General features: G+C 43.6%; 4 protein-coding genes and 1 pseudogene across 12 annotated transcripts; 4 read left to right on the top strand and 1 right to left on the bottom strand.

Moving 5' to 3' along the window:
• Positions 1 to 21874: 21874 nt before the first annotated feature.
• LOC107530055 (melanoma-associated antigen 8-like) lies at positions 21875 to 22966 on the top strand. Of its 2 annotated transcripts, none has more exons than XM_016203660.2 (2): positions 21875 to 21970; positions 22079 to 22966. In XM_016203660.2, the coding sequence occupies exons 1-2, from the start codon at positions 21875 to 21877 to the stop codon at positions 22964 to 22966; spliced, it is 984 nt and encodes a 327-aa protein (XP_016059146.2). The 2 variants fall into 2 exon arrangements, with proteins under 2 accessions (XP_016059146.2, XP_087685460.1); XM_087829334.1 differs by having other exon boundaries at positions 21875 to 21955; positions 22064 to 22966.
• Positions 22967 to 28098: 5132 nt separating this feature from the next.
• LOC148090364 (heat shock transcription factor, X-linked member 3 pseudogene) lies at positions 28099 to 29398 on the top strand (annotated as a pseudogene).
• Positions 29399 to 32082: 2684 nt separating this feature from the next.
• Positions 32083 to 37656, bottom strand: EOLA1 (endothelium and lymphocyte associated ASCH domain 1). 7 transcript variants are annotated; one of them, XM_016203666.2, is made up of 5 exons: positions 37392 to 37655; positions 36257 to 36307; positions 35323 to 35480; positions 33548 to 33830; positions 32083 to 32686 (listed from the first exon to the last, which is right to left on the bottom strand). In XM_016203666.2, the coding sequence occupies exons 4-5, from the start codon at positions 33798 to 33800 to the stop codon at positions 32433 to 32435; spliced, it is 507 nt and encodes a 168-aa protein (XP_016059152.1). In that variant the 5' UTR covers positions 33801 to 33830; positions 35323 to 35480; positions 36257 to 36307; positions 37392 to 37655; the 3' UTR covers positions 32083 to 32432. The 7 variants fall into 7 exon arrangements, with proteins under 7 accessions (XP_016059152.1, XP_016059150.1, XP_016059157.1 ...); XM_016203664.2 differs by having other exon boundaries at positions 37383 to 37655; XM_016203671.2 differs by lacking the exon at positions 35323 to 35480 and having other exon boundaries at positions 37392 to 37656.
• Positions 37657 to 52084: 14428 nt separating this feature from the next.
• Positions 52085 to 75673, top strand: IDS (iduronate 2-sulfatase). 2 transcript variants are annotated; one of them, XM_016203677.2, is made up of 9 exons: positions 52085 to 52298; positions 52779 to 52915; positions 53601 to 53778; positions 56488 to 56576; positions 58945 to 59145; positions 60322 to 60492; positions 66290 to 66416; positions 68489 to 68662; positions 70665 to 75673. In XM_016203677.2, exons 1-9 carry the CDS (start codon positions 52202 to 52204, stop codon positions 71135 to 71137), a joined length of 1647 nt encoding a protein of 548 aa, XP_016059163.1. In that variant the 5' UTR covers positions 52085 to 52201; the 3' UTR covers positions 71138 to 75673. The 2 variants fall into 2 exon arrangements, with proteins under 2 accessions (XP_016059163.1, XP_016059164.1); XM_016203678.2 differs by lacking the exon at positions 68489 to 68662 and having other exon boundaries at positions 52155 to 52298.
• Positions 75674 to 110948: 35275 nt separating this feature from the next.
• LOC148090365 (spermatid nuclear transition protein 3) lies at positions 110949 to 111409 on the top strand. Its single transcript, XM_087829480.1, has 2 exons — positions 110949 to 111092; positions 111266 to 111409. The coding sequence occupies exons 1-2, from the start codon at positions 110949 to 110951 to the stop codon at positions 111407 to 111409; spliced, it is 288 nt and encodes a 95-aa protein (XP_087685606.1).
• The last annotated feature ends 32468 nt before the right edge of the window (positions 111410 to 143877 follow it).

The following is a 143877-nucleotide window of genomic DNA, read 5'->3' on the forward strand; positions in this document are numbered from 1 at the left end:
TACAGGTAAGGGTCAAGATAACTAAGAACAGGGGGAAAAATAGATGGCTGTTCTTTAACGTTTACGTTTCTGTTGGAGTTGCTTTGTGAGGGTCTGAACAGGACATGATGCTGGATAAATGAGAGCCTAAAATATTCTGACTTGGAAAATGAGGGACACCTGGCAGTTTCTAACCTTCCTAGACAAGGCCCACAGGGCTCACCCCCAGGGCCAGAGGTGCTGTCTCTGGCTGGCTGCCCAGCTAACCTGCAGGGAGTATGCCCACCCTCCCTGCGACTGGGCATCTGGGGCTGCTGGGAGGTCTGCCCTCAGGGCACCAGGAAAGCTCCACATCCCCTGTCTCCCTGGGTGAAAGGGACCCTGCCCTGCTGTGGTTCTCAGGCCACAGGACTACTGCCCCGGACACCCCAGAGAATAGCAGCCTCTGACTCTCGGCTGGGAATTTATGTCTCTCCATAGATGGGAGCCAGTCCACAGTGTCTCCAGATACCCCATTGGGGTGACATGCCCCTGGGGGTGAAATGTGATGAGTCACTCAAGCTTTGGTTTTATCTGTGTGTGTTTTTTTATCTTTATTGTTGAAAGTATTAGAGGTGTCCCTTTTTCCCATTTACCCCTCGCGCCCGCTCCCTTCCCCTCTCCAGCCTTCCCCTCACTATTGTCTGTCCCACACATGCATGAATACTATTGTTTGTCCCTTACACGCATGAACACTATCATCTGTCCCTTAAGCACATGAACACTATCGTCCATCCCTCACCCGCATGAACACTATCGTCTGTCCGTTAGGCACATGAACACTATCCTCCGTCCCTTACAGGCATGAACACTATCGTCCGTCCCTCACGCGCATGGACACTATCGTCCGTCCCTCACCCGCATGAACACTATTGTCTGTCCCTCACCCGCATAAACACCTGCAAGTTCATTGGTGACTCTCTTCCCTCCTCCTTCTTCCCTCTGAAGAAGCATCACAGACACGTCGGTCTGTGATGCTTTATTTCTGAAGCCTTTTTAGACCTGCCTTAGTTAAATATAACTATTACTCAGGACGCCACTTCGAGATTTAAAGTTCTCCCAGAGACTCTCCTATTATATGTATTTTTCACCTGCTGTTTGACTCTTTGAGCCCCACGTACTGTTCTGTCCACGACTTGTCTGGGGAGGATGTACTTACAGTCCCCCCGGTGCAGCGCAGCCTTCACCACACACGACCTGGGTACAGTTCATCCTGAAAGGAGGGTGACAAGGAAGGGCGCCCACAGGCCCAGGAGAAAGTCCGCGTCCTGAGGACAGTCTGGCGGCAGGAAGGCCGGGTCCGCCCTCAGGACCTGCGGGAGCTTGGGTCTCCCAGCTCCTGCGGCGCCGGCGCCTCACCCACGACGGGGGGCGGGGGGGAGGCGGGGTGGGGGGGGACTAGCGGGGAAAAAAAACCCAGCCTCCGGGAAGGCTTCTTGACAGGCACTTGCAGGACCCACAGCAGCCAATCACTGCGCGGTGGGGCGGGTCCTTCCACAGACGCGAGCCCAAGATCCTGACCATGACTGACAGATGGGCTCCATGCTATGCCCCGCCCTTTCAGCTTCTTCTGACCACCCATTGGCCCGCAGGGCCCTGTGATAGCAGCACTGATTGGTGGCTTTGCCTGACGCCTCTATAAGGCGGGAACCTAGCCCCGGGCGGCCCTACTTCTCCTGAGGGAAGGTAGCGCGAGGGGCTCAGAGAGGGTGCTCGGCCAGAGTGGGCAGCGCAGCAGGAAAACCGGGACACTGACAGGAAAATGGGGGCCTTGCTATACGAAACCCTTAGCCCGAGGCCTTCGAATTCCAGCCCAAGACCCTAGATGCATCTCCTCCTGAGATGCTCCAAGTCCTCTCAGCATTGAAGGACCCCAAGTCTCCTCACCCAGATAAACACTAAACCCCCCAATGCTTACATCCCCAGACACCCTGAAAACCCCCATTCCCCTCAGCCGGGGGCACTCTAAATACAGCATGCCCAGAAAGACCAAATCTCCCACAACTCAAACCCTAAATACCCCCATCCTGGGAACTCAATGTCAGGAAGCCTGAAACCCCCTAATGAGAGACCCCAAATCTCCTCACCCTCAGAGGTCCCAAATCCTGTCACCCCGAACATCCTAAATGTCCTTGACCAGAAAACCTCACATCTTGTCCAAGTCTCCTCAGGCTGAGAAGTCTCTGCCCCTTGGAGACTGCGCCTCATTATGCGCAGGTTTTTCCAGAATGTCCAGGTGGAATTCCCTCCATTGTCGCCGGCACAGCCCCTCCTAGCTGTCAGCGCGCCTCCAGCCTCGACCCTCAGGACCTCCAGACCCCAACCTTCCCCTCAGGTCCCCTCAGGATCCACGGTCGCGCCCCCTAGGGCCCCTCAGAGGCCCCAGCTATGGCCTTGGCGCCCATGCCACAGCGAGGAGAGAGCTGCAGGAACGAGTCTGCTTCCACCGGCGGGTCTGCATGGCCGCGTCCCCGTCCCAGCCGTGCCCTGGTCGCAGCTGGGTCCCGCGTCTTCCCCTCTGGACGCCCTGCCCGACGGGGAGACGGGCTGTCACCCTCTCAGCACCTTCTCGTTCCACAGGCACCTTGGCCTCAGGCTCAGGGACTCGGGGTCGCAGCACCATGAACCCCGACAGGTGCTTGCAGAAGAGCCCTGAGGAAGAAGGGGGAGAGCGGGGTGGAAACCCAAAGTGGGAGCTGGGGGTCCGCGGGGAGCCGGGGAGCAGGGCTGGGTGTCCCTCTCTGCGCATGGGCAGCGCGGAGGCCGGGAGAGCCCCCCAGGGGTCAGGTCACAGCGGGGGCAGGAGCGCCAGAGTGAGCTCAGGAGCCAGGACGCGACGGGGCAGGGTGGGGGGACAGAGCGCTTGGTCCCGGCCCCGCAGAGGCCACAGAGGCCTGGCTGCTCCCCGCGCGAGGCGGCGCGAAGGCCCCGCTGCGAGTTCTCCCGCAGGAGTGAGTTGCCGACGGAATCTGTTATCGTCTCCAGGCCAGAGCCGCTCTCAGAGACATTTCCGTCTACTTCCCCCGGGAAGAGCGGGCACAGGTGGGAGACGGGAGAACGCGGTGCAGGAACCTGAAGAGGAGCCACGAGGGGCTCCCAGCCTAGGGGGCGGCGGTGCTGGGCCGGGGGACCCGGGACACGGAGCACGGGGCTGTCTCTCCTCAGGCGCTCTGCCTGCAGCGCCCTCCTGGGTGGGCACCAGTCCCAGGAATGCTGCTCCCTTGTGTCAGTGCAGGGCTCGCGCTGGCCGTGCAGAGCTCTCAGCATCTTGTTCTGGACTCTCCCATCCCATCTCTCCCCCTCCCCTCCCCCCTCCCCTCCTGCCCCCTCCCCTCCTCCCTCCCCTCCCCTCCCCTTCCCCTCCCCTTCCCCTCCCCCATCCCCTCCCCTCCCCTCCCACCCCCTCCCCTCCCGCCTCCCCTCCCCTCCCACCCCCTCCCACCCCACCCCATCCATCCCATCCCATCCCATCCCATCCCATCCCATCCCATCCCATCCCATCCCATCCCATCCCATCCCATCCGGTGACACTGGCTTGGTGGTGTTTGTTCCTCCTTCAACCTCTTCACTTTCAGGACCAAGGTTTTGTTTCCTTCCCAGTCTCAGAGCCCCTCGACCAGCTGTCATGTGTCACCGCAGGCAGGCCACCAAACCCCAGGCGGAGGACCCTGAGGACTGTGGTGAGGAGAGGACCCCGAGGCAGCAAGGTGAGGGGCCTGGAGAACTCAGAGGTGCCCTCCAGGAATGGACCTGGGTTTAGGTCAGGCTGCATCTCAGGAGTTACCAAGGGAACTGTGTTTGCTTATTCAGCAAACAAGCAAGATGCAAAACTGTTATACAGTAAGGGGCTATTCATATAAACTCTTTAAATGTGTGAAAGAATTATATGTTTTTATTATTGACACTATTACAGAGGCCCCCGTTCCCATATATATTTATATATATTGAAAGCACATCCACGCCTTTCTGCCCCCCCCCTTCTTCCCCCACAGCCTACGTCTCCTAAACCCTAAAGGACCCCAGGAGGTTTGCAACTAGAGAGCAATGAGCACCAGCAGCTTGTTCCTGGATAACCCCCTGAACCTGTCTTCAAGGCCCTTTGTGAATTTACAATGAGCCAAAGCAGCCCCACCTAGGCTGATTTCTTTCCTATAACAATGAGCCAAAGCAGCCCAGACTAGGCTCTCCTGCTGCTTCTTCTGTCCTAAGCCCTTCCTTGTTTCACTGTGCCCATCTTTAATAAACATACTCTCAAAATAAAAATAAATAGATAGCCCTGGCTGGGTGGGCCAGTCAGTGGGAGCATCCTCCCCTACACCAAAAATATTGCAGGTTTGATTCTGGGTCAGGGCACATACCTAGGTTTTGGGTTTGATCCCCAATAGGGGTGCATGCTGATCAATGTTTCTCTCTCATATCAATGTTTCTCTCTCCCCCTCCTTCCTCCCTCTCTAAAATAAATAAAAACGTATCCTTGGTTGAAGATTAAAAACAATAATAATAACCCTGACCAGTTGTGCAGTGATTAGAGCATCAGCCCATGGACTGAAGGGTCTCAGGTTCAATTCCAACCAAGGGCAGGTACCTTAGTTGCAGGCTCGATCCCTGGCCCCAGTTGGGGTGCATGCAGGAGGCAACCAATCAATGTGTCCCTCTCACACAGATCTCTCTCTCTCTCTCTCTCTCTCTCTCTCTCTCTCTCTCTCTCTCTCCTTTCCACTCACTCTGAAAAGCAATGGAAAAAATATCCCCAGGTGAGGATTAAAAAAACAGCAACAATAATAAAATAGATGCAGCGTGGAGGTGCAAGAGGGTATAGGGGGAATAAATGGTGATGGAAAAAATAAAAGAAAGAAAGAAGAATAAATATATATTTATAGATAATTAATAAGCATTAAGTATATAAAATACAAAAGTGAGTAAGAACTAACTAATTCAGAATAGCTGTCATCACAGAGGAGGAAGGTCTGGCAGGAAGTGAAGATGTACAGCCTACATGAAAGAAAGGGCCATGTGTACCAAGAGGTCAGCAAGCCCCAGGACTACCTCGTAAGTGACCCTCACCAAGAAGCATGTTATATCTTGATACAATAATTTCCCTTGGTCATTGGATCCCCAAATCATTCCCTTCCTCTAGTGACCTGGAGTACAGGATTGAGGCTCAATTATGTGAGTGCCTGGGTTCTCTCTGAAGCTCTTTATGTCCAGGAACATTCACTACACCTTTCCTGATCCCTGTTGCTCTTGCCTCCAGATTGTGAGAAGTGTCAGAACTTCTTCATTGACAGCTGTGCTGTGCATGAACACCCTATATTTGTAAAAGACAATGCAGTGGACAAGGGGCACCCCAAACACTCAGCCCTCACTCTGGCCCCTAGGTTGAAAATCAGACTGTCAGGCATCCCTGAGGTTGGGCTTGGAGTGTGGAATGAGGAATCGGATCTGCCGGTGGGTCTGCACTTTGGCCCTTATGAGGGCCAGATCACAGAAGATGAAGATGCAGCCAACAGCGGATACTCCTGGCTGGTGAGAAGTGTTTACCTCTTTCCCTGCCCTCTGGCTTCACACATCCTTCCTGTGGCTTGTTGGGAGCCCACCTTCTACATGCTAGATCATGGGTGGGCATAATATGGTTAGCTCTGTGTACTGAGTGGAGTTTGTATGAACAGGGAGCTCCTGTTTAAGGATCAGACGGTGAGTGGGAGCAAGGTGGTACAGACACAAAGGAGTGGCTCCTCCCTGTGAACTCCTGCTCTGAGTGGACAAATGGACTCAGACATGTAGATGATGAGTCAGAAAAATATCATGTGGTCGCCATCGACAGTTGAATCCCCATGCAGGCTGAAGTAACCCTAACCTTAGCCCTAGCCCTAGCCCTCGCCCTCGCCCTCACCCATTTCAAAGAATGGATGAATGAATTTGTTAGTCTTTTGCCAAGATTTCCCAATCCTTAAAGTTTTAAGAGTGACTGTCCTTATTTTACAATTAGTCTTTATAGGACTTAAAAATCAAAACAAAACCCTCCTTTTCAGCTTTAGATGTTCACAGAGGATATAATATAAAACAAAAAGAGTAACCAGTGAACTAACAAAAACAACCCAACTCATAAGTGCAGGTCCCAGAATGGTGGTTACTGAGAGACAGGGGTGGGGGAAGGAGAATTGGGTAAAGGGCTCAAAATATAGGGTAACAGCTCAGGCAGCATGACTCAGTGGTTGAGCGTCAACCTTGAACCAGGAGGTCCGAGGTTCGATGCCTGATCAGGGCACATGCCTGGGTTTCGGGCTCAATCCCCAGTAGGGGGTGTGCAGGAGGCAGCCCATCAGTGACTTTCTCTTATCATTGATGTTTCTCTCTCCCCCTTCCCCCACTTCCTCTCTCTGAAATCAATAAAAAGATATTAAAATGTTTATATATATATATATATATACAGTCAGAGAAGGTTAAGCACAACTGAGTATACAGATACCAAATTATGATGAACAGTACCTGCCAATTACATGATGTTAGTAACCAATGTTACCTCCATAACTTTAATATTTTCAAAAGCTCCAATAAAGAAATCGCACGTGACCTGCATAGAAAGAAACGTCAGAGTGACGTGTGACTTATCAAGGACCCTGGCTGCCGCAGTGATACGAGGCCTTCAGGTTTCTAGTGGGAAAAGTATTTTAAACTCTGAATTCTGTCCCTGTCAAATCATTAGTCAAATGTGAGGGCAGATTAAAGACAACCTGAGAACAACTTATCAGGAAATTTATTTTTTATTCACCATTTACTGTAAAGTTAACTGAAGACAGTCTTGGACATAAGAGAGGTGTCAGAACAGAGAGGGTGAAAGCTGTAACTTGCGACACCCTGGAGCCGACCCAGGGAAGCTACTGCAGGGGCTGTCGGGAGGACGACCTCGCCCCTGGCTCGGGAACACATCCCTGGGATGGGGACAGGGAGGAGGGCTGCAAGCAGCAAGTCTTCATTGGGGATACTTCAAACATTAGAAAGACTAAAGGATGTGAAGAAAAGCAGGCGATGGAAGAAGAAAAGGAAGACAATTAGAAAACCCAAGAAAACATGTCTGTAACCACAGAACACTCAGAAAAGTGGGGTATGGGCTGCAATCATAGCCCAGGCACCTTCCTGAAGAGGTGGCAGGTCTCAAGATGCTATTGTACTGGAGGACAATATAGATACACCTATCCTGGTGCACATTCTTTAAAGGGACTGATGACGGCAATGACCCCTAGGAAATAAACCAAGATAATGGTATTTCTACTGTGGGGTGAGAGTCAGGAGAGACGAGTCTCAGAATCTCCACCCTCTGCTGCAGGGGCAGGAGCTGGCAGGTCCTCAGAGGCACTGCAGTGGGGAGTGCAGGGCTAGCAGTGGCTTCCTTTCATTTTCTGCTTTTTCCTCACTGTCCTATTTTGTTTCATGTGTATATTTTATTTTGACAAATAAAAGACATGAGAATGATAACCTGGGCAGATTGAAGGTGGTGGTAAACTGAGTGGAGTCTACCCTGCTGCTCTCCCAGGACCAAACTGGAATGACAACTAAACTATAGAAACACCATCCTGAAAAACCAACTGCAAGTGAAGATGAGCTGGAGGGCACCCTCATCACCAGGGAGGAAAAGGGGAGATTGCATAGCGATGGGTAGGAAGTGCAGAGGCACAAGAGGGCTGGCTGGGCTCCCACAGGCAGCAGCTGAAGGTCTGGAGGGAGATCTCAGCTGTGGGGGGTTCCCACTGAGGACTCTGGGGCCTCAACCCCTGGTGGGGCTCCCCAGCCCAGAGCACCAGACCTGAGACAGGTGCCCACATAACATCTGGCTATGAAAAGCAGCCTCATTTCTATCTGCCAGAGAGATGCCTGAAAATGCAGGTGCCCCCTTAAAGAGGCAACACACAAAGTTTCATGTGCAGCCACTCACCTTGGGCTCCAGCAGAGGGAGGGCAGAGTGGACCGTAGCTGTGTGAGGAGAATCTAGGCGGAAGGCACCCCTCTGGATTCCTGTGCCGAGCCATTCCCCCAGACTGCAGACGCACACACTTACCTTCCAAGCAGCTTTTGCCTGAGGAAGAAGCAATTGCCCCAACCTGCAAAAAAACCTCTTGCCCTATGCCGCTGGAGTTTCTACAGCATGAGGCTCATTAAGAGAATCAGGTTTATCAGCCTGCAGGCAGAGGCAGACCTCAGAGTGCTTTGAGTCTTTGCCTGATCTGCTTCTGGACCCGAGCCTTGCAAAAGCAGACTTTGGTGTGCATCTCGGTCCTGTCCGAACACACCCAGCCCCAACAGAGGGGACTTCAAGCTGTGGGTTATTGATAGCTCCAAACAGGGTACTCAAGGCCACTCACAAATAACATCTGGCATTGGCCTGCACTACAGACCCTCCAAAAGGACAGCTTGTCCTAGCAGTTCTACCTAATATATAGACAAAAATCCAAATAGGCAGCTGTTACGACCAGCTTCAGCTGCTAACTGACCCCGACACAGAACCCTAACACAAAATGTAGCACAAACTTTCACCCTAACACTAACACTAACCCTGGCCTAAACACTAGCCCTAATCTTAACCTTACCCATAGCCCTAACCCTAGCCATAAACTTAAGCGACAACCTAACCCGATCCCTAACCCTAACCTAAACCTAATTCTAGCCCTAACCCTAACCCTAGCCCTAGCCCTAATCCTAAACCTAACCATACCCCTAACCATAACACTAACCCTAGACATAACACTAACCCTAACCCTAGCCCCAACCCTAACACTAAACCTAGCTCTGATCCTAAGCAAAACATAATCCTAACCCTACACCTAACACTACCCCTAACTCTAACCCTAGCCCTGCCCCTAACCCTAAATGTAACACTAATCTTATCCCTAACACTAACCCTAGACCTAGACCTAACCTTACCCTAGCCCTAACCCTAACTGTAACCCTAGCCCTAACCTTAACCCTAATCATAACACTATCCTTACCCCTACCACTAACACTAGCCCTAATCCTAACCCTAAACCTAGCCCTAAGCCTAAGTGAAACCCTAACAATAGCCCCAACCCTATCCTAGCCATATCCCTAACCCTGAGCTAAACCCTAACCCTAGCCATAACCCTAACACTAGCCCTAGCTCTAACCCTAGTCATAACCCTAAAACTAATCCTAACCCTAGCCCTAACCATAACACTAGCCCTAACCCTAATCCTAGCCCTAACCCCAACCCTAAACTTAGCCTTAAACCTAACCCTAATCCTAGTCCTAATTTTATTCCTAACACTAAAACTAACCATAACCCTAAACGTAACCCTAACCCTAACAATAGCTCTAGGCGTAAACCTAACCCTAGCCCAAACCTTAACACTAAACCTACCACTATTCCTAACCCTAACCATTAACCTAGCCTTAAACCTAACCATGGCCTTAACCCTAGCCCTTAACCTAGCCCTCTCACTAACCTTGACAATATCTAAATCTATCCTAACCCTAGCACTAACCTTAACCATAGCCTTAGCACTAAGTCTAACTGTAACACTAGCCTTAAAACGAAACCTAGTCCTAACCCTAGACCTAGCCTTAAACCTAGTCCTAAGATTAACATTAGCTCTAACCCTAACCCAAACCATAAACCTAAAACTAACCCTGGCCTTAGCCCTAGCCCTGACCCTGACCCTGACCCTGACCCTAAACCCTAACCCTGACCCTGACCCTAACCCTAACTCTAACCCTGATCCTAAACCCAACCCTAACCCTAACCCCTAACCCTAACCCTAATGCCTGACCCTGACCCTAACCCTGACCCTAACTCTAACTCTCACCCAACCCCATTTCTAGCCCAAACCCCAAACACCAAAGGGAACCCCTACTGGAACTCTAACCCTGATACCAGAAAATTCTAATTTATTCAAAATGAAAAAATATCATTACAGTATATCATGCACAATAAAGTGACCCTATGATGTTCCACAGTAGACAGGAGATGCATAAGGCTGTTGTCAGTGATCAGAGCAATCTCTTCCAAAGCTAAAACAAAGAAAAAGAAATAAATATGTAAAGAATATTTCTTTGACATTAAAACCTCAGTGCACCAAAAGAAACTATCCAATGAGCACAAAGAGTGCCCATGAAATCCAAGAAAATAGTTACACGTTTTATCTCCAATAACACTCCATTATCCATAACAGGGAACTTATAAATCTCATTAACTAAAAGACAACTTATTTTCAAAATGAATTGGAATAATACCTTCTCCTGAAAAGATACACTAGGTCAACAAGCACAAAAGACGTTCAACGAAAAAAATCACCACTTGATATCACCTTTGGAAACACTACAATGGGTATCATGACGAAAAAAATAACAAATGTTGACAATGATATAGAAAAATTGGCACTCTTAAACATTGCTTGTTCAAATTTAAAATAGTTCAGCCCATGTAAAATTGTTGGGAGCTTCCTCAGTAACTTGCTCAGTAACTCCACTTCGAAATACGTAACCGAGAAACTGAAAATACCACTGTTCTCAATAACCAAAAAGTAGAAAGTATTCAAGTATCCATCAACATGTACATGAGTAAACAAAATTTGGTCACTCTATCATTGGACGTGGACTGGGCCCTAGGCAATTACACTCCAGCATGGTTTGGAATGTGAGGGTACTTGACTTCATGTAGGATAAACTTCACAACAGGAGGATTGGAGATCATTTTAATTAATGCCAGTGACAGGTGTTCATATAAGAAATATTTAAACCTGTAAAGAATTCACGTGAGTTAATTTGAGTCAATCTGTCGACAATTGCTGGTATAGGATATTTAATGATATTTCCCTTTTGGTCATAAATTCAGTCCTTTGAGATTTTGCTCCCCAGTATATGTTCCCAGTTTGGCTGAAATAAACTCACAAAAATTCTTCATAGGTTTGAATATTTTCTTACATTAACAGTCTCAATAGAATAAATATCCTTCTAATAACAAGGTTGTTTATACCCAAAGTGAGCTGGGAGCATGAGGAGAAGCACCTGTGGGTAGTAGTCTCCCGTCCCTGCAGCATTTCCCATACAGGCTTCGTGCTCATCTGTCAGGGGTGGGCTGGGCTGGGCAGGGGTCTCCTTGTCCGTGACTAGTTGGACTAGATGCCTCTGACTCTGTTTGCAACTCCTCCAGATTTTAAGGAGGCCCACATCTTGTGCCCAGTTCTGGGAATACTGGCTACCTCTCGCAGTAGTGCCTGGTTAGGAAGCTGCCGTTTGCCATAGTAACTTCCTCTTGTGATAGTGCCCAGCCAAGAAGTCATTTCTGGCACTTTTAGTTTGTTTGCATAGATTTATATTTCTAAATGGAATAGTTTTCCTTCAGTAGCTAAGTATTTCCACCCCCTGTGATAGCGACAGTAGTTGTTCAACGTACAGCTTCATAGTAGATGTTCCATCTACTGTATGTCAGCTGTTATTTTCAAGATGTACAGTAGACGGCAGCAGAGAAAAAACTTTTCCTGGTGACCTTCATTGAGGTGTTATTCTCAGTGCGCACACAAAATGACAGCAAAGAGCATTTTCCTGCTTTGAGGACTCAGCCCAATCTGTACTAAAATGAGAATTCAGACCCGGTGATAAACTAACTTGGATATAATTTCTCTTTTAATCCCCTCATATGCCTCATCTTACCTATTGCTCTCATTTGCCAGATGAGGAAGGGACAATTGTTATCTCTATTTTAGAGGTATTTAAACTGAAGATTGACCCTAACATAGTTCAAAGTCCAGAACCAAGGCCTAAATGGGCCAAGATGGACCAGAAGAACAAGCACACACAGTATCCTGGACCAATACAGTAATACAGTTGTCTCTCCCCTCCATCCGTCCTTCCCAATTGGCCCTGAAGAGGGCTGGGTAAGGCTGTAAACCTGCAGTTTCCACAGAGGTTGCTGCAGTGGGCTGAGATTGTCTAATGTTCCATGGACAGTTATGAGCCTCCTGGAAAAGTTGTTCTTCTAGAGCTCCCATCCTTACTTCCTTCCACAAAAAGGGACCACAAATTTCCCCAGGGATATCTTGGGGGTCCAGGCCCAGTAAATTACTCTCCTCTAACTCCTTCTTCCTTCCTTTTCCCTGACCCCCCACCCCACCACGCAAGGCAAAAGCCTCAGAATGCCACTATCCCTAAATTGTAAGACTCTGGCCTGGCAGAGACATGCATTTCCCTTGACTCTAGGGCCTGCTGTTACTAACTCTGGAGGAACCAGGAAGAAATCCTGGCTGAGGGAGCAGCACCACCAGATATAGAATGGAAAAGGATGGCCAAGCATTTTAGATGGACCTGCCTCTGAGAGGTTGGTGGAGGGCATTTTATCAGGAGTGAGGAACAGCTAACAGATTTCTGGGCATAACCCTCCCCCAACTTATGTTGTCCAGGCAACTACTTTTTCTGAGCATCTTCCCCAGAAGCCACCTGGTCTAGTGTGGAATCACTGCCCACAAGCATGCCCATGCACATCCCACTATCTCTTGCTGAAGGTCAAACCCATTTCTCCACCTTCAGAGCTTAGTGAAAAGAGGAAATAGCCAGATTCCTCTAATACTTCAGTCATTCAGGCAACAAGTGTTTTCCGGGTCCTAATTTCATCAATAAACTTACTTGTCATTAAAAAAAAAAAACCCTAACCCCTAAAACCCTATCCCCCAATCTTATACACGTAAAGCCCTGAACCCCTAAATGTCAAACATACATAATCATAAAACTTTACTATATAAAACATTGTGAGATTAAATAAAATACAAGAGAAAATGTTGCAACAAGAAACTCTGGACAACAGATGAATGAGGCCGATGCACAATACACTATTAGTTTTACACCAAACTTTTTTTCTAAGTTGAGAATGCACTCTAAAATAATCATAAAATTTAGTTCAACTAATCACAGATCATCAAAAAACTGAAGTGGTTCCCTCCTATGAGTTTGTTTGTTTTAATCCTCAAAGGAGGATGTTTTTTCCATTGCATTTCAGAGACAGTGGGGGGGGGGAAGAGAGAGAGAGAGAAAGAGAGAGAGAGAGAGAGACTAGGGCCAGGGATCGAGCTTGCAACCACAACTGAGGCAGGTGCCCTTGGCTGGAATCCATCCTGGGACCCTTCAGTCTAGGGATCGACACACTAACCACTGAGACAAACCAGCTAGGGCCCCTCCTATGAGTTTTATTCTTTTGTTTTGTTTAAAATGTTACAGATGTCCCTTTTTCTCCCCAGTGACCCATTCCACCCTGTCCCATCCCCCTCCCCAGTCCCTCTCCCCACCATTGTCCGTGTCCTTGGGTTGTGCACGTATGCATATAAATTCTTTGGTTACTCTCTCCCCCTCCACCCACCCGCCCACCCACCCTCCTCCGTCCCTCTGACATTCGTCAGTCTCCTCTATGCTTCCATGTCACTGAATCTATTCTGTTCATCAGTTTATTAAGTTCTTTAGATTCCACATATAAGCCTTTGCCCATTTTTAAATTAGATTGTTTGTCTTCCTCATACAGAGTAGTATGAGTTCTTTGTACACTTTGGAAATTAGCCCCTTATCAGATGCATCCTTGGCAAACATGTTTTCCCAGACTGTGGGGTACCTTTGTATTTTGAGGCTGTTTTCTTTTGATGTGCAGAAGCTTTTTAGTTTGATGTAGTCCCTTATGTTTATTTTTTCTTTTGTTTCTCTTGCCCTAGGAGATGTATCAGTGAAAATTCCACTACATGGGATGTCTGTGACTTTATTGCCTATGTTTTCTTCCAGGAATTTTATGGTTTCATGACTTACATTTAAGTCTTTTATCCATTTTGAGTTTATTTTTGTGTACGGTAAAAGTTGTCTATTCCCTGCTTGTCATAGAATAAGCCATCTCCTCATGAATTTCTGTTTTCTTCGATTGCAGAATGGTATTAGAAACCTAGATGTGGGTACTTGGTGGGCTCATGACTCCTGGAGAGTTTTTGCTTCTAGCTGTCTCAGTTGAGAGTGAAAGTAAATATAAGTGTGTATATAAATGTATGTATATGCATATATCTATAAATATGTATGTCACCATAGGTATATATATAAGGCTGAACACAAGTTCATACTGATGTCTCCAGCTGTAACCCATTATTACCACAAGGGACCTCTGGTCTGTTCCCTTTCTTTATCTGTAACCACCTACCCTATCAGTGAGAATTCTGGCTCCCAACATCCACCATCCTTGTAAATAATTAGTCACATCTAGTATATGTGTATAGTGGTTTCAGATTGAAAATCCAACATCCCTGTGGGAAGCAGCTCTAGGTTTATGATTCATATATGCTTCTACTCGTTAAGGAATGACAGAGACAATTAAGGGACATGAAAAATGGAATGTATGAACCTAATTTGGCTCCATTACAAGCAAAGAAATATTTGGGACGATTGTAGTAATCTGACTATGAAAGGAGTATTAGATGATACATGAGATGTTTGGTTTGTCTGGTTGATAAAAATTGTTTTAAAGTTCTTATTTTTCAGAGTTTCCACCCTCAGGTATATAGGAGTGAGCTGACTTGGTATTTGGGATTTGGTTCAAGGAGCTTCAGCAAGAAAATAAATAAATAAAAAAGAAGGAAGGAAGGAAGGAAGGAAGGAAGGAAGGAAGGAAGGAAGGAAGGAAGGAAGGAAGGAAGGAAGGAAGGAAGGAAGGAAGGGAGGGAGGGAGGGAAGGAGGGAAGGAGGGAGGGAGGAAGGAAAAGAGGAAGGGACAAAGGAAGGAAGGGGGAAAAAAGAAAAGAAAGGGAAAGGGAAACAAAAAAAGAATGAATGAAGCAGATAAGGCACATTATCACTGCCCATGGATGATAGGAAAACAGGGGTTTTTGTAGCTTTCTCTAATGTTGTGTATGTTTGATGATTATTAAAATTAAACATGTAGAGCAAGCACCATATCAGGAAATAGAGTAATTACACATCTAAATGGGAAATGATAATGAGGTTATCAAGGTCCTAAGATAGAGCCAATCATCAGAGTTTAGGGACATTCTGGTGGCTCCTTCTGTCTCTTCCAATTGGTTTGGCCTTGTGGCCTGACTTCTTTTAATAAGAAAAATCCTTTTAAAAATCTAATCAGGGAAACATGGAAATGCTTTTTATCTGCAAGGCATTAAATACATGTGGTCTGAATTGTATTTGCACCAAAGAGGAACCAACTTTCATTGTGAGAGCACAAGGGATCAAGTCAGAAGGACTCTGGTGGACAAGCATATGTGATGTGCAGACTACCTGAGGGAGAAGTGCAAACAAGGCTGGAGGAGTTGAGGATGTGGCAGTGAGCAAGGCCTCCAGGGACCTGAGAATGGGCTGGAGCCATTGATGAACATAAAAAGGCTCTGCCTCCATGCCATGGACAGTGCTGTCCAGAGGCACAGGTCCAAAAACTGCCCCCCAAATCTTGTCGATATTGAAAGAGAAAGTGTGGGCCAGAAACACAGTGTGGGCAACAGCAAAGATGCAAACCAGGTGAGAGTGCACTCTGAACTGCCATGAATAACTCACATCTTTAACATGCTGACTCTAACATATGAACCACCCAATGAACACACTGAATTTTAGTTAAGGCTAGTGACAGATGCCAGCTTAAGAAGTCTCAGGGAGGCTTTGAGGAGATGATCCCCCTGTCATGCTGGGCATAGCGCGTGGTCCGTGGTGAGCTGTCAACCAAAATTAATGTTAATTTAAAGGACTCTGTGTTGGGATTGTTTCCTCCAGAAAATATCTCAACTTCAAAGCATCCTGGCACCACCACCTTAGGGAAATGTTCTTACCTCCTTTCCTAAACCATTGATTTTTAGCTCCAGAGTCAAGATCTGCAGGTGTTTGGGTTCTCAGGCCACAAATTCAGTAGCCAGAGGGTCATCACAACTAGATAGGAGATTTCTGGAATGTTTTCCCATTGACATCCAGGACACAAACCCCTTTGGGGTAGACATTGCCTTGTCCGAGCTCTGCTCTTCATCTCCTCCACTCAGTGTGAGGCTGTGGCATCCTGCACACATGGCCCATAATGCATAGGGGAGCCCTTGGTTGAAATGACCTTGCCACCAGGAAAGACACGGGGTCAACTCTCTCATAGAACCACCAGATGTCACCAGACAGGACTCTGTTGTGTTCTGCCCAATCAATGCAAGACCAGCACCATCCTCCTTCCCTCTGCAGTGGTGCTGTACCGCAAAGGGCTTTGCCCATTCCAGAACCACCCTGCCTTGCCTTTCCTTTATCCTGGAAAACGGCGTCTACATCTGTATTTCATCCCTACCCCATCAGATCAAGTCAGAAACCTGGCGGTGGGACCTCTCTTCCTCTTCTCTTACCCTCCAAAAGATCCAGTCCTTCCCCTCTACCTCTATTTCCAGTTCAAGTCCAGAGCTGTCCCACCAGTCCCTGTAACATTACCATGCACCTGGCTGCTGACAGCAGATTTCCTGTGGGCCTCACTGCCCCTCCTATGGGTTCCCCACTCCCTTCTGCACCCACTAGTCAGAGAAATTTTTAAAACGTGGAAGATGAATGTGTTACCTTGGATTCTCCAGGGCATATTTTTGATACAGAGAGGGAAAGTGGGGAGCAGGTTTGTATCCTGGGCACCTGCAGTGAGTACACTGTCATGGGAGCATCAACTAGGACTTGGGAGCAATTCATGTGGGGCTGTTGAGTGATCAAGGCCCTGGGAGCAGAGTAACAGAGTGAAGATGGGAGTCCCTGACTGTGCTAGAAAGACCTCCCAGAGGGAGAGCTTTCTCCTCTTTTCTTTACCTGCTTAGGCCTCCTGGAATCCAGCAATGCCTCACCCTTCCCTTATGCAAAAGGCAGGCCCTGATCAGGACAGGAGTGACAGGGATGGTGGGCAAGTCTTGCTTTTTAGAGAAAGTGAACCCAACCATGTAAACATAGATTTCTTATAAGGAATTGTCTCACATGGTTATGGAGGCTCAAGATGCTTTGGGTAAAACTCTTAAAGTTAGTCAGCCTGATTGTGCCTTTTCCCTGCTTGACATTAGCCACCTGCAGGCTGGAGGTGTCTCTTAATAATGTCACACACACCCAATAAATAAACACCTATGACAATGGTTAAAATCTGCTATAGTGACAACACCAAATGCTATCAAGGATGTGGAGCAGTAGGAAATTGCATTCATTGCTTGTGGGAATGTAAAATGGTACAGTCTGCGGTGGGGGTGTAGGGTAGCAAGGATGTTGGGAGAGGCTGTAGACTGTATGAAGCACAGGACAAGAAGATAAGAGAAAAGATTTTAAACTTATGCCCTACTTCTTGGCCCAAATCTGAGGCATTCAGACCACACATGCCAGTAACCTTGGAGCAATACCAGTGCAGTGGATAATCTGGGACAATTGAGGCATGTTAGTCAGAGTCTGTGTTAATAATCACCTGAAACCATCTTAGTGGGTTAGTGCTGGCTTTTCAAAAATTATTATTTTAATAATATATAAAGAATAGACTAGAATTAGAACAGCGAGTAACAGAATACATCATGTATGTTAAGAGTAGGTGCTCTCTCATACAATACGTTATATAGAATATTATATAGAAATACATATAGAAATACATATGACATAAGTATGCATGCGTATATACGTATTTAGGTAAAAGGTATGTACATATGTGGGTATGTAAGCACATATAATCTACATTTCTGTTATATATGTATGTAAATAATGTACACAAATTAGATAGAGTTGTAGAATGTATTACTGTGAATGAGGATCAAAAAGTGAAAACATCTGCATTGGACAAGGGAAATGTAGACTGACAACCACAAACGCACACCACCTCCCCAAATCTCTGCTGCTGCTCAGCCTCTTCAGTAGTAACTAACCTTTAGAACACAGTTCCCCAAGTGTCAGCTGAGCTGGCGAAGGAAGGCATGAGAAGGGGGGCTTCTTCTCTACCCCTCCCCCACGTCCTGGGTGCTGCAGCGCCCCCTCTAGCATCTGCCTTGGTACTGCAGTAATCTCTGCCATGGTTGTGACGACCCACCTGAGGATTGAGGGGTCCACGACCTTCAAAACAGAAGGCACTACAGAATCCAACTCCTGGTGTTGCTGTCAGCTCCATGGGACCCTGGGTGGGGCTCTCAGGCTGAGCAATGCCCCATGCCTCCACACGCCTAGGGAAATCTGGGAGAGTCAGGGCCTCGGTGTGAGGGACACAGACTGAGGTCCACAGAGGGCGGGGGGCTCTGGTGTTGGCTGATACAGGTGGGGAATAGAGTCAGGACTTCCAGTTCCTTGGATCTGACCTCTGCCCCTGCTATCAACCCTGGGTGACCCCAGAAACCCTCTCCGGAAGTGCAGTCCACTAACTTCCGCCTCCTCGGATATCTGAGAGAGGTGAGCGCCGCCTCTGGGAGGCCGGCTTCGGTTCAGTAGAGGGAAGGAGCCCAGTCCTGCAGAGAGTCAAGGTATGACCCTGAGGGTCTCTGAGGGCCGCGCAGAATCCAGGTTTACCCCTGCTGTCAGCACTAAGAGTCCTGGGGGCGGGGTTGTCAGGCTGAGTACTATTTCCTACAACCAACCTGCCTCTACCTCCTCAGAGAACTTGTGAGTCAAGGACAAGTTCTGAGGGGAACAATCTCAGGTCGGCAGCGGGCGGGACCCAGACTTTGCCTGGGATCAAGGTGAGGACCAGAGAGAGGGCTGAGGGACCCCCCATGGAATCTATTTAAGGCCCCTGCCGGAAGCCCTGGGAATCGCCAGGCTTGGTGGAGTGATGGGATGTCCACTTCACCCGGGGGTCTCGGGCTTTGAGGGCCTCCATCTGAGAGTCGAGCCTCCCGTTTAACAGAGGGAAGGTCCCAGGACATGCCAGGGCTCATGGTGAGGACCATGGGGGAAGACAAAGTGACTCTGGACCCTAGAGCAGTCAGTCCTGGGACGCCCAACGTGCGGGATGACCTCGAGCAGCCATTACGGACTTCCTCATGTCCCGGGTCTGAGACACTCTAGGGGCTCATTGCAGAGTCTCAGGTCGACAGACTGAGGGTTTAGGACCTTCCCGGAGTCAACGTGAGGAGACCCTGAGGTATTTTGAGGAACCCCGGAACAGTGCCCATCCAGCAGGCTTCATGAGGGTGGGGTGGGGGAATGATCACACAGGGTGTTTTCTGATCTCTGCATCTGGGTCTGAGAGACACTGAGGGTTTGGTATAAGTAACAGGGCTTCCTGCCCAGAGGGGAAGACCGCAGTTCCTGCTGCTATCAAGTTGCAGACACTGAGTGAGAAATAGGTGAACCTGGACACGAGAATACTCAGTCCTGTGAGGATGAGTGGGCAGGGTGACCACAGGGGGCATTTCCTGACTTTTGCATCCGAGTCTGACATTCTCTGGGGTTCCCTATAAGGAGCAAGGTCTCAGGTCAGCAGGGGGGAAGGCCCAGGACCTGCCAGAGTCAATCAAGGTGAGGACCCTGAGGGAGGACTGAGGGAGTGCAGGACCACTAAACAGAGGGGAGTCCACAGAAGCCTGCCCTGCTTAAAGTCTTGGGAGGCCCTATCATGGATGACCACACAGAGTGGACACCACAGTATCCTGTACCTGATGCCAGCCCTGGGAATTCAGGGAGAGGGATGACACCTGTAGTACAGGGGAGGACACAGTCATACCCAGAGTCAAGGTGAAGATGCAAAGGGAAGACTGAGGGATCCTGGACCCCACAACAGAGAGGACCCCACATAATCCTTGCTGTGAACCCTGGAAGGCCCCTGGTCAATAACCACATTCTTTGTTCCTGACTTAGGTATCTCAGGTTGTCAGAAGACAGAGCCCAGGTCCAGCCGGGAGTCAAGGTGAGGACTCTGAGGAAACACTAGGAGACTCCAACCCCTGAGGTCTGCGGGGGGGGGGGGGGTGTCAGGCTCCAAGTAGGCAGAGGAAGGGGGCCCAGGCTCTGCCAGAACATGAGGTAAGGATCCAAGTTAGGACTCAAGGGGCCCTCTAGCACACCTTGAAGTATCCCCAAGGTTCTGCCAGTGTCATAGTGTCCCCAATGTCCCCTGTTCCTGCCATCAGCACTGGGAAGCCTCATGGTAGGGCTGTCTATTTTGGTTGCTTTCAGACTTCTTCATGAGGAGTGGCAAAGGGAGGTGAGGGCATTGTCCTGAAGGTGCTGGATTCAGGGCAGTAAGGGGAGGTGTCCAAGGCTCTGCTGGTAATCAAAGTGTGGGTCTTAAGACAGGATGAGGGTACCTCCCACCCCAGCAAAAACTGGGACCAGCTGGCTTAGGCCCTGCTGACACACCTGGGTCGCTCAGGCATGATAGCCAATATGGTGTGTCTTGACATCCACCTTGGAGGTCTCAGGAAGATAGTGGACTTGGTCTGCAATATGCATTCTCAGTTCAGCAGAAGGAAAAGGTCCCAGGCACTCCAGGAGTCAACATCGATGCCTTGGGGAGGATGGAGGATACCACCCTCCAGACAAAGGGGGGGGGGGGGCTGAAATCCACTTCATGCTGCTGTCAGCCCTGGAAAACCCCTGGCATGGGTCTGCAGAGGTGGTTCCTCTTCACTTTTGTCTCAGGGCACTCAGGAAAGAGAGGGTCTTGGTCAGAAAGGATGGCTTCAGTTCATGAAAAGAGGAGCCGAGGTTTGCAAGGGTCTTAAGGGTCTGAATCCTTCCTTGTGGAGAACTGCAGCTATGTGCTCCCTGAGAAAAGAATACAGCCCTCAGCATCAGGGAGTCCCCTGTCACCATCTGGAATCCCGGGCAGGGGTACCTGGGTGTGACATGCTCTCCCTTTGCACGTGCTTGCATTTTGTGAGCACTTCTCATTGAGGACAGTTATTCAGGGTGAAATTGGGTCGGCTGGGTTTTGGTCCCAGTCTAGCCAGGGAGAAGGGTAAGTATCTTGAGGACAGACTAAGGAGATTCTGTACCTGGAACAGATGGGCCCAGGCCCTGCTATGAGTCGTGGGGGAACCTGGGCAGATGGGGTTCCTGTTCACTTTTATCTCAGAGCTTTCAGGAAGGTGAGGACCTTGGTCTGAGAGGACGACATTGGGCCATCGCCAGGATCCACGTTTGGTCAACAGAGAGGAGTCCCAGATCCTGCCAAGAATCAAGGTGAGGACCCTGAGGGAGGAATGAGGGTGTCCCAATCTTGAAAACAAAGAGGGGGCCCAAAAGAAATCTGCCTTCCTCTGAGTGTTAGCCTTGGAATCCCCGGGCAGGGCTGTCAGCCTAAGCCCCTCATTTCCAGATCAATGTTCTCAGTAAGGGGATGACCTTGGTCTGAAGATCTTGATTCAGGTCAGCCGGGGCAGGATTCCAGGGCTTGCCAGGAATCAAGGTGAGGACTGAGAGGTACCAGAGCACATGGGAACCCAGACCTACCCTGCCTCTTCTGTCAGCCATGGGGAAACTCAGAATGCTGCTCAGCTCACTTTCTTTTCCCATATCTAAGGGAGGTGAAGCCTAAGTCTAAGTAGAGTGAACTCAGTCAGCAGAGACAGTTATCTGAAACCCTGCAGGGGGTCATGGTGAAAAATGATCGGAACCTTAACCCAGGATAGATGGACCCAAAACTTTTTGGTCACCCCTTCTTGATCTCCTGGGATGCTCTGGGCAGGTGTGGCCAGATGTAGGGCCCCCTCACTTTCCTCTCTTCAGTGTCAGGGATGTGTGGTCTTGTTCTGAGAGTTCAGCCTCAGGCCAGCAAAAGGCTGTAAGTTGCCTTTGTCAGGGCCACCTAGGGTGCATTTCTCAGCTGAGGCCTCTCACACTCAACTCTCTCCCCCAGGCCTGTGGGTCCCCATTGCCCACCTTCTGCCAACACTCAGTCCCTGTCCCAGCACAAGTCATCATGCCTGGCCATCATATGAGTGACCTCTACAGACTTGAGGAAGACCATCAGGACCCAAGAGAGAACCAGGACCTGGTGGAGGTGGAGCTGTTCTGGGCTATGCAGGAGGAGGAGGAGGAGGAGGAGGAGGAGGAGGAGGAAGAGGAGGAGGAGGAGGAAGAGGAGGAGGAGGAGGAGGGGGAGGAGGAGGAGGAGGAGGAGGAGGAGGAGGAGGAGGAGGCACTGTCTCTCTCCTCCTCTGTATCTTCCTCCCCCACAGTCCTGTTTTTGGACAGCCTAGAGCAGGTGTCTGCTGCTGAGACACCAAGTCCTCCCCAGAGCCCTCAGGGTGCCTGCCTTTCCCCCTCTGCCATGGCAGCCATTCCCTGGAGCCAATCTGATGATGAGAGCTCCAGCAGCCAAGATGAGGGGCCAAGCACTTGGGGTGCCCCAGAAGATGATGCTGATTCCTTGCTTAAAAAAGCCCTGAATGTGAAGATGACAGAAATGGTGGAGCTCCTGCTCCTGAAGTATCATGCAAAGGAGCCAATCACAAAGGCAGAAATGCTGAGTAGCGTAATCGAAGAGTACCAGGACCACTTCCCTGAGATCTTCAGCGCAGCCTCTGAGTGCATGCAGCTCCTCTTTGGCATTGATGTGAAGGAAGTGGACCCCAGCAACCACACCTATGTTCTGGTTACCACTTTGGGGCTCACTTATGATGGGATGGTGAGTGATGGGCACAGATTTCCCAACACTGGCCTCCTGATCACACTTCTGTGGGTGATCGCTGCGGAGGGTGATTGTGCTCCTGAGGAGAAAGTCTGGGAAGCACTGAATGTCATAGGGGTGCATGATGGGAAGGAGCATTGGATCTATGGGGAGCCCAGGGAGCTCATCACCAAAGTTTGGGTGCAGGAACAGTACCTGGTGTACCGGCAGGTGCCCAACAGTGATCCTGCATGCTATGAGTTCCTGTGGGGTCCCAGGGCCCACGCTGAGACCACCACGTTGAAAGCCCTTGAGTTTTTGCTCAAGGTTAATGACAGGGATTCCAGTTCCCTCCCATCCCTGCCTGAAGGGCCTGAGTGCAAAGAGGACCACTTTGCCTGAGTCAGAGTTGCATCCAGGCACGTTTCAGGCCCATGTTCATCAGCTTCGTTTTCTGGCCATAAAGTGAGACCCATTTTTCACTCTGTGTTTGAGGAGAGAGCAGTTAGTGTTCTAGGTAGTGAGGCCCAGGGTGAGTTGGGGAAATAAGGGCTGTAGCATCTTTGGGCTCCTATGATGATTTAGAAATTTATCTTGTTTCATTTGGGAAATTTTTTTAGGAATATTTCCAATGTTGTTCCTTTTAATAGTAGTTTTCATAAGCTTCAGCACCTAAGTTTGTGAATGACATTGACCATACATGTATTTGTACTATCCAGTTCAAAAGTAAGAGTTTTGCTATTGTGTAAAACAAAATGGGACACTTTTCAGCTTAATTTATGTTTCTGAACTAGATAGATAACATGACAGAACAGTATTTCTTTGGAAATGTGAAAAAAACTCAGCCATACAATCTATGGGGTGAAGAAATGGAGAAATAAAAGCAAAAGGTTGTTAACTCTTGCTTCTTATCCCTGCTCATCTGTCTTTCTATGAAACAAACTATATAAGCATCCTTGGATTTACTTGGTTCATTCAAGAAAATGGAGGCATTTCATCCAAATAAAGACGACCACTGCTCAGTGGTTCATTTATCTCCCAGACATTCACTGAGCCTCTGTCCTCTGGAAGGCCCTGTGTTAGTAGTGGGGACACTAGGATAAGCAGGGCACGCCAACCTACAGGATGATCATGTAGGAGCCACAATTATATAAGGAAGGTGGTGAGGTGTCCCCTAAATCCTACAGAACAAGTAAAAGGAGGGGAGAGGGGGTGGGGCTCCAGGGGAGCACACTCAAATGTACATGGCCTGAGGCAGGGCAGTTTGGGGCTTTGGGAAGCTGATTCCCTCTGTTGGGGTTTATTGCAATGAAGCTGGGTGGTGTCAATGGCAGATGGTGTGCCTTAGGTGTGAGAGGAAAGTCTGAAATGGAAAATTGTCCTGAGAAGTTACTTTGGATCATGGATAAACCAGAGGGAAATCTCTACCTGGTTAGGAAAAGTGGGTTCCTGTACGCAGTCTCAGTGCCATTGGACAGTATGAGGACTAGTAGTGTTATACCCATTATCTGCACGGATTTCTGCAGAAATATGGTTACTGGGCCATGAGTAACTGGATGGCCACTTTTCTCCTGGTCCTGAGAGAGCCAGAGCCCACAGCATAATTAGGTTTGAGTGTTAATGATCTTGAGCATAATTTAACCAATCATTTTCAACGGCTAAATTTTGGGTGGGGGTGAAATGAATGAAAGCATTTGTTTGGATGAAAGTGAAGCTTGGACAGAGGGAGAGAGTTGTTCCTAGACTCTCTTTCTAGCAGTTTTGTGTTGTGTCCAGCTGGGAAGGCTCCCCTACAACTGAATTTGAGCATACATCCTTGAATTGGGAAAATTTACTGAGTTTTATTTGTAGAACATCTTTTTTGGCCAAATGGGTGCTCTATGCCCTACTGAGCTGCATATTCTCTAATAAGAACCAGATAACAAACAACTAATGACAGTGCCAGAGGAGAAAGTAGAAGGGTCTGGGATCAAAACCATATTAGAAACAACTGCAGTTTGCCCGAGTAGGCTTGCTCAGTGGTTAGAGCCTCAGCCCGGGGACTGAAGGGTCCCGGGTTTGATTCTGGCCAAAGGCATGTACCTCAGTTGCAGGCTAAATCCCTGGCCCCAGCCTGCATGAGTGCGGGAGGCAACCAATTGATGTGTCTTTCTCACATCGATATTTCTCTCTCTCTCTCCTCCCCCACTCTCTCTGAAAAAGCAATGGAAAAAATATCCTCAAGTGAGGATTAAAAAAAAGGAAAAAAAGAAATAACTCATTCATCACAGTTCCAATCTACACTAGTGCTTTACAAACACTCTACATTCCTGCAATCTTACAAGGCAGGGCTTCTCAAACCCACTGACTTCACAGAGGAAGAACCTGACATTCACTGGGCCAGCTAATTTTCCCAGGATCACATGGCTAGTAAGTGGCAGGGTGGAAACTGGACCCCTTACCTGAATTCATCTAGAGTCCATGATATTTCCACCTTTCCCAGCCCATGGCCCACCTTCTACCTTGCAATTCATTTCTCTTCTCATTACTATGAATGACATATCTCAGACAACAAATAGTAGGACCCTGAGGCCCAAGCAGTAAATGCAGGCCTAAGGAAGGCAGGTGCCAATGAGAATCAAGCACAATTTGGAGACTGAGGTTTTGTTGAGATCTGACTTTGCCAAATGCCAGCATTTCTGCCCAGTCCCAGCACTTTCCTGAACGACAGCACCTCCCAGGTGCCCACCTGTCCATCTCTAGAACATGGCCTGCTGACCTGCTCATCACTGCTGCCTCCTCTGAAGGCTGCACAAAATCTCCTACTCTTGCCCTGACACACAGTCTTCCTACTCCTTGCAGAGAAGTCCCCTGCTCTCCCATAGCTCACCCTAGATCTTGTCTGAGAGCAACAAACATTTATTTATGTATATATTTTTCTATGAAGATATAACTGTAAATAGCAATATACTTAATTTTTTTTTTTTTTTTATTGTTGACACTATTACATATGTCCCCATTTTCCTCTCCATTGCCCCTCTCCACCCAGCACCCGCCACCATTTCCTTCTGGCCAACACCACATTGTTTTCTGTGTCTATGTGTTATGTATATATGATCTTTGGCTACTCCCTTCACCTTCTTTTATGCAGTACCCCTCTCCTCCCTCCCCTCTGACAGCTGTCACACTGTTCCATGTCTTCATGCCTGTTTCTATTTTGTTTGTCAGTTTATTTTATTAATTAGATTTCACATATAAGTGGGATCATATGGTATTTGTCTTTCTCTGACGGGCTTATCTTTTTTTTAAATATATTTTTATTTATTTCAGAGAAAGAGAGAGGAAGAGAGAGATAGAAACATCAATGATGAGAATCATTGATCTGCTGCCTCCTGTATGCCTCCTACTGGGGATCAAGCTGGAAACCCAGTCTTGTGCCCTGATTGGGAATTGAAATGAGAACTCCAGGATCATAGGTTGATGCTCATCCACACACTGGCTTGGCCTGACTGGCTTAATTTCACAGAGCATAATACTCTCCAGGTCTCTCCACACTGTCCCAAAAGGTAAGATTCCCTGCTTTTCCAAATCAGTAATCAGCAGAGTCATGAGCTAGCAAAGGCCACAAGGACACATCATTTTCAGTCTTTAAAGAATTCGCTTAAGAAACAATACTTTGGTAGGCAACTGAAGGGAGCTGGCTGTTTAAACAGAGACACTAGGATCCTCCCTCTGAAAAGCCACCAATTCTTACCCTCCAGGGCACATCCTCCCAGAATAAACTGGCTTCTTGAATAAATGCTTTGTAAGCCTGTTTAGAAGCACAAAGACCATGAGCCTGAATCTGGACCTGGGGCTCCATTAAGGATGCAGTCCTTAGGCTGCGGGGCCCCTTCCCAAATGCCTTTGCACTTCCCCTTCAGAAATAAAGGATTGGTGCTCAGAGAAAACAAAGGACCCCACTTAGTGGCAGAGCTGGGGCAAGGACCTAGGACCGGTGCAGGTGGGACCTTTCCATGGTACCACTCTACCTCCCTATTCAGAGTTGTCCAAAGTTGTCCACAACAGCCAGAGAACATGGGTCACAGAAACCACTGTAGTATCCGCTCCTCTAAGGTGAAGATGAATCTGGCTTTTGTCCCATCTCACGTCCAGACACTCATTTACGTTCAAGTACATATTTATCATTATCTTCATATTGGCTTCCTTCAGTCATGGCTAATTAAACAAGTTGTAATTTTCCTTGGTAGTGAGTCTGTGTAAAGTAGGGTCTTTGAAAAGTATCTAACCCAAGAGCAAATGAAATGATTCAATATGCCTATTGTCAAGACTATCGCAGGAGAGGGACACACAAGTGAGGGTGCGGTGTGCTTCTGGCAAAGAGAACAGGGCTGGCATGAGAGTGAGTCAGTGGAATGCTTTGTTTCTACAGAGCTGAATATATGCCTAGCCCCCAACTCAGTGATGAAAAGGGGAAGTACCAAAGGAGATCCAATTTGGAAATGGGAGGCCAGAAATCTAGGAAAGCAAAAGCCCACCAACCTCACTGAAGAAAAGAAATGGGGTATAGAGGAGGCCTCCAGGGAGGCTGAACCCAAGGGTCTGGGGAAGGTGATTTGAGAAGGCAAATGCAGGTGTCCCAAAGTGAGACCATCCTGGGTAGTGAAAAGAGTTCCTATGGAGAAGAAATGGAAACTAAAGTCAATCCTCTTGTGACCTGAGAAGGGTGAGATTTAATAGAGGGCTCCCCAGCACAGCAGAGGGTGCGGATGTCCATTCACACACCAACACTGTAACACTATGTCTGGGTGCTTAGGGTAGCACTGAGGTTGAGGAATGAGAGGAGCACTCCCAACTATGCTGGAGCACAGCCCTACTTTAGGGACAACCTGACCCAGGGGTAAGAAAATAAGACTCTTTTTTGGCTTCATCTGAGCAGGACCCACCAACTAGGAGGAGCAGCTGGAAGAGACCAAAGTGGAAGCTTGGGGGGGGGGGCATTGAAGACGGGGGCTACCAACTGAGCCTGGGCCAACCACCATCTTCTAGGAGTTACAGTCCCCCAGGAGCCCACCTGACCCAGGTAGTCTTGGTGATAGCCAAGTTAGGACTAACCAGGACCTTGCCCTTGAGCAAATTGGCCATCAACAGGCCTCTCCCAGCTGTAGCGGTGGGAGTGGACATAGGACCATGACTTCTCAACCCATCCAGTGCCTAGCAACAAGAAACAATATACCTGGCAGCAGATGAGCACCCTTTCTTGTAACATGAACTTTATTTTTCTGTACTTTCTGAAAAGAGAGAAACTGGAGGGCCTACACATGTCCACTCCCCCACACCTGGCCAGGGCCCACACTCCAGAGCAGCTGAGAGCCAGCTTTGTGACATCACATGACCAACAATGAGGACTGTGACTGGTTGCCCCACAACCGAGACTCTAGAATTTTCAGGACAGTATATATAGGGCATCCCTGCTGTGACCAAAGGCATTTCTGACCCCAGTGATCAGTGATAGGATCCCTGGTAGCAAATGCTTTTTGATGTAGAGCAGCTCCATGGCTAGTCAGAGTACTAATGAGATGGGCAAAGCCAGCCCGGCCCCATCAGAGGATGGACATGTGGATCCCAGGGAGGCTTTGGAGACCTTGGTCTCCCAGGAGGACCAAGCCAGGAGCCAAGATCCAAGTCCCCAAGACGACCTGCAACCACCAAACCAAGGCGCCACCAACGTGGAAGGAAACATTCTTCTGAGACTGTCCTTCCCAAGAAAGCTTTGGGGAATAGTGGAGGATGACTGCTTCACGTCTGTGCACTGGAATGATGATGGAGACACCGTGATCATCGAGAAAGACCTTTTCCAGAGGGAGGTTCTTTGCCGAAGGGGCAACGAGAAAATCTTTGAATCAGACAGCCTGAAAAGCTTCATCCGCCTGCTGAACCTACATGGATTCAGCAAAATACGCCCAGGCGACTCTTCAGTTTGCTATCCAGGAAATAACGTGATGGTAAAGTAGAAAGTCCTCCTGTTTCTCGTGTTCTCTGTTACTCGACCATCTTCCCAGTAGACCAAGAACAATGATATACTGAAAGGGTTTCATTTCAGGGGATAACTCTTTTTCATATGAGACAGTACTTATGGAAAGATGAGAAAGTATAGATTTTCATATGAAACTATAACCCCCTTAGAGATAACCTGCAGGGATCACTAAAGAGTCTGAGAGCCCAGTTAATGTCAAATATATGTATTTTCTCCCCAAAGGACTAAAATAATTAATTTTGTTTCAGATCTACAGAAACTGTAACTTCCAGAGAGACAAGCCTTGGCTTGTCCAGAACATTAAGACCCAAGGAAACCAGATGACTTGCACTTCACCAGGGAGCAGTGCAACACCTCCAAAGAGAATCAAGAGGCTAACCCCAAGATACTCCCCGATAATGCACCAGAAAAGAGGAACCAAAGAAGCCGAGGAAAACGCCCAGAGGAAACCCCGGAATCCTTGGGGACCCAGTGGCACCCTGTCATTCAAGTTCTCGGGTCTGCGGCCCACCAGCAGTGCCATGGATATCCAGTGTCCAAGTGAGACAGGTGGCCTAAGTGGGGAGGGTACATCTGGGAATGACATGCTTGTGCCCACAGCTACTGCCAGAACCAATGGCACGGGGGGTCTGCTCCCCAGTCCCCCAAATTACCCACTATATGATTTGGTTATGTATTTGTACAACATCTGTTATTCCATCCTGATGGCTGTCCTTTCGGTCATGATCCTACCTGACTTCCTTGACGAGGAGGAGGAGGAAGGCTCACATTGCAATTGCTCACTCTGTGGGCAGTTCATGGACAGTGCAGGTCCCTAAGGTCTCAAGTGTCGGAAAACAATCACCACTTTGTAACCATGAATCCATTGTCTTTAAAAAACAGCAAAACTACATGGCAGTAAATAAACAAAGCAATGAGAATTATGAATCCGTGTTCTTTTGTTTCCATGCCACACACCTCATCAGATAAGGCCGAGACTAGAAATCCTGGCCTGAGGCAGGCTTTTGTCCCACTGTCCTCTTTCAGCTTCACACACTCTGTCAAGGACCTGGCTAGGGGGTCCTGAGGCAAGCCCAGGAAGATCTGGTCCCCTGAGCCTTGCCTGCTGGTCAGGAGACAGAACTGCAGGGCCCTGACCTTGGGGGAATGACCTGACATTAGTCATGCATCTTGAAACAGGAGGGTCTTTCCTCACAGCCCCCCCTATGTCCACAGGCTTCTGATCAGCAGCTGAGCATCTCTAGCCCAAGTTCCAGGGGCCTTCCAGAGAGGCCTACCTAAGACTCGGGCCACCCCATCTGCTAAGTGGTGTACAACCAAGGAAGTCTGGCTCAGAAGATGGGCCATTCCAGTCAATGCCTGGGAGAAAGTCCATCATCCTCACAGGTAACAACCATTATTAACTCTGTTAGAAGAGACCCAAATAAAGACTGCCCCCAAAGAAAAACAAAAGACTCTACTCATCACTTCTCCATCAGAGCTGTATTTCAGATCCTTTTTTTAAAAAAAATTATCTTTATTGTTGAAAGTATTACAGATGTCCCCTTTTTCCCTCATTGACTCCCTCTACCCCGCATCCACCCCACCCCCAGGCCTTCCCCATACCAATGTCTGTGTCCATAGGTTATGCATATATGCATATAAATTCTTTGAGTAATCTCTCCCCACTCACTCCCCCACCCCCACCTTCCCTCTGAGATCCCTCAGTCTGTTCCATGCTTTTATGTCTCTGGGTCTGTTTTGTTCATCAGTTTATTTTGTTCATTGTATTCCATATATGAGTGAGACCATGTGATACTTGTCTTTCTCTGACTGGCTTATCTCACTTAACATAAGGCTCTCTAGTTCTATCTATACTGTCCCAAAGGATAAGAGATCCTTATTTATGGCTACATAGTATTCCATGGTGTAAATGTGCCACAGCTTTTTTATCCACTCATCTACTGTTGGGCACTTGGGCTGTTTCCAGATCTTAGCTACTGTAAATTGCGCTGCTATGAACATAGGGGTGCCTAAGTTCTTTCTGATTGGTGTTTTGGGTTTATTAGTTTATATTCCTAGAAGGATCACAGGGTCAAATGTCTATCGCCATACCACCCAGAGCTTTTTTTTTTGTCATGAAGTAGCTATGTGACTTGTCTAACACATGGCTTCATGAGCCAAGGGACACTTTTACAACAGACAAGAGTCACTTACCAGGACAGACAGGTGCTTTCTTTCAAAGTCTGATGTCCCTTTCATGGTAAATGAGGCCATCCCTGACTGGTCACCCTCAGGTAATTGTTCAGTGCCCACTCATAGCCCTACCACAAGGTCCCCTCGATGCTAATGCACCGAGTTTGACCAGAACAAAGAGAGGGGAAAACATATAACGAAGCCCTGAACACTAACCAGTTCTCTTAAATCATATTTCTTTGTACAACCCAGGAAGAAGCAGGCCCAAAATGAGTGATAACACCAAGATATTTAGTGGCAGCTTGTCGCGTCCTCTCCCAACCATGTCGTCTGACAAAATCCGGACGTGGAGAGGAAGCTTCACGGAAGGTGTCTTCTGAGGAGAGGACGTGGCATGTGGGTGGGAGTAATTGGCTTAATGGGAATATCCCTTCTCCTCCTTGGAGGGGGATTTTGGGCCATAAATCAATAACTAACCTGGGGATGGTAAACAATGTTCTCACTTCTGAAGAAATCCTGATTTCCCCAAGTCCAGTCACTATCACATGTGCTGGATGCTTTAACAAATTGTCATTAGAAGAAGCTAGGAAAACTCCCCCTGGCGCCCCCAATAAGGAATTTATGGAGGAACTAGAGAAAGCTGAGCTCACGCAGCCGCCTATCCTCAAGTGCCCCCACCTATGAATGCAGGATTAGTCAAGGACAAGAAAAAGGCCATCGCCCCTCGCTTGCTGTACAGGGCCACCCTGGGTAGCACATAGAATAAATGGCAGATTGTGGCATCCCCCTGAAAAGGGCTAAGAGTATGGAAAGGCTACCAGACCCTCCTCTGCCTTATACAGGTGCTTCCAATGAGAACGGAATCAGAATAGTTAATGTAAATGGAAGGCATGTTCAGTATGAGAACTTGCCCTTCATGAAACGCTTGGCAAGGCAGCAGCCACGCTGGTGCTTGCTCCCAAAGAAACAAAAGAAAAGCATTCTTAAGCAGTTAATCAATAGCTATGGCAAAAGGCACTCTTTTCTTAGAAGAAAATGGCAAGAAGAATATAATAGCTTATGAATAGGTCCACAGTTAAAATATAACCATACGAAGTAGTAACCACAGGCAAATATTATATAAAATTTCTGTCTCACAAGCCAATATATTCCTGCTGCAAACAAAGCCACATCTATCACTCTATAGGTCACTGATTTTTCCTTTCTCCTCTATTCTAAAAAATAAGTCAAAATTGTTCCGTTCTGATGAAATCGAAACTTGTATTGTTTAACCTGTGAATAATATTTCTTGCTTGCTAACCGAAAAAATGTAATCGTAGCCAAAAAAGAAAGTATAAAAGATCATGTTGATTCTCAATAAAGTAGAACAGTGTCACACCACCTCTGAGTTGTGTAGTCTGCTGTCTCCCGGTGCCGACGCCTTGCCCACCTTCGGCAACCCTGACTCCCGCTGCGGCTGGACCGCGGCAGCAGCTTTCCCTTTTCCCTAAAGGTCAAAGTCCTTGAGACTGTCAATCAGCCCAGAATGGCATCTCAGGATGAAAGCCCCCTACATCTGAGCCCAGAAATCTGTTTACACGAACAGCAGATGGTGGGTAGTGCTCTGCACAGTGGTGCCAATTCAGATTGAACCTGATTTCTACGTCTGGGGCATTATGGCCAGTTGATGGTCATGATTCAGCTGGTTTGTCGGTAACCTTCCTGTGAGGAGTCCTCCTGCCCCAAGGGGATCACGTGCTCTGGGATGTCTACTTGGAAGATATCCTTTCCCCCTTTCCTGGGTATGGGCTCCAGTAACCACCTGGGGTTTGAAAGTGTAGTCAGGTACTTCTGCTTCAGATTGGTCAACACAGCCTGATTTTCCAGTTCCACGACCTCATCAGGAGCTAAGTTTTCTGGGCACTGAAAAGTTTCCCCAATGTCAACGAGCCCTGTGCACCAAGAGAGAAGCAGAGAGATGTTTTTCCTTCTATAAACCAAGGTCTGCCTGTGAGAGAAAACGGTTATTCAAAGTTACGACCACTAGAAACCAGGCTGATTTCACCAAATGGACATGGAGTGAGCTGGGACCCTCTGACTGAGCGCTTCCAATGTGTTAACTCTGTTCAAGGAATTCTGGGTGAGGCCAGGGGAGAGAGAGAAATGAAGAGGACAGGGCCTGGTCCTCTACAGCTCTACCCAGTAATAGGCAGGTCCCAGCTAGACCGCTGAGGGCAGCGTGTACAGGTCAGAAGGACCCCGGCTGCTGTGCCGAACCCACAGGCAATTAGGTCCCAAGTACTTCACTAGGTGAAAGGGGCTGATGTGGGACCTCAATCACTGAGGGATGAGGGAACTTGCTCAGGATGCCACGGGCAGTGGGCATGGGGCAGGTGTGTAAAGTCAGGCAGGCTGCCTGAGTCTGGAGGTCGCCCAACCCTCTCTGTGTGCTGTGCGGCCTCTCCTGGTCTGTCACACACACACACACACACACACACACACACACACACACACACACACACACACACACACACATGTATCACCACATGCAAACTGGGGCCTCTCCCTGCCTCTCAGATCACCAATGGGAACTGAGGCCTAGAGTGGACAGAGGAGTTCACCCAGGTTGTAGAAACTCTGTCCATGGAACCCCAGCCCAGGGCGCCTTGCTGCCCCTTTGAAGGTGTGCTGCTTACAAAAACTGCAGCCCCCACCCCAACAGGTTAAAAAGAAAACAAGCCCCAAATTCCTGAGCAAGGTCCTGGGGGTACCCTTGGAGGGGTCTGAGCAGTGCTTGGGGTGTTGCCACTTGCCAGCGATCACTCCACGGCCATACTTCTCCCCTTCCCGAAGCAAGGCCTGAATCTGCGTGGGGTTCCATCCCAGCCTCTCCAGCAGCATCTGCCTCCAGACAGCATCTTCCCAGTCCCTGTGAGCAATGTGGATTGCGAGGGTACAGTGCCGGTGGCTGCTCAGCACGGGACGCCAACGAGTCTCCAGAGTCTTGACCCCATTTAAGACAAAACCTGCATAAGGCTGCCGGAAGGAGAGGCAGCAGAACTTCATCTCCCCAGAGATCCGTGGGCTTCACGTGGCCTATGGAAATGCAGAAGTGTGAATGTCAATAAGCATCATGCGCCAGCCCTCCAAGTTCATGCCTGTGGGCTTACCTCTTCTCAGTGTCCCCTGGAGGCCCTGGAACCCCACTGACAGGGACGGTGGGAGAGCAGAGAATGTGGGGATCCTTCTTCCTTTTACCATACAGTCAGCTGCCAGGCACAATGGAAAGGGATGGCAATGTGGATGCCTTGTCCATCATTAGATGGAGTCTTTGGGGAGCTCAAGGAAGGGAGTGAGACAGCTACAAAAAGGCAGTCAGGACACACTGTGCTCAGTTCTACAAAGGAGGTCACTAAGGTCAGGGGAGCACACAGGAAGGAGGGAGGCCCTTTGGCTTCACAGCTGGTGGGTGGGTTGTAGTCCTCTCCCAGCACAGACCATCCTGGGCTTTGCTTCTTCTCCCCACCTCCACCCACCCCAACACTATCAGATGCTGCAGGTTCCTGAGCACCCTGGCACTTCTCCCAGGGATGCTGATTGCAAATGCTTGGGATCCAACCTCAGCTGAGCCCTGGGGACACTGTGTGAGCTCAGATAATTCTGCCAGGTGTCTCCTCCTGACCCTGACTCCGACCTCTTTGGGTGCCACCCTCCTCCAACTCCTGGCTGCACTACTGCTATCTGCTGTCAGCAGACACCCGGGCCCCCACCCAAGCCTAGAGAAATGAACAGGAGCAGGAACAACCGGCACCGGTACCCAAGCACTATCCCCATGCCAGGCCCTAGGATGGGCATGATCCATGGATCCTAGAATTCAATCCTAAATAACTGGGTAGGGGCAGCACCACTGTCACCCCATTCTACAGTTGAGAAGGTGGCACCAAGTGATGAATAGATGACCTATGATCATGGGGGCCCTGACTGCATCATCCCGTCCTTGTCACCTTTCCTGGTACCTAGGGACGGGTGTACTTCCTCTTCATTGGAGGACAGAGCTGTGCAGTGGCAGTAGCAAGAACCCAGGCCAAAGACTCAGCCAGATTACAGTACCTGGCGGAGCTCAGTCTCCACAGGGCTGAGTACCTGGCATCTCATAGGACTGTCACGACTGGTGGTTACACATCATCATAGGGCCTAAGCCTTGGCTCTGCCCTTCACATGAGCACCCCCATTCTGGCTGTCTCATCCTGTCTTTAAAGGACATAAACCTCACCTCAGCTATTATGTCCTTGTGTTTATGAAAACACACCCACTCTCAAAGTCAAGGGCCAGAGGATGAAAGCTGCCTTGTGTCCACTCCTTTCCCAGCCCACTATCCTGCCAGTCCCTGTGCCCAGCTCCTTCTCCCTTTCTCTGGCTGGGTCACCTAACCCTGTGCTCTGGATCCCACCCCTCTTGCTCACCCCAGAACCTTATTCATAAAGAAAAGGGCTTTACATAGGTAATCAAGTTAAAATGAAACCCTCATGCAATGACTGGTGCCCTCACCTAAAGGGGGAATTTACAGACAGACATGCATGCAGAATACCTTGTGAAGATGAAGATCAAGATCTATAAGCCAAGGGATGCCAAAGCTTGCCTGCAAACCATCAGAAGGTTGGGGACAGAGATGGGCAGATTCTCTCTCAGTCCTCAGTAGAGGCAAACTTGGCCGACACCTTGATCTCTGACCTCCAGCCTCCGCAACTGTGAGACAAGACATGTCTGTTGTTTAAGCCACTTGGGCTGTGGTGCTTTGATGTGACTATCTTGGCAAACAACTACAGAGGCATAGCTCTTTCCCGCAGATCTCCACAGAGTAGAAAATGATTTTGCCATTGACAGTACATCAAGCACATTCCTTCACGTCTGTACATTTCTTCTAGCTTATATTTTGCTGCCTGCATGGTATCCCATTGTCAGCTGCCCCATGATTGACTGGCTTTCCCCTATGGATGAAGAGTCACAGGCCGCTTTGCACTTTCCGCCACTATAAAGAACACTACCCCAAACACTCGACTGTAGACTTGTTAGGAAGAGGCCTGGGTCACTTGCATGCACATCTGAGATGCTGATACACACCAGCTAATGGCCTTCCACAGAAGTTGGAAGTTCCACAGAGCCCATGCATGCTCTGCCAACCATGGGCTAGGATTCCATTTCCTCACATGCTTCTTGGCTCTCAGCATTATCACTGTGCTTAACCTCTGCCCACCTGACAGGTGATGAAGGGTCACCCCAGTCATTGGGTTTGGATTATTTATGACAGAGGCTGGATGTCCCCCTGTGGTCTGGCCATTTGCATTTGTTCTACTGGGGCATATGCCTAGTTTCTGCCATTGAGTTTATTGGCCCTTTTCTCCTCAACACCACAAAATCACAAGGAGAACTGAACTGGATGGGTAGCATCCCTAAGGAGAACTGAGATAACTATAATGGCACAAAGGGGGCTGAGTACCCTTCCGCCTCATGGTGCAGTGTACCTGTTTTGTGGCCTGAGGAAGAAACTCTTCCACTTGTCTCTACTTCTTCACCTGCACAAGGACGAGGGATAATGAGACAAGGTGATTAGGGACAAGACAGCAATGTTGGCTAACATACCAGAACAGTCTTATACTCAGCAAGGACTGGAAACCACCAGCACAGAGGAGGTTCTAACTGGTGGGAAACACACTGTGGTCCCTCACTCGGGGTTTGGTCTGCTCATCACGGCAGTGGCTCTGTCATCCCCTGCCTGGTCAGGGACCACATGATGGCCTAGCCAGAAGCAGAGAAAACCATTTCAGGTAAGTGGGTCATGTTCTTACAGCCCAGCAGACCCCGTATCCAGGAGGAGAAAAAAATCTCACCTTCCCTCACATCATCAACTGGGAAAGATTTGGGGACCCTACAATCCCATTCCCCTCAATGTAATCCTGGGTAGGTCCCACTGCGAGGGGTGCCATGGGCAACCAGCTGAGTACCACACAGCCTAGGGTCTGGGTGAGGTGGGGTGGTGAGAGCCTAAGGGCCAAGCGGTAAGTAGAGAGGACAGACCTGCGCATGTGGACCAGTACACTCGTTTCTATGAGCAGAGGCCACAGAGGCCCATCGCAGGCACACACAAACAAGAATGGTGGGCAAGTGAAGGTAGCCAGAGGAGGAGACACAGAAGTGCGACCTGGGCTGTGGTGGAGTATGCTTTCAAACCCACAGCACAGTAAACCCCAACCCTGAAGTACTGTCCTTTGGAAGACCCAGCAGGCCAGCAGCTGCACTGAGCGTCCTGGCTCTCTTCTGGTGACTCGGGTCGTCCTGGCGCCACTGGCCATGCAAGTGGCTACGCTCTGTGTTGACCCAGCTGAGGCCACCACAAAGGCCAGTCCGCCACCTCCCGGCAGCCCTGCGAGACTGCCAGTGCCGAGAAGACCGCCTCCCACGCCCTAAGGAGGCCAGGACTCTGGGAAGAGGCGACACCACAGTGCACCAGGGCCGCAACCTGACTGCGCATTGGCTGCGCTGGGATCGCGAACAGGTGACTGGTGACCGGCACTGGCTGTAGTTACCGCCCAGCGGGGCAGATACAAAAACCCCCTTTTTGCTAGCTTACAAAGGAACATAAACACATACCATACGTACTTAAGTGGCACGCGGGACGCAGCAGCACGCCCTGACGCTGCAGCACGCCCTGACTCAGCAGCACGCATGCCTAGATTCTGCAAGCAAGTAGCTGGCATGTGGGTAAGCAGCCAGGCAGTAACTTAAACACGCACGTAAGTACATACGTAGACACACACGCAGGCCACGGTTGCTAGGAGACATTGTTGGACTCACGGGACACTGAGGCTCGCGGGATGACCAGGGCAGGTAGGGGCCTCCGGACCAGTGGCCAGAAACCGAGAGGAAGGACCAAAAGTACGCGGGGTTGGCAGCGGAAAGGGCAGGGCTAGGCAAACCTAGGGGGCGGGACTTTGGGAGAAGGCGGACTTGGGGGAGGAGTATCTAGGTGCTATAGGCGGAAAAAGCCAAGGGCAGTAGCTGGGGGTGGAACTATGAGAAAGCAGGGTAAGGAGCTGTGGGAGGGAGTGGAGGAGGCGGAGCTCAGGGAGCAATATCTGGGGAGGATTGATGGGAAAGAGCTGGGGGAGGAGGAGCTTCGGGGGTGAAGGAGGAGGTAGGGAAAGCTGGGTAGTGGGGAGAGCTGGGGGCGGATCGGTGGGAAATAGTTGGGGAGGGGGTTGCTGGGGGCGGAACTGTGGCAGGAGGCGGAACTCTTGGGGAGGATGACGTGTGGAAAGAACTGGAGGAGTGGCTGGAGGTAGAACTGTGAGAAAGGAGGGGGTGGATCTGAGGGTTGGAGCAGGACCGATTGCTGTGGAGGTGTAGGGCTTAGTTGCACATAGCTAGGGATGGAGCAAGGTGAAGCTGCCAGAAAGTTGGAGGAGCAGGGCATAGCTGAAGGGAAGCTGAGGAGGACAGCTGAGTGGGAGTGGAGCCACGGGGAGTGTGGGGCAGAGCTGGCAGGGTAGTACCTTTGGGCACTGGGAACCATGTGGCAGGTGGCTATGCCCACTCAGTGGCCAAGGTCAGGCAGTGCCCTTTTGATTACCGTGACATCTGCCCTCAGTCTGGACTGCACCCGTAGGCATGAGTCAAAGTGGCAGCCCAGGATCCTCAGTGACCTAAGGTGACCCACAGAATGGACCCCAGGGGACAGGGAGGCCCCAGATGACAGGACAGCTAGACTGAGTACTGCACCTAAGGACTGAATGCCCAGGCCAGCTCTGCTTTTTGCAAGTTCCTCCACCCCACCTACTCCACCCTGCCCTGTAGTAGTGCTACTATGGTCTTGAGATAAGGTCTTCATATTGCATTTTTTATTATAGGTGAGAAGAACCCCCCCCCCCATTTCCTGATGCCCCTCAGAGCTGACATGTCTCAAACAAGGCCAGCTTCCTGATCAGCTATTTCTTCTCTTCTAGCTCTGTTATGGGATCAACCCTCTCAGTGCTGCCACACTTGACCCCTTGTGTCCACTGACCCTCCCTCTTCCTCACTTTTACTTGACCAAGTCCTGTGTTCCTGCCTCTAAAATGCCTGATCGGAATAAGTGCTACTCTTTCTCATTCCCACTGCTACTCCTTGAATTCAGGCTTCATGGTCTGGGGTCAGTGCCATTACCTTAGTCTCCCCACTGGACTGGATAACCCTGCCTTTCTTCCTCCAGTGGGTCCTCCAAGGTGCCATCAAACTGCACATCTGTCCTCATCAACTCCCAACTGGAAACCTTCAGAGTTCTCTCTTGTTTAAACACCTGGGGGCTGTGGGAGGGCCTTCCAGTGGTCCCAGCTCTCCCACATCTCCCAACTCTCTGAGTCACTATGCTGCTGAGTCCCTGCACCCTGGGCACCTTCATGCCTTCTAACAGGACTCCACCTTTGGCTCCTGTGCCTCCCGAGGCCTGGAATGCATTCCTCCTCGTTTCCTGGCAAACTCCTGTCCTTCCAGGTGCAAATTTAACATCCCCTTCTTTGCCCCACACCCAGGCATTGGATAGTCTTGTGTCCCAGTTTTGGTAGCACCCTATACCTTCCCACCTACTTTCCTCCCAGGGTTGTAACTCTTGCTTCTGAGAGTCTGGGCTCCCTCAGGGGCTCCAAGTCCTTTGAAGGCAAGGCCTGTGTCTTACTGGTTTCTGTAAACCAGGTGCCGGGCCATAGTAGTTGCTTAGTAAATGTGAGTCAACAGAGGACTTCTTTCTCTTATAGTGAGCTGTACCTACTCTCTTCTGGCAGAAGCTGGAGGTAACAGAAATGCTGGCCATGAGGTGAGGGGCAGAGGGTACCTGCAGGGGGCTTTAATGATCACTAGTTCCAACTCCATCCATGCTGGCCTCCCATCCTTGGTTCCTCATCCCAAGAATGATTTCCAGCTGCTGCTGAGCACCCCAGAACCTCCCATAGGGGTTTCAAGACATGAAGGAGGGTCCCCTGAGTGACCGGCTTGTGGCGTTCCTTCCAAATCTTGTTGTTTGAAGAAACAGAACTTGCCTAATGAGCTAGAGGCTTACACTGTATGGCTGCTGGTGGGGGACAGTGATGGCGCTACAGAAGAACTCCCTTTTCTCACACTCATGTGTATGCTGAGAACTGGGTGTAAGATCTCTCCCTTGGAGAAGAACAGTAAAGGTGAGCAGTGTATTCTGATGAAGGAGAAGTCCAAGAGTAGTGGCCGAGAGGTCAGTTCCATGCTGGGTGGGTGGGACCAGGAAGAGTGTCCTGGCCATGCTGCAGGTGGGGGTGGGATGGTATTTGGTTGCTCCTGTCAAAGGGACACAGTTGCAACTCAATCCTGATTTTCAGTACAAATAAAAAGTTGGCACAGAACCCTAAAATGATTTGATTTCTGACCTCCAGGTGACATTCTCTTCACCAGCTGCTACCCATCCCCTCTCATGAACAAAGTCCTGGCACGGACAGGCCTTCACTCCCTCCCTCTATGGTCATCTTTGCAGGCAAGTCAATCTTTACCTCCCAGACCCTGTCCCCTCCTGCCTTCCACTGTTTGGCCTTCCATGGGTGCCCTGGAGACCTGGCAGCTGTCAGAGGACATTGGGGCCTTCTTGGGACTCCTCCTGCTCCCTCCCAGTGACCATACCTCTGCTACAGTGTTCCCTGCATTCCAGGGCAGGATAGAAGTTCCTCCTCAAGCTCCACTTCTTCCCCAGCCTGCAATTCCATCCCCATAATGCACCCCGTCTTCCTTTTAGGAAGCCCTTGCCATTTCTGCCATTGCTCTTCGAGGGGACTGTGCCCGAGAACACAGCCACCCCTTTAGTGTCCAGGGCACCTGCTGAAAGTCAGCCTCCCTTTCTTGTCCCCCTGGTGGCACCCTGCAGAACTCCCTGCCCCCCATGGCCCTCTGAGCACTTTCATTTCCAGTCTGCTGTCCCTCTTCACCCCACTGTGCATGATTCTTTGGCTCTGAGGCCCTGAGAGGGTTCCAGTGTGCTCCTACCACAAGTTTTGTGGCACCACCAGGCTCAGACCTGCTTGACCCAAATTCCTGGTCTTCCTCCTTTACTTTTCAGCATGTCCTGTTTCCTCCGAGAACTGCCTGTGGCCCATCCTTCTATTGAGCTGCTTGTCTTTTTTGCTTCAAGTTGTGGGCACACATTGTGAAATTAGGATGCTAATCTAATTTCAGATTCTTTTTCAGATTCTTCCTCCTGCCCCTTGGGGACTGATTTCCTTCTCCTTGCAGGCCTGCTTTGGATTCAGTATTTGCCTAGACTCTCCAAATTATAAGCAACCAGACAGGTCAGGGACTACGCCACTGCCCCTCCTGCTGGAGGCTGCCTGCCACCTGGAATGAGATGTCCCCTGAGAGGAGGTGCCCTTGGGTCTAGCACTCTGCCTGTGAAAAAGGGCTCCTTTTCTCTAATTCACTTGGTCATCGCTTGGCCTTAGTTCCATGCCCTGCACTGATGCAGAAGGCTGGGGGCAGCCTTGCCACTACAGGAAGACAGAGAGCCTTGTTTCTTCTTCCCCAGCTCACATTTGGACTCCCCAGCATTCTGCCTATTTCCAAAGTGCACACTCCCCTGGCCCTGCCTTCCTCTCTGTCCGTTGGGCAGCTCTGGTTGGCTGTGTCCCTCTCAGCACAGCCCAGATCGAGTGGCCCAACCTGAGAGCACTACTTAATTCTGGTTTGGTCTCCCTAAAACTCCAAGGCTGTGGAAAGAAGCTGCACTACAGGGATCCTGCAGATACTGACAGGTGACTTGGACTCCCTGGTTAGGTGTGGGACCTGCTCACAGAACGTGGCACAGCAGAGTTGGAACCTTGGGAGCTTCTGTGAACTTCTGCCCCCCCCCCCACTTACATTCATATTACAAACTGTTATATTAACTTTAATATAACAGTTATATTATATAGGGGTTGGGAAGACACTTATTTCCACGTTTCCATCATTCCTGGTCTCTTAGTCTATGTGTTCCTTACTATCCTTAGTCTCTGTTCAGAATGCCTATTGAGCTGACTCTTGAGTATCTGAATGCTCACTGTGGCCACTAAGGAAAGGACAGAAAGTACGTGAAGAATCAGGTCAAAGGATGTTCATGAGGTGTTACCTGGAGGCAAGAACATTTACTATTTGGGTATATTCTCCCATATCTTTCTCTATACATTTTATCTACCCAGTTTAGTTCATGTGGTATTACCATTTTGTGTGGTTTCTGAAAGATTCCTCAGAAGATATCTCACTAAGCTCAGCACCTCGTTCTGGAGTAAATTGGATGCAAGGCTCTCCCTGAACAAGACCACTGAAATACTCAGGACTGGCCCAGTGTATCTTTTACCCAGTGGCATCCTCTGCTCAGAAACTTTAGCACAGGGGGCCTACCTTAAGAATACATGGAGATAGAGTTTATTGAGTCTCCCAACTCAGTGTCAGATTGGGCACTGAGTTTTCCCAGCCTCCAACTGTCTAGGCTGTTCATTTTTCAGTGTTCAGTCACCCAGTACATAGCTGGAGGTCCTTTTGGGAAGGGCTGGGGGATCACTCCAGTGTCTTCTTGCCATGGTGCTGCAGGGTCCTCCCTGGAGTCCCAGGCACCCCCCTAGTCCATGGTTCCAGGTCTGAAAACTGGCTCAGGGGCAGAACCTTGGCAAGGTATCATGACTTGTTCATTGGAGTAGCTTCCCTGAGCCCCCTGTTGTCTTGTTTTTGCTCTTTTGAGTTTCCATTGTAGGCTGTACCTTGGACAGTTGCCCATCCATTGCACCCACAGGGGGGCCATATTGTATTGACCACCACCACCACTCTGTGGTGGTCTCCTTGTCAGTGGTATTCATCATCATGCGCCCCTGGCTTCTGCCCTTCAGTGCCTCCCTGGGACCTCCCTGGGACCTTCTGGTGAGTGGAGGTATAGTCCATTTGCTCCCCTACCAGGCCCTGTATGCCCTGCCTGTGTTGTGTGGTGACTTCACCCTGGTTGGGTCCTGCCTGGCAGTAGGCTGCCACTTATTCCTGGTTTTCCTGGGACTGTCCAGGTTGCAGCACTGCCAGTCCCTCAGCAAATCAGGATGGCTAGTAACCCTACCTCCAGGGATGGAGGGCACCAGTGAGGAAAAACATGTGCCATTTTTTGCTCCTGCATGTGTGGGGTAGGTGCACAAGCTCTTTATGGGGAGGGGTGGGCTGTTACCACAGGCTCAGACCTTTCAGAGAAATCTGGGAAGTCCAGGTCTTCTCTGGCCTTTGCCCAGGAACTCCTGTTCCTTGTGTCAGTGATGCAAGTTTTCCCAAGGGGACTTTTGGTGTTGGGATGGCAGACCTGCCTTGGTTGAATGTTCAACTGTCTTTGAACGTCCTTGAAGTTCAGCCACTCCGATCAAATCCTGGCTTTGACCTTTGTCAACTGCCTGACATAGGGATTACTTTGTAAGCTATGCAGGAGTCTCCAGGGCTCTCCCTTAGTTTTCACTTTGTTAGTCACCCTAAGCTTCTCATTCCCCTGTTGGTAATCAAAGCACAGAAGTCACCCCCATCCATTCACATGTTGCACATACCTGTATCTCCTTACCTGCCAGGAAATTCCTCTCCTCCTGCAGGTCCAGTGAAAATTCTAGCCACTGGGCTGTTGCCTGGTGTTAGGGCTCTCTGCACACCACCTGCCCCCAGGATGGGGTCCTCATTTTCCAGTAGGGTGGATGAGGAGCAATTATGTACCAAGACCCCCATCCTACCACCATCTTTTTGGACCATTCTAGAACCGTTAATCTTAGATTGGATCTTTTAGGAAGCTGATGCTGAGAGGGAGTTAGGGGACTAACACTCACTAAGGGAGCAGGGTTTCCTTTCAGCCTGTGAAGTCGACCTGACAGTCTCTACCAGCTCCTCAGGGAACCGCAGAGCCAGGGTCATCATCAGAGGCCTACATTGGGCCTGGGGGTCAGGCCCTCATTGTGTCTGAGTCCTTGCACTCCATATTGATAGAATGGGTGAACCAATGCCTGGGTTTCATGCCCCAGGAATGGGTGTATGCTAAGTAGCACACGTAGGGGAACAGCCACCTTTGCGTGGGCAGAACCTGCTCCACCCTGTGGCTGGCCTCTTGTGCATCAGGCAACTGCCAGGCCAGGAAGTGGATGTTTTTCCAAGGCATTTGCTAACCAGGCATCCCTGTTAAGTGTGCCTGAAGGGAGAGGGCAGATATAAGACAACATAAGACAAAGGTCTGGATCATCTGGCCCTGATCTGCCTTTTCAGCATCCTCCCCTACCCCCTTGGCCCTCTTGTTTTATTCTCCAGCCACAGCAGCCAGCTCATTGACCCCAAACACAACCTGCTGTTCTCCCATACAGTGGGCTTCCTTTTCATTTTTTTGGTTTCTTTTACTGTGTAGAACCCTTTTATTTTGATGTAGCCTCATTTGTTTATTTTCTCCTTTGTTTCTCTTGCCCTAGGCGATGTATCAGTGAAAATTCTACTCCATGAGATGTCTGATATTTTGCTGCCTGTGTTCTCTTATAGGATTTTTTTATGGTTTCTTGACTTACATTTAAGTCTTTTATGCATTTTGAGTTTATTCTTGTATGGTGTGAGTAGGAGGTCTAGTTTCTCTCTTTCTTTTCTTTCTTTTTTTTTTTTTTTTTTGCAGGTACCCGCCCAATTTTCCAAAATTCTTCCCAAACCACATATACTTTCATTTCTCACAGGAAGTTAAGCTTCATTATAATCTTATGGGACCACCGTCATACATGCAATCCATTGTTGAGCAAAACAGCATTATGTGATGCATGGCTGTATATGATATATATGATAATGTATGTCATATATAACACATACATTTGTATTGGTAATGGTAGTGATGGTGGTATACTTCCATGCTTCTTTGGGTTGCTTGTGTACATCCTCAACCTCCTAAAAAGGGTTGAAATAGAACTTATGTTTTTGAATTCTTGCATGTCTGAAAAAGTCTTTATTCTCATCATTGTTTGACAGTTTAGCCATGTATAAAACTTCACGTTGAAATTTTATGTAATTTTCTTAATCTCTGAAAGCTTTTAGAATCTTTTCTTATCTTTGATGTTTAGAACTTTCACAAAATTGTGCATAAGCTTGGGTATGTTTTTATTCATTGTGCTACACACTTATTATTTCAGTCTGAATTCAGTTCTTTATTTAGCTCTGAAGTTATTTTTCCAATATATCTCTAATAACTGTCTCCCTTCTACTTTTTCTTTTCCATTTCTATAACTTAGTAAGATGTTGGTCTTCCTAATTGACTCATATTTTGTTTCATATTTCCTACATTTTATTTTACCTATTTTATTGAGGCATAACTTGCATATAGCAAAGTGTACAAATCTTAGGTGTAGAAGTTAATTTTTTTCATATGTATTCATTCTTGTAACCACTAATCAGATAAAATATTAGAAAATTTCCAGCACCCATGAAGACTTCCTCATGCCCCTATCCTGGTCAGTACCTTCCCCAAAGATAACCAAAGGTAACCTTATCACCAGAGATTGGTTTTGCTGTTCTACAACTTTATATAAAGCTAATTTCACACTATGTACTGTTTTTTGTCCGGCTTCTATCATTCAACATACTTTTGGAATTCAACTATATTGTTGCATGTATCAGTAGTTCTTTCTTATTTCTTCATTGCATCCCATTTTGTGACTATATCACAGCTTGTCTATCCAAATTATTGGATACTGTAGATGGCATTTGGATGGCTTCCAGTTTGGTCCTACTATGAATAATGCTACTATGAATATTCTTGTACATGTCTTTTGGTGACCATAAGTACTCATGTCTGTGGGGTATATGCATTGGAATAGAATTTCTGGTTCACAGGGTAGGCACATGTTGAACTTTAGTAAATACTGCCCCAAAGTTTTCCAAAGTGGTTGTACCAATGAACAACTCCTGCGTACAATGTATGAATGTTTGAACTGCTCCATATTCTTGCCAGCACTTGGTGTAATCCTTTCTTGTATTTCAGTTCTACATTTTTCAAGTTTCTCTCAATTTGATTTTTAAATTCTTTTATTGGATTTTTAATTTTGCAATTACAGTTTTAATTTACAAGTGATCTGTCATGTTCTATTATAATTTTTCATAGTAATTTGTTTTTATTTTTACATTCAAAATCCTCTCAAATCTTTCTGAGGATATTAATAAAATATACTTCAGTTTGTCCTCTTTTAATTATTCTGTCCCTTAATCATCTTTTTCCTCCAGGGCCAACTTTGCTAATTGTTTTTCTTGATATTTCTCTGTCATCCTGTATACCATCTTCAAATGTTTGGCCTTTCTTGTTGTCTGATTGCTCTTAAGATTGAGGCTGACTGGTTGCTCTGTGTTCATGGGCGAGACTTATTGATTAGTAGTCTTTGTTTTAAGATGAAGAGGAAGTGTGCTGATAGCTTTTTACGGGGTCCTCCAAATGTCATAATAGGGAGATTTTATGTGTGGTTTGAATACCCACTTCACCTTTTCTAGTCCTCCCTCAACAATTTATTCAATTTCTTTAGAGAAGACCTCCTCCTCCTCCTCCTCCTCCTCCTTCTCTCTCCCTCTCTCCCTCTCTCCCTCTCTCCCTCTCTCCCTCTCTCCCTCCCTCCCTCCCTCCCTCCCCTTTTCCTTCTTCTTCCTTCTTGCATTAAATACTGGCTTTTCAGCCTTCTGGTGGAGAGTACAGTCTATACAGAAACCTTCAATTAATCTCTGTGGTTTAAGCAATTCTTACTTCTGCCCTCTGTCATACCTGCTACCTCAGAGTTGGGAGACTAACCTAATTTTGTTTCTTCCTTAGTTGAAGTCCCCTTTGAAGCTAGTCTAGGCTGTCACCTTCATCAGTCTTGATGTCACAGCTTCTAGAACTTTGGTGGAATTTTTAAGCCATTGCAGATCCCTTCCCACTTTTTAAAAACCCTTTTTATTGAGATAAAATTCACATAATATAAAAGTAACCATTTTAAAGGGAACAATTCAGTGGCATTTAGTACATTCACAGTGTTGTACAACCACCACCTTTATCTAGTTGCAAAGCATATTCATCACCCCCAAATGAAACCCCATACACATTAAGCAGTTGCTCCCCAACCCCTCTCTCTAAACCCTTGGCAACCACCAATTTGTGTTCTGACTCTAGACATTTACTTAATCTGAATATTTTATATAAATGGAATCATGCAATATGTGACCTTTTGTGTCTGCCTTCTTTCAATTAGCATGATGCATGATGCTTTCAATAGTCATCCATTATTACTTCATTCTTTTTTATGGCTGCATAGTATTTCAGTATATGCGTATATCACACTTTGTTTATTCATTTATCTATTGTTGGACATTTTGGCTAGTTTCACTTTTGGCTATTGAGAATAGTGCTGCTATACACATGTATGTACATATATTTGTTTAAACACCTGTTTTCTTTTTTTTAAAAAATATGTCTATTTATTTTTAATATATCTTTATTGATTTCAGAGAGAGGAAGGGAGAGGGAGACAGAGATAGTAACATCAATGATGAGAGAGTCATTGATCGGCTGCCTCCTGCACATCCTCTACTGAGATCAAGCCCAAAACCCAGGCATGTGCCCTGACTGGCAATCAAATTACAATCGCCTGGATCATAGGCTGATGCTCAACCACTGAGCCATGCCCAGCTGGACTTAACAGCTGTTTTCATTTCTTTTGGGTTTATATATAAGAGCAGAACTGCTGAGTCATATGGTAATTCTGTGTTTAACTTTTTGAGGAACTGCAAAACTCTTTTCCACAGCAGCTGAATCATTTTACATTTCAACCAGCAATGTATGAGGGCTCCAATTTCTCCACATCCTCACCAACACTTATTATTTTTAATGTTGTTTGATAACAGTCATTTTAGTGGGTGTGAAGTGCTACTTCAGTGTGGTTTTGATTGGCATTTCCCTAATAACTAATGCTGTCATGTTATATTATTTTTGTGGGTTTTTTTTTCATGATTATTTTAAAGGGAGGAAGGGTGGTAAACACAGAAACATGCCATCTAAATCCCCTATTGATGAAGGCCTTCTTGCCCCAGTTGCTGAGAGGGCTCCTCTTTAAGGCTGTCTGCCCCTTCAGGGCTTGCCTCAGCTGCAGAGAGGCAACTTTCCCAAGATCAAATCCCTCCTAGTGTAGCCACATTTAATGATTTATTAAGGTGATATATAAATACCTCACCATCTCAGCCTAACTTGAGACAACTCTAAAGGGCTATTCTAGTTCTAGACTGCCTCATGGGGTTAGCCAAGTCCTGAACCAGTCTGTCCAGTCTTGCTCCCTTCTCATCCTTTCTGTGGATGTTTCTCCCAAAGGCACTCCCTAATAAACATCTTCCTGCACACGTGACCCTGTTTTAGTGTCAACCCAATTCATAAAAGACAATAAATGCATATGTTTTGTTCATTGATTCGAACTGGAAGTGGAACTAATCATTATTTCTTTAATTTTCCAGAAATGTATTTCATATTTGCTCTTGTATATTTTATAAAGCAAGATTGGGACAGTTTACTTTTTAAAAAATATTTTTTATTAAAATTTTTTTTTTTTTTAATATATCTTTATTGATTTCAGAGAGAGGAAAGGAGAGGGAGAGAGAGAGATAGAAACATCAATGATGAGAGAGTCAGGCTGCCTATCCCGCAACCCGGGCATGTGCCCTGACCAGGAATCGAACCCTAATTGCCTGGATCCTAGGTCGATGCTCAACTGCTGAGCCATGCCTGGCTGGGCTAAAAAATATTTTTTAATTGATTTCAGAGAGAGGAAGAGAGAGAGAGAAACATCGATGATGAGAGTCATTGATTGGCTTCCTCCTGCACGCCGCCTCCTGGTGATTGAGCCTGAGACTCTGGAATCGAACTGTGACATCCTGAATCATAGGTCAAGGCTCAACCACTGAGCAACACCAGCTGGGCAGGACTATTTACTTTTGATGCCCCTCTTAAGTCTCATGTAGGCTCTGAGCTACAGAGCTGTGCCAATCTTAAGACATCAGAGGTCTGATTTTATGATGCTTTCAGCCAAATATTTTAGTTTTTAGTGAAATTAAGCTACTTCCTTAAAAACTGTTCAGTGAATTGAAAGTGCTGTGTGGATGCACCTGATATTTAGGAAGGGGTTTCACCTTCTGGTTGGTTGGGGTGTTTAAGTACTTTGAAAATTCTCACCTTTGAAATTTCAGTTGTAGGAATTATTCAAATCTAGGGTGTCTATAGCAATCATGGCTGCTTTGTGTTCCTTAAATTGGATTATGTGTCCAAAAAAGTCAGTCTTCAGCTTTCACTTTCACCATCATATCCCTCTACTTCTGCATTTCACCCTTTAAGCCCCTCTGGATGCCCTGCAAGTTCAAGCTCAGCAGTGTCTGTGGCTTCTTGGGCTTTGCTGGAAACTTGAAGACATCCCCTTTTCCCTCAACCTTTTCTTTGATTGTGGCCATGGCTAGATTGCGGACAGAGTGGCCTTTTCTCTCCAGAACTGTGTAGCCATCACATACCCGGGGAACTTGTCGAAATGGGCCTGGTTTCTGCAGAACACTTCAAATCTGCACTCATGGACTCTTGTGGTGTGGGTGCTTTCAGAACCATGAGAAGTCATGTCCACACCTGTTTGACTGCTGTTGGGTCACCCTAGGAAGGGATTTAACTTTAGGGTCAAATGTCTATTTATGTTATGAATTAGTAATATTGTTGTGTTCATTTTCTGTTGCTTGTAACAAGTTACTACAAATTTAGCAGCTTAAAACAATATGCATTTATTAGTTCAGAGTTTTGTGGGCCAAGAGTCCAGGCACAGCTTAGCTCTATCCTTCGCTCAGGGTCTCACAAGGCTGCCATTAAAGTGTTGGCTAGGCCGTATTCTTTTCTGGGGTTTGAAGTCCTCTGCCAAGCTCATGTGGTTGTTGGCTGAATACATTTCCTTGTGGTTCTAGGACCAAGTTCTTGGCTTCTTACTGACTCTTTGCTGGAGGCTGCCCTTAGGTCCTTAAGGCCACCCATAGTTCCCTGCCACATGGCTCACTCTATGAGCTGTTACAATGGCTTTTCAAAGATCAGCAAGAGGATTCCTCTAGTGTTTGGTAGCAAGATAGACTCATATCTCTATCATAATGTAGTCACAGATGTGACATCCTGTCTCACCTTCACCATACTCTATTGATTAGAAGCACATATTCCACCCACACCCAAAGAGAGGGGATTATGCATGGATGTGACTCATTGGGGCCACCTTAGGGTGTGCTAACCACAGCTGCCAATGAATACTAGCTATTCACCTTTATTCAAATCTAAACTCTCCCAGAAAGATACAGATGAGATTGCATGTCTAGTCTCTCATCTCTCATACCTGTCATTAGAGGCCTGGCTGTTGTTCAGAACAGGCTTTCCAGCTGCCCCTTCTTGGTGGACTGCAAGACCTCAGCAACATGTCAGAGCTGCTTGAATCAGTGTTGGATGAGTTGAATTCGTATTCATATAAAGTGCTTCCTCTGGGGAAGTGCTTCCTTTTGACAAATCAAAAGTCCAACTGTGTTATGGTGATCAAGTTATACTTCTGCCCCTCCTTCCCACAGATTGTGCACTACTGGGGGAGAGTAGCAGGCAAGGACCAGTCTGCCTCCTTAATCCTCATGTAGTACTCCATCCCTGGACCTGGATAGGATTGTATTCAATGCATAAAATAAGACATTTTTAGAGGCAGGAAGAGTGAGTGACTTTTGCCTCATTCTCCACTTTGATCAACCCTGGGGTTTACTGAATTTTTTTTCTTAATGGCTTTTTGATAAGGACAAGTATATAATTATGTTCTTAGTTTACAAGCTCATAGGAGGCACCTATTGCTATGAGAAAATATTATAGATGCCAAGAAAAGAGGAAATAAGAGTAAGAACAATTTTGTAAACATCCATTGGAGCCTTTATTGACATTGGGTTCAGACTTTCCTGAGACATTAGACCGTAATTTTGGGAGGGAAAGGGCAAGACCCTGAGTAGCCCCCAATACAAGGGAAGTGTCAGGATGAGGAGGGACAGCTGTAGGGCCACTTGAAGCCTGCCATCTTGGGCCCTTGGCTGTCGCTGTCTCACCCTTAGCCTGGGGATAGCAGGCACAAGCTGGCCCTTCCCAGGGGGACACCAGCCAGGCTTCAGCTGTGAACAGCTGCCCATGCTGGGGCCAGAAGAAACAGCAAAGCAGGTGCAGCAGGCTGCAGGTGATGACTATGCTCTGCTTACCACTTGAGGAGGAAGTACACCTCTCACTGAGAGCTACCCTGCTTTCCTACTTCCTGGCTGTGTGTCCTTGGTCAAGTGATTCAGCTTCTTTGAGTTTAATTTCTGGACTTGTAAAATGGGAATGATAGCAGTGCCTACTTCACAGCATTGCTGTGAGGACCAAATTAACATGTTGCCTGAGTCATAGGAAGCCCCCAATAACAACATTAATATTTATGCATTTCTTCATGCAAAAAAGATCTCCAATCTGCCAGGCATCATGTTAGGTTATTTCACTGGGGAGTTGTGGTGGGTTAGAGGGAGGATGGGGACTGTGGTGTTTCCCAACCTTCAGTCCCAGGCAGACAGTGAGTGATTCTTGTCAGGGAGTTATGACCTTCCCTCCTCCCATCTCCTGTTGCCAGCCAGTTACATCTGGCCTCTGTGGTCCACTAACACTGTCAAGAAACCTCTGCACAATGGCTGCTCACCTTTCTTGCAGACATCAACATAGCTTGTACCCTCACGTCCTTGGAGCTTTTTTTCAAATGTCACTTTACCGACCACTCCTACAGAAAATAACAAGCAACTCATCCCCTCCAGAGCATACATGCCCACTGCCACTCTGTTTATTTGGTTATTTATTGTCTGCAAGCTCCATAAGGGCAGGGACTTAAAACTCCCAAGCTGCCAATAGTGTTTGGTATACATATCTGTGGTACTTAGTATTTGTTGAACAAATGCATAGGAAAGGGGTTCAGGAATGCTGGTTCTCAAAGGGCCTCTCTGAAGAAGAATGGCATTTGGGGTGGTCTGCAAGGAAAAGTGGCTTTTATAGAAGAAGAAAGGGAAAGGCCTCCAGGTGAAAAGCACAGTAGGAGCAAGGGCAAAGAGGAAGGAAACTGCTTGTTAAAGATACTGGTTGAATCTCAAATCTTTGGAAACACCTGGAAAGACTTCCTGCTGCAGCTCTCCGAAGATCACACGCTAGGGCCTCGCCTGCTACCAGGCCCCGCCCCCAAAGGGCGAGGCGGAGACCGGGCGCGCAGGCGCACTCGCGGTCTTGCAGGGCCCAGGCCGGTGGACCCAGAAGCCTTGTCCCTCAGTCCGCGCAGGCGGCCGCGGTGGCTGTGGCCGCGCCCTACCGCCGCGGCTTGTCACCGTCGCCCTGGAGCAGTCGCACGGAGGCAGCAATGCCGCAGCCGGACCGGGGCCTGCTCTGGCTTGGCCTGGTCCTGGGCTGCTCCTGCGTCCCTCTAGTATCCGCGGCGCTGGGAAACAATGCCGGAGGTGATGCCTGTGCCCCTTCCCAGATCCCCTCCATTCTTCGCTCCCCACATTCATGCTTTACTCTTTCGCTCCGCCCCTCGTAGTTTTCCTTCTTCCTTCCTTCCATCCATCTTTTCACGCTGACATCCCCCCCTTTCTTCCTTCCCTCCCACCCACCATCTTCCCTCTGTCCGTACTTCCTTCCCTCCCCCAATTCTTCTTTCCTTTCCTCTAAACTTCCTTCCTTCCCTCTCCCTTCGTTGGTTGGTCTCTTCCTCTTTCCCTCCCTCATCCAGGCTTGAGGCCGTGGCCAAAGCTTAACTCTGCTACCCAGGACTAAGGTTTCCTCTGTGCACCTACTCCCACCATCTCTGGCTCCGTTAGCTGGTTTGTCAAGGTGCGGGGTGCAGCCTTGGGCCTTTCAGTACCCTAGCACCTACCATGAGTGGGGGTTCACTGTCAGTGCAGGTCATCTCACTGAAGCCCCACTCTCCCATGCAGATGCTCTAAATGTCCTTCTAATCATTGTGGATGACCTGCGCCTCTCCTTGGGTTGTTATGGGGACAAGCTCATAAGATCCCCAAATATTGACCAACTGGCATCCCACAGTCTTCTCTTCCAGAATGCCTTTGCCCAGGTATGTCTGGGGTCCTCTAGGTATGTATTTGTGCCTTGTGCCCTGAGGATTGGGGAGGGAGGGGTCGCTTCAGCAGTTGTTAGATGGCAGTGATTGTATCAGGCATCTCTTTATTACAGGGAAGCATCATCTGGAAAATGGCGGTTGTGATAACCTGGTTGTCCACTGACAAGATTGTGCTTTCAAGGGTTCCCCTCCTCCTTGGGTACAGGGTGTGCCCTAGCCCTAACATGCTCAGGATGGTCCTGACCAGCTTTCTTCCCCAAAGAAGGGGTTGACTAGTGCTGAGAAGGAAGGGGTGCTATAGAATGCCACCCTCAGACCTGCTAGCTAACCTCGAGTGAGTGCCAGTCTGCTTGCCATGGTGGCACTCCTCCTTGATCCCACTAATGGGGGCACCCCCAGGACCCTTGCCAGTTCTGTGCACCTGTGAGACACTATTGTGTAGAAGCAGGACACAATTATCTGCTGGTTTGAGGGACTGAGTCCTTCCCTTCCTCTTTCCTGGGAGACATTTCCGGTGACTGGGTAAGACCAAAATCCCACTGGTTGGCTTTAAGATTTGCATGACTCAGCTGCTAAGCTGTTTGCTGAGGACTTGGGGAGGGAGGGTTGCCTGGTTACAGTTTAGCTCCCAGATTGTTTTTCTCTGATGGCGTTTTCCTATCCTTCTGCTCCCTAACAGCAAGCAGTGTGCGCTCCGAGCCGTGTTTCCTTCCTAACTGGGAGGAGACCTGACACCACCCGCCTGTATGACTTCAACTCCTACTGGAGAGTACAGGCTGGAAACTTCTCCACCATCCCCCAGTACTTCAAGGAGAATGGCTACGTGACCATGTCGGTTGGAAAAGTCTTTCACCCTGGTACTGCTTGCTGTCCAAATTCTGGGTTATTTTTTGTTTCATGCCCAAGCACACAAATTCTGTCCTGGGGTTGGGGCTGTCTTTTCAGAGACCTCTTGGGGCTGGGTGGGCACCTGGCTTTATGTTCTTACCCAAAGTAAAAAAGGGTAGAGGAGTTTTTCTTCCTTTCAGAAATTAGTCATAGTGCTGTTTGGTTCCTTTGGCTCATGGGGTGGAAGGACGTGCACTGGATGGGAAGGTGACAGTGTTGGGTGAGATTCTAGCTCTGTGCCTGACCCTCTGTACTCCAGGGTCCGTGTCAGTAAGTTAGGGATTAAAGCTTAGAATATTTGAGGATGCCCCATGTGGCCAAAGCTGTTATTGCTGTCTTGCCCAAGGAAGGGGCTGCTGCTTAAGGTCTGTGAATTAGGTCAGCAAAAGCAGTGTAAGCTGGTACCCAGGACCTATGGGGTGCCAGGGGCTGCCAGTCCTGACCTTCAACACTGCCTGATAAGCTCTCTTTAATGTCAAAATGAGAACTCTGAAGCACAGACAAACTTTAAGACTTTTTATAACTTACAGAAGAATTGCATGATTATTTGACAAGAAGTTGGGAAAAAAAGGAAAGTATAAACTAAATATAAATCACTTGTAATCACAGCACCCTCTGGGGGAGCTGTATTTTGATGTCCACCCTGTTCTGGGCACATTATTTTTCTGATTGGAGATTATTCTGTACATGTAATTTTATATCGTGATTTTTTAACATAAAATTTTCCCATATAGTTACTCTTCATGCAAAGTTTTTTTAATGACAGCCCAGTAGTCTAACATACAGATCTAGTATACTTTAGTCTAAGTTGTTTTCAGATCTTTCCTGTCACACATACAGCTGAGACGAACATTTCTGGAGGCAGAGTGAACTGCTGCTGATGGGTAGTGCCACTAAGAATCTGGGCCCCTGGGTTTCAGTCCCAGCTCTGCCACTTCTTAGCTGTGCAGTTGACCTTGAGCAAACCATTTACCCTCTGAGCCTCAGATTCCTTCTCTGGGAAGCTGCAGTCATAACTACCTTAATTACTTCTCAAGGGAGCATTCCAGGGCAGGTAGTTCAGGAGTGTGAGTGAAAGTGCATTGAAAACCCAAGTCCTATATGGAACACAGTGCTTATCATTAGGGACTACTACTTGAATGTTTTCAGTAGCTTTTGTTCACTGCTTATATTGGCAGGATAGGCAGCCTGTTTCTAGAACCCACCTGGCCAGTCCAGGTTGAGGGTAATTTACAGTGGGGCTAAGTCGGGCGCAGTTTTGAAGGTGAATCTGTCAGGAATCATGTTGTGCAACAAAAAGCCCACCATCAGGAGAGCTTTCTGCAGTCAGTACTCATATTATGATACCCCTTGTGTGAGTACAGCTGGAGGGAAGGGGCAGTTTTGGGGAGAGGAGTGAATACAGTGGAGGGGAGATACGGCCTGAGTGGTGTCTTTTGGCCTCTTTCCTCCTGATGGTTAGATTTTGGGATCAGGCTCTAAGCACCGTGTTTAGCCAGAGAACAAAAGCTTTGCCTGCAGTCCTTGTGGAAACACATTTTTCAATTGGGTCTTTGTTCTCAAGACCTTGTTCTGTCAGGGAAGAACCTGTCGAGGATGAGAGCAGCCACCTTTGATTCAGGCTAGCTATGTGTCAGTTACTGCTCTGGCTGCTCCATTAATCCTCTCCTCAGCAGCAAACAAGGTGGGTTTTTATCATAGTCATCATTTCCTGAGGAGGAAATTGAGGCTTATGGAGTTCAAGTAGCTTGCCCAAGGTTGCACAAGTGCTAAGAAGCGCCAGGATTTGAATCCAGGCCTGTCAGTGACCTCTGCTCTATCCACTGTGCATATTGTGTTGATGAGCCCTCCACCCACTGCCCCCCAGTGTGTCACTGTCCTGGTAATGTTCTTTCTCCCATGGTTCTGACTGTACTACCCTCTCTGCTCCTCCTGGCTAATCCCCATTGGTAGCACTTCCCCTCAGACCCCTTGCAAGCCTCATTGACTCCTAGATGCTCGCTGCCAACTATCACCAGACCTGTATCACCTCTGGGCCTGGGGCTTCCCCCACCTAACACTGCAGTTCTACTCTAGATAGCTGGCAGTGATTCCTTGGTTTCACATGTTGTTGTTTTGTCTTCCCAAATAGGCTGTTAACTACTGAGTTTAGGAGTGGGTTTATGCTTCATAAATGAGCACTGAACCTGGAGTTCTAAGACATGGATTGGAGTCCTGACTCATTCATGTAATATCTGGTTGGCATTAGACAGGGCACCAAACTTCTCTGAGCCTCCTCTTCCTTACCTGGCCCATGATGGTACAGGTGCCTGTGTCACCTCCTTTATAGGGTAGATGAGAAGCTCTAGTGAGGACTCTGCAGGGCTGTGTTGCTGTGACAGACTGGCTTATCTCACCCTTTTAGGTTTCTTACTCAGAGCCTAGCATGAATCGCGAGGGCTTTAGAGACTGGGAGGTCAAATGCTTAGTACTCAAATAGAAACCTAGAGAGAGTTGGCTTTAGTGGGGACTTCTCATCATGTGGCTTAAGCTCTTGATTTTACAGATAAAAAAACTGAGACCCAAAGAGGGAAGATGATACTTCCCCAAATGTTAACAAAGTTTTAACTTAGGGTGGGGAGGGCATTGAAAGACCCTTCATGTTTTATTTAATGACTTTCTTTTTATTCCCTCTCAAGGAATATCTTCTAATCATAGTGATGATTCTCCATATAGCTGGTCAGTTCGACCTTATCATCCTTCCTCTGAAAAGTATGAAAATACTAAGGTAAGAATGTGAATGGGGTACGGTTATGAAGAGGAATCACTTTTACCCTGTATAGGAATTTAAGGTTAACTATTGTGTATACTATAACTTCTTTCAAGGTGGTTATCCATTGAGATTTGTGGGTTTTGTTTGTGATTATGACTTGACAGAGACAAGTGTTGAGATCTTTGGCATTAGGTCCAATGGGAGAGGTGGTTTTATTTTAGAAGCCAGTAGGCATGCCTTGTTCTACAACCTTATGTTCTAGTGTGTAAGACTCATTTAATGGCTCCTTGGTGCTTATTCTGGATAAGACTGTGCTGGGTGTTATAGGAAATGCCAAGACATGGAAGGGAGAAGAGAGACCTGTGCTCCAGGAACTTCAGCCCAGATTGAAAGAAAGGCACACTGTATGTCTATCTGTTTGTCTGTCTTAGGCCTAATGGATATGTTCAGGTGCTGAGATCTTTGATAGGAGTCTTACAATTTTAGAGCATTATATAAAAGGAATATACAAAGAAACTTAATCTTGGTTCAGATGAATCCCCAATGTATAAGTGAAACTAAAACCCATATTTGAGAAATTCAGAAAACCAGCTTCAGGACTGAGAAATGACATGCTCCTTGGAGGCTTTTAGAGACCTCATGTGGAGAAGGGTATGGATTTTTGTGGTTGCTGTGGTGGAGAAGAGTATTTTAAATTCTTGACAACTTTTCATTTTATAATACAGTGAGAGCTATGGGCCCTGGCCTTTGGCTTGTGGCTTGAATATTAACAGAATGAGATTAGAAGACCCCATCTCAAACCCTCCATTCCTTGAGTACATCTTCCTACTTTTTAGTGACCTCTCAAATGCTAGGCCCATGCCCCCTACTCTACGCATTTGTTCTCAAAGTGGTGGGTCTGACTGTGCCAAATGCACTGTGAGTGCTGGAGATCATGAAAAGCGGAGCAGGTGCTGGGAGTCAGGTGCCGGGCTCTCCAGCTTGGGGGTAGCAGCTACCACTGCCCCTGGGTCTTTGTGTAGTGGAAGTCGTGGTCAACACTGACTTTGGCCTTTGGCCAGTGTGGCCACTTTGGGAAAATGAAGCAGTGGATTACATTCTATGCATGCTGTGGTTGAGGATCTGGGAATTCCATGGACTTTCACCTTATCTAGTTGACTGAGACCCTGTCACTTACAAGCCTTAATCTGTCTTTAAAATTGAAGACAGAATGCTTTTTTAATTTTTTGAGATATAATTCATATACCGTAAAAATTGCCCTCTAAAGTGTAAATTCAGTGATTTTTAGTATAATCAGAGTTGTACAACTATTACCAAAATCAATTTAAGACCATTTTCATTACCTCAAAAAGTAGCGTTGTACCCATTATCATTCACTCCCCATTTCCTCTCATCCCCTGCCTGTGGCAAAAACGGATTTGCCTCTTTTGGACATTTTGTTTAAATGGGATCATACAGTATATGGCCTTTTGTGTCTGGTTACTTTTACTTAGCATAATGTTTTTGAGGTTCATCCATGTTGTAGCATGGATCCTAACTTCATTACTTTTTATAGCCAAAGAGTATTCCATTGTATGGTTGAACACGTTTTATTTATCCATTCATCAGTTAATGGACATTTATGTTGTCCACTTTTTGGCAACTATGAATGAAGCTGCTATAAACATTGAAGCTGCACAGGTTTTTTGTATGGACTTAAGCTTTCACTTCTCTTTGGTAGAATTGCTAGATCAAGTGTTTGTGTGGACTTAGGTTTTTATTTTTTGCTATACACCTAGGAGTGGAATTGTTGGATCATATAGTAAGTCTATGTTTAACTTTTTGAAGACTTGCCAGAGTGTTTTTCAAAACAGCTGCATCATGTTACATTCTCACCAACAATGTATGAGGATTCCAATTTATATACATCCTTGCCAATATCTGTTTCTTTCCATTTTTAAAAATTATAGCCACCCTAGTGGTTTTGATTTGCATTTCTATGATGACTGAAGATGTTAAGCATCTTTATGTGTGCTTATTGGCCATTTGAATATTTTCTTTGGAGAAATGTCTATTCAAGTCCTTTGCCCCTTTTTTAATCGGCCTTTATTTTTATTGTTGAGTTGGAGACAGATTTTTTTGATCATTACTTTACTTGGGTTTCCTTTAATTATGAGCTAAAGACAGAGGATTAACAGCAGGGAGGTAAGTGCTGGTTGATACCTGGCCCCTCCTTGGAAAAGAAGAAACATTTCTCTGTTTAAGTTTTACTTCCTATGTCCGTCCTGAATGACTAATACTTAATAGGCTGCTGATATGAATGTTAAATACATTGTGTGTGTAACACCCATGACTTCTATTTCTTGCACTTAAAAAGCTGACTTTATATATTTTGTTTTAAAAGACATGTAGAGGTCCAGACGGAGAACTCCATGCCAACCTGATTTGCCCTGTGGATGTGGCAGATATACCAGAGGGTACCTTGCCTGACAAACAGAGCACCAAGCAAGCCATACGATTGTTGGGAAAAATGAAAACATCTGCCAGTCCTTTCTTCCTGGCCATTGGGTATCACAAGCCACACATCCCCTTCAGATATCCCAAGGTGAAGAGCTGGCTGAGACAGCCATGACAGCTGTGTCATTTGTTAAAGAAGGGATTTATGTAGTGAAGGTGGCCACATCCTGCTGTTCCTGGTCACCAGGGATGCCTGATGGCACAGTGTGAAGATGGGATTCAGAGGTCAAGGCTAAGTAGCAGACTTAGTATATATAAAAATCTTGTTGGAAATGCTTGGCTTTCTACTTTCTTCCACTGGAGAGTTTTCAGTTTTTTGCTATCATGTTTTCCCCGGGCCTGAGCAGCCCATTATTTTTACTTAGAAGAGAATGCCCCTTACTTGTAATGAGAGTTGAGACCAGAAGGCATGTTCTTTGATGCTGCTGATCTTGCTTTGATTGGCCCAAGGTATCTCACCTTCCTAGCAGGAGCTGTGAGCTCCCTTGATGGAGTGAGTCTCACTTCTTTTGCTTCTTGTGCAGAAAAAAGTTAACCTAGCAGGCCTGACTATTATCCTTTCGAAGTCCTGCTTATGAGCTTGGACCTGGCTGGTAACCTGAATCTCTGAATTGTTCCTACCATTCCCAGAACTGATGAGTGGCTCACTATACCTAAACTGTTTATGCAAACCCCTGTCTTCCTGCTTGGAGTCTGGAAGTTTGGTATATGTAGGCAGAGGGTGCCAGGTGACCAGCCCTAGTAAAAACCCTGGATGCTAAGGCTTTAATGAGCTCCCCTGGTGGCAGAATTTCATACATGTTATCACACAACTTGTTGCTGGGGGAATTAAGGACATCCTGTGTGACTTCACCAGAAGAGGACTCTAGAAGCTTGTGCCTGGTTTTCCTCAGACCTTATCCATGTGACTTTTTACTTTGCTGAATGTGTACTGAGTTCCGGTGAATTACCAAACCTGAGAGTGATTTGGGGAACTGACAACACCTCTCCATACCTTTTCTAGTTGAATGGGAGGTGTGGATAGGAACAGGGGGGCATGTGTATGAGGGAAGAGAGCTGTTGCTACTCTGTTTGTAGAAAACAAGTCGTGGTATTTCATTACCATTGGCATCTTGTGGGAGTGACTTAGGGTCAGACTTTCAGGTGTGGGGAAATACCACATCACAGGCTTAGAGAAAAGGCAATATAAATACTGATAGAGTCTCAGCCTTATGCCTTTGCCAAAAGAGTGACAACCTGATGGCTTTGTGTGCTTTCCCTCAAGGAGTTTCAGAAGTTGTATCCCTTGGAGAACATCACCCTGGCTCCTGATCCCCAGGTCCCTGCTGGCCTCCCTCCTGTGGCCTATAACCCCTGGATGGACATCAGGCAGCGGGAGGACGTCCAAGCTTTAAACCTCAGTGTGCCCTATGGCTCAATTCCTGTGGACTTTCAGGTACCAAGAACATATTTTGGGGAAGTTTTGGACACTTATGGTATGACGTCACTTTTCTCAGTAGATACTACATACTAAGAACCCTCCGTGTGCAAAGCATCTTGCAAAGTACTGGGGTTGGGGCTGGTCTGGAAGCATTTAGGAAGTGTTGGATGGATACAGTATCTCCCAGTCATTGTCTCCACTTCCAAAGAAAGAGGCATTTGGAGATTTGGTCACTCAGTGGATGTGGGCACAGGGGTGAGGAGGAGGCCTAGATGATCATCTGTAACTCATGGGGCATGCTATTTAATCTAGGTGACAGTTCATCAGTTATAGGGTGGTAGGGAACTCCTATGCAGCCCAGAACACTCAGTTTGCTTCTACTTGTGGTTCCCCTCTGAGGGAAATGCAGCATGGGCACACATCACTCTCAGGGGGTACCTTGGTGAGCAGGGTCTTGGAGCAGAGGGAGCTGGGGCCCCAACCTGGCCAGTGCCATCCAGCTCCAATGAATTGGGGTGGAGAAGAAATAGAGTTAGAATCCTCACACTGACTCATCAGCTACCCTCTCCCTGGAGTACAGAAGACATGCTGACCAATGCTATTTCTGGAATATTCCACATTCAGCTCTGCCCTTCTTTTACCATATGAATACTCCAACAGGCAGTCTACAGTGGAGGGAAGAGGGCCATGCTTTCAAAATGTTCTTCCTGGACCACCTGAATCAGAATTGCCATGAGGGCTTGTTAGAAGCACAGAGTCCTGGCCCCACTCATACTCAGGGAACTAGAAGCAGGAGGTGGGGCCCGAGAACCTGCATTTCCAAAAAAAATCACACAGTTGACTCTGATGCACACAGAACTTTGAGAACCACTGCTATAGGGTATAGTTCACAATAAAACATAATATACAGGTATCTCTTGCTATCCACATATATTTTATTTCTGAGTTTGGACACCAAGAATGTGGGTAGTTGTGGGATGTGTGTTCCTCACATCTATTTCATTCCTGAGTTTCAGATGGCAGTAGTGAGAGTTTGGAAAGCAGTGGATTCATCCGTTCCTTTGGTTCCTAGTTTGCATTCCAATAGTGAGGTTGCTCGAATTGCAGCTCCAAGGCTACACTTGGACACCTTGTTAGTAATGGTCACTTAAAATGACCCTTTATTTCTTATTTTTATATGTTTTTATTGATTTTTAGAGAGAGAGGAAGGGAAAGGGAGAGAGATAGAAACATCAATGATGAGAGTCATTGATTGACTGCCTCCTGCAAGTCCCCTACTGGGGATCGAGCCCCAAACACCAGGCATGTGCCCTGACCGGGGGAATCGAACCACGACTGCTTGGTTCCTGGGTCAATGCTCAAGCACTGAGCCACACCTGGCTGAGCTAAAATGACCTTTTAAATGGGCTATGTGCCAAGAAGGGTGCTCAGCATTATGTGTGTTTTCTCTTTCGGTCTCCATGGGAACCTCATGAGGTACCTGCCATCTTTGTTGTCCAGATGAGGAAATTCAAGGCAGAGAAGTATGGTGACTTGTCCCAGATCACAGTTAGTGATAGGGGAGTGTGTAATGTCAAAGCTTCATGGTTTTATTTTGATGGTTCCAAACGGTCCTGGTTCAAATTCCTGTTCTACCCCATACCAGATGCATGACTTCTCTCAAGTCATTGTATCTCTCGGAGCCTTAAATTCCTTATCTGTAAAATAGAAACCAAATGAAGGAAGGTTTTCTGTGAGAACACCTATTTTAGAGATATTCAGTGGAGACCACGGTGAGCATGTGAAAGAATTAAGGACAGTGTCAGCTGCCTGGTGAGGGCTCCTTCAAAGTTCTCTTGTCCCCCATCCATTGGTGGTGTAACTGCCCAGTTGGACACAGAGTTGAAAGTGACCCAGAGGACCTTCCTGGAATGCTCATATACTGGTCCCTGTCCCACATTTACCTGGAACTGGAGCCCTGCTCACTGTCCTCTTGCAGATTTGGTGGTCTATGCCCAGAGCCCCATCTCATTCCATTCTTGAGCCTCAGTTCTGTGCCTTCTTTAGCCCCTAGCCTTCTAACTGAGCTCCTTGTGAGCCAGCCACCTCAGGGTCATACTTGGAAGTTTGTCATCTCCAAGGGCTGCTTCCTTGATAAACACTCTGACCACAATCTTTTTTTTTCTTTTTCTTTTTCTGTTTTTTGCAGCTCCCTTATTCCATGCCCTCATTCCACACATACCTCCCTCTTCTCCCCCAATGATTAGGACCTTTCTGGGCTTCACACCCTCCCAGAATAGCTGATGCCCCATGGCAGGTCACGTATTGGTCTTGCTGGCACCTCAGCCCTTGTCCATTGATCCTTGCCACACCTGCAGTACCCTGATCACAGCCACTACCTCTGCTCTCAAGACTGAATCCTGAGGGAATCCATGTAGCCATGAGGAATAGAAACACATGCCAAGCCTCTAGCCCCAGCAGTCCTGTGAGCTGCAAGCTCTCTGCTCAGGTCCCTTCAACCCCTTAGGACCCTCTGCCCCACACACCCCTCTACCTGGTCTCAGTGATGACTGCACTTCCTGTTTCAGAAATGGAGGCTGGTGGACAGTCTGAGGGAGGGGAATGCAAAAGATGGATGTGAGTACACATCCTGGCTGTACTCCTTGCCAGCTGTGTGTCTGTAGGCAAGTTAATCAACCTCTCTGAGCCTCAGAGTCCTCCTGTGTAAGATCGAAATGGTAATGCTTACCTTTAAAGGTGGTTTGGAGGATGAGATGGTACCCAGCAGGTATGTGGTAAATGGTACTATTAATAATCTCCCTCACCCGTAGCCAGAATTGTTCTTACATGTGTGCTGGGATAGCAGCCTTCTCTCTAGTCTTGCAAAAAAAGCAGCAGGGACTTGGCCCCTCCCCAGCCCCTTGACCCCTCCCCAGCCCCTTTGCCCCTCCTTCCCATCTCTACAAGCGAGGTCTCCTCACCAGTTTCCCTACAGCCTCCACAGCTGATCGTACCCTCCCATCTCTGTTCAGAAGTCCTGCCTCCCTTGCCCCTGCCTGTTTCTTCTCCTTTACCAGTTTTTTACCAGCCCTTCAAGGGAGGATGAGTGAAACGTGGCCTGTTCTTGCTTTGTCCATGGCCTCACTGTCCATTCGTTCTTCATCTGCCTCTGTGTGGCCTTCTGCCTTCCCAAGCCACTAAAGAGTTCGCTCACCTGGGTCAGCACTGACCTTGGCAAATAAAATCTGTCCTGCAGGTATGACCTTCCCTGACTCCCTGGTGCTTTCTTACTGTTAACTACCACCACCCTTTCTGGAAATGTCCACCTCTTTCTGCATCTGCCACTTAGGAGTGCAGCCCCAGGGACCCCACTGTCTCCTATATGCCCTTCCTCCACAGTTGAGCCCTGCTGAACTACTCTTCCAGCCCTGGCCTCGCTCCTGATTTTCAGAAGTGTCTGTCCACTTGGCTGAATGGCCATTCCCAGGCCACTGCCCATGGTGACCTCAGCTCCATAGGCCCCATGTGGCCCCACCACCACTCCTGTTCTTGCTTTTCTCCCTCATCCCCCTTCTTTTGTGCTACCTCCATTCCATTGAATCAACCACTGAGTCATATCACCCAGTGAATGAGAAACCTAGAGTCATCCTTGGAGTCCTCATCTTCTCCCTCTGCTTGCTCCCTCCCCTCTCCCACTTCTACTTGTTCTCCCTAATTTCTCTCAAATCTACACTGGCCTCTGGCTCTTTTGTCACATCTTTCCCAACCAAAGCAGTAGGTCTGGGTGTGTTTTGTTTATTTAACAAGTGTCTGTTGAGCCCCTCCTGTGTGCCCGGCACTAATATAATTTCCTTTTCTCTTGAGCCTCTGGAATCTGCTCTGGGCTATTTCCTAAGGAGTCATGCTGACCTGCAACCCAGACCATATCAACTCCTCACCCTGAACATCCTCAGTGCCTCCCTTTGCCTCCAGTGTGGGACCTCCACTCCTTGGATGGACCCACTAGGTCTGGATCATCTGGCCCTGATCTGCCTTTTCAGCATCCTCCCCTACCCCCTTGGCCCTCTTGTTTTATTCTCCAGCCACAGCAGCCAGCTCATTGACCCCAAACACACCCTGCTGTGGTGACTCTGCCCCATCCCATGCTTTGCAGCCCCTGTTTAGAGTGTCTTACCCCTTCTCAAATGCTAACTCCTCTGTGAAATCTTCCCTGATTTCCCTAGGCTGACTTGAGGGCTCATTCTCCCATGTTGTCCCTGGGCCCCACTAGTAACGTTCTCTTTCTTGTTTCCAAGCCTGTGTCCTCACTGGACAGGTGACTCATTAAGTGTAAGGACCACGTCTGTTTCTTTCCCTATTTCCAAGGTCCAGCATAGGAAGGCAGGCATAATCCTGAATAGGACATAGCCATCCTTACAGGTGCCTTTGATCCCCAGGAGGATCAAAGTTCCCCAAGTTACAGACTGAAAGCTTTTATCCAATAGAAAGTTGAAGTAGGCCAGTGTTCAGCATAATCCTCTTAGAAGGTTGTTGGATGGGTATCTGTTGTTTTTACCTCATGGGGAGAAGAGGTGAGTCTCATGATTGTCCTCAGCTGGCAGTGAGAAAACAAGCCAGAGAGTCCAGCTGATAAAATGGCTACTGGGCACATGTTGGAAGCTGTGGCTGCTCTGATAGGTCAGTGGCCCCCTTATTTCTCATCCTTGGTGAGGGTGGGGGTTCATCTTTTTATTTAATATTTATTTGTGAACAAGGCTGGGAGGGGAGTCATCCCAGAAGGGGCCTTGGCCCTTTTACATCAGTGCGTGGCCTGGCTGCTCCTGAAGTTCCTCTTGGGTTTAGGGACCATGGAGGGTGTGCTGGTCTCTTGTCCCACCGTTGCTGTCTTGCCTGCTGGGAGTTCGTTAGAGATGAGCCTCACATGACAGCCACAGCCAATGAGGATAAGCTGTTACTCTCTTCTGCTGGGTGAAAAAGTGGTCAGAGTAAAGGTCCACCCACTGCTGTTGTTATGAATTGAATTGTGTTCCTCAAAAAGATATGTTGAAGTCCTGACCCCCAGTAGCTCAGAATGTGACCTTATTTGGAACTAGGGTCATTGCAGATGCAACAAGTTAGGATGAGTCCTACTACAGTAGGATGGGCCCTGACTCAATCTGATTGGTGTCCTTATGAGAAGAGGAGAGAGACACATGGGGAAGAATTCCATGTGATGACAGAGGCAGAGATATGAGTGCTACAGCTGCAAGGCAAGGAAAGCCAAGGACTGCTGCCACCACCAGAAGCTGGAAGAGGCAAGACTTTCCCCTTAAGCCTTCAGAGAGAGAATGGCCCCGTGGATGTCCTGATTTCAGACTTCTGGCTTCCAGAACTGGGAGACAGTAAATTTCTGTTTTTTAAGCCCTCAGCTCTGTCATCCTTTGTTATAGTAGCAACAGGAAATGGATACAGCTTTATGGTACCTTTGGCATGACCCTCAGCATAGTTTGGAGGGACTGAGGGATCAGTTTATGTGTACATGGTCATCTCCTGGGACCTGTAAAAGTATGTGAAGGAGACAGAAAGGAACAGTAAGTGGCACATCCATCTGCTGTTCCCTAAGTTAAAGCTGATCCCCTTAAAAAAGAATCTTACTTATAGACCTGCATAATCGCTGTGACTGTGAAGCGAGGGGATGTAGATAGTATAGAAATGAATGTCATATTTTCGGTGAGAAAATTAAGGGCATCAGCAGAGGGGTGGTTTTTGGGAGGGATGTTCAGGTGAGCACTGTATGCTATAGCAATTTAAATCTCAGTCTCACTCATTATTATTATTATTTTTTAATTTGTAGCGGAAAATACGCCAGAGCTACTTTGCCTCTGTTTCGTACGTGGATACGCAGGTTGGCCACCTTTTGAGTGCTTTGGATGATTTTCAGCTGGCCAACAGCACTATTGTTGCATTTACATCAGATCACGGTAAGCATTTTGAAATGCTCTGGTAAGTTACTCAAAGTGCCTGAACTTTTCTGTGATATGTGCTTTTCTAGATTGCCTTAAACATAGGCTTGTTCTTTTTTGGGAATCAGTGGTGCCTTGAGTCTGGAGTCTTGGGGTGCTTGTATGGCCACCTTGTTAGTCCTTGGGCCTTTCTCCATGTATATATGGGTCAGATGAGAATGTTGGATGCTGGGGTGGTGGAGGTGGGTAGAGGGAGCAACCTTTTATTTTTTTTGCTTGATAAAATCAGCAGCAACCCTTCATTTGTTGGGAAGCCCTTTTAAGCCCCATTTCTAACCTAGAGGGTTGAATGATTTTTATTGGTCTTAGGAGGATCCAGAACATTCCTGATAAAACCCAACAAGGACCTCAGATCTGCCTCTACCCCTCCACCCCAACCCAACTGTCCTTTTTGCCAAGAGCCTGGGCTTCACAACTCTTATCTCTTCTGAGGCAGTTTCTCATTTTTTCCAAAAATGGAAACATCTTTTTTTTTTTTTTAATTTCTTTCTAATTAAAAAAATTTTAAACATGCCCAAGAGGAAAGGATAAAAAAAACTCCCTGGTCTCCATCCATCTTCCTGCTTCCCAGGTGCCCACTCACGGCAGTCTCGTTCATCCCGCACACCCACATCCCACCTCTGGATTGTTTTGAAGCACTTCTCAGGTGGTTCAGTTTTCTGAACAGTATCTCTAAAAAGTTTGGCTTTTTTGAAGTATAACCATACTACCATTATCATACCTAGAGCCAGGAAAGCAATTATTTCATATCATGTAATATAAAACACAATATTAGAACATAACATATACTCATTGTAAAAAGAAAAAAAGGTATATGGAGCATATATAAGGCCAGAGCACCCTGCCCTTTTGTCCCACCTTCCCTGGGCTAACAACAGGCACTGATAGATCTGGGGCCATCTGCCAGCCTTTGGTTGTGCATACGCATGTGGCTATGGGTTATGTGTGTGTACATATATAATATACTAGTAATGAAACAAGGCAGGGTTGACTGTGCTATGTGTGCTGTTTTGTTCCCTGGTTTGTTTTTTATCACTTAACAATGTCATAGACAGTTTTTCGTGTCATTTCTCACAGACCTAGCTTATGCCTTGTAATGGCTTGAATTCATTATATATGGAGGTGTCATAATTTTTTGCTGTTTCCCTAATGACCTGCCATTCACTTCCAATCTCTCTTCTCAATGCCCAGTTCCCTCTTGTAGGGCTTCCCAGCCCTGTATACCCCACTATGGCAAGGCCCACTTGGAAGCTCTCTGCTTCGAGGCAGCTGCTGTTGATTACAAATTGCCCTTCTCAAAGGGCTCTCCCAGGACTTCCTACATCCGAACTCTTCTCAAATCCATGCATAGCAACTTTTTGTGGCTTTGGTTATTTTGTAACACAAAATACTCAATGTACAATCTCTGTCTTTTTATATTTTTTTATACTAAAAAGAATATTCAAACTTAAAAGTTTGGAAATTTCCAGTTTGGAGTATTCAAGTTATCTTTTGCAACAGATGTTTTAAATCAGGGTTAAGGGTGGTTTTTAATCGAGGTTAAGAATTTGAAATCAAAAGTTATATATTTTTGGTTTATGCTATGTCCTAAAAGTTGGACAAGCTGTCCTTGTCTTTTTTTTTTTTTTTAATTTGAGTGATTATGCTTCAGTTTCACAGCTTATTTTTCAGCAGTACACACCCAAATGTGAAAACCAGAGCAGTGAAACTTGAGTCAAGATAGCTGGGCATAGGATAAGGCAGCAGTGACACTACAGCTGTTGGGGGTCCCTGCCTAGTCAAGAATGAGCCCCTCTTAGTAGGGAAGGTGGCATTTTGCTAGTTGTTTGCTAAAAGAGGATATTTTAGTTTGAAATTTTAATTTTTTTTCCTTTTAAAGTTTTTCTTATTCAAGATAAATGTGTAACTTTAAATAAAGTAATATTCAGGTGAAATCAGCCTTTTTTGTGGGAAATGAAATGGTGTGTCAAATGATCAAGCTATAATGTGATTATTTTATTTTCTGTTATTCTGTGCTTTTTGTGAACCAGGGTGGGCTCTAGGTGAACATGGAGAATGGGCCAAATACAGCAATTTTGATGTCACTACTCACGTACCCCTGATGTTGTATGTTCCCGGAAGGACGGCTCCGCTTCCGGAGGCAGGAGAGAAGCTTTTCCCTTACATTGACCCTTTTGATTCCATCTCAGAATTGATGGAGCCAGGTATAAAATATGCCAAAGTGATATTGCTTGACAATAATAGCTTCTTTAGTTTATATAAACCACCTTACCAAATCATAGGCTAGGGGCTTACCCAGTCCACTTTCCTGACAAGTGTTGGCATTCCTACACGTTTCCTTTCCATGTTCTGGGTCAGGGAGGACCAGCAGGGCCAGAGCTGACAAGTATGGCCCCTGTTCATGAAGAGCCATGGATGTCAGGGGGGGTTGGAGACAAAGAAACAGGAGGCATCCCTGGGATGGGGAGGGCTATCATAGAGGTGACAGACAACAGCAGACTACTCCAGAACTCAGGAAGTAGGTAGCAGATTTGGCCAGAGCAGGGGCTGTCCTCCCTCCCCTGCCATACACACACAAAAATGAGCAGAACTATATTACTTCCACACTTCTGACAGGGACTTGGCCCTTTGCGACAGATGGGCATTTGCCATTTTGGCAGCTCATCGATCTAGTGAACATTACCAGATCTATAACATTACCAGGTGATTCTCCTCTTCTCTCGGATGAAATCCCCAGTCCTTTCCTCTCAAGATACTGTTAGACTCATGGTTATCTTGGTCTCTGTCTTCCAAAATACCCCAGTTTCAGAAAGCAATTCCAGAAATGTCTCTTGACAGGGTAGTGTTTTTGTGAGTTGTCTCCTGACTTGATCTGCTCAGTGCAGAGATGAGGCATTTACCTTAGACAACATTTGCTCTTTTGGGAGTCCTGTTTCTCTGAACTCTGCTAAAGCAGATTGCTCCCTTTCTGGAGTTCTTCATTTAATCCATCTTTAACATCTACATTCTGCACTTTATATTGATTCCTGTTTAATTTTTTTCCTGGTTTTGGACCATCATTCTGGCCTTTCTGTATCTTTCCAAGTTTGCTTTCTACTGCCCAATTTTATTTTTTATACATTTGATTTTTGTGTGCTGCATGCTCTCTATTGTTTCATATCATTGATTAAAAGGTTAAATAGTTTAAAGGAATGATTATAGCCCTTTGTTTACCTGGAGAAATCTTCTGACAGATTAAAAATTCTTTTTGAAACTTTTGTTGGCAACTTATAAAGTCACAAAATTGCACTGTCATCCTGTTCATTTCCAAATTTTGTCTATAGCTTGTATCTCTTTTCTGAACTTTGGACTTAGATTTCCAACAGCTTGTCCTTAACATTTCTCACCACTTCACTGCCATCACCGTGGACCACACTGCCACCATTTCTTCCTGGATTACTGGAACAGGTTGCTAAGGTCTCCTGGGTGTGCCCTTGATCCCCTAGAGTTGTTCTTGCTCATAGTAGCCAAAGTGATTCTATGCTTTCCTGTCTTACTCTGAGCAAACTGAGTAAATTGTCCTTACAATGGCTAACAAAGTCTGATGTGATCTGGCCCCATTATCTTCCTAACCTCATCTTTTTACAAGTGTCCAGGCCAGCTGTCTTGTGCAGTGGCCCAAATGGAATTATCCAATTGTTTTCTCATGACTAGATTCAGGGAAAACATTTTTAACATGTACACTATATCTGAGCTTGTGGGCTCCCATTATATCACATCAGGGTACTTCCTGACAGCCTGTGCCATTATTAGTGATGCCAGGTTTGATCATCTGGTTAAGGTGGTCATGTCAGCCAGGTCTTGCCATTGTAAAGGTAATCTGCAGGATGGTACTATGAGACTCAGAATATTGTGTTCCTTAACAGACTTTTACTCAGTGATTATGGGCCTCCATTGATGATCCTTGCTTGAATTAATTATAAACTGGTGGTTCCAAAATTCCAATAGTTTTTAAAAGTCCCAAAAGGCTGAAGACACTTTCATTTTGTATCCTGCTATTGGGTGAGGGCCTGAGTTGGCATTGTTTCTAAAATTCTTATGCTAAAAATATGTTATTTTTAAAAAAAGACAATTTGTGGTGCCCAGATGGGCTCTGTTACTTATTCTGCCTGGCTGTGGCAGGATTCTGTAATGTAACCCATTTTTCTGCGTCTTTTTCTCCTTCAGGCCGGCAAGTCATGGACCTTGTGGAACTTATCTCTCTCTTCCCCACACTCGCGGGACTTGCAGGATTGCATGTTCCACCTCGCTGTCCCATTCCCTCATTTCATGTGGAGCTGTGCCGAGAAGGCCAGAGCCTTCTGAAGCATTTCCGATTTCATGACTTGGAAGAGGATCTGACCCTCCATGGTAATCCCCGTGAGTCCATTGCCTATAGCCAGTATCCCCGGCCTGCAGACTACCCTCAGTGGAATTCTGACAAGCCAAGTTTAAAGGATATAAAAGTCATGGGATATTCCATACGCACGATTGACTATAGGTATACTGTGTGGGTTGGCTTTAATCCCCATGACTTTCTGGCTAACTTTTCTGATATCCATGGAGGGGAACTGTATTTTGTAGATTCTGACCCTTTGCAGGATCATAATATGTATAATGACTCCCAAGGTGGATACCTTCCCCAATCATTGACACCTTGAGTTGTGACAACCATAGAGGGCATAGATAATGTGCTTCCTTCTAGCTGGTGACAGAATGAGTTAGAGCTGGTTATTTTGATTATTCTTAATATGGGAAGAAGTCTGAGGGGCATGCAATCAAAACTTGCATCATCAGTTTGGCCTAAGAATATATAACAGGCAAACATTTTGATTTGGTCTTTATTAATTTCTAATTGTTAATTGAACTGGGGCTTGGCTGATCCTTTCCTTTTTGTTTAACAGTCATAGCTTATTTATTGAATGGATAAGTTGAGAGTGAGCAAACTGAAGTCGTTGTTCCTTTAGATATCAGACCATAATAACCAAACATAAAGCTATATTCTAGAAATACTATTATTTATGGAACTTAGTGCATTTCACAAAGTAAGCATATACCAAATTAGATTTGACACCAAGTTTCTGGTTCTTTTGTTTATAATTTATCTTATTTAGCCCAATGTAGTAAAAATATTGTCAACATGTAATCCAGGTTTCTTTTTAAAATGTAAAGTTAAATAATAATGCTAGATGCCAAACTCTTAAAATCTTATCTTAAATTTTTGTTTCCAGGATTGCAAAATTTCAAAATTCAAAGATAAATTTATATGAAGTGATTAATGTGGAATTTCTACATTGAATAATAAATAATACTCAGTAAACTAGATATGAAATGTATGAGAAATTCAGTTAAAATTTTTTAGAGACTTTCTGACTTAAATAATAATTTGTAAGTAAATAATATGACCCACGGACCCAAAGGCCATCTATTAAAAGACATTGTTATTTACAATGGCAAACAGTTAAAGGCATAACTGTATCCATGAATTGAGTTACTCACAACCTTATTAGTGTTCTTCCTCAAGGGTGTTCTCTTGCAGACATTCATTTATCCAGGATTCAAGAAATATTCTACTTTTAATTACTGATTAAAGAAAACATTAATTTTATTAAATTCTAAATTATTTTGAGAATTGTGAAAACTTTTCATTAGTATAATATTAGGTAATTTCTATTCCCCAAGAATATAGTTCTATATTCCCTAAATATGGAAGTAACCAAAAATACAGGGGGTAGTGATAAGCTTAGCCTATGTCATCTTAAAAAGGATGCAATATTCACAACTCATATTTTCCATATGTTGAAGCTGATTAATTATCATTAGTCATCAGAAGAGTAATCCACTTTCTAAATAAACATCTAATGTAGTCCTGTATCAAAGAGACTAATTCTTAGTATTTCTGTCTGTACAAGTGCTTCATTGTTTAAAGGGAAATGTTTGTGAAACAAAATACAGCAAATTAGGGTAAGTTACTGTAGTATATTAAATGGTAACCAAAAAAGGCAAGATATTATATTAAAAGATTACCTAAAATCAGTAAAATTTCAGAAAGGTGTTTTTTTTTAATTTGTTTTTTGTTTTTACTAAATAGCCCACAATAGAGGTATATATGGTAACACAGTGACCTTCTAAATGATTGACTTAGTGTTCTGGCAACAGTAATTTCTACTTCAGGAGCAAAGGCCTTACTCATCTCCCCCATTCCTGAAGCTCACCTCTCTGTGGAAGTCTCAGCTTCACATGTAGATGGTTTCCCTCAGCGTTTTCTTTCTATGCTTCATCTTCTTCATGGCACTTAATCATTTCCACTAAGATTTTTACAATCCAATCTGTAAATTTCTCATGACATAGCTTCAGTGTATTTAGCTTTATTTCCTACTCCATAATTATAACACAGGGTTTTATTTTACATTCATTTGTTGTTCCTGTTGGCTACAATATGTACACTCATCATTTTTTCTCACTTGATTTCTTGAAGCAGTTTTATTATCAAAAATCTCTAAATTCTGCTCTTATTGAAATCATAAGCTGAACTATGCCAGAAGAGAGTGAAGTCAGATGTGCATCTGTCATTTTGACAGTAATTTACCTGTGTTACCAAAGCCACATCTGGGTCTTGCATGTTGATCTGTCTCTGCTGAAAGTGCTTCTGCCTTATCTTTGCTACAAGAGTGGGTGTAGCATCAGAATGCTTCAGCTCTCCTTAGGTTGTAGTTTTTCTTTGCCTCCCTTTACAGATATCTCCTTTTAGAAGTGAAAGCTGCATTTCACGTTCAGTACCATGCTTTTCTAATTCATCGAACAGGTTATGGTTGCTTTTTTTCTTTTTGATACTGAACCCAAGTTAGAGACACTTTTGTTTCCTTTTGCATGTCTCCAACACACAGTGGGATAAGCAGCCACTTCTGGTTTTTAGGTATCAAAGCTGACCATGTTCTTTATCTTGACTTAGTTTAAATAAACCACATCTTTGCTGTTTCACATAACATTTATCCAATCTCACTGATCTGTACATCTTTAAAAAAAAAAAAGTCTTTATTGATTTCAGAGAGGAAGGGAGAAGTAGAGAGAGATAGAAATATCAATGATGAGAGAGTCATTGATCGGCTGCCTCCTACACGTCCCCTACTGGGGATCGAGCCCGCAACCTAGACATGTGCCCTGACTGGGAATCGAACCGCTCTCTCCTGGATCATAGGTCAGCGCTCAACCCCTGAGCCACACTAGCAGGGCTGTACATCTTTTATTAATGGTTCTCCAGTCACTTTGTAGAAAGTCCCATTTCACTTGACCAAGGGTTCTTTTATATAGTTCAGTTGAAACCAGAATAAGTGATCCTAGAAATTTTGAATAGTCCTAATTCAGTGGCTCACAAATAGGTGGGTACATCAGAGAACCACCCGAAGGGCTTGTTAAAATCCAGTGCTGGGGCCTGCCCAAATGCAAAGGTTCTGATCCAGTGTGTCTGGGTGAGGCCTGAGAATTTGCATTTCTTACAAATCACCCTGCTCCTCTAAAGACCACACTGTGAGAACCACTACCCCTATGTGTGTGCTGTCCAGTAGCCACTAAGCACATGTGACTTTAATTTTAAATTAGTTAAAATTAAATAAATATTTCAAAATCAGAATCTCAGTTGCACCTGCTATATTTCAAGTGCTCAATGGCCACATGTGGTTGGTTAGTGGCTACCATATTGTACAACACAGATCTAGAACCTTTCTGTCATCACAGCAAGTTGATTGAATGGAGCTGCTCTAGATCAACTGAGTTTGAGCTGGATCCACCTGGTTGTTGGCAAGTTCTTCCTGTGGCTTGATTCTCTACCCTGGGTTTGGCAGCAAAGCCATATGCAGAAGTGAGTGAAGTGTGTTTTGTTTAAGCGTAGCATGGGGAGTTTGCTCTGGCAATCAGCCTCTTTTTCTCCATTTCCATAGCCATCGCCTCAGCCCTTCTCACCTCCTTCCCAAGTAGTTTACCCACCCCTCCTCTTTCCTCCCTCGTCCCTAAAGAATCCATGTGTCTTCCTGAAATCCCTATTTGATCCTGCCCTTTGAGAACACCGTTAGTGCCTACTACTGGGTCTACACAGACCTCCGCTGAGCAGTCAGAGTCTTCCCTGACTCCACAAAGCCCCTTTCCTCGGTTGACCAGTTTGCATACTGGTCCCGCACTCTCCTTTGCCAATCCCTGCCTCCCTATCCACCCCTAGGTTTTCCTCTTCTCCCTTCACCATCCATTCACTATCATTCTTCACACCCTGCTCCCACACTCCCACCTACAAGAGGCTGAGGGTTTGTGACTCTCTAGACTACATCATGGGATGAAGTGAACATCACCAAAGAATCTTGTGGTCCTCTTACTTAAAAAAGGCATTTTTGTTGATTATAAAATTGTGTTAATTATAGAAAAATTGGAAGACAGAAATGTAGTAAAAGGTAAGAAAATGCATCAGTATTTTACCCCAAGATAGTCACTTAATATCTTGTCTTTTTTGGTGTGTGAATTTTTACATAGTTGTGATCATAGTATGTGCTTTATTGTGCAATTTTGTATTCTTGTTTTTCTCTTCCACTATTACATGTTGTTATTAAAGATTTTTGCGAAGATGCTTTATACTAGTTAGAATATATTTTATTGTGTAGTTTTATCAATTTACATAGCCTTCTTTCAATTATTCAAAGTTTAGGTTATTTCCAAATTTTGTAAATAATTGTAAATAATGCTGTGATGAATAACTTTTTGAATATAATTTTTTATGTATTTCAAATTACTCTCTTAGGATAGTCTTTCAGTGCCACATTGTCAAAAGCTTCTCTATTTTGCTCTTCTTCCCACTCTCCTGCTACCTTAGGGTAGTGAAACTAAAAATAAAGCAAATAAGCATACAAATAAAAACCATAAAACCAATAAAATCCCTGAAAACCCACCGCTAACAATAATAGATAAAAGCGGTATCATGTTTTGCCTTCTAATTCTTTGCTCATTGATGAATTTGATCATCTCCTCTTTGTACTATTTTGGACATCTGTATTTCCAGGATGTGAAATTGCCTTTTAATTTGGATTATGGGTTTCACTTTTTAAGTAATGAAACAAATTGCTCTTTTCCTATGTGATTTTTCCTCCCTGTATTTTCCTGTTAAACCTGGAGAACTTTCTCAATCTGGTGACTGAATAAATATTCATAGTCCTTTGTTTTTTTGTGGTTTGGTTTTATACTTGATTTATCCTGACTTTCTACCCCACTAGCAAAGTAACACATGTTCACTGTGGAAAATGATGATGATGAAAAGTCCACCTTCCAGAATATAACCACTATTGACATGTGCATTTTTTCTGCTATTTTCTCACCTACATATGTACAGATATGGACATTTTTATCTTTACATAGCTGAAATTTACCACGTACAATCCTGTATCCTGCTTTTTTGATCTAAAATAATGTTAATGTGGTTTTTCGTGTAAGTGACGATTCTTGGTTAGCAGTTGTAATGGCTTTACCTTCCTATACTAATCTTTCAACTGAAATTCTCAATTTGTATGCATTTTTAAAAACTGTGCTAAAATACACGTAACATGAAATTTACCGTCTTAAACGTTATTATATGTGCAGTTCAGTGGCAATAAGTACACTCACATTGTTGTGCTATTGTCACCTCCATCCATCCACAGAGCTCTTATCCTCTTGCCAAACTGAAACTCTGTTCCCATTAAACACTATCTTTGCATTCTTCCCCTCCCTCTAACACTTGGCTCCCACCATTCTATTTTCTGTCCCTATGAATTTGACTACTCTAGGAACCTCATATAAGTGGAATCATACAATATTTGTCTTTTTGAGTTTGGCTTATTTCACTTAGAATAATATTGTTAAGGTTCATCCATGTTGTAGCATATTGCAGAATTTCCTTTTTAAAGGCTGATTAATGTTACATTGTATGGATTGGCCACGTTTTGTTTATCCATTCATCCCTTGATGGACACTTGGTTTGTTTCTAATTTTTGGCTATTGCAAATAATGCTGCTATGATCATGGCTATACAGCTATCTGAGTCTCTGTTTTTCATTCTTTTGGGTATATACCCAGCCTACATTCATCTTTAATCATTTAAAAATGTTGGGGTGTGTGCTGAGACATGAGCAACGTAACTCTGAAGGAACCTCACCCAGTCTACAGAGGGCAAGATTTCTCTGAATGATGGATGACAAAGGCTGGCTCTTCTCCCCTCTAGGGCCAACCTCACTGATGCCTGCCACGTTCCCAAGGCACCATGTGAGGCGCTTTGGGTATAAATTCAGAAACTGGGTTTATCCCCTTCTCCTTGCCCAAATCCAACCTGAAGTTATAACTCCTCTGAGGAGTCTCTTGAATTCTGGCCTCAGATCCAGCATTGAAATAGAACCCAGCTGTCCCCTTTGGTCTCCACCCATTTCCTTTTTTGGCCTTAGGTTTAGCCTATTGTGGTTGAGCATGCTGTCAGCCTAGCCCGTCTCTGCCCCAATGCACTCTGTGTCCCCTTAGCACTCCTGGTCAGTCTCTTTTCTGCTCATGAGAACTTGAAGCTGAGAGGGCTGTCATTAATTGGTGCCCTCGGATTGCTCATAGTGTTGCCATGGTAGGTAAGAGCCCTCCCTGTTCTCAGGACTTGCCTTCCCCATGCTGTTGAAGCTCCTGCTGGCATCCCTGTCCATTTGCCCACCTGGTGGTGCAGGTGCCACTTTCCTCTGAAGTGTCTGCTGAAATACTGGCAGTCTGATGTTGTGGTGAGCCTACCTTCAAGGGCTTTTCTTTGTGACAGAGTTTGCTGGCTGTTACTCCACATCCCATACAAGATCACTGGCAGCCAATGGTGCTAGTCACCGAAAGATACCCTTGTTTGACTCTGGATTCTTAGATCTCTGATGGGAGTGAGTCCAGGCTGAAGAAAACAAACATGGCTTGGGAAGGCTCTAAATGAGGTGTCTTGAAACCACTTGCATGTGCCTGCACAGGATCACGTGGCAAAGCCCAGGCAGGAGGAGCAGAGTCCCACTGCCAGCAGGGAACAAAGGTCTAGTGTATTTGGTACCTACTAGGAAGCAAGAGTTAGGATGTGGGCAAAGAGAGGAGCAAAGGCCAGTGGTAAACTGCTGTTGCTTTATTCTGCCTGTGAAGGTCAAGAACCATTGCTTTATATGAGTAAGATGGTTTGGAGTAGGACTGAGGCTGACCTTGACACAGCCCTTGTCCTAATTTATCGTAATTTTGGTTGTGTTTTGGAAAGAAACTTTTACAGGTGATTTATATTCAAAACTCTTCATTTACTTAACGGGTTTTATGAATTCGTCTCTTCCATGCTGTTAAAAAGATATTCGTGTTAAGGGTAGCATGAGTTATTGTATGATTAAATCATGTTAAATTTGCCATTATCATTCTGTGTACAATCCTTCCTGTTGTTTTGGGACTGCTTGATGCTTCCTTAAAATAAATGAAACCATTTAACAAATCTTGATACTGCGGTACAGGTTTGCTCTCTTCCAGTATCCAAAATGTTCCCATCCATGTGAGGATAGGGCAAGTAGGGGTGAGTGGCTCTTGAGTGTAGAAATGCCTTTCTGAGCAGTAATATTTCTCCAAGCTTGCCCTGAAGTTAGAAACTCCTCAGAAAGAAGGAAGTGGGGTGATCAGTCACGTGGGCCTTTGTTTAGGGAAACCAGATATGCAATAGCAGCCACTTAAAAGAGAACTGACTCATCTTCTTGAAGGAAATGCGTGAGTTCCTGAGGTTTCAACTGGAAAAGTACCTACTTAGTGCCTTGACTTAAGTGCGCTTTGATGAACCTTGATAGTTACTAAACAGGTGGGCCCCAGAACCAAGAAGCTAGGGGGGTGACACAAGGGAGCAATGTGATACATACAAACCTTTAGCATTTTGGTCAAGAGCTTATGATGGGGACTTAGTGTAACATAGTTGCCAGGAAGTGAAAGGAATGTTGGGCTACATAAATGGGTATTCAGGAGGAGGGAGATGGTCAGCTGTTCTTCCTACACAGTCAGCAGGCACCTGGAGAATTGTATTTAGCCAAGGATCCAGAGTTGTTATAGAAATGTGCACAAACAGGAAACCCAACATGGCATATGAGGAACAGCCTAAGGAGGAATGTTCAACTTGGGAGAGAAAAACCTGGGAGCATGTGGCAGGGGATAGTAATGAGGGGCAAAGCATGGTGCTGTCTTGAAATCTCTGCAGAACCATTATAGGCAAGAGAGATTGGACATGCTCTCTAATGGCCTTAAGGAACGAACCAGCACCAGAGGCTGAAGGAGACAGATGGAAGTTCAGTGAAAGGTTGGATGTTAACAGCAACTCATGGTTGGAAGACTCTGTTCCTTGTTGTGGTAAGCTCTCTGTCACCTGAGGTATGTAAGCAATACCTAGGCTGGTAGTTCTCAACAAGGGTGATTCCACCCTCAGGGGACATTGGGCAGTGTGTGAACTCATTTTTTATTGTCACAACTGGGGGCAGTGCTACTGGCATTGAGTGGGGAGAGGCCAGGGGTGATCGGACAACCCCAACAACAAAAACCATCTGGCCCCAAATGGCAATAGTGCCGAGGTTGAGGCTGAGGAACTCTGACACAGGCAATCATTTGACAGAGCAGGGCAATTACTAACCTCCCTTCTGTCTCTGAGATTCATGATTTGAGGAATACACACCCAATTATTAAAATAATGTGCTAAGTATATAAAATGAGTATCCCTTTGCACATAGCCTTGAAAAATCTTTAAGGACAAGGAGCTTTCAAATAAATATGAAGATTTTAAAACAATAACAAAGTTTCTATAGTAATAGTTGATTGGATTTTTCCTTTCTTCCTATCCAGAGAGATTCTCCCATCTCAGTTTCTTCTCTGATAGAAGAGGAGTTATGTATACTCAGTAATTTCTTTTAAAAAATAATATTGGATTCCTCCCTTATTGCCGTATTATTTACATATCACAGAAAAATTAGAAAAATATTAGAAAGCAAAGACAATCTAACACCACTGTTAACCTGGCATAGCCTTTCCAATGCATAATATATTAAACAATTTTACATTCTATCAGTTTTTCTACATCCTATATTACAACCTGCTTTTCATGCTGCATGATTTCTAAGGGGTTCCTCAACTCCAACTTTCTGTGACACACAAATATGAAGCATTGGCATGTGAGAACGTGATACTATTTCCTGGAGGACAAAACTGGTTTCCTTCTTTTCCCATGAGAGCTTATAAATGTGAACTGCTCTTTTCAGCCTTGACCTTCATGACTACTGGCCACAGGGCCTGGAAAGCATTGCAACCACATGGGGTGTAGACATCCACCAAAAGGCTATGTGGATTTTACCTCCTTCAGTATATGCTGAACCTGTTCAGGCATCTATCTATACCCATACCATTCCATGCCACCCTCTCCTATTGGTTGGTCACCTGACCGCTTCCTAAGTGGTTGTCTACTCCTGCTGCCCTGCAGTCCAGTTCACATAGTTCTGAAGATGATCTTTGCAAAATGCAAATCTGATCATGTCACTGCTCACTGCTTGTACATCCCGCATCCCCACACACAGTGTTCAGTGGCTTCCAGTTGAAGTGATGATAGGCAGAAAGCACTTTAACCTGGCCTTTGTGTATACTCTTCGTGATTTGGTCCCTACTGACCTGCCACAGCTCCTTGACCCTCCCTTCCCAAGGGCATCCTCCCCTAATGCCTTTTAGTAGGTTAGGTTATAGTGTATGTACCACTTTTTCTTAGCCCTCAGCTCAGTTGTACTTTCACACTCATTTATATAATTATTTCATTTGTATGTGTTTCCCCCCAGTGAGCTCCCTGGGGGCATAGAGTGTCTGTTTTTGTACTATTATCTCTCAGTGCCTAGCACATGGTAACCCCGCAACAAATATTAGTGGCATGAATGAATACTTGTATGAGTATTAACTAACTCTAAAGGATTAAATTGTAGAAATGAAATTTCCAGGTCAAAGGCACATATAGAGGACATTTGTCATGATTTTGGCCACCAGCATGATAAACATGTTCCTCTGCTGGGGAAATTCCCCATGCTAATACTTTGGGTGGGAAGCAGAGCTCACTTGCCATTGTAAAGGCACAAAATACCAGGTGGCCACTTTTCCTGTGGTTCCCTTTTGGCTAGAGAGCAGTTATGTGACCCTGATCCAGTTAAGCAGATACTTTCTTCCCCAATTTGTGAGATAGGAACCACGGTGACTCCATCTTTGTGGTAGGAAGCAGTGTGGCATGGCACAGCACACAGGCTCTGCAGCAGCAGTGGGCTAGCAGGGGCCACCAGTGTTAGCAGTGGCAATGGCAGTGTCAGTGCCTGACTTTTTGTGGTGTGATTTCAGCTGTGGTGGTGGCAGCTGCCTTGTTGGATATGTCCCTACCTGAGTCTGAGAGTGCAGTCTTCCCTGCGACTCTGAGTTACTCAATAGCCTTTAAAAACAAACAAATCCACACCCTTTTCTACTTAACTAGAGGCAGTCAAGCAACTAGGACTCCTGACTAATGCAGTGTGTATGTTGGACAATCTGGAAGCTGGTGCCAAACTGGCCTCCAAAGGGGTTGCACAAATTGACAGTCCCATCAGCAGGGCACTCAGCATTTGGGTTAGAGTATATATCTTCTAGTACTTCTTTTGTTGCTTTGCAATGATCTACTTCTAAGGAAGGGGGCATTCCTTTTATTGTCTATGCTAAGCCTCTAACCTAGTGCCTGGCATATTTTAGGTACTTATATATTTAGTAAATGAGTGGAAAAAAGAATTTTTAAAAAAGTTTGAGGAAGACCGAACTACAATCAGAGAGTCAGAGTTGGGAGGACTCCAGCGCAATTCCTTATTCCATGAGAGGAGCTGAAGCCCAGAGGAGGGAAGCCACTCAGCCAAGGATTCACAGCTAGCCAAGCGGCAGCAGACCTCAGACCCAAGTCCACCAAGTCTATTCTGTGGCCACCTCTAAGTTCAGTTCTCTGTGGCAGCTGATGCAAAGGCTGTGGCTTGGGCAGCCTTTTTCTTTCCCATCCAGGAGGTAGGCTTCAGCTGAAATAATGAGCAAATAAGCCAACTAAAAGCTGTGGAGCTGCTAAAAAATCAGCTTGTGAAAGGAGACAGACTGGTGACCACCCATTTGGAAAACTGCCTTTTTATGTAAATGAAGGGCATGAGTGTGTGTGTGTGTGTGTGTGTGTGTGTGTGTAAGGATCAAGCTAGAGCCCCTTTTTGGCCACATTTTTTTCTTTCCCTTCATTCTTTGTATTGCTTTCAAATCAAAGGGAAGCTGTGGCAGAGAACCTCTTGCCCTGAGCTACATATATGAAAATGAACAAGGTTATGGGAGTAGTGTGTTTTCAATAATAGATTTGTGGTGCCTCCCTTTGTTGGAAATAAAGGGAGATGGCCGCTAGGTTGGTGGTAAGAGGGAGTGGGTGGGGTAGGGGTTCTAATTCAGTGGTTTTACCTTTCCCACACACCCCAACTATCTACTTAAGCATAACCCAATGCGTAGAAAAAGAATCCCGAGCCCAACCATCTCTCATTCTATTAAAGGTTTTTGGGGTTTTTTTTTACGTCTCCACCACCACAGCTTGATAATTGAAGAAAAATATTCACAAAGCCGAGTCTGTTTTGAAGAAAACGTCTGTAAAATTGTGTCAGCAGATATGTTACACGTTCTCAGGCAAGATGAAATACAGCCCTGATCTGGTCGGAGCTTCACAGCGGCAGGAAAGAGCTTTGTTTCCAAGTAGTGCACTTGGACTTCTGCCTTTTGGCTGCCATCCTTCCACACCGCCAAGGCCCTAGAGCTGTGAGGTGCACCACTGCTCCCTCAAAGCACGGGAGGGTGCTAGCCCGGGGTGGAGACAGCATGCGGTTCCCCGAGAGGCCAGTGGAGGCCGCTGTGGCGACAAGAACGGGGAAGAGGGCGAGCAGCTGGTGGGGGCGGGGAGGGGGGGCTCTCCTAGCAGTAATGACTGTCACACTCACGCACTGACTGCTCTCGTATTCTAGTCCAGAATTTTAAAGACACTGTTATGAATTAACGAGGATAAAAGACTCGGCAGATGAAACGTGGATTTCAGATCCCCTGAGGTTGTTTTCTAACTGCTTTTCTAACTCATTTCCCCCTCTCTAGGACTGGGTCTCATTTGCATCCTTCCAGATGCAGGCTTTGTATATCTTGAATACAATCCTCCAAAAATGATACAAGAGGAAGAATTGTGGCTGAAGCCTGTAGTATTTATCCCCAAATACTTTTGCAAAACAGGATATTGCACTGTTTTCTCCATTAACAAGTAATAGCGGCAGGTGTGAAGCACCAAGTGGGCTGCAGGAATAGGGCTGCGGGATAAAATTTGGACGCCCAGATAAATATGAATTTCGGATGAACAATGAATAATTGATTATTGTAAGTAATGATTTGTTGTTTCTTAGAACTTCCAATTTAACTAGATGTCCTGCATTTTGATTTGCAAACTCTGACCACCCTACACAGGAAGGGTGGCTCTGCTCAGGTAGCATTGAACTGCCCTGAGGGAACTTGGAGACTTTGAGTGGTCAGAACTGAAGCCATGCACAGGCAGTTCTAATCCCAGATGGGTGCCATACATTCAGACAGAGAAAGAATGGGCTCTCAGACCTGCATATTGGTAAGGCACCTCAGAGGAAGGAGTTGCTCACTGAGAAGTGGTAACTAGAGGTAATGTTCTATTTTCCTCTTTTTGGTTATTGCCCTCCCCTTAACAGCTGCACAGGCACACCAATTTCTGAGGACTTGATTCCCAGCCTCACTGAGTTTAATTGATGGTCACCTGTGTACTGACTGTGGGAGAACCTGTGCACACATGCTGTACTGATACAGGCCCTTTCCTCTGGTGTGGTCACCACTGGCCCTGCAGTGGGACTGGGGCTGCAGGTGGGACCAGCAGTAGATTTAACTCTGGGCAGCCAGAGAAAGAGGTGAAGCAAGCAAGGGGCCTTTGCATTGTATTGTAGATGACACACTAGGCATTTTGAATGTGCAGCTCCTTGAAGTCCTTGAGGACCGAACACATAAATGTTCACCTTCTCTGACTCCACAAAGCCCTCCCACATGGTTAGAGGTCTCTAGGACTCAGTGGGGATGTGCAGCCCTGGAATTTCCATTTTCTGGTTTGGTAAATAAAAAACATTTCCTGAGGATCCCCCAACCTCTGGTCCACTCCTGTGGGTCTACTTGCACCTCCAGGTAGCCCAGGAGAAATCCTGGGGGGCAGAGATCTGGAAGAGCCCACACAGATTGAGGTTGATCCCATTCTGCCACCTGAGAGCTGGATGACTTTGTACAAGCCCCTTTCCCTCTCTGGGCCTGTTTGCTCGGGAGAAGGATGCCCTCAGTGAGCAAGTGCTGAGAATGTGCCACATCTGGGTAGGGTCTAGCATCAGCCCATGTGTCTTCTCATTTTGCAAACTCCTTGAGATCAGGGAGAAGGTGGGGCCCACTTGAAACTGATAAATCTGCACATCCCAGGCCACCACTGCTGCAGTAGAAACATTTAAGAGGGAAGGAGGTCTCTGATTAGGGGATTCTTCTGAAAACAAAGGCAGCTTTTAAATACAATTACTACTCTGCAAGTATCAAAGTTGATGGCAATTATTTGGAACATTTTTTTATTGTTTGCCTAGGCTGTGAACACCTGGAAGTTAGGGAATATGTTCCCATCTCTGCCCTCCCAGTACTGAGATTCAAGCCCTGACCCTGACCCTGACCTTGACTGTTACCCATGGAGTGACCTGGGAAAAATTTCCCTGGCCTTGGGTCTCCCCATCTAGGATCTGTCCTTCCCTGCTGTCATATTTTAGAGTCCCGTGAAAGGCCAGCTATTCTCTGTGTAGGAGCTCTGTTCATTGTAAATGGCAATATACAATCATAAATTTATTTCATTTCTTTCTAGTTCTTTCTAGAACTAGACCTGGATGAGTTTAACTTCAAACCTAACTCACACGCATACACATTTCCTGAGTTCCTTGGGTTGGAGGGGTCCCAGACTGGCATGGTACTGGGCCAGACAGTAGCTTGAAGGCCGCTTCCAGGGTAGGGGAGACCAGGACTGGGGGAGGCTACCTGACAGAAAGGGTGGGGACACGGGTTACTGTACAGGTCATCACCTCTAGAGGCTAGACCTTGATCTGGATAGCTGGCCCTGCCCTGGTATTCACAAGTCCAAAGCCTAGGAGAACATTATTTCCTCAAAGGGTCCAGGGCTGTAGAAAATGTCACCTGCCTAATTTGTCTGCTCACCCAGTCTTTAGACCTGCCACTTTTCTCTCACGTTACCTGTCTTCATTTCCTTCATAGTACCCACCATTTTCTGAACTTATTATATTCTTGGTAGTGAGTCATCATTGTATATTTCCAGCAATAGAACATTGGATCCAGAGAGCAGGGACCTTGTGGTATTTTATTTATCACTATATTCTCAGATCACAGAACAGGGCCTCAGAAGTGTTTGCAAAGTATTTATTGCATCACTTTTTGACCACTGTTTGAGAGCTTGTTGCATGGCATGTGAAAATGGGCCCTGATTTCAGAGTGTGAATTCTGACTCCACCCAGGACTAAGTGTGTGGCCTTAGGTAAGTGCATTAACCTATCTGAGACTTAATCAGTCTTCTCAAGTGTAAAGGGGATGATACATCCTGCCTATCTCAGACCGTGTAAACTATCCGACGTTCTAAACCCAGAGCATCAGAATGGTTATAGTACTGCAACAACAGCCTTAATCTTGGGGGTCAGTGTCCCCATTGCTGACATTAGGACCCTCTTCTAATCTCTGGTCCAGATGGCTTTAGGTTCCTTGTTCATGGCATCAAACTGACCTTGGAAGATTATGTACTCACACAGGAGAAAAGCTTGCCTGTTTTCCCACTGAGAGTTGGGAGCCTCAGATTCTCATTTCCCAGCATCCACACTTCCCCAGCTGGTCCTTGCAGTTAACTTCTGACAGAAAAGCAGGTCAAAGGTAGGAGTGAGCGCGCAGAGGTTGGACCTTATTTGCTAAAGCATTTCCTCTGTGGAAGGCTCTGGCTGTCTCTGTCATGGTTTCCCACCCAACCTGCAGCCTTTTGCTTTTTTTTCTGTTGATGTGCTGCAGCTGTGTAAGTTGTAGCCACCCCCCCCACCCCCCCTCCCCCCCGCCGCCACAGCCATGATGGAGGAGGGCCCAGCTTTTTCCATAACTGAAAGCAGAACTTGTCCCATGCTCCTTCTTGCAGGAGCTGACCAGACCAATGTCGACAGGTTGTATCCCTAGGTAGTTGGAGGATTCCTGCACCAGCTCCTTTTGCCACTATTAATCTACTAGGGTTTGCCATCTCTGCTGAGTTTATCTTGCAAATCCACTTTCCAAGATCCACAGCCTTAGATTCCATAACAAGAGAAGCTGCAGCATCTGTAAACACTTTGGCAAATATTTGAATGAGCTCTAGGCTCATGTGTGGGGATTCGAGAATAACAGGACCAGCTTTGTGTCTCTTGTTTTGTTCTTAACTCCCCTAAAGGCCACTGGAATCAGAGACTGAAATAACTCACTGTGCTTAGAGGTACTCATTCACTCATGTGTTCCTTTTCTCAGTCCATTAATACAGAGTACTGCTTACTCTTGGCCAGGCCCCATGCTGGACTCAGCTGTGGAAGGATCATCAGATCTGGCCTTTGGAAGTGACACTAAGTTCAAGCTCCAGTCCCTTGGGTGTGGGTTTTTTGGGGCTAGGACGGGTGGTCTCTGCAGCATCTGTCAGAAAATGGAGTAGGCTTGAATCAGTACTAAGTGTGTGGTGAAGGTGGCAGGGTAGGGTGGAGCTAGAAGGCACACTTGACTCTAGCTTCAAGGAGCTAATAAAGCAGCAGAGGTGGGAAAATGAGGTAGTTACTGCCAGTCATTGTCAAAGTCATGATGATGCATTTCAGAAAGTTTCCGAATATAGTCCAGAACAAGGAGGACAAACAGGTTTTTTTTCTTTCATGCTAGGTCCTGTTGACTGCAAAAAGCTGCCTTAGAGTGTGTCTTGAGAAAGTTTCTGAGGATGCGACCAGGCCCAGAAGAGATCAACTCATGATGTCTGCCATGGATGCAGGAAGGGGAGTACTAGGCAAGTGTTTACAAAATCTTCAAAGGTGGAATCCGTGCCAGTGAGGACATAGAATTTTTAGTCTGAGCTCTACAGCTAACTAGTTTTGTGACTTGAGCAAGTCACTTAGCTCTGCATATGTTTATGTGTGCATCTATCTATATCTATATCTATCATCTATCTGTACATATACATACATATATATTACAAATATATTTCTTCTTTTTGAGGGGACCTCAGTGTTTTTCTCTTAGGACCTTCAACTGATTGGATAAGGCCCACCCACACATGGAGGGTAACCTGCTTTACTCAGAGATTACTGATTTAAATGTTAATCACATCTAAAGAATAACTTAATAGAACAAACACACTGATGCTTGACCATACAGCTGGGCATCATGGCCTAGGCAAATTGACACATAAAATTAACCATCACAGTGGGGATCTCAGGGCATACCTGCAAAGGAATGAAGAAATGATACAGGGAAGGAAAGTAGCTAAAAAAGGTATGTTATACAAGTAAGTTACTACCGTGGACAGCAGAAGCTTACTCCTTATGGGGAACTCTAGATACCAGAGTAGAACACGTGCCTCCAACTTGTCATGCCCAAGGGGTGAAGGAGCTGGCTCATTCATACAATAACTCCCATCAGTCATTGGTTCAGAGCTGCTTCCAGTGTAGGGAATAATGTGTCATCCTTCAGGGCTGCCACATGGGCAGGTTGAGCAGACATCAGTAGTTAGAGACAGCACTCAGACAAAGACTCTGATTCTGGCATTTGGAAGTTGGGTCAGGGTGCATGGAAATGGTAAGGGCTAAGGGACATGGGTGGGGCACAGAGAATGTCTAGAAAAACAGAGAAAATAATACATTCTCAATCTCCCTCTTTTTTTTTTTTTTTTTTAAACATATCTTTATTGATTTCAGAGAGAGGAAAGGAGGAGAGAGAGATAGAAACATCAATGATGAGAGAGTCATTGATCGGCTGCCTAGCCCGCAACCTGGGCATGTGCCCTGACTGGGAATCGAACCCCGATCTCCTGGATCCTAGGTCGATGCTCAACTGCTGAGCCACGCCCGGCCGGGCTCAGTCTCCCTCTTTGAGAGTTTGTAACAGTAAAATAAGAAAATGGGTATGAAAGTACTGGCAGTCTTTATAAATGAGGTTTAATTAATTATTTAATTAAAAAGCTAGAACTTTTAATTAACCTAAATACCCTATTTCTTCAATATTCCAATTAATCAAGATTGTATTGACAAATGCCATGTCAAGGCCAATATCTATATATCTTTCCATTCTCAGTGAGAATGTTATATTTTCCAGGAGGCCTTCACTGTCCCCTCTGCATAGGTGAGGTCCCATGTTATACGCTCTCAAAAAACCCTGTTCTTTTCCTTCATAATATTTCCCAGCTCCCTGAAGGAAGGAACCATATATTTCTTGTTTATTATTAATACCCCAATACCTAGCACAGTACATGAAACATAACAGGTGCTTAATAAATGTTTGACAAAAAATTAAAATGTGGCAGAAAGACTTTATTGAAATATATTACAAATTGATGAATGCTATAAATTCATACGACTCAACCTAAAATTAGAGAATATCCTTAGGAACCTGCTTTAACGAAGAGTCAATAATGACATTTATGAACATGGCAATTGTTGATAAATACAGGGGCACTCTACCAGTATTTGAGAAAAATTTCTTTTTTAACATTATGCACTGGCTCTCCAAGCCTCCACAGAAAGTGACATGGTGATATATCTGATAAAGGGTTAATATCTAAAATATATAAATAACTCATACAACTCCATAGCAAAGCAACAAATAACCTGATTAAAAATAGGTAATGACCTCAATAGAAATTTTACCAAAGGCATACAAACAGCCAACATGTATATGAAAAGGTGCTCAACATCACTAATCATCAGGGAAATGCAAATCGAAACCACAATAAGATATCACCTCATTTGAATGGCTATTACAAAAATCATAAGAGATACCAAGTACTGGTGAGAATGTGGAGAAAAATAAACCCTTTTATACTGTTGGTGGGAGTGTAAATTGGTACAACCACTATGGAAAGTGTTATGAAGGTTACTAAAAAAATTAAAAATAGAACTACCATGTGATTCAGCAATCCTACTTCTGAGTATATATCTGAAGGAAGTGAAATCACTATCTTAAAGAGATATCTGTACCCTCGTGTACATTGCAGCATTATTCACAACAGACAAGGTATAAAACAACTTAAATGTCAATGGATGAATGGATAAAGATGCAATATATATGTAATGGAATATTATTCAGCATTAAAAAAGAATAGAATCTTGACATTTGTGATAGCATGGATGAATCTGGAGGGCATTATGCTAAGTGAAATGAGCAAGACAGAGAAAGACAAATATTACAAGATCTCACTTATATGCAGAATTTTAAAAAGACTAACTCACAATAACAGAGACTAGAATGGTGGTTACCAGAGGCTAGAGCTTGGGGGGAGAGAAACAGAAACTAAAAAATAAATAAAAAGGAAAGAAGAATGGTGTTTTCCAGGAGCTGAGGGGAAGGGGTCATGGGGAGCTAGTTTTTAACGGGTACAGAGTTTCAGTTTTGCAGAATGAAAAGAGTTCTGGAGATATATGGTGGTGACGATTGCACAACAGTATGAATGTAATTAATATCAGTGAACAGCGCATTTAAAAATGGTTAAGAAAGTAAGTTTTATGTTATGTGTATTTTACCACAATACATTTTTTGGAAAAAATAAATGAAAAAGATTTCCCAGGGAAAATGTTTATTTTTTTTCTTTTCTTTTCTATTTATTTATTTATTTATTTGCTTATTATTTACTTATTTACTTACTTATTTGTTATTTATTATTTATTTATTTATTTATTTATTTATTTATTTATTTAATTTTTCTTTAAAATATGACAGATGTCCCTTTTTCTCCCCAATGACCCATTCCACCCTGTCCCATCCCCCTCCCCAGTCCATCTCCCCACCACTGTCCATGTCCTTGGGTTGTGCATATATGCATATAAATTCTTTGGTTACTCTTTCCCCCTCTACCCACCCGCCCTCCTCCATCCCTCTGACATTCGTCAGTCTCATCTATGCTTCCATGTCATTGAATCTATTCTGTTCATCAGTTTATTAAGTTCTTTAGATTCCACGTATAAGCGAGATCATGTGACGTTTGTTATTTCTCTGCCTGGCTTATTTCACTTAGCATAATTTCCTCCAGGTCCATCCATACTGTCCCAAAGGGTACGAGATTCTTCTTTACAGCTGTGTAGTATTCCATGGTGTAAATGTCCCACAGCTTTTTTATCCACTTATCTACTGATGGGTACTTGGGCTGGTTCCAGATCTTAGCTATTGTAAACTGTGCTGTTATGAACATCAGGGTAAGTATATTCTTTCTAATTCGTGTTTCAGATCCTTAGGATACATTCCTAGGAGTGGAATCACTGGGTCAAAAGGCAGCTCCATTTTTAATTTTTTGAGGACTCTCCATATTGTTTTCCATAGTGGCTACAGGAGTCTGCATTCCCACCATCAGTGTACCAGGGTCCCCATTCTCCACACCCTCGCCAGCACGTGTCATTTGTTGATTTGTTGATGGAGCCATTCTGACAGGTGTGAAGTGATACCTCATAGTGGTTTTAATTTGCATCTGTGATGATTAGCGACGTTGAGCATTTTCTCATGTGTCTCTTGCCATCCGTATGTCCTCTTTGGAGAAGTGTCTATTCAGGTCCTTTGCCCATTTCTTAATTGGGTTGTTTGTCTTCCTCTTGCTGAGTAGTATAAGTTCTTTGTACACTTTGGAAATTAGTCCCTTATCGGATTCATCCTTGGCAAATATGTTTTCCAGACCATGGGGTTCCTTTGTATTTTGAGGCTGTTTTCTTTTGCTGTGCAGAAGCTTTTTAGTTTGATGTAGTCCCATATGTTTATTTTCTTTTATTTCTCTTGCCCTAGGAGATGTATCAGTGAAAATTCCACTATGTGGGATGTCTGTGACTTTATTGCCTATGTTTTCTACCAGGATTTTTATGGTTTCATGACTTACATTTAAGTCTTTTATCCATTTTGAATTTATTTTTGTGTATGGTGAAAGTTGGTGGTCTAGTTTCATTTTTTTGCATGTATCTGTCCAATTTTCCCAGCACCACTTATTGAAGAGACTGTCCTTACTCCATTGGATGCTCTTGCCTCCTTTGTCAAATATTAACTGACCATAATGGCGAGAGTCTATTTCTGGGGTCCCTGTTCTGTTCCACTGATCTATATGCCGTTGTACCAATACCAGGCTGTTTTGATTACAATGGCTTTGTAATACAGTTTGAAGTCTGGTAATGTGATCCCTCCCACTCTGTTCTTTTTTTTTTCAAGATGGCTGCAGCTATTAGGGGTCTTTTTTGGTTCCATATAAATTTTCGAAATGTTTGTTCTACATCTGTGAAATATGCTGTTGGTATTTTAGTAGGAATTGCATTGAATTTATAAATTGCTTTGGGTAGTATGGGCATTTTAATGATATTAATTCTTCCAATCCATGAGCATGGTATCTTCTTCCACTTGTTTAAATCTTCCTCTATTTCTTTTTTCAGTGTCACGTAGTTTTCTGAGTACAGGTCTTTTACATCCTTGGTTCAGTTTATTCCTAGGTATCTTATTTTTTTAGTTGCAATGGTAAATGGTATTTTTTTTTTAGCTTCTCTCTCTGAAAGTTCATTGTTGGTGTATAAGAATGCCATTGATTTCTGGATGTTGATTTTCTATCCAGCTACCTTGTCAAATTTGTTTATCAAATCTAGTAGTACTTTGATGGAGTCTTTAGGGTTTTCTATGTACAACAACATGTCATCTGCAAATAATGACAGTTTTGTTTCCTCCTTTCCAGTTTGGATGCCTTTTATGTTTTCTTCTTGTCTGATCACTATGGCTAGGACTTCCAGTACTATGTTGAATACGAGTGGTGAAAGTGGACACCCCTGTCTTGTTCCTGTTCTTAGGGGAAATGGTCTTAGTTTTTGCCCATTGAGTATGATGATGGCTGTAGGTTTGTCATATATGCCTTTTACTGTGCTCAGGTATGATCCCTCTATTCCCACTTTGCTGAGAGTTTTTATCAAAAATGGGTGTTGGATTTTATCAAATGCTTTTTCTGCATCTATTGATAAGATCATGTGATTTTTATCTTTCAACTTGTTTATGTGATGTATCACGTTTATTGATTTGTGAATATTGTACCCGCCTTGCATCCCTAGAATAAATCCCACTTGGTCATGGTGTATGATCTTTTTAATGTATTGCTGGATCTGGTTTGCTAGTATTTTGTTGAGGATTTTAGCATCTATGTTCATCAGGGATATTGGCCTGTAATTTCCTTCTTCATAGTATCTTTATCTGGTTTTGGGATTAGGATGATGCTGGCCTCATAAAAAGAGTTTGGGAGTTTTCCCTCCTCTTGAATTTTCTAGAATAGTTTGAATAGAATAGGTGTTAATTCTTCTTTGAATGATAAAACTAGCCTGTAAATACATCTGGTCGAGGACTTTTGTTTGCTGGGAGTTTTTTGATTACTACTTCAGTTTCATTAGTTGTTATCGCCTATTCATGTTTTCTGCCTCTTCCTGATTCAGCTTTGGAAGATTGTGTGCTTCTAGGAATTTGTCCACTTCATGCATGTTATCCAATTTGTTGGCATATAGTTGCTCATAATATTTTCTTACAATCCTTTGTATTTCTGTTGGGTCAGTTGTTATATCGCCTCTTTCATTTCTGATTTTACTTATTTAGTTCCTCTTTCTTTTTTTCTTAGTGAGTCTGGCTAAAGGTGCATCAATCTTATTTACCTTTTCAAAGAACCATCTCTGGGTTTCATTGACTTTTCGTATTTTTTTTTTTTTAGTCTCTGTCATTAATTTCTGCTCTGATTTTAATTATTCCCTTCCTTCTACTTCCTCGGGGCTTTTCTTGCTGTTCTTGTTCTAGCTCTTTTAGTTGTTGTGTTAGATGGTTCATTAGATCTTTTTCTTGTTTCTTGAGATAGGCCTGTAATGCTATGAATTTTCCTCTCAGGGAAAATTCTCCGTGTCCCATAGATTTTGGGTTCTCATCTGTTCATTTTCGTTACTTTCCATGAAGTATTTGATTTCTTCCTTGATCTCATTGGTAACCTATTCATTGTTTAATAACATGCTATTTAGCCTCCATGTGTTTGAATATTTTTGAGTTTTTTTATAGTGGTTGATTTCTAGTTGTTGTGGTTGTGATCTGAGACGATGCTTGATATGATTTCTTATATTTGTAGAGACTTGCCTTGTGCCCTAACATGTGGTCTATTTTTGAGAATGTTCCATGTGCACTTGAGAAGAATGTGTATTCTGCTGCTTTGGGGTGAAATGTTCTGTCAATGTCAATTAAATCCATTAGTTCTAGTGAGTCATTTAAGGTCTGTGTTTCCCTGTTGATTTTTGTCTTGATGATCTGTCCAGTGCTGACAGTGGGGTATTAAAGTCCCCCAGTATGACTGTGTTGCTATCCATCTCCCCGTTAAAGTCCCCCATGAAATTTTTTTTATATATTTAGGTGCTCCCATATTGGGTGCATAAATGTTTATAAGGGTTATTTCCTACTGTCGGATTGATCCCATTGGTATTATGTAATGACTATCTCTATCTCTTGTTATGGTCTTTAGTTTGAAGTCTGTTTTGTCAGAAATAAGAATTGCTACTCCAGCTTTCTTTCCCTTTCCATTTGCATGGAATATTTTACTCCATCCCTTCACTTTTACCCTGTGTGAGTCTTTTGCTTTCAGGTGGGTCTCTTCTAGACAGCATATATTTGGGTCCTGTTTTCTTATCCATTCAGCTACCCTATGTCTTTTGATTGGGGCATTTATTTCATTTATACTTAAGCTTACTATTGATATCAACTTATTTAATGCCCTTTCCCCCCTTTATGCTGATGTACCTTTCTCTCACTATTCCTCCATTTTTCTTAGAGCAGTCCTTTTGGCATTTCTTGCAATGCTGGTTTGGTGGTACTGAACTCCTCTAGCCTTTTTTTTTTTTTTTTTTTTGCCTGGGAAGCTCTTTATTCCACCTTTAATTTTAAATGATAGCCATGCTGGATAAAGCAACCTTGGTTGCATGTTCTTGCTTTTCATCACTTTGAGAACTTCATGCCACTCCCTTCTGGCCTGAAGAGTTTCTGTTGAGAAATCAGCTGTCAGCCTTATGGGGGTTCCCTTGTAGGTCACTGCTTGTCTCTCTCTTGCAGCCCTTAATATTTTCTCTTTGTCCTTGCCATTTGCCATTTTAATTATGATGTGTTTTGGAGTGGGTCTCTTTGGGTCCCTCTTGTTTGGAACCCTCTGTGCTTCCTGAACTTGTGTGGCTTTCTCCTTCGCCAGCCTTGGGAAGTTTTCTATCATTATTTCCTCCACCAAGTTCTCTATCCCTTGCTCTCTTCCCCTCCCCCCCCGGCACTCCCATAATGCGAATGTATTTTCGCTTCATGTTGTCCCAAAGCTCCCTTAGATTGTCCTCATGCTTTTTAAGTGTTTTTTTTCTTTTTGTTCCTCTGATTGTGTGATTTTTTCTACCTTTTCTTCTAAGTCATTTATTCTATTCTCTGCTTCATTGAGCCTGCTTTTAATTCCTTCCAGTGTATTCTTGATATCAGATACAGCATTCTTTATTTCTGTCTGATTTTGTTTGTTATTTATCTTTTTCATGTTTTCCCTAAAGTCCTCGATCTTATCATCTATTTCCTTGTTTTTATCTTTAAGTTCCTTGAACATCTTCATCATCAATACTCTGAACTGTGTTTCTGATAACTTGCTTATCTCCATCTCATGAAAGACTTTCTGGTGGTTTCCTTTTCTTTAATTTGGGGGTTTCTTTGTCTCCCCATTTTGGTAGGTCTTAGTGTTTGTATCTATGTATTAGATCTATTTGCTGTCTCCCAGTCTTGTGGGATGGGATTTTGTCTTGTGGGTCCAGTGGAGCCCAGAGGTGTATTTTCTTTATACTTCTGAGCTCTTTGCTCTAGGCATGTCCCACTTGTGGGTGTCCCTTTTGTGGTTCCTTTATGTTCTCCTGTTGTGGTTGGGTCTAGATTGTCATTGATCAGTTCTTGGGAGGACCCTCCTCTCAGGTTGGCTAACTGTGTCTCAGCCCCAATCTCATCGTGTAAGCTGCTGTATGGGTGCTGGCAAGGCAGCATAATACACAACTAAACTTCCAGGAAACGAGGTATCTTACAAAACATCTTGACAGTCACAATGAAAACAACCCACATGAAAATAGAACTGGGGTGAAGGGAGAACACACACACACACACACACACACACACACACACAAAGCTTGAGAGAGAGAAAGAAAAGTAATGCTTAGAGAGAGAGATGTATATTGTTTTAATAGTGGTGAAAATTTAGAAAATAATAATAAACTAAAATATAAAAAATAGAGAAGCTACTGGGAGATAACAGAAGCAGAGAAAAGATTCTGAAAGCAGGGCCAGCAAAAAATTAAGGGAGAGAATAGGAATAGGATAGTAATTGAAAATGAGAAAACAAAAATACAATAAAGAGAATAAGAGAAACTAATAATCGAACAAAAAGACAAGAAGACAGAAGGGAGGATAACAAAAGAATGAAAGAAAAGTAGAAAAAGAAAACAGAAAAAGAAAAAAAAGTTATGCCAATGGATCGAGAGGAGAGAGAGAGATAAAGCCCAGGCAGGGAGGGAGTCCAGTAAGACATTTGGTGGAAACTATAGAGGAAAGCAGAAAACTTGGTTATAATGATAAAGTCCCAGTTGTTAAGCAGGGATACCAAGAAAGTCTTGATAGTAGAAGCAAGGATAAAACAAAACAAAGCAAATAAACAAAACTAAAACTAAAAACAAGCTAAGCAAGACAAAATTCTTTTATAAAAAAGAGAAAAAAAACTTGTTAAAAAATGTTTTCTAAAAAAAATTATTATAAAATTCAAAAAAGAAAAAACAAATTTTCTCCCCTTTCTCTTCTTCCTAAGGAAAAAAGAGAAAAAACAAACAAACATACAAAAAACAAAACAAAACAAACAAATAAAACAAAACAAAACAAAAAAACAGAAGAAAAAAAGACAGTCAGTCAGGTGAGTCTCTTCTGGGCAGCTTGTGTTGTCTGAGGGTCACTGTTTTGTGGGATGATTTCTGTTCTCCTGGGCGGTGCTTGTGTATCCCCCAATGTGAGGAGCCGATTTGGTTTGCCTCTGGTGTCCTCAGGTAGATGGTTGATCTGAGGCTCTCCGTGGGCCACCTCCCCTTGTCAGCTATTTTGCAACCTTGTAGTTGCCTGGTCTTGCTCCAGAGCCTTCTGTAGAGTCTTTAGGGTGCAGGGTGGCTAGTGTAGCCCAGGGTATCACTTCCCTTAGAGGTGTCGCTGTCAGGCGCTCACTCTGCAGGAGTTAGTCTCTGCTTCACTGCTAGCTCCTCAGTCCCTACCTTGTCCTCTGATTCTGGTTCCCCAGGCTCTGTCCTGCTGCAGCTTCAGATTGATTTCAGCCTGTTGCCTTTTCTGTATGGGCTGTTTCAGCAGCCTGGGCTCAGTGGGTTCAATTAAAAAAACATTCTGTTGAGCCCTTTGCCTGCCCAGCCGCCAGCAGGGGTTTTCAGCTTTTCCTCCAGTTCCCAAGTAACAGTCCCTGAGAGTCTTATTCTTGTAATGTCCTCCTGTGAGCTGCTCTCCCTTCCCCCTCAGGACTATGTCTGGGGCCTCAGTGAGTGGGACCCGCCCCTTTCCTGTTGGGGGCGGTGCTCCTCCTGGCTTCGGGAGAGGCCAGTGGACTCCACCCCTCCCTGCTCAGCTCTGGTTGCTGGTCGCACCAGGCCCACCCCTCAGACCATCTACTGTGCCTACCCCAATCCCAGCCTCCGCTGGTCTGTTCCCCAGTGCACGCTGGGAAGGGGAAGGTGGGAGCCAGTTCTGCTATCAAACTCACAAATGCACAAAACAACACACAGGCAGAGTCCGACCTACAAGGTCTCACTGCCGGTGTGCCAAGGCCCCCAGCGGGAGGGGACCCAAAGTCAGCTCCACGCAGCTCCCCACACCGCTGGTCTCAGCAAAGCTGGGGTGGCTTCACGGGCCACCATGGTGCCCCTCAGGGCTGGTCACAGATCCCAGCCTCTCTGTACCCGGAGCTCAAGGAGGGAGGGCTCCTCCCCTCCCTTGCACCACACAGATTCAGCACTTTCTGAGGCTCAACACGATGCCCCACAGGGAGGCAGAGGGTCCCCGTGTGTGGCTGCTCAGCGCAGTCCTCTGGTCCCTTACCACTCGGGTGCCACAGACTTTGGGACAGCCTTTCCTATGGTCAGCACCCTGAGCATTAGACGCTGGTCGCAGTGGCCACTAGGGGCTTTGTTTCCTAGGAAGGTGCTGACCACCACTGGAGGCTTTGTTTCCTAGGAAGAAGTCATCCCCTCCTGGGGGACTCACCGCTCCCCTGGGTCCCTCTGCCCTTTGTGTGGGGCACTCCTTCCCCTCTCATCGCTCCGGGTGTGGGATCCCTGCTTTTGTAGTCCTGTTCGCACTCCCGAGGGGAGGGAGCTTTGCAGCCTTCAAGCCTCTGGGCTTGGAGCCCAGCACAGGCTTCAGGGGGGATTCCCCCTTCCTATGCCCCCCCCTCTTACCGGACTCTGTGATGTTTCTTCAGTGCTCCCCACTCGCACTCCGTCCACTCAGGTATGTTTCTCTGGTTTTTCCAAGCTGGCTCTGTAGGATTTTAGGAGGAAATCGAGTCCGTGGCTGGGAGCGGGGGCGCCTTGCTGCTTCTCATAGTGCCGCCATCTTCCCCTCTCCCTATTTTAAATTAAAAAACAATTATAGTTCTTTTATTATGAAAATGAAAACAATCATGGGAAAAAGAAGAGTTGAACAAATATATATGTGTGTATATTTAAAAACTTGGCTCTAATCAGAAAAATTGATGCTGCATTAGGTTCCAAATGTGTATTAAATTTAAATAATGAAGCAAAAACAAATTAAATCCTCTTGTTTTTATAAGTTAAGGCCCAAAAAGTTAAGGTCCAAAATTGAAATTTCTTTTCCATGTAAGTGAAGTCCAAAGCTTAGAACTCTTCACTCCAAAGAAATTTAAGTCCAAAATCCAAAATTTATTTTCTCTTTTTATTCTGCTCAGTCTCAGCCACAGGTGTCCTCAATGACTGGGACTTTCTTCAACAGCTGCTGTGTAAGCTGCCTTCCCCAGGAATAGGCATTGCTCTGGGGAGTTGAATTAGCCTCGCTTGTGTCCTGCTTTTAAGTCTCAGGACTGTGGCTACGCATACTGTTCTTCCACTTTTCTATAGCTCACACTCAGCTTACATCTGTAATCTGCCACACCATGGTGTTCTGTAGAAGTTTCAACCCAGGGAACGCCACACTGTTCTTTGATAGTCCTCAAAAACCAGGTGGGGGGACCATAGGGAAGAGACATAGCCTTTATTACTTAAATCTGGGGAAGACCCAATGGCAGCTTGTCAGGTGAGTTTCACACTTGTCCAGGATAGGCTAGGGGCTTATCTAGCAGAGGGGAGATGAAGGAGGAGGGAGCCTTGCTGGGAGCTGCCTGCATGCCAAGGCCAAACGGAGGGTCTGGTGAAGCTTGTGAGCCATCAGGGACGTAGGAAACACTCGGCTCTGGGCTTCTCTGCTCCTTGTGGCCCCTGGGCAGGCGGACACCGGTTCCACTGACTGGGAGGCAGAATCAGGCCATATCCTCTGTTGACCTACACATGGTAAGGAGTTTAGTCTTTTTCCTCATGTGCAATGTATTAAAAAAGATGTTTTTAAAAGAAGGGTGACATGATAATCAGATATGAATTTTTAATAGGCCCCATTGACAGCAGAGTGGAGAACAGTTGTAAGTTAGGAGACTGAATAGGCCAGGCTAGAGTTGATGACAGGGTGGTGGCAGTGGTGATAGAGATAAGTGGAGAAATGGCTTTAAAGATGTTAGGAGGTAAAATCAGCAGTACTGATTTGATTTGGAGGATGAGAGGAAGCTCTCTTTTTTCATGCAATGTCTATGTAGTGCTCTTCCTCCCTTCCTCCCTCCGTGCATTATAAATCATTTACTGAGCACTGAATACATTGACACTATTTTTCAGGAATTGCGGTATATACAGTGGGAGAAACCAAGAGTTAATTGTTCTCAGGGAACTCAGTTCACTGGTAGAATTTGGGGACAGTTTCAAACAACTATGTGATGATAACAGTATCATCCATTGTGTTGAACCCTCTGTGCTGTGCCAGAGATTTTACATACATAGTCCTTTTGCCTTTGTGTGTGCATTTTCAGTGACTGTGGGAGTCATAGGTGTCCATTATCACCTCCAATTTTCCATTCTTGTCAAGTGAGAGACCAGGGCCCTGAAAAGGCTCTTGTGCAGGGCATGACTGTGATTCAATAGGAGGTGACCCCATTCTTTTATATCCCAAGAACACCCTGCATATACTTCAGTGCCTGAAAAAAGAATGTTCATTCCCACAAACTCCTTGTGGATTTGAGACCATTGTTCCAGGCCTCCCAGGAATAATGGTCTCCTTCTCTGGGGCCTGGGCCCCAACTGGCCCAGCTGCTGAGAGTTCTGGTCATCCGTTTCTTCTCAGCACCACTTTTTCCCCCTTCCCCTCAATAAGCTGAAACTCTGATATTTAGAAAGTAATGAGGTTTGGTAACAACCAGTCTGAGGTGGAATCAACCTAGTGACCTTGAGGGGAAATAATTTTTTCTAAGTGGCTTTTTTCTTTTAGGTTTTCAAAAGAACTGGTACTGTACTATTCATTTCACACATCACAAATTTACATCTTCAAAAGCTGCAAAGCGTCAACACCTCAGGAAAATATAGTGTAAAATATGTGGACATGTGCTCACCTGAAGCAGCAGTAATCACAGTGAAAATTGTAATCTCCTGGGCTGGCCATCATTAGGCTTTAGTGGCTACAACCTGACTTTGGGTCATCTTCAACCTTCTTAGATTCATACAACATAAAAGCCCAGCCAGCATGTTCCCTGAATTAGGCTGCTAGTAAAACCAAAAACTTATTTCCACAGAAAGTCAGCAATAAAGTCACTGTGCTTCACTGGAGTGAGACATGCTTGGAGGAGCTCAGCTTTCCACTTTGGTGTAACACCTTCAATGGGGACTTCCTTTTCAGCCCAGGCCCATTGAGATGAGGGTCAGCAATTCACAGGTATTTCCTGAGGGCCCTTCTCACAGTTCTCTCTCAACGTGTGCATTCATGGCCATGTCATTTATCCTGCCTGCCACCTTGGACTGATGAAAATGTTACTTTGACTTATGGCTTGAGCACTTCCTCAGAAAGTTGGGGACTCCAAGTGAGTCCCACTCCTAACTTTCTTAATGGAAAGGTTTTCATTGTTTACAGTCTGTGAATTTTGGATAGCAGCCAATGCTGAAGCTAAGAGGAAGGCTTTCTCGGTGTGATTTTGCCTGAATCCACCAGCATGATAAATATGTGATGTTATTTTCAGTATATTTGACTTTATACAATGAATGCTTTGTCTGAGAGGGCATCTGTGTAGTTTTTAATTTCATACATTGTCCTCCGCTATTAATTGGCAATCATGTTTTCATTTAATTATTATGAGATTAATGCAACTTCTTTTAGATCCCTAATATATCACATGGTAAAGAAAACCCAGACATTTTTGGACTGAAAAATCTGGCCTTTCACCAGATCTCACCACTAATTCCTGGAAGATGAGCTAATTATCCTATGATTTAGCAGGACAAAAAAAAATACAAACTTATCTGTGAGGTGAGGAACTGGTAACAAATAATGAAAGAATTATTCTACTCTGAGGATAGCTGTCTTTTTGTATTACAACTGAGAGAAGTGGTAAAATCTTTTCTGGCAATCTTTGGGAATAATAAAAATGGTCATGCCTGGTATGGTTTAAGCATTGTATTGTTGCAACTTAGGGGGTGCAATAATGCCAGCCAGGTACATAGGTGCCATCTAGAAGTGATGGTTAGTGGTGGGTATGGTTTCTCAACAACAGCTTTTTAGTTAGGTAAGCACATTCTAGAAAAGTGGTTTTAAAAAACTTATTATTATTGATTTATTATAAAGATGCATCTCAGAAACAGCCAAATGGAAGAGATGCATAGGGCAAGGTATTGTGTGGGAGTAGAGTAGCACAGAGCTTCTATGCCCTCTTCTGGCACACTACCCTCCCAGCACCTCCATGTGTTCACCAACCATGATGCTAGAAAAGTAGTTTTTAACCTTTTTTATGTGATGGGCCACTTTGGGAATATGAAAGTACCTATGGTTTACTTCACACCACCACATGCTCATATGTACATACACACATTTATACATATCATTTCATGGAGTTCATTTCACTACTAAAGACCTATCCTAAAAGACCATACAACCCAGGTTAAAAACTCCAGTTCTGCAGTCTGATTCTCAATTTTAAACTGTATCAGGGTGTCAGAAGTGAGGATAGACTCATGCTGACTGAAAAACTACACAAATGACTTATAAAGCAAAATGTCAAAGAATTTAGAGCAGGACTTCCCTCTTTCCAGTAGCAAGAATGCTTTTATGTCTTCTTGTATCCAGAGACCTGGGAAGCAGAATCATTCAGCCAAATATTGCTTAAAGAGGTGGGTGGCCTGTGGTGGGCTTTTTAACTCCAGCACTGAGGGAACTCTGATCTGTCCCTGTCCCAAACCAAAGATCATCTCCTTAGTGACCCCAGATCCAGGATTTTTCTCCCTTATATAATGCTGGATATACATGACAACTTGTACTTCTTTGAATTTGGTTTCCCATGCTTGTCAGCTCTCTTGGTTAACTCATTCTTTCTTTAGACTGACTCTGTTTTTTGGAGCCCTGGAGCCTTGTCTATATCCTCCAATTATAAGATGCACACATCTTAGCTTATAGCCCATATGTAAAAAGGGTCTGTGAAATCAATGGATGGATCCATTCCCTACCCTGGTTTTTGCTTCTTCAAACTGCCCTAGAAGCTCACAAGAAAACTGGAATGAGCTTTTGGAAATCTGATGTGGTTTGTGGCAGTCATGTTTCTTTTGTGTCTATCCCAGCAATGAACTAGATTTGCACTTGAGACAGGAGAGGACAGCAGCCTTGTGTAATCAGGGAGGTTGTAATTCACCCTTTGCCCCAAATAACTGATTCAGAGAGTATACATGCATATTTTAATGTTGCGTGTTCATACTGCAGATCATACAGGATGGGGTAAAAGTAAGTCTACAGTTGTGAGTATGTGAAACATGGAGTTTATTCTTGTATTATTATTTATTAATTATTGTATTATTTTCCATTAGAACAACTGTAAACCTACTTTTGCGACACCACTGTATTTCCAGCCACTTTGCCAAAAATCCATCTGTGCAATGTGCCCTGTTGGCTTCCATATTTGAAGACCAAGGTGGTCTACAGAATAGAATAGTTGAGTGCCAACTTAGGGGGATTCCATGGCCTATTGAAACATTGATATTTGAGGATCTGAAAAATCCTCATTGACACGTAACCTAAGATGGTAGAAGGACACCTTCCTACCCAATATGAAGACTCTGTTGGCCTTTTCTGAACCCTAATGGGGCAGAGTTGTTTTGAATTGCAAAGATACCTGGGAAAATTTGTACAGCAGTGATAGAATCCCCATGTCAGGCTTTTATTCAGCAGTAGGTAAGTCAGACATCTGGAAAGATGATATATATCTTAGAACAGTTAGTACCTCCCTGTCAAAAGTTTGACAGTTGAGCTGAGGGCAAATATTTCTAACAATAAGAGGAAAATGTTGCAAACTAATGACTGATCCTGGAAAGAAAGGAGTGTCCATGGCAGAGAGCACTCATCCCTGGGGCACTGCCTTGTATTTTCATTCTTTAGACTAGCCTTACACCTCATGAATCTGTCAGTCATTTCAAAGAAAATGTGTTTGTGTTTGGCAAACCATTTCCAGAATTTTATATAAACTATCTGGAAATCTGGTGAGACAATGAAGACTGTATTCCATATTGAAATGAGAGAAAATGAGTTTTTTTCTTAACTGATCATTTTTTGCTACCTCTAATGCTGCACACCTATTAAAAAGCTAGTGTCACATTTCCTTCAGTTTGGAGAATTTAAGTTGAATCTTCTCATTTGGGTTGCCATCTGGTGTGCTACTAACAGTCTCAGAAAGGAAGAGGCCATCTGTTAATACTTTTTCCAGGAAGCTTTTTATAGAGCACCGAAGTGGCAACTCTCAAAAACACATTGTAATGACTTATGAAATCTTGGGTAATATGTACAAGTTGAGGCTGATATTTCATTTCTACCAACAGTACGTTCTTCCATTGAGGTGAGGCAGAACAATCAATAAATATGGCATATTTGCATGCTAAAAATTCTTATCTCTGATATGTGGGGAGCCATAAGGTTAACAAGTTATTGGTCTTATGGTATTTTAAAAATAAGATTGTAAATACATACTGAGAAGTAGTAATGATGATGTTGACAGTCATTTACTGAACACTTGCCATCTTCTGTCCACTGTGCCAAGTGCTTATGTCCATTGTCTTATTTTCTCCTTACATTACTGCTGAGAAATTATCGCTGTTACTATGCAACCTACAGATGAAAAACAATTGGTGCTCATAGATTGGCCCATGGCATAGAGCTAGTAGTAGCCAGGACTTGAAAACAATTTTACTTTCTTTTTTAGGACTCCAATGCCTGTGCTATTTGTGAACTATTCTTTCTTACTGTCCTGTGAAAGTTAGAGCAGTCTGTTTTTGTAAGCAACTGGATATTAGCAACTAAACTTTATATTACTAGAAATAAAAGTTTAGATAGGTTTGATTCAGGACAGCGAATGATCTGGATTAATAACAGTCTGGGTCAGCATGAGTTAGGTTTTGATATAGTTATAAATAACCCCCAAATCTCAGTAGCTTAGCACAGAAACATATTTATTGCCCATGCTATATGCCCCCACAGCTTACTGGAACTATCCTCATTAAGATCACTCACATTGCTAGAGCCTCCATTCTTATACAGGTTTCTATGATCACAGTAGCACCAGCCCCTGCTTACTTCCTTGTACATTTCATTAGCCAAAGGAAGGACTTGGCCAACCCAAATGGGAAGATACAAGTTATATTCTCCAAATGTGTTGAGAAATTTTGGTCCAACCATGTGTGTGCCCAGAAGGAGGGCAATCAGATTATTTAGAACTAGCTCTAGTTACCACCAAAACAACTTATAGCAATTGATTGAAAGCCTCCTGATTTCTGGCCCTTTTCATTTCTCAATTTGAGATTAAGATAAATAGTCCTAAAACATACCTTTGCATTGAATGGGCCATGATATACTTCCTTTTTTTGTTCTGATGTCATTAAATGTTCTTTAGGGATCACACCTTATCTTAATAAGCCTCCTTTCTATCCAGTGTCTGTCGGATTTCTCTTTGAATCTACATCCCATAAATGTCAAAGGATACTGCTATACACTACATCAAACTAAAAAGCTTCTGCACAGCAAAAGAAATCATCCCCAAAATACAAAGGGACCCCATGTTATGGGAGAACATATTTGCCAAGGATACATCTAGTAAGGGGTTTATATCCAAAATATACAAAGAACTCATACAAGTCAACAAAAAGAAGACAGTCTACTTGAAAAATGGGCAAAGGACCTGAATAGAGACTTCTCCAAAGAGGACATACAGATGGCCAAGAGACATAAGAAAAAATGCTCAAGGTTGCTAATCATCAGAGAGATGCAAATTAAAACCACAATGAGGTATCACTTCACACCTGTCAGAATGGCTCCACCAACAAATCAACAAAATCAACAACAAATGACATGTACTGGTGAGGATATGAAGAAAGGGGACCCTAAGTACTCTGCTGGTGGGAATGCAGACTGGGGCAGCAACTATGGAAAAAGTATGGAGGTTCCTCAAGAAACTAAAAATGAAACTTCCATTTGACCCAGTGACCCCACTTGTAGGAATATATCCTAAGAATCCTGAAACACCAATCAGAAAGAATATATGCACCTCTGTGTTCATAGCAGTGTTATTTACAATAGCTAAGATCTGGAAATAGCTCAAGTGCCCATCAGTATTTGAGTGGATAAAAAAGCTGTGGTACATTTACACCATGGAATACTATGCAGCTATAAAAAGGAAGGATCTCTTACCCTTTGGGAAAGCATGGATGGATCTGGAGAGTATTATGCTAAGTGAAATAAGCCAGACAGAGAAAGACAAGTATACCATGATCTCACTTATATGTGGAATCTGAAGAACAAAATAGATTGACAAACGAGACAGGACAAGAAACATGGAAGCATAAAAGACTGACAGATCTCAGAGGGAAGGTGGGAAGAGATTAACCAAAGAATTTATAAGCATATATGAACAACCCATGGACACAGATAATAGACAGGTGAAGGCCTGGTGTGGGGTGGGAGATAGGTGGAAGGGGGCAAAGAGGGAGCAATTTGGGACATCTAATACTCTCAACAATAAAATAAAAATAAAAAAACTAAAGAAAACATGACACCCAACTCAGAAGCTACTGTGAAGATTAAGTGTTATAACCCCTGTGAACCTTTTACCATAGTGAGTTGGTATCATGAGACTAATTTTGTAGATGAAGAAGTGGAGACTCCAAAAGGTTAACAACTTCCCCAAAGTCACACAATTAAGTAATAATAGAACTGGGATTCTAGCCTGACTTCATCAGGCACAAAGCCCATGCATTCCCCACTGGAATAACGAGACTCTTTAAAGGTTGTCTACCCCAGGAACACGTTAGGCTGGTTATTTGGCTGCACTGTTTTGCTTGTTAATTTGGTACTTGCTTAAAACCAATAAAAATGATTATGGTAATATTTTAAAGTTTTCAGAGAAAAGATTGTTTAAATTTGGCACAGTGCAGCAAGCAGAGAGAGGAAAATAACTGGAGAAAAATGGTGGCAGATGCCTTCATTGTATTGCCCTGTGCCTGGTTTTCAAATGAAACATTCTGAAGTCTTCTAGCATGGTGGTTTGGTGTGTCTATTTAGGCAGTGTTCCAGTGCTTGGAAAACACACAAAAGCTTTTGTTCATTATGAAAGAATTTTTCTTTCCCAGCTAAAGTAACTGCCAAGAATGAGATCTGTTAACAGTCATTCCAAAGAAGAATGATTGCTTTTCTTTGCCTGATGCCACATAGTAGAATTTAGGACCAACCTGAGATGTCACAAAGGCAGCAAGCAGCCTCCTATGAAGCTGAGCAGTGCTGTAGTTTAAGAGAGTTTCCTTTTCAATTCTCTCTGGGGAGCGTCCAGGATGCTTCAGCCACCATAAAGAATTCTGTGCTTTTGAACAGGTCCATAAGACCTGTTTTCAAGACATTATTTTCAGATGCAAAATCTGGAACCCAGATAGAAGGGATTTTCTCCATGGCACACAACAAATTAGTGTCAGAACAAGTACTTGAACCCAGATATTCTCACTTCCATGGAGAAAGTGAACGGAATCCAAACTAACTGAGGAATGTTGAAGGACACAACTAATCATGTGTGCTAGATAAAGTGTCAGGGGAAATCATAAAAGGAACTGATAAAGAACTGTGAAGAACAAAATGTCAAAGTAAGCCTGATAATTATGAAAAACAGTATATCACAGTAACTACTGTCAAGGTTACAGTAAACCTTGACAGTAAGTTTTGAACATCTACCACTTACTAAAAGTAGGATGATGTATAACAACTGCAGCTTTAAATCCATGTAAGTAGAGCTGAAAATCCACTACAGCATTGAAGCCACTTGCTAGCTCTGTCTGCATTCAGCATGCTCAGCAGTAAAATCAGCTCATTCTGAACTTAGGAATTGCTATGCTCCTTCGGGTCTCATTTTTTTTGGTGTGTTTTTTTTTTTTCTCTTTTCCTCCAAAACTTCTAGGCCAGCTCATTGCACTGCAGATGCCCTTTTCATTTTTTGGGTGTTTTCTATAAAGGGACCAAAATATTTTTTAGCTAATGAGGGAATTGTCCTATTGAAAGAAAACAACTAAATGCACCTTCCTCCCACTTCCCCAACCTCTAGTGTGCCCTCAGTCCTGTCAGCTGTGAATTAGGAATAATATTACTGTTTTATTTGGGTGCCTTGCTTTCCCTGCTGGATACTGAGCAGTTCTTCCAGACAAGAATTTTTGGATATTGGGAAAAATGACACATGGGTACCAATGGCTCCTTGAGACCTTGGGGTCTATTCCTTAGAACTTGTAAATGTTACCTTATTTGAAGAAAGAGTCTTTCCAGATGTGACTAAGTTAAGGACCTTGAGACTGGGACTTCATCTTGGATTATGTGGGTGGACCATAAATGCAGTCCAGCGTGTCTTTATAAGAGAGAGGCAAAGGTAGATTTGACAGGCACACGGAGGATAAGGTGATGTGAAGGTGAAGCAGAGAGATTCAAAGATGCCAGCTTTGAAGATTGAAGCAACAAGACCACAAGCCAAGAGATTCCAGAAGCTACTAGAGGCTGAAAGAGACTAAGAACAGATTCTCCCACAGAGCTTCCAGAGGAAGTGAGGTTTTGCTGTCAAGTTGTTTCAGACAAGTGAAACTGATTTCAGACTCCAGAACTGTGAGAAAATACATTTTTGATGCTTTATGCAACCAAGTTTGTGAGAATTTGTTACTGGAAACAAATACAGTTGATTACTCACATAGTAAACAGCACAGAGGTTCCCCCTGGAGAAGGGCTCAGGTTCCATTTAAGGTGAAACAGCAGTGAGATGGTGGTAGATGCCTTAGGGATTTTATTGTGGTGTGAGGTTGGGCTGGGTGATAGTTTGTGCAGGGGGTGTGGGCCTTTCATGGTTTGAAATTTCCAATGGTGCAAAGGGACAGAGCTCCTACTTTCTCAGATATGGAGCAGAAGGGAAAGGAGAAAGGATGGGGCCTTGAAAGCTCTCAATAGTCAAAAATAAAAATGCAGTAGAGACTCTATTATAATGACCCAACTCAAGAAGTTCTGAGGATTAAGTGAGTTAAAACAAGTAAAGTCTTTAGCTTGGGGAACAGAGCTCAGTGTACTTTTTAATAAACTGTTATTAATTTTACCATTTTAAAAATCACTGCATTTTTCAGTTTCCTAAGCCAATATTGGAGTACTCAAGAGCCTGGTTCTGAGCTCTTTTCTTGCTCTATACTTCCTCCCCAAGGTTATTTTTGTCAATGCCTATACCTTTAAATTATGCACAGATTCACCTCTGCAGTGAACCTCTCCCCAAGCTCCAGGCTACTATATCCAATTCCTACTCTGCCTTTACATGAACCTTTAATAGACAGCGAAATCTCAAGAAGTCTCCTAAGCTGAATCCATGGTCTTCTCTGCAAATACTGGTCTTCTCTGCAATCTTCCCCACATGATAGAACTACCATCCTTCCTGTTGTTCAAGCCAGAAACTTCGAAGTTACCCTTGACTTCCTCCAACCACTTCAATCAATCATCACCAATCTCAGCTGATTCTGCCTCCTCTCCATTCCCACCAGCTACTTCATTTCAGCCCCTTAAAGTGTACCAGCACTTGAATCTTTATCATATGTTCCCAAGGAGACCTGCATACCAACTCTAAATCTCTCTAGGTCAGTGGCCCTCCATTTTGGCTATATTCATGTAGCATAATGTCCTCAAGGGTTCATCCATATTGTAGCATGGAACAGAATTTCCTTCCTTTGTAAGACTGAATAATATTCCATTATAGGTATTCTGACTGCCAACTAGTTATCCAAAGTAATTGTAATACTTTATACTCCCTCCAGCAGTATAGGAGAGTTACAATTGCAGTAGATATATAATCAGTGAGTTCTCAATGTTAACTATAGACAGTTCTGTTCAGATTTTGATGAGTGAGTACATTCTGGATAACCTTGAGGACCACTCGTGAGTGAACTGTGGTACATGGCTTCTGTGTCTGCTTAGCACTGGTATTGGTGATGGTGATGAATGGAAATGGCAGTGTTTCTCCAACTTGAGGCCACAAGACACATTCCCAGGAGTCCACAGATATATTCTTGGGGGTCTTAATATTTTCATGTTTGAAAATCACTATTTATTTAAGTTAACCCTGGTGATCACCTTATAAGGCAGGTACTATTATTAGCCCTGTTTTACAGATGAGGAAACCAAAAGAAAGAGAAAATTGTTCACCTGAGGCCCACAGCTTGTGAATGGTAGAGTCAAAATTCAAACCCAGGTCTGATTGTAAAGAACTTTTTGATTATTAAGTACAAACTAGTAAACAGCCTTAATGAGGGCAGTTATTGTTCATCTTTTTAAAATAGCTTTATTGATATATATTTCATAAAGCATACAATTCATCCATTTATAGGGTATAATTCAATGACTTAATATATTCACCTTCCAATATCCCTATTCCCTGCCCAGCCTTCAGCCACCACTACTCTGTGTTCTGTGTTTACAGATTTTTCTAATGTGGACATTTCATATAAATGGAATCATAATGTGGTCTTTTGTGACTGGCTTCTTTCACTTAGCACAATGTTCTCAAGGTTCATGCATGTTGTAGCATGTATTAGAATTCCATTTTTATGGCCAAATAATATTCCACTGTATGGATGTACCACCTTTTTAACCCATTCACCTGTTGATGGACATTTGACTTTTTTCCACCTTGTGGTTATTATGAAAAATGCTGCTATGAACATTCAATGTACATGCTTTTGTGTGGAAACAGTTTTCATTTCTTATGAATAGATATAACTAGGAGTGGAATTCCAGGGTTATATGATAACTCTATGCTTAGCTTTAAGGGGGAACTGCCAGACTATTTTTTAAACTGCTGCACCATTTTACATTTGTACAAGCAGGGTACGAGGGTTCCAATTTTTTTCACAACCTCACCAACACATGTTATTATTTAACTTTTAAATTATTGCTGTCTTACTGGGTGGAAAGTGATATCTCATTTTGGTTTTAATTTGCATTTCTCTGATGGCTAATGATGTTGAGTATCTGTTTGTATACTTATTGACCATTCGTATATCTTCTTTAGAGAAGTGTCTTTCAGGTCTTTTGGCCACTTTTAAATTGGATAGTTCTTTACATATTCCAGATAAATTTCCCTTACATATGATATACAAAATTTACCTCCCATTCTGTTCATCCACTTCTGTACATTCACTTTTGTCTCTTTACTTTCTTGATAGGGTATGTTGAATCACAAGGTTGTAATTCTGATGCCAATTTATCAAATTTTTCTTTTGTGCTAGTGTCCTTTGTGTCATACCTAAGAAACTATTGCCTATTCAAGGATCATGAAGATTTTGCCTATGTTTTCTTCCAAGAGTTTTATAGTTTCAGCTCTTATATTTAGGTCTGTGATCTGTTTTGAGTTCATTTGAGTATAGTATAATGAGAGATAGGGGTCTAAATTTATTCTTTTACATATGGATATCCAGCTGTCACAACACCATTTGTTGAAAATCACTGTTATTTCCCAATGAATGTTCTTGACATTGTTCTAAAAAATTAATTGCCAATAGATATATGGGTTTACTTCTGAATACTCAATTCTGTTTCATTACTCTACATGTCTATCCTCATGCTAGTACCCTACTGTTTTGATTACTGATAGAGGCAGGTATTTCAGAGGGAGAACAGAAAACTAAGGAGATCTACATAGACACTGAGAAGAGGAAGTGAGATGGGGAAGTTTCCTGGTAATAGCCCAAAGGGGAATTATTTTCAAGGTGCATAAGAGAAAACTAGTGAAGGGAGATGGGAAGATTTGCATTTCCATAGAAACCTAAATATAGTTATGTTATCTTGAAAAGATTTTAGATATCTAAAATACTAGGTAGTGGTGAAGGATGGGAGCCAACAGAATAAAACAAAAAATGGGAGTGGCTAAAGGGAAGGGCTTGAAGGAAACATCCTCTTCCTGCCATGTGTGCAGATAAGAAAAAGGGATGGCAGGCCAGCTTGAGAAAGTTCTTTAGGGGAATGTTCAGGAAATGCCCACTCTCTAACTCCAACCAGAATATCTTGGTTTCCCCAGCATCCCCATCCCCAGGGAGGAGCCAGGACTTGTGCTTTGTGATGTCTGAGGCCCTCCCCCTATCACCTACTGCCTAGCTGAACAAACAAAGCTGACGGGTGTGGCTCTTCATCGTCCTAGCAAAGGGTATCTCATAGCTTGACTAGGAGCTCTGGAGAAGACCACAGGGACAGTTCAACATGGCTAAAGTTACCAGGAAAAAGGAGGAACATAGCAGAGTTATAGAACATGCAACCCCAGGCACAGGACAATCAACTGCAATCTCAAAACGGAGGAAGAAGAGGAAGAACCCCTGTCAACCCAGGTCCAGAGATAGTGGCAAGGTGAGACCACCTCATCCAAGCTCCTCCTTTTCTTTCCCATTGATTACCTTCCCCCCAAGACTCCCACCCATTCATTGTTTGGCATAAAACCCTTCATTAGCCTGTGTCCCTTCTCATGAAACCCTCCTTTCCATTCTGTTGCCATCTTCTTCCTCCCATCCCTGTTGTCCTAGCTGAAGAAGATACAGAGGGGAATAAAAAGACTGCTTCATGGGAGTCCAAGAAAAAAATCCTCTTGTACTAGTACAGAAGTTCCAAAGAAGGTGAAGAGAGTGAAAAAGGCCAAGAAGTTTCGGCCATTAGCAAAGACTGAATAGTAGCCTAAGCTGAAAACACTGAGGCCAGGCCAAGGAGGCCCTACAAAATGACACACCTATAATATACAACACCATCATGAAACAGAGATGGGATGATTAAAATAAAACCAACAAGTTTTGAAAATCCCCTATTCCAGGAGGTATATGTGTGTATGTGTGCAAGTCCTCCGATCTAAAGGAAGAAGACCTGTGAGAAAGGAGAAAGTGAGGTTAAGGAGAGTTGGGAGCCACACTGGCAGGTACACAAATAGCCAGACATTGGAGACTGGGTGAGGACTGAGCCCAGAAGACAAATACCCATTCTTAATATTTTAACCCATGGGCAAAGAGAAAAAAGGGCTTGGTTGCTCTCTCTCTCTCTCTCGCTCTCTCTCTCTCTCTCGACGTCAACATTGCTTTTTACTTCATAAAATTTTTCTTTAAAAATTTTTTAAATTTTTCTAAAACAGACATAAGATAAAACCAACTTAGCCATTTTTAAGTGTACTTTTCAGTAATGTTAAAAGTACATTTACCTTGTGCAACCCATCTCCAGAACCCTTTCTTTTTTAAAATTTATCTTTATTGTTGACAGTATTACAGATGTACCCCACTTCCCTCCCCCTTTGCCTCCCCCTCCCAGCCCCCTGCCCTACCCCAGTCCTTCACCACACTGTTGTCTCTGTCCATAGGCTATGCATATATGTATATAAATTCTTTGGTTAATCTCTTCTCGTACCCCACACCCCTTCCCCTGAGAATCAATAATTTGTGTCATGCTTCCATGTCTCAAGACCTATTTTGTTCATCAGCTTATTTTGTTCAGTAGATTCCACATATAAGTGAGATCATGTGATATTTGTCTTTCGCTGACTGGCTTATTTCTCTTAGTATAATAATTTCCAGGTCCATTCATACTGCCACAAATGGTAAGAGCTCCCTCTTTTTTATAGCTGCATAGTATTCCACTGTGTAAATGTAGCACAGCTTTTTTTATCCACTCATCAACTGATGGGCACTTGGGCTGTTTCCAGATCTTAGCTATAGTAAATAATGCTGCTATTAATATAGGGGTGCATATATTGTTTGATTTATTGTTTGATTAGTGTTTTTTTTTTTTTTTTTTTAAATCTTTACTGATTTCAGAGAGGAAAGGAGAGGGAGAGAGAGAGATAGAAACATCAATGATGAGAAAGTCATTTATCAGCTGCAGCCCGCAACCCAGGCATGTGCCCTGACTGGGAATTGAACCCCGATCTCCTGGATCCTAGGTCGATGCTCAACCACTAAGCCACTCCTGGCCGGGCAGTGTTTTGGGGTTTTTAAGATATACTCCCAGAAGTAGGATCACTGGGTCAAAAGGCAGTTCCATTTCTTAAAGTTTTCATTGATTTCTTAGAGAGAGAGGAAGGGAGTGAGAGAGCAAAACATCGATGAGAGAGAAACATCTGCAGGCTGCTTTCCACATACGCCCCACTGGTTTTTGAGGAAACTCCATACTGTTTTCCATAGTGGCTGGATCACTTTGCATTCCCACCAGCAGTGTACTAGGTTCCCTTTTCTGCCCATCCTTGCCAGCACTTGTTTGTTGATTTATTGATGGTAGACATTCCGACTGTTGTGAAGTGATGTCTCCTTATTTTAATTTGCATCTCTCTGATGATTAGTAATGCTGAGCATTTTTTCATATGTCTATTGACCATCTGCATGTCCACTTTGGAGAAGTGCCTATTCAGGTCCTGTTCCCATTTTTTAATTGGATTGTTTGTCTTCCTGGTGTTGAGTTGAATGACTTCTTTATATATTTTGGAAATTAACCCCTGATCAGAAGTATCACTGGGAAATATGTTCTTCCATACAGTGGGTTCCCTTTTCATTTTGATGACGGTTTCTTTTGCCGTGCAGAAGCTTTTTAGTTTGATGTAGTTCCATTTGTTTGTTTGTTTGTTTCTCTTGCCCTAAGAGATGTATTGTTGAAAATTCTACTACATGAGATGTCTGTGATTTTATGGCCTGTGTTTTATTCCAGGATTTTTATGGTTTCATGACTTACATTTAAGTATTCTATCCATTGGATTTATTCTTGTGTATGGTGTAAGCTGGTGGTCTAGTTGGATTTTTTTTTTTTTTTGCATGTACCTGCCCAATTTTCCCAACACCATTTATTGAAGAGACTGTCTTTACTCCATTGTATGCTCTTGCCTCCTTTGGCAAATATTAATTGACCATAACGGCATAGGTAGGTTTCTGCGGTTTCTGTTCTCTTCCATTGACCCATATGCCTGTTCTTGTGCCAGTACCACACTGTTTTGATTACAATAGTTTTGTAGTATAGTTTGATATCTGGTTTTGTGTTCCCTCCAACTTTGTTCTTCTTTCTCAAGATTGCTGCCTGGCCAGCATGGCTCAAGTGGTTGAGCATCAGCCTATGATCCAGGAGATCAAGGTTTGATTCCCGGTCAGGGCACATGCCCGAGGTTTTGGGCTCAATCCCCAATCGGGGGCATGCAAGAGTCAGCCAGTCAATGACTCTCTCATCATTGATGTCTCTCTCTCTCTCTCTCTCTCTCTCTCTCTCTCTCTCTCTCTCTCTCCCCCCCTCCCCCTCCCTCTCTCCCTCTCCCTCTCCATCCCTCTCTCTGGAATCAATAAAGATATATATAAAGATTGCTGTGGCTATTCAGGGTCTTTTTTGGTTCCATATAAAATTTTGGAATATTTGTTGTAGATCTGTGAAATATGCCAATGATATTTTAATAGGGATTGTATTGTATCTATAGATTGCTTTGAGTAGTATGGGTGTTTTAATGATGTTAATTCTTCCAAATCCATGAACATGGTATATTTTTCACTTATTCATATCTTCCTCTGTATTTTTTTCCATGTCCTGTAGTTTTCCAAATACAGGTCTTTTACCTCCTTGGTTAAGTTTATTCTTAGGTATCTTATTTTTTTGTTGTTGCAATGGTAAATGGAATTGTTTTTATAGTTTCTCTTTCTGAGTGTTCATTATTGGTGTATAAAAATGACATTGATTTCTGATGTTAATTTTGTATCCTGTTGAGGCAGGTTGTTAAGAAGATAGAAAAATTTCTTGGCAAGTGGAATGGGGAAACTGAGACAGATAGCTAAACATATGGCCAAGCCATTTACAGCCAGGTAATAAATCACAAGATCTTACTTTCCCTAACCGAGGACACCTAGGAGCAAAGGTTTAAACATTTCAGACCATGATGAGGCAGACCCACCTCAGTCCTTGTCCCTCTTCAAGGACATTCTTTGAAGGTGAAACTGACCAGAAAATGACCCTGACCTCTCTCTATGCTCATTTTGATGCATCAGCATATCAAAGATACACTTGGAAAGCTTATGAATATTCTATTGAGATCCTCCCCTAAAATCCCCACCTTTAGAAAACCCTTAAGACAAAGGACCCAGTGCATGCTCTCTCCACCCCTTCTTTCCTCAAGCATATATTTTTGCTTTCTTTCTCTTAAACTCTAAAGGTTCCTAGGAGACTTGCAACCAGAGAAGAAGTGGGCAGCAGCAGCTCATCCCAGGCTAACCCCCTGAACCCGTCTCTAAGGGCTGTCCTTTTGCTTCTGTAACTTGTTTCCTGAGAGCACACAGCCCAGCTAGCTGGCTCACTTCTGCCTCTGAGACTTTCTAAAGGGCCAAGGCAGCCACATCTAGTCTTTCCTCTTCCTATTTCCAAAGGACGAAGGAAGCTCCCCCTAGGCTCACTCATGTTGCTATGATCTTGCCTCAACTATCTTAAGCCCTTCCTTTGTTTCACTGTCCCCAGCATTTTAAAAAATATATCTTTATTGATTTCAGAGAGAGGAAAGGAGAGGAGGAGGAGGAGGAGGAGGAGAGAGAGAGAGAGAGAGAGAGAGAGGAACATCAGTGGTGAGAGAGTTGTCATTGATTTGCTGCCTCCTGCAGACCCCTGTCTGGGGATCGAGCCCACAACCTGGGTATGTGCCCTGACCAGGGATCAAACCACGATCTCCTGGATCCTAGGTTGATGCTCAACTGCTGAGCCATGCCTGCAGGGCTCACTGTTCTCAGCTTTAACAAAAGTACTCTCAAAATCACCAGGTCTTGTGCTGTGAAATCTTTCCTGCATGAAGACAAGAACCCACACATTCCAGACTGTACTGGAGCAGACCTGCCTCAGTCCTGATCCCTTTCTGGTGACAATGTTATATAAAAGAAACAGGAAACTATCAGCAATACACAGTCATCTGTTACTTCTCTTCCTTTTCCTCCTCCTTCCTGACAATAATTGAAGTGTTTACACCATTTACATTCCATGTAATTTGTTGCGTATTACTTGAGTATTTTATTAGCATTCTACTTAATTTCCTCTCTTGGCTTATTAGCTCCTCCTCTTAGTTTTATCTTTTTAGTAGTTGATCTAATATTTGCAATATGCATCTTTATCTTATCATGACCTATCTTCAAATAATATTATATCCCTTAATAAATTGTAGGAACCTTACAAAAATATTCTTCCACTTTTGTTACTATTGATCATATCATTTTCATATATTTTACTTCTACATTATTTTATTCAGTTTTATTGAGAAAGAATTCACATACATCACTGTATAAGTATAAGGTGTACAACCTGATGGTTTGATTTACACATTCAACTGACCTTTGAATAACATGGGGGTTAAGAGCACTGCCCTCACACACAGTTCAATCCACATATAACTACAATTTGCCCTCCATATATGTGGATTTCCAGTCATGGAGTTGATCCTTGAGCAGTGTGGGTTTGAAATGTGTGGCTCAGTTGAACTGTGCAGGTCAATTTAAAAAATTCACATATAAGTGTACCCATACAGTTCAGTGGACTGTGAAATAATTGCCACAATTGGTTTAGCTAACACCCATCATTATAGAGATACAAATAAAAGAACTACATATATCATTAACACTACAATGTATAGTTATTATTGCTCTAAGCAATAACTATTCATAATTTTTAAAGAGATTAAAAAAAAGTGAAGACATTGTTTAAATATTTACCCATATATTTAGCCTTTCAAGTTCTCTTCATTTCTGTGTATAGATTCATATTTTCATCTGGTATCATTTTCCTCCTGCTTGTTGAAATCTCTTTAACATTTCTTGTAGTGCAGGTCTGATGGCAATGAATAATATCAGATTTTTGTTTTCTTTATTTTGCTTTTATTTCTGAAAGATCTTTACCCTGGGTATAAAATTCTAAGTAAACAGTTTTTTCAGCACTTTAAAGTTGTTACATTGTTTTCTGGCTTGCATAGCTTCTAATGAGAAGTTTGTTGTCATGTATGTGTGTGTGTGTGTTTGTCTTGTTCCTCCCTTCTGTTCCTATAATTCCAATTACATGTGTGTTAAATCAGTTTATATTGTCTTACAGGTTTCTAGGAACCTTGTCTGTCTTTAAAGAATGTTGGGGTTTGTCTTGTTAGGCATGAGAGTCTTTATCTCTAGGGATTGTGGAACCACAGTATGCAGGTGTCATTCTTCTTGTTGATTATTTTTCTTCTAATGTAGTATTAGCCTGTCAGTAATAACTACAGAGCTTTTATTATAATTATTTCAGAGCCAGGAATTTCCTCTGACTTTTCTCCTCTCAGTGTGCCTTACTAAGTAACGTTAAGTTGTAAGCAATTTAAACATGTTTGCATTTGATCACTTCCCCATCTACCAATACATGCCTTTTACTAATATTTTGATGTGTATATGTGCTTGAGTATAGATGCTTTTCTAATAACTTAAAAATTAAAATAGTAATAAATATTAACACTAGAAATTTAGAAAATACGAGAAATGGAGAAAAGAAGGAATAATTATCTATATCTCCCAATCCCAGCTGCAAACCATTTGATATACATGTTTCTTACATTATACATCCTTCTACCTACCTTCTACAGTAACTATTACTTTTAAAAAATAAAAACTGGGATTATGCTGGGCACTCATTTTGAAAACTATTTTTTCCACATAATATACTATGAATATCTTTCCATCAATTAGTATTATTCTATTCTGTTTACAGAGTACTTATTATATTTACAGGGACTGTTCTAAACACTTCACAAACATTAACTCATTTACTCCTTATGACATCATTACTGGCAGATATTAATATCACCCATTTCACAGATGAGGACACTGAGGCATAGAGAGGTTAAATAATTTGCCCATGATCCTACAGCTAACTTTGTAAATCTTGGAGCTAGACTTCTCAAGCAGTCTAAAACATTGTTTTCTGTTTATAGACAATCTAGTTTCTGGTATAATTTTACTAATGATCTGGTACATCTCCCATGTCTTATACACTAGAATGGATTTTTTTTCTACCTAACATCTATTTCCTTTTCTCACAGTTTCCTGATTTCTTTTTAGAGACTCTTCTCTCACTATATTTACTGTTAATTAAACAGTAAATCTGGATGCCTACTCTTCTCCCTCTTACTGCCTTGGTAAAGCATGGGGCATATCCATAACCTTACCATAGCTAATTATGTGGTGCTTTCTAGGGGTTTGTGTGGGGGGAGTGAACTTATTTGTTTCACTACAATGTCAGCTGCATGAGGGCAGGGATTCTTATTGGTTTTGTTCATGGCTGTATTTTCAGTACTTGGGACAATTCCTGGCATACTAGGGCTCAATAAATGTTTGTTCAATAAATGTATGAATAGGTAAAACATTAGCATAGTGTTAGTCACAGAGCAGATGCTCAAAAATGGGAGCTATTACCACCACCATTGTGATTATTACTGTTATTATCTGTCTCCCCCTACTGGAATGAAAGCCCCGTGAGAATGGGGACGTCGTGTATTTTGTTTACTGCTATCTCCCTAACATTTAGAACTGTGCCTGGCACATGGTAGGCACTTGTAATTATGTACTGGATAAGTGAATGAATTTCAGTGGTGGTATGCTCTTGGGCGAAGATGCTGAGTGGTCCCAGACTCTCTGGAACTCCCTGGTTCCTGGCTCTTACAATTTTGATTCTTTAGTTTTCCTGTGATCTTATGAGATTCCCTATAATCTTCTAATGCATTCTAATTTTTACTTAAGTTACTCTGAATCCTTTTCTGTTGTCTATCAATCAAAGACCTCCAGTAGAAACACCAACCTATAAGGAATGTCTTTCTCAAAGCTGGAGCACTATGTTGTCTATCAGTGAAGGACTAAGGACACATGATCTGAGCTGTGACCTCTGTGAGTTGTTGAAGTTGGTATTGCTATGATTACTGACTCAATTCTGTCACCATTTGCTGAAACATTGCCATTTCTAGGACACTTGATGGGTTTATGGTGATACTATCCAGTAGGGTATTTAATGTCAAGACAGTTCTAGAAAAAAAGAGCCAGATGCTTGCTTTATCTTTGTCACTTATTTGGCAAGGATTCTCAGCCTCCTGACATACTTTCTCATGTACTTGGCTGTCTGTCTCTAGGGTAATTGTACATTTATTAAGGGTAGTTGTTATCTTGCTTTGAGAACAGAGATCCATGAGTTGTGTTTGGATGTGTAGTAGCCTACAAAATTTAGCATCAGAAGGCCTCAGTGTGAATATAGTACCCCAGCTTATTCGCTGAAGCAGTGTCAAGTCCATTCTTCAAGTAGCTTTTGTGATACAACAGTTATATGAAAGACAGTGCTTAGAACATTTGCTAAAATCTCAGTCCCTCTCTGTGATTGCCTCACACTTTTTTCATGATATTGTTCCTGAAGGAGTTATGAAGTGCTTCATTCCCCCAAACAATGTTAATTTGATGAGCACCACATATTTATTTTCTGTGCTTTTTAAAATAGTTCCAAGGGGCCAAGTACAGACTCCCAGATGATCAGTAACTAGATGAGCAGGCTGCTTCATCAAAGGCTCTTTAGTGGGAAAGTAGTTGCTAAAAATTTACAAAAAAGATTTCTTTCCATTTAGGTGAATACCACAGTGGGCCTGTGAGTCCCTCTTCATTGTTATTATTCAGCTTAATATTAAGCCATTTACTAGCTCACCTTCTTTAAGATTATTGCCATCTGGGCTGTTAGCATTTCTTCCAAAAGATTAGTAATCAATTAGTGTGCAGAAAGGATTTATAAATATGTAAGAACTGTATTTCCTGGGTTATATGGGTAACATTATGTTTCTGTATCTCATCCTTTTGTGCTTCCAGAAACATAATTCCCTGAAATGAAGCAAGAAAGTACAAACTCAGTGAGCAAATAAGTTTTCTTTGGTGGCTTTCTAGGACTAGTGTAGGAAGAAATACCAGATTTCTTGCTAGATGAGTTTGTGAGACACTGTTGTAATGACTTGAATAGAAGGCTTGAGGCCAAGTACGTAATTGAGCAAAGCTCACTCCAGCACTACTATATTAGTAGGATCACATAATCCCATCTGAGTGAGTTTACAACTGCAAAGCTATTAGCTGGCGTACTAATAGTAACAGTTACTGCTTGACTGCATCTTAGCCACACTGGGAACAGTTATGCCAAGGACACTGCTCTCTACTCAACATCATACTGACCATCTTTCTGGGCAGTGCTGCCCATTTTAGCAACAGCTGACTTGGAAGTTGTTCTTGTGTGACTAGTTGGCTGACAGCCAAATCCCTTTCTCATTTGTGCACAGAGCTCTTTAAAAGAGGAAGAGCCCAAGGCACTTGGAAGATTCAACTTAATTATCTTGCTGCCGATCACTACAAATATTTAGTTTGTGCTATCACCAGCTCTAGGTTTCTCAGATATTGTTTGGCAGAACACAGATGGTGTTTCATTTCACACTTTCAATTAGTGGTCCTGCATTATGCAGAGCCTGGGAACAAGACAAATTCAGACTGTATCACCGACCTGCAATTTTTGTCAACACTTTTCTACCCCAGGAACCCATCTTCTGCAGAGATTGCCATCTGGAATTGAAATCTTTGATAGCAGTAAGGCACTCTCATCTGAGCTTCATGGAATGAGAATTACCTGTGGAGGAGCCCAGGGAACGCTTGTTCTGGTACTCAACAAAATGAAGCAGAAGACTTGGTCTCTAACATTATCACACTTAGTCTTCACTCTACCCCTCCTACTGTCCAGATACCTGGTCTTCCACCTCCTTCAGCAAGAAAAGGCTCCATACTGACTGTAACTCAGCAATGTGAAGGGAGAAGAAACCTGCCAAGTTAAGGTCTCAAGGAACTTGCAGTCAAGTTTCTTTTGGTTGTAAATGACAGAAACCTTCCTTCCTAGCTTAAGCATGCAAGAGAATAGCACCAGTGAACGCAAGCTCACATACAAGCATGGGATAGTGCTTTCTTTTCCTCTCCTTCTCCTCTCTCTCTCTCTCTCTCTCTCTCTCTCTCTCTCTCTCTCTCTCTCTCTCTCTCTCTCTCACACACACACACACACACACACACACACACACACACCCCTCTGATCATTTCTTACTGGCTCCAAACTCTCCTATTGCAGATGAACTTTACCTGGTGTAGAACATAGCTTATGGTGTCCCTGAATTTACAAAATCCCAGTTTGGAGACTCAAGAGAAAAAAATCACTGTTCTCTTGTCATTATTTGAACATTCCTAAGCAAGGATTCTGATTTTGAACATAATCCTGGAGTTTTAGTTGACCACAACTTAGTGTAATGTGACATGCAGCTGATGAAAATGAGACCATAATAAGAGCTTCATTGATATAAGCAAATAGTCTACATATAAGTGATGTATCCAAAGTAGTCTCTATTTTTTATTTTTTAAAGGATGATGATTGAGTTTATGAGCCCACTGAGATCTCAAAACCATGAATTATGAGGCCAGTTTGAGGAGGCTGGGGATTATTCATGTAGAGGAGGGAGAGTTCAGGTAGGGTTGGTTGGGGCATATGAAAACTAAAGAGAGGAACTGGATTTACTGGCTGTTTCGAAGGTGGAAATAACAGCAGTGCAGGTGCAGGGGTAGGGAGTATAATGTGGTAGAAAGTTCATTGATCTTAGAGTGAGGAGATCTAGACTTTGGTCTTGGTTTTGCCTCTGCCTGAATCTCCTCCACTTTAGAGGTGGTTGAGCCATCACTTGGATTGGCTAGGCCATGACTTGGAAGGGATTTCTGTGATTGGGTGTTGGAGCCAATGGAACCAAAGGTGTAGGCCAGGGTGGGGAGGCAAGCCTAAGTTTTTTTGTTTGTTTGTTTGTTTGTTTGTTTTTTAATATATCTCTATTGATTTCAGAGAGAGGAAAGGAGAGGGAGGCAGACAGAAACATCAATGATGAGAGTCATTGATCGGCTGTAGCCCGCAACCCGGGCATGTGCCCTGACCGGGAATCGAACAGCGATTGCCTGGATCCTAGGTCGATGCTCAACCACTGAGCCACGCCCGGCTGGGCAAGCCTAAGTTCTTTACAGAGAGCTGGACAAAATCAAAGCCCAAGTTTGAAGGTCTAGAGGCAGGCAAGAGTCACAAGAATATTAGAGTAGGAGCAGGTCAGGAATAAGTGGGTCAGGTGGGTCTTGGGAAATTGGTGAAAACATGAGTAGGTGCTTGCTGCTTGCCTTTAGGTGTGTGATGACACTGGTGGGTGCCTCAGTTTAGAAGGCTAGGTCAAGTCATTACCTAGTCATGTGACCTTGGCTGACTCCCTCTGTATCTGGGACTCAAGAGCCTAGCTGGGAAGTAAGGGGGTGGAAGTGATGACCCCCACTTGTTATATAAGTTACAGGAAAGAAATCTTGGGTATTCTATTGGAACAGGATTTCCTATCAGAATAGTCCACCCATGAAGCTGGTAACCTTGGCAAGTATAGGAAGTTTCAGATCTGTTGTCAGGATGAGAAGGCCTAGATTCTGTACTTTCACCTCTTATAGGTAATAACTCATATAAAAAGGGTGAGAGTACACCCATTAGATAGAGCTTTCCAGTGGCATTAGCCCCTTGGCACTTAGCTGGATTCTCCTATTCAGTGGAACTATTGCAGGAATCAGATGTTCTCTATTTTGCCACAGAAGTAAGTAATATAAACACTTCAGATTTTCACTGGTGATATGATTTTTGTTGCTGTTGTTTTTGTCTCCTCTTTGGAAAATGTCCATGGCTACAACATTTGGCTATCTAAAGCTTTTGCATGCATCACAAACACCATCTGTTATAATCCATGACACACATAGTATGTGAAATAAGTAGTATAAGTCAGTGTTGCAGCTGTACGTAGCAAGGGAAACTGACATAACCATAACTTCCTCTGTTGGACTGACTTGATTAAGAGGGTATTTGTGGTTTGTCTGAGCTTTTATGTTCATCAGTGAAAGATCTCTCTTGGCTGTTGTGGAGATAATGCCTATTTGATTAGAAAGCTTGCCTTGAACAAAATAAGTAGCTGCTGCTTCTTAGGGCAGTTGGGTACACATTAAGGAGGAAGTCCAACCAGAAGGCTATTTCAAAAGGCCTGAAGAGAATTCCTTAGCTGAGGAAGTTTAGGTCTAAGTGCAGAATATATGGCGCTCTCTCTGCCTCTATTGACAGCATTCTCCAGAGGGGCCCCATGGAACACATGGAAATATGTGATATAAATGACAGAGATTTCAAGGTTGCAATTCTGAAAATACTCAACAAGATGTGAGAAAATACAAACAGGGAATTCAGTGCACTCAGAAAACAAATCAATGAATAAAACAAATATTTTACCAAAGAGATTGAAACTTTATAAAGGACCAATCAGAAATCCTGAAAATAAAGCATGCAATTAAGGAAATTAGGAATGAGCTACTGAGCATAGAAAACAGAGCCAGCTAGATGGAGGAAAGAATTAGTGATATCAAAGATAGGAATCTAGAAATGGTGCAGGGGGAAGAAGAGAGAGAGCTGAGTATAAAGGAAAATGAAAGAGCTCTACAAGAACTATCTCACTCCATCAGAAAAAGCAATATTAGAAAAATAGGCATTCCGGAAGAAGAAGAAAAGGGAAAAGGGAACAGAGAGCCTATTCAAACAAATAGTGGTTGAGAACTTCCCAAACCTATGGAAAAAACTGGACTCTTGAATCCAAGAAGCAAACAGAATACCTAATTACTTCAATACAAAGAGGCCCTCTCCAAGGAATATTGTATTAAAACTGTCAAAAATTAATGACAAAGAAAAAATTCTCAAAGCAGCCAGGGAAAAGAGAGAAGTGACCAAAAAAAGAAAACCCATCAGAATTTCATCTGACTTCTCAGCAGAAACTCTATAAGCCAGAAGAGAGTGGTACCAAATATTCAAACATCTGACAGAGAAATTACTAGCCATGAATAATATATCCAGCAAAATTATCCTTTAAGTACGAAGGAGAAATAAAGACCTTCCCAGACATACAGAAGCTGAGAGATTTTATTACCAGAAAACCTCCATTGCAGGAAATACTCAAGGGAGTTACTCTACCTGAAGCAAAAAAGACAAGGTCACAGCATGATGAGTAAGATCACCAAAACCCTTACAGCATAAACAAGGATACTTTGTGACAACAAAAACATAAAGGAGGAGGGGGTAAAGGTCTGAACTGGCAAAGGAGCATCAACATCAGATGCCCTCAAAAGAAAGAAAAAATTATTTTGCATATGCAATTTTATTTTTATAAACCTAATGGTAACCACACACAAAAATCCCCAGACCAAGACAATAGCTTAATAAAAGAGGACTCAGAGGAAAAAAGAATGAAACACCTCCAAACAAAAACAGCACACAGAAGTACAAAGGAAAAGAACCAGTGGAGGCACAGAGCTACCAGAAAACAAGAGATAACATGGCTACAAGAAACCCTCATAATCAATAATTACCCTAAATGTAAATGGTCTGAATTCACCAATAAAGAGGCAGAGTAGCAGAGTGGATCAAAAAACAAAACCCAACCATACGCTGCACACAAGACAGGCATCTAAGCTGCAAAGACAAAGATAGATTCAAAGTAAAAGGGTGGGAAATTATTCTTCAAGCAAATAACATCCACAGAAAAGCAGGTGTAGCCATACTTATATCTGACAAAATAGACTTCTAGATAACAAGAGACAAAGATGGGCACTTTATAATGATAAAGGGGGTGCTACATCAAAAAAATACAACACTCCTTAATATATATGCATCCAACCAAGGAGCACCTAAATACATAAAGCAACTACTCACAGAACTAAAGGGGGAAACAGATCAAAACACAATCATAGTTGGGGACCTTAATATTCCATTGACAGCTCTAGACAGATCAACCAGACAGAAAATCAATAAAGAAATATCAGCCTTAAATGACACATTAGATCAAATGGACATAACTGACATTCACAGAACTTTTCATCCTGGAACATCAGATTATACATTCTTTTCCAGGGCACATGGAACATTCTCAAGGATGGACCATATGTTGGGTCGTGGAACTAGCATCAACAAATTCAAGAAGATTGAAATTGTACCAAGCATATTCTCTGACCATGATGCCTTGAAATTAGAAGTCAACTGCAATAAGGAAGTAAAGAAACCCACAAATACATGGAGATTAAAAAACATACTACTAAATAATGACTGGGTCAAAGGAGAAATAAAAGATGAGATCAAAAATTATATAGAGGCAAATGAGAATGACAATACAACATATCAAATCTCCTGGGATGCAGCAAAAGCAGTAATAAGAGGGAAGTTTATATCCTTAAAGGCCTATCTCAAGAAACAAGAGAAATCCCAAGTAAACAACCTAACATCACATCTTAAAGATCTAGAAAAAGAACAAAAGCAGCCCACAGTCAGCAGAAGAAAGAAAATCATAAAAATTAGAGCAGAATGGAATGAAATAGAGAACAAAAAGACTATACAAAAAATTAATAAAACAAAGAGCTGGTTCTTTGAAAAGATTAATAAAATTGACAAACCCCTGGCTGAACTCACTAAGGAAAGAGAGGAAAAGACTCATATAAAACAAAATCAGAAATGAGAGAGAAGTCACAGGTATACAAAGGATCACAGGTATACAAAGGATCACACTAGAATATTATGAAGGACTATATGCTACCAAATTCAATAACCCAGAAGAAATGGATAAGTTCTTAGAAATATACAACCTTCCTAGACTAAACCATGAAGAATCGGAAAATCTAAATAGACCAATCATCAGTAAGGAAATTGAAACAACCATCAACCCTCCCCCCCAAATATCCAGAACCAGATGTCTTTACCAGTGAATTCTACCAAACATTCAAAGAAGATTTGTTACCTATCCTCCTCAAACTCTTCCAAAAAAATTGAAAAAGAGTCAGTACTTCCTAACACATTTTATGAGGCCAATATAACCCTGATACCAAAACCTGGCAAGGATAACACACAAAAAGAAAACTACGGACCAATATCTCTGATGAATAAAGATGCAGAAATCCTAAACAAAATACTAGCAAATCGAATCCAGCAGGACATCAAAAAAATAATACATCACAATCATGTGGGATTTATTTCAGGGGCACAAGGATGGTTCAACATACGTGAGCCAATCAGTGTAATACACCACATTAACAAAAGAAAGGTAAAAATTATATGATCTTATCAATAGATGCAGAAAAAGCATTTGATAAGGTACAACATCCATTTATGATTAAAACACTCAATAAAATAGAAATAGAAGGAAAGTTCCTTAACATAATAAAGGCCATATATGATAAACCCTCAGCTTATATCATACTCAATGGTAAAAAACTGAAAGGTTTCCTCTAAGATCAGGAACAAAACAAGGATGTCCACTCTCACCAGTCTTATTCAACATAATTCTGGAAGTCCTAGTCAGAGCAATAAGGCAAGAGAAAGAAATAAAAGGCATCCAAATAGGGAAGGAAGAAGTAAAACTGTCCCTTTTGGCGGGCGAATGATTCTGCATATAGAAAACCCTAAAGAGTCCACCAAAAAACTATTAGAAACAATAAACAAATACAGTAAAGTTGCAAGACACAAAATCAATATACAAAATCCATTGCCTTCCTATATACTAACAACAAAACTTCAGAAAAAGAAAACCAAAACAATTCATTTTGCAACTGCAACCAAAAAGATAAAATACTTAGGAATAAACTTAACAAAGAACATGAAAGACCTGTATATTAAAAAGTACAAAGTATTATTAAAACAGATTGAAAAAGAAACAACAAAATGGAAAAATATCCTGTGCTCATGGATTGGAAGAATCAACATAGTTAAAATGGCCATATTACCCAAAGCAATATATAGAATGAATGGGATCCCCATCAAAATACCAATGTCATTTTTTAAAGAAATAGAACAAGAAATCATCAGATTTGTGTGGAACCACAAAAGACCCAGAATAGCCAAAGCAATCCTGAGAAAAAAGAACGAAGCTGGAGGTATTGTGCTACCTGACTTCAAATTATACTGCAGAGCTATGATAATCAAAACAGCATGATATTGACACAGAAATGGACACACAGATCAGTGGAATAGAATAGAGAGCCCAGATATAAAACCACATGTATACGAACAGATAATTTTTGACAAAAGGGCCAGAAACACACAAGGGAGTAAAGATAGTCTCTTCAATAAATGGTGCTGGGAAAACTGGAAAGCCACATGCAAAAGAATGAAACTGGATTACAGTTTGTCCCAATGTAAAAAAATTAACTGAAAATGGATCAAAGACCTAAATGTGAGACCTGAAAGAATAAGTTACATAGAAAAAACAACATCATAGGTCCAAACTTAGGGACCTTGGTCATAGAGAACATTTTATGAACTTGACCCCAAAGACAAGGGAAGTAAAGGCAAAAATAAATGAATGGGACTATATTAAACGAAAAGCCTTCTGCTCAGCAAAAGAAACTGACAACAAAACAAAGAGGCAGCCAACCAGATGGGAAATGATATTTGCAAACAGTAGCTCCAACAAAGGTTTAATTTCCAAAATATCTAATAAACTCATAAACTCAACACCAAACAAACAACTCAGTCAAAAATTGGGCAGAGGACCTGAACAGACACCTCTCCCAGGAAGACATACTAACAGCCAATAGATATATGAGAAGATGTTCACCCTCACTAGCAGTTAGGGAAATGCACATCAAAACTACAATGAGATACCACCTGACGCCTGTTAGAGTGGCTGTGATCCACAAGACAATAATAACAAGAGTTGGGGAAGTTGTGGAAAAAAAGGGAACCCTCATTCACTGCTGGTGGGAATGTAGACTGGTTCAACCACTATGGAAAGCAGTCTGGCGATTCCTCAAAAAATTAAGAATGGAGCTACCACATGACCCAGCAATCCTCTCCTGGGTATATACCTAAAAAACTCAAAAACATGTGTTCGCAAAGATATATGCACCCCTATGTTCATTGCAGCATTATTCACAGTATCCAAGACTTGGAGAGAATCAAAGTGCCCTGCGACAGAGGACTGGATAGAGAACATGTGGGAGATGTGCACAATGGATCCTCCTCAGCCATAAGAAAGGATGAGACGCTGCCATTTGCAACCACATGGATGAACCTTGAGAATATTATGCTGAGTGAAATAAGTCAGTCAGAAAAAGCTAAGAACCATATGATGTCACTCATATGTGGGATATATAACTGAAACTCATGGACACAAACAGCAGCGTGGTATATGCCAGAGGGGAGGGGGTGGGGATGGGGGCTAAAGGAGGCTTAATATATGGTGATGGGAGAAGATATGACTTTGGGTGGTGGGCACACAGAGCAATATACAGATCTTTTAACACAGAAACCCACACCTGAAACCTATATGTTCATATTAACCATTGTCCCCCCAATTAATTTAATAAAAAAAAGAAAGAAAAAAACAACAACCCCAAACAAATTGACTTTGGCCCATAAGCTGTAAGCCTCATATAAACAAATGAGGAATAGAAATGAAGGAAGCACTTCAATTATTTTCCTTCAAGTCCTTGCAGGAGGAAGTGATTACATCTTCATGCATGAGACTTCTAGGAAGAGAGTTTAGTGACAAATACTGCAATTTTGCAGTGAAATGAAAAATATATATATATTGTTACCTTTGTGTTGCATCCACCTCTTTCTCCAAATAGTGTATGAAGAGTTGAGAGCTTAATTTAAGATGTGCCATCATTTAGATTTGGCAGATTAAATCATGTGACTCTCACTGGAAAAGAAAGTTTCCTTTGATTAGTGACAGAGCCCTCAGTCCTTTATCTCGTCAATGATTCACAGAACAAAAATGGAAGTCAGGTGTGCAGTTTCTTTGGCTCTTGATTATTCTTATTTAAATACCCAATGCCCATTTCAGAACTTTTAATGCTCACTTTGTGGGTAGCAAAGGCCTCTTGATTGCTATGAATCCTAAATGAGTGGGTGGGTGGCTGGTCATGATTTGAGTAACCACATTTACTTTGATTGATTATTTGCCCATCATGTTTGACTTCTTATTAAATGGTGATTCAGAAACTTCACCATACAGTATCCCTATTTATAAGTTTTGTAGGTTTTTTTTTTCCAGTGTCAGAACATGTGTGTGTCTGTTTGTGTGTGTGTACATATATATTAGTTAAGAGGACCCTTTGTGTCTAAGAAGTAATATCCTTCTATGGTCTTAGTCAAGATTTTTTCCATCCACAAGTTCTATTTTCAGCCATATTTACAATAGGTACTTTAAAGGTTTGAATGGTCCTGGTCCTATAAAAAGAAGGATAATTTCTTGTCTAGAGCAAAAGGAAAGTAAGTTTAAGGATACTGACTCATCTAGGACCAAGTTATCAAGACATGACTTGCTGGAGTGCCTGGATTTTGGTATTTAAAATCTTTTTGTTTGAAATACTGACTTAAATGCAGAAGCTGCCTTTGTGAAATGGATCTTTTTGATAATGGCAGATACAGCCTTTTCCTAATTACAAGATGCTGACAGGCTGTCTGTGCGATGACAAAGTGGACTTGCATCAGCCAGGACATTAGTGTCAAGGGAGGCAGGGAGTGTGTTTGGGTCACTTGGATAATGAGCACTTTGCTCAAGGCTAATCTAGTGTCTCTAAGGCCAGGAGTAGATTTAGAAACTTCTCATTACATCCATTGCAATTGCAGGGCGACTGTGTTGAATACTTGCTGGGTCCTCTGCTTGGGAAATCCATTCCCAGTTTTACCTGGTTCAGGCAAGGATAGGGGGCTTTTATTGTGATTTCATTGCCCCTGAACTTGTTTTAGCCATGTCATGACCAGCCTTGAAGATCCCTATGAAATCACCTACTGTAGCCCCTCAGTTGAGACATAAAAGCCAAGAGGCAGCTGCATTTGCCCAAAACAGAACACACATATTCCATGGAGGACCTGAGACTGAGCCTCCCAAACTTGTTTCCATTCTAAAAAGTTTTGCACCAATTAATAAGCCATATGTAGGTGTGTGTTTTGGGGGGTGGTCATGTAGCTCCTAGAGACTTTGGAGTGCCAGTGCTTATAATCAGTGTTATTGCCCTCCTGGGCCCTCCCATATTTTGGCCAGTGAGGAGGGTGAGTGGATGGGCTTCAAGTGCATGCTCTTTATATCTCACCCTTTAGTCCTGCAATGGGGTTTTAGAGGCCTTGTGAAGTGCAAAAAACTTGCTCCCCTTTCTGCCTCCCTCACCCAGCCATCCAGTCCCCAGCTTGATGATTGGCCTCCTCCTTGCCTCAGCATCCTCAGGCATTTCATGTCCACTCCTAGCAGTACTGGTGGTGGGCTCCCATGTGAGTGCTCTGTTTCTCTCTTGTATTTCATTTGAACCTCCAGTTTTATATACATATGTATAGATATAGATATAGATATATAGGTATAGATATAGGTATAGAGATATAGATATATTTTAAACATTTTTATTGCTGAAAGTATTATAGGTATCCCATTCCCCCCCCCCCCTTGATTGACTCCCTCCATCTCACTCCCACCCCCTCCCCAGGCCTTCACCCCATTATTGTCTGTGTCCATGGGTTATGCATATATGCATATAACTTCTTTGGTTAATCTCTTCCCACCCTCCACCCCCCTTCCCTCTTTCCTCTGAAATATGATCATCTGTTGCATGCAGCAGTGTCTCTGGATCTATTTAGTTTGTCAGATTCTTTTGTTCATTACCTTCTTCTTAAAGAAGACCCTTCAACATTTCCTGTAGTACTGGTCTGGTGGTGATGAACTCCTTTAGCTTTTCCTTGTCTGAGAAGCTCTTTATCTGACCTTCAGTTCTAAATGATAGCTTTGCTGGGCAGAGTCATCTTGGTTGTAGGTCCTTGCTTTTCATCACTTTGAATATTTCTTGCCACTCCCTTCTGGCCTGCAAGGTTTCTGTTGAGAAATCAGCTGACAGTCTTATGGAAGCTCCTTTGTAGGTATCTAAGTGCTTTTCTCTTGCTGCTTTTAAGATTCTCTCCTTGTCTTTAACCTTTGGCATTTTACTGATGATGTGTCTTGGTGTGGGCCTCTTTGGATTCCTCTTGTTTGGGGCTCTCTGTGCTTGCTGGACTTGTAAGTCTATTTCTTTCCCCAGGTAGGGGAAGTTTTCTGTAATTATATATATTTTTATTTTATTTTTAAAATATATCTTTATTGATTTCAGAGAGAGGAAAGGAGAGGGAGAGAGAGAGATAGAAACATCAATGATGAGAGAGTTATTGATCGGCTGCCTCCTGCACATCCCTGACTGGGGATCGAGCCCGCAACCTGGGAATGTGCCCTGACCAGGAATCGAACCCTGATCTCTTGGATCCTAGGTTGATGCTCAACCACTGAGCCACATCCTGCAGGGCCAATTATAATTTTGAGAACAGAAGTGGCAGGGGCCTCAAGAATTGCCTTCATCTCCTGAAAACTGCCCCCCACCCCCTGTTGTCCTTCTTCAGCAGAAGATTTTACATGGTTCATCTGTATTTTTTTTTTTTTTTTACTATTTTTGGCCATACTTTCCAATAAATCCAGAATTCTCTGGTAAGAGGTAAAGGTGCTTGTAGGAATTACACATTTAATTTGTGATTTAAATTTCTCCTTTCAGGCTCTCCTTCTCTTCTCTGTTTTTGTTTTGTTTTTGCTCATTCAAGCCTGATGTTAGCACTAATTTTTGTCAGTAGACAAAAATTCACATTTTGGATGTGAAGAGTTTTGAATGATTGATTGGCTAGGAAGTAAACATGCAAAGCAATCAGTGATTCTGCTTGAGTCATGATTGACATATTTTTCCCATTACTAATTTTAAACCCACATTTTTTATTGACAGTATTAATATTCTTCTGTCTATTCCCTTATTTCCTTGTATGCATTGCCGTGAGGCTGTGTGATATGTTGGCTGGGCTGGGGATTATGGGACCCAGGTTTTCATCTCGAATACTGTCCTTATGTTTACAGACCTCAGCAGTTCCTGTGTACAGTGCAATGAGCATGAATTGGTGCAAACTTTTGTCTCCTAGGTGCCTGGAGAAAGCAGCTGTGAGCTGCACAGTGATTTAAAAAGCAAAAGCAAAACTCAAGCAATTGCCACAGGTGACAATTTAACAAAACAAAATACTTCATTCAAGTGAAGATTCTATCATTAGATGGCCTAGCTGTGAAAGATTCACAGTACCAAGGAGGGTATTTCCATATGTTCTGGAATGTCAGCAATGTAAGGTTCCATAGCAGATCAGTTGGGCAATAAATATTTCCAGGCATCTTGTACATGCCAGGTACAGTTCTTGGGGCTTGGAATGCAGTGAGAAAGAAATATCTTCAAGTCCAATTTCCTCTCTTGGCAGATAGGCACCTTGGTTTCCCCAAAGAGAGGAAGGAACCTGCTTAAGGTCACATGGTTGTCTTTTATACCTTATCTCTGCTCTTAGCCCAGATTGTGCTACTGCCATGGTTAAAGTCCCCCATGTGACTTGAGTAAATGGCCACAAATAAGGTGGGTAATATTTTAAAAGGAGAGAACAGTAAAGTACCCTGACAGGATTAGGGCTGTATACCTCAGTGATACCCAACAAGATTATTTTGCTGTGCTCTCATTATGCACAGCCCAGTTTAGTAGTCAAAACCCCTTTGAGACACCTGGCCTGTTAATCTCCAGAGTTCCCAGGGCCTTGCACATGGAAAATGCTCAGTAAGTTTGGGCAGAATTGTGCTGAGTTACTGTGAGGAGCACTGTGGAAGGAGACAATGGAATCACTGAATGAAAGGATCTGGTGACTGAGCTTCTGGACCACAAACTTGTGCCCTGTTGGCAGGTGCCCTCTGTGGCCTGGCTCCAGAAAGCTGTCACTTGTCACCACCCCCACCCCCACTTGGCTGAGTTGTCCCAAGAAGGGATATGCCCTGTCACATAAGACACAGCTGAAAGCTTTGAGGATTATGAAGCCTGCCACATTAGCACATCTTTCTCTTTTTAGAGATAAGAATGACAGTCACTGTGATGGGCAGCAAGACACTATTCATTGTTCATTAATTATTAGTTGTCAACTCAGAGACTTTGGGGAACTAAGAAGATTTAGGCAGGTTGTAGAATTCCTCCTTTAAAGATACCACAACATTCTTTAGAGGAAATAGAATACCCTTAATTATCAAAGTCTGCTGAGAGCCTTTCATGCTCTCCTCTGCTGCAGTCATGGGCTTGTTGAGAATTCACATTGTGGTACTATACAGAGTACTTGCTCCTTACATGATGGCGGGGCAAGACCTCTGTGATCAGTGGTGGTATCTGCTCAAAGAGCTCTCCCTGGGCCTGCTGTTGACTCTGTTGAGCAAAGCTTACTGTCATGATTGTACTGCTTTCTGTGTTTTTCCCTGTCTCTTGCTTTATATCTGCTTGACCTTCTTCTCCTCTTTCATCCCTTTGACACCTCTAAATGGGCCCTTGTGCACCCCCAGAAGCAGCCTTCTTTTGTCTTCCTTACCCTTCCTTTCCTTTTCCTCCTCTATTTTATGTCAAATATTACAGTTTATAAAATATTTTGTTAAATCATCTTTTTATTTAAGTAAGATGGCTGTCAGGCTGAAGCTATTTTATTGTGTTAGGAGTCAGAAAAACATAAAGAAAAATCCATTTTGAGAATGGAATAACACAACACAAAAATATTCTTGATCTTTCTTTTAATAGCATCATAGATCTCCAAGTTTAATATTGTTCCCAACAATTGAAAGCCAGATCCTTTTAAGCGGTTCTCTGGGCCCATTTGTCCATGAGCTGGTATCAGCTGAGCCCTCTAGGTCCCTCTAGTAATACCTTTGGACAGTCTGATTTTAAGGTTTTTCATCTACTCTATCCAGCTTCCAGATGTTCACAATTCAATAGCTGACAAACTGATACAATGTCCGTTATGAAATGCCTTCCATTTGTTCTGGGAATACTAAAATCATCAAGATGTGGTTCCTGCCCTCTGAGAACTTATGCTGTGTCTATAGGGATGACACACATGGGCAGTCCATTATACTATAATGTTTCCTGCTCCATGATAGAGGTGTGAAACATTACTGTGAGAATGCAGAAGAGTTGTTAATTCTGCCCTGACAGGAGGAAGGTTGCTAAGTACAGCTGCTCATGTCATGTACTGCACAGGGGTGCCAAATCTAAGTAGAAATCATCGACACTGTAGGCATCAAAAATGTGTATATTTATTAGGATACTTTTCTAGCAGATGGAAGAATGTGTCTTGAGTAAGGATCACATTTTTCTAATTGTCACTAAGGCACTGCATGGGTTAGCAGGTGGCCCTGGTCAGGCATATGATTTGAAAGGCTTGGAGAGGAAACAACATTGCATCTGGGCTGTGTAGGGGTTATAGGAATTTGCTGGGTAGGCAAAGGACATTCTAGGTAGAGGGAAGTTGTGCTGTGACAGAGGCAGGAACTTACAATGTGAAAGGTGTGCCTGTGAAATGAAGAGTGGCTGCGTGTGACAGTTGCAGAGCACATATGGTAGAGCTTGGTGGACCTTAGTCTGACTACATAGTTTGGAGTTAGATCATGAAGAGACTGGAATATTATGTTAAGAGTTTGGATTTTATCCCAAAGATATTATAATGCTATCAAAGATTTTGTATTGATCTCTTAAAAAATAATATTTTATAACTTACACCTAACTGGTCCAAAAAATATTTAAGATGGAAGATAAATATACCAGCCTTGGTACTAACAGTGGAAGTAAAAAACCATGAAAGGCAAAGGTCTCAAAGGCCTACAGAAGCCAGACATAATGAGTGAAGGTATTAAGTGAATTGAGTTTAAGAGATAGAAGGTGACCTGAAGAGCAAATGCCCCATGGAAGGGAGCAGCCATAGTCAGCTCCAGCTGATTGTTGCCAGGAGGGACTGCACGCCAGGTGTGGTTGGGTCTCCCAAATTTTTATGAGAAGCTAAAAACTTGCATATTTATATATAAATATAAATTTTGAGTGTTGGCAAGTAATTCAGATTTTTAAAAATACTACATGTTCTATCAGACAGGCCTGCTGACCAAAGTTGGCCAGTTGGCCATTGGTTTGCAATCTCTGATAATGAGGGAAGAAATAGAAAATTCTAGGGGCCTGAGATAAGATAATAATGAAAATTAAATTGATCTTTGAGCTTCATTGCAAGTAAGACAAATATAGACATCAATTCTGTTCTAAGTCACAGGAAAAGAAATGGAGGCCAAATGTAGCAAGCAATATACATGGTGAGGCAAAAGTAGGTTTATAGTTGTTGGTATGGAAAACAATACAATCATGAATAAATAATACAAGAATAAACTCTGTTTCACATGCTCACAGTTGTAAACCTGCTTTTGCCCCACTCTTAGTCTCTATGGATATGGAAAAATGAATTGAAATTAAATAAAATGGCTGAGGAGTAGGACTCATGCTAATCTTTCATCACAAGCTCTTTAAGAATGCTTCCCTAAGGATCCTTGGGTTGATTGTGGCAGGATTGTCAGCTAGACAGAACTTGAGAGAGTCAGACCTAAAGCTATACTTTGTAAAGTTTTAACACACACACACACACACACACACACACACTGAGAGAGAGAGAGAGAGAGAGAGAGAGAGAGAGAGAGAAGGGGAGGGGGAGGGAGGGAGGGGGAATTCATAAGTGAATGTGTATATGCTCATAGGTGAGCTAGCTGATGGAATTTGAATCCCTAGTTCCTGTTGTTTCTGAGGATTCTTTGTGCTTTCTAGGCCTTGGATTTTTTAAACCTGAAGTGTGGATTTTTGAGGGAGCTTAGACCAGACTGAATTTGGTTTTTGTCTCTTGTAACTAAAAGATTCCTGAGTGATGGAGGTGGACAAGGATCTATTCTGTGACTTCTGGAAAATACTAAAATAATGAAGCCTGTAACTGAGTAGCAGAAACACAAAGAATACATACAAAGAATATTCACTGCATCAGAGTACAAGGGACCGACCCTGGTAAGCATTTTCTTGCTCATTAAGGGAAAGTGTTAGATGTGCTAAAGGAACTCAGACTCTAGGATAGCCAAGGTGGCTCTCAGCCTCTTCCTTATATGCCCAGTGAGTGATAATAGCACCTCCTCTGCAGGAACATTCTGCAGCTTAAATGGGGCAGTACACAGGAAAACATCTAACATTATTCCCTCAGCTCTGTATAAACTCAATGAATATTGATTTTCTCCCCTCCATTATTTTCCTCATTGAATGTCATCAAGGAGCCTGTACTGATGCTTCTTAAAGTACATTTGATCGGGCTATTTATCTATAGAGGCTAGCTTCCAAATTTAATCAACCATTAGCCATCTTCTTTCAGCTATCCTGTTAGCAATCATTTCTTTCTTTTCTGGTATTTTTCCTGCCCTTCATCACAAAGAGGAATTTCTGATCATGAATGGATTCCTTTTAGACTTGAAACAAAGCATGACATGGGAGTTATTTTTTATGTTGCTGTCTTGCCTCTCCTTGCCAGAGTGATCTTAGAAAGATGACCTTAGTGATAAAGACATTTTGTATTAAAATCATGTGTCCTGAAAGAGTGGACCAAGATGTAAGCATTGTCTGCTCTCAAGGTGAGGCACCCTCATTAAAGTGTCTGCACCATGTTTCTCCTTCCCAGAGATGAATGATAAAAATGTATAAAGCCATCAAGCATTTTTGTTTAACTATGTCATTGTAGTTTTATAGTAGTTTTATTACCTGAATGTATTTAGACATGAGAATTCAGAGAAGGCTGTGAAATATATTCTAAAACTTGAAGAGTAGGAGTAGACTCTGGGTTGGTTACTTGGTGTGTGTCTCAGGAGAATTATCTGCCAGGCTGCAGATTTTTACAGAAGGCACTCTGCTTTTTATAGTCATGCTCTCTGAAGTGGAAGTAGAGGAGAGTGGTTCTGGAAAATGTCTTGCATAAGACTGACAGGGCTTTGTATTGCTTTTAAGGTACTTCCAACTTCTTTTCTTGTGGTTAAAACTACCTGTAAGCCAAGTAGGCCACATAAAATAAGGGAAAAAGAAATGAAGTCTGTTAATCTCCCAAGACAGATATTCATTGTACAAAAGCCAGGTGACATTTGAAACCGTGACCTAATATTCTACAGAGGAAAAGGCCCCTGTCTCGGGAACTGCAGGAGACCTGGAGCTTCTCTTTGATAGGGGACTTGTGCTGGCCTCTTGAAAGAAGACTGGCTCCAGCCAGATGTTACTTCCATGAATTCCATCCCAAAGTTCCAGCTGCTAAAGTAGCTGTTGATTAAAGTATGATAAATGAAGACACGGCTTTGAGTAAGATTAACGCTGTGGATCTCAGAAGCCAGTCTCATATGCAACTTCAAAGGGGCTTCAAACACTCCTCTGGAGTACCAGCTCTGATCTGAGTGAGGCCTTGAAGATTTTCAGATTCTTCCAAGTATAACTTTCTGTAGAGGATCTTCAGTGAGCATACAGAGTATGTGAGAGGTAAAGCCAAGTATGGGAAAGAGCACTGGATATGGAATTCAGGCCTATTAGTGATCTGTAAACCAGAGATAGTGAAAAGAGCCTCTGTTACTCAGCATAGCATCATGGTTATGAGTACAGATTCTGTAGTTAGATTAGCTGTGTTCAAATCCCAGCTCTACTGTTCACCAACTGTGTGACCTTGGGCAAGTTACTTAACCTCTCTGTGCCTTAGTTTCCTTTTCTGTAACAAGATAATAATGTCTATCTCAAAGGATTGTGATGAAAATTAAATGAGTTAATATTTGTAAAGTGTCTAGGACAGTGTCTGTCACATCGTAAGTGCTATATTGTTTGTTAATTAAATACCTTCCTATTCTTTTGTATTTTTTTCATACTAAGTCTGTTTTCACCATGTTGCAAATATAGACAGTGAAATTCAGAGAAGTGAAAAGAGTTTTCCAAGCTCATCTGCCCAATGAAGGTACAGGTCATGGTGCTGCACAAATTGGCAAATTTATGTAGACAGTATCCACCCGTGAACCCAGTACTCTGACTTCCTGTGCTGTGCCCTTCCAGCTCTAATCTGTCACCCTGCAATCCTCACCTTGTTAGCGTGAGGTTGGGCTAGGTGAGCCTGTGGAAAGGGTCTTATAAGCAAAGTAACTTTTTTCATATGTACATGTCAATTAAGACTATGTGTTTATTACTTGTGGCTGTTTTACAAGGTTTGGGCCATTGGATAAGACTATTGGACTAGGAAGGTCCAGAAAATTGTTTCATCTTCCCAAAAGCAGTAGCAGCAGATCTAAAATGCTCATAAAGAGTGAACTTAGCAGTTAGGTAGGTTTTTACATTGTCATTATCACACTGAGGATGGGGAAGCCTAAGAAGAAGAACTGGGAAAAGCAAAGCCTTGGTGGCCAAGAGGCAGTTGGCCACATGGGAAGGCAGGAAACTAAGATGTGAAAATGTGAGTGGCAAGATGAGAAAGGGGGAGGAGAGGACATGTGTGGGTGTTTGAGTTTAGAGGGAGAGAGAGGGCTCTCTTGGGATGTGATTTGCAAACTTGAGAAGGATTTTAATTTACTCTTTGTATTTTAAGGACTGAATGGGAGATCCAAGACTTCCTCGTTCAACTTCCACATGTACCCAGGGAGTCATCCAAGTCCCTGATAGATGTGACCCAAACCGAGGTGATAGCAAGTTGGCTTCCCAGGGCCCCAGTGACAAGAAGGTCTAGGTACCTTGGCAATTTTATTTCTTATTGTAATCTAGTAGAGAGTCTTTTCATTTTCTTCTTTAGGACCTTCAGAGCTTTCAGGGTGTGGATAAGTAATCCCCCATCCTATCTACCCTGATATAATGATGAGATCACTGTCTGAGTTTAGGAAGGGAGCCTTGGCTTAATCACTTTAAGAATCTTGGCCCTAGCTTTAGTCAGGAAGATTCCAAGCCTGTTAGCTAGATACCCCTGTGTCTCACTGCTTTTGAGTTGCCTAGCAAGATTTTTTCTGCCACGTATATTTCACTCTTCCTCAACTACCCATTCTCAGTTCTGAAATCTAATATCCTGTTCCCCTCCCTCCCTTTTCTCTTTTGTCCAAAATGTCTTATATACTCAATGTTCCCTCACTGTCTTTGGGATTATCATGCCTATGTAAATTCCCCATAAACATGTATTAAAACTTTGATTTTCTTCTGTTAATCTGCCTCTGTTAATTTTACGATTAGCCCTGAAGAAAAACTTAAGATGAGAGGACAAGTATTAATATTTTTTAGCGCCTCCTCCATTAGCTTGCTCAAACTGCTCCATATGCAAGAAGTGGAAGCCAATAGACCCAAAGGGGAAAAGACTTTCCCAAGCTCACAGTGCAACTTGGTGGCAGAACTGGGGCTGTACATTTCAGTTTTCAAGTTGATCCTCCTTATCTATGAAGTAGCCTCAGAGGATTACATATCTTTTCTTCCCCCTGTAAATCCTCACCTGAGGATGATATACTTTCCATTGACTTTTAGACAGAGTGGAAGGGAGGGAAGGAAGGAGAGAGAGAGAGGGAGAGAGAGAAAGAGAGAGGAACATTGATGGGTGAGAGAGACACATCATTTGGTTGCCTCCCCCAAGGTGCTTTGACCAGGGCTGGGGATCCAACCTGTAACCCAGGTATGTGCCCTTGACTGGAAATCAAACCCGAGACCCTTTTGTGCATGGGCCAATGTTCAAAACACTCAGCCACGCTGGCCAAGATGGTTACACACCCTTTTTAAATTTTAATTTAATTTTATTTTGAGTGTTAGTGTAGGTTAGATAATGTAATTTTATTTTTTATTTTTTAAAAAATTTATCTTTATTGTTGAAAGTATTACAGATATCCCTTCCCCCCCATTGATCCTCTCCACCCCTTATTAGCCCCACCCTCAGGTCTTCCCCACACCATTGTCTGTGTCCATGGGGTATGCATTTATGCATGTAAGTTCTTTAATTAATCTCTTCCCACCCACTTCCCTACCCCACCTTCTCTCAGATCTCTCAGATCCCTCAGTCTGTTCCATGCTTCTATGTCTCTGGTTCTATTTTGTTCATCAGTTTATTTTGTTCATTATATTTCACATATGAATGAGATAATGTGATACTTACCTTTTTATGACTGATTTATTTTGCTTAGCATAATACTCTCCAGCTCCCCCCATGCTGTCCCAAAGGGTAAGAGATCCTTCTTTTTTACAGCTGCATAGTATTCCATTGTGTAAACGTACCACAGAATTTTTATCCACTCATCTACTAATGGGCACTTGGGATGTTTCCAGATCTTAGCTATTGTAAATTGTACTGCTATGACCATAAGAATGCATGAGTTCTTTGTGATTGGTGTTTCAGGTTTCTTAGGATATATTCCTAGAAGTGGGAACGCTGGGTCAAATGGCAGGTCAACTTTGAATTTTCTGAGGAACCTCCTTATGACTTTCCATAGTGGCTTCACCAGTCTGCATTCCCACCACCAGTGTACTAGGGTTCCCTTTTCTCCACACCCTCACCAGCACTTGTCATTTTTGACTTGTTGATGGTACCATTCTGACAAGTGTGAAGTGTTACCTCATTGTGGTTTTAATTGGCATATTTCTGATGATTAGCAACTTTGAGCATTTTTTCACATGTCTCTTGGCCATCTGTATGTCCTCTTTGGAGAAGTGTCTATTTAGGTCCTTTGCCCATTTTTAAATTGGATTGTTTGCCTTCCTTTTGTTAAGTTGTATGAGTTCCTTATATATTTTGGATATTAACTCTTTATCAGATGTGACATTGGCAAATATGTTCTCCCATACAGTGGGCTCCCTTTTCATTTTGTTGACTGTTTCTTTGGCTGTGCAATAGCTTTTTACTTTGAGGTAGTCCCACTTGTTTATTTTCTCCTTTGTTTTTCTTTTCTTTTTTTTAAAATATATCTTTATTGATTTCAGAGAGAGGAAAGGAGAGGGAGAGAGAGAGAGAGAAACATCAATGATGAGAGAGTCATTGATCGAGCCCACAACCCGGGCATGTGCCCTGACCGGGAATCGAACCCTGATCGCCTGGATCCTAGGTCGACGACGCTCAACCGCTGAGCCAAGCCTGGATGGGCTCCTTTGTTTTTCTTGTCCTAGGAGATGTATAGGCAAACATATTGCTATGAGAAATGTCTGAGATTTTACTGCCTTTGTTTTCTTCTTCCATTTTTATGGCTTCACATCTTACATTTAAGTCTTTTATCCATATTGAATTTATTTTTGTGTATGGTGTAAGTTGGAGGTCTAGTTTCATTTTTTTTTTTGCATGTACCTGTCCAATTTTCCCAGTACCATTTATTGAAGAGCCTGTCTTTACTCCTTTGTATATTCTTGCCTCCTTTGTCAAATATTAATTGACTGTAATGGGGTGGGTCAATTTCTAGGTTCTCTGTTATGTTCCACTGTTCTATATGCCTGTTCTTGTACCAGTACCAGGCTGTTTTGATTATAGTGGCTTTGTAGTATAACTTGATATCTGGTATTGTGATCCCTTCAACTTTGTTCTTCTTTCTCAAGATTGCTGTGGCAATTCAGGGTCTTTTTTGGTTCCATATAAATTTTCAAAGTGTTTGTTCTAGGTCTGTGAAATATGCTATTGGTATTTTAATAGGGATTGCATTGAATCTGTAGATTGCTTTGGTCAGTATGGACATTTTAATGATGTTTATTCCTCCAATTCATGAACATGGTATATTCTTCCACTTGTTTGTATCTTCCTTTATCTCTTTTTTCAATGTCCTGTAGTTTTCTGAGTACAGATCTTTTATCTCCTTGGTTAAATTTATTCCTAATGATCTTAATTTTTTTGTCACAAGAGTAAATGGGATTTTTTTTTAGTTTCTCTTTCTGAGAATACATTATTGGTATATAAAAATGCCATCAATTTCCAGGTGTTAATTTTGTATCCTGCTACCTTGCCAAATTCATTTATTAAATCTAGTAGGTTTTTGGTGGAGTCTTTAGGATTTTCTACGTACAATATCATGTCATCTGCAAATAATGACACTTTTACTTCCTCCTTTATGTTTTCTTCCTGTCTGATGGCTGTGGCTGGGACTTCCAGTACTATGCTGAATAAGAGTGGTGAAAACAGGAACCCCTGTCTTGTTCCTGTTCTTAGGGGAAATGGTTTTAGTTTTTTCCCATTGAGTATGATGTTGGCTATAGGTTTTTCATATATGGCCTTTCTTATGTTGAGGCATGATCCCACTATTCCCATTCTGCTGAGAGTTTTTATAAAAAATGGGTGTTGGATTTTGTCAAATGCTTTTTCTGCATCTATTGATATGATCATGTGATTTTTGTCTTTCAGTTTGTTTATGTGATGTATCATGTTTATTGATTTGCAATTATCACACCACCCTTGCATCCCTGGAATAAATCCTGCCTGGTCATGATGTACGATCTTTTTAATATATCGCTGGATCTGATTTGCAAATATTTTGTTGAAGATGTTAGCATCCATTTTCATCAGAGATATTGTTCTCTAAATCTCTTCATTTGTAGTGTCTTTATCTAGTTTTGGAATTAGGCTAATGCTGGCCTCGTAAAAAGAGCCTGGAAGTGTTCCTTTATTCTGGATTTTTTGGAATAGTTTGGGGAAGATAGGTGTTCTTCTTTGAATGTTTGGTAAAACTCCCCTGTGAAGCCGTCCAGCCCAGGGCTTTTGTGTGCTGGGAGTTTTTTTTATTACTGCTTTAACTTCATCTGCAGTTATGGGCCTATTGTGGTTTTTTAACTCTTTTGATTGAGTTTTGGAAGGTTTATTTTTCTAGGAACTTGTCCATTTCATTCCAGGTTGTCCAGCTTGGTGGCATATAGTTGTTCATAGTATTTCCTTACAATCCTTTGTATTTCTCTTGGGTCAGTTGTTACTTCACCTCTTGTGTTTTTGATTTTCTGTATTTGGGCCCTCTCTCTTTGTCTATTGGTTTGTCTGGCTAAAGATTCATCAATCTTGTTTATGTTTTCATAAAATCTGCTCTTAGTTTCATTGATCTTTTGTGTTGTTTTTTTAGTCTCTATGTCTTTTATTTCTGCTCTGATCTTTATTATTTCCTTCCTTCTACTTACTCTGGGCTTTTCTTGTTGTATCTCTTTCTAAGTCTTTAAGTTGTAGAGTTAGAGAGTCTATTAGAAGTTTTTCTTGTTTTTTGAGGTAGGCCTGTAGTGCTATGAACTTCCCTCTCAGGACTGCTTTCATTGTGTCCCATAGATTTGGGGTGGTTGTGTGTTCATTTTCATTTGTTTCTAGGAACTTTTTGATTTCCTTCTTGATCTCTTTGGTAACCCATTCATTGTTTAATAGCATGCTGTTTAGCCTCCATGTGTTTGAATGTTTTTCAATGTTTTTATTGTAGTTGATTTCTAATTTTATGCCATTGTGATCCAAAAAGATGCTTGATATGATTTCAATCTTCTTGAACTTGTAGAGACTTGTTTTGCATCCTAACATGTGGTCTATCTTTGAGAATGTCCCATGTGCACTTGAGAAGAATGCATATTCTGCAGCTTTGTGGTGGAATGTTCTGTGAATGTCAATTAAATCCATCTAATCTAGTGTGTCATTTAAGGTCACTGTTTCCTTGTTGATTTTTTGTCTGGAAGACTTATCCAGTGGAGTCAGTGGGGTGTTAAAGTCCCCTACTATGAATGTATTGCTGTCTCTCTCTCCCTTAAAGTCCTCTAGAAGTTTTTAAAATAAATTTAGGTGCTCCTATATTGGGTGCATATATGTTTATCAGGGTCATATCCTCTTGTTGGACTGATTCTTTTAGTATTATGTACTGACCTTTCTTGTCTCTCATTATGATCTTCACTTTGAAGTCTATTTTTTCAGATATCAGTATTGCTACCACAGCTTTTTTTTTTTTTTTCTATTTGCATAGAAAAAAATTTTCCATCCCTTCAATCTCATCCTGTGTGAGTCTTTTGTTCTGAGGTGGGTATCTTGTAGGCAGTATATATTTGGGTCATATTTTCTTATCTACTCAGCTACCCTTTTTCACCTTATTAGAACATTAAACCTATTTACATTTAGGGTTATTATTGATAGATATTTATCTATTGCCATTTTAATTCTTTATGCCTATGTTTCTCTCTATTTCTACTTC

This window comes from Miniopterus natalensis, chromosome X (genome assembly GCF_054644295.1).
Source record: "Miniopterus natalensis isolate mMinNat1 chromosome X, mMinNat1.hap1, whole genome shotgun sequence".
Taxonomy (NCBI): domain Eukaryota; kingdom Metazoa; phylum Chordata; class Mammalia; order Chiroptera; family Miniopteridae; genus Miniopterus; species Miniopterus natalensis.

Coding starts and splice junctions, on each gene's coding strand:
- LOC107530055 (XM_016203660.2), top strand. CDS start 21,875: ATGCCTGGCCATCATATGAGTGACCTCTACAGACTTGAGGAAGACCAT. Junction 21,971..22,078: donor TGGAGGTGGAGCTGTTCTGG/GCTATGCAGGAG, acceptor GAGGAGGAGGAG/GAGGAGGAGGAGGAGGCACT.
- EOLA1 (XM_016203673.2), bottom strand. CDS start 33,800: ATGAAGTTCTGCTGCCTCTCCTTCCGGCAGCCTTATGCAGGTTTTGTC. Junction 32,687..33,547: donor TGGCCGTGGAGTGATCGCTG/GCAAGTGGCAAC, acceptor CTTGGTGCACAG/GGCTCGTTGACATTGGGGAA.
- IDS (XM_016203677.2), top strand. CDS start 52,202: ATGCCGCAGCCGGACCGGGGCCTGCTCTGGCTTGGCCTGGTCCTGGGC. Junction 52,916..53,600: donor TCCAGAATGCCTTTGCCCAG/GTATGTCTGGGG, acceptor GCTCCCTAACAG/CAAGCAGTGTGCGCTCCGAG. Junction 60,493..66,289: donor CAATTCCTGTGGACTTTCAG/GTACCAAGAACA, acceptor TTTAATTTGTAG/CGGAAAATACGCCAGAGCTA.
- LOC148090365 (XM_087829480.1), top strand. CDS start 110,949: ATGGCTAAAGTTACCAGGAAAAAGGAGGAACATAGCAGAGTTATAGAA. Junction 111,093..111,265: donor GGTCCAGAGATAGTGGCAAG/GTGAGACCACCT, acceptor CTGTTGTCCTAG/CTGAAGAAGATACAGAGGGG.